This window comes from Ovis canadensis, chromosome 20 (assembly GCF_042477335.2).
Source record: "Ovis canadensis isolate MfBH-ARS-UI-01 breed Bighorn chromosome 20, ARS-UI_OviCan_v2, whole genome shotgun sequence".
NCBI lineage: Eukaryota > Metazoa > Chordata > Mammalia > Artiodactyla > Bovidae > Ovis > Ovis canadensis.
In genome coordinates, this window is record NC_091264.1 from 37,983,033 (window position 1) to 38,127,211 (window position 144,179).

General features: G+C 39.9%; 1 protein-coding gene across 1 annotated transcript; it reads left to right on the forward strand.

The window, feature by feature from the left end:
• Positions 1-54,606: 54,606 nt before the first annotated feature.
• TFAP2D (transcription factor AP-2 delta) lies at positions 54,607-115,051 on the forward strand. Its single transcript, XM_069563501.1, has 8 exons — positions 54,607-54,645; positions 55,678-56,175; positions 59,730-59,790; positions 70,185-70,350; positions 70,682-70,800; positions 88,630-88,771; positions 93,349-93,462; positions 114,832-115,051. The coding sequence occupies exons 1-8, from the start codon at positions 54,607-54,609 to the stop codon at positions 115,049-115,051; spliced, it is 1,359 nt and encodes a 452-aa protein (XP_069419602.1).
• Positions 115,052-144,179: the final 29,128 nt, after the last annotated feature.

Below are 144,179 nucleotides of genomic sequence, written 5' to 3' on the forward strand. Positions count from 1 at the left end.
AGTTGGGTATCTTTGGAGCCAGGTTTATCTTCTAAGGATTCAAACTCAAACCAGCAGGGGAAAAAATTATGAAAGTGAAAGTCACTGAGCCATGTCCAGCTCTTTGCCACCCCATGGACTATAGAGTCCATGGAATTCTTCAGGCCAGAATACTGGAGTGGGTAGGCTTTCCCTTTTCCAGGGGATCTTCCCAACCCAGGGATCAAACCCAGGTCTCCCACATTGCGGCAGATTCTTCATCAGCTGAGCTACCAGGGGAGCCCAGAAGAAATTATAATAGACTTCTTTTATTAAATTCAGAGAGCAAAATTAGTAAGAGGACTTTTGCCCAGGACTACAGACTATAGGACTAACTTTTTTTCAGCACATGGAGCTGCTGTTGTCATGGAGACCACAAGCAAGGACCCAACACATCTGTCAATAGTCTAATAAGAATTACTCTGTAGCTCTGTAGTCCTAAGTTTTGTGTCCTGGCCAAAATTCTCTGGTTCTCTTTCTTGGGTTGATAGTCACAACTTTCTTGAAAAAATAAAATTGTTCACTAGTGGAGAGTATATTAACTCTAAAATCTTGTTTTAATTAAATATATTCATTAAGTAAATCAAAACTTTGTTAATCATTTTGTGTGAAACTTTATCTGCAGATTTGGTATTTAAACTATTTGTAAAGTTAGATAAATATCTTTAAGATTCAGCATTATTATTGAATATATAATTGTAATTATATAATAAAATATGCAAAATATGTAATTAAATAATTGATTTCAGCTTTCTGATTTCAAGTTGAAAGGCATAAGATCATCTAATTATGTTTGTAAACCTTGAAATGATTAAGAGAATGTGATTCAATATGTTTGAAAGTTTTAATTGTTAGATAGATCAGATTTCCATACTTGGAAAGTTTTACTTGTTAGATTAAATATTTGAAGTATTTACAAGTGAAAGTTGAATATATTGAATTTATAAATACAATTTTCTTCTCTATTTTTAAAATTGAAGTATAGTTGATTTACAATGTGGTGCAAAGTGACTCAGTTATACACATGTATACATTTTTTGATATTCTTTTCCATTATGGTTTATCCTGGGAGATTGAATACTCCTTGTACTATACAGTAGGACCTTGTTGTTTAACCATTGTAAATGTAATAGTTTGCATGTACTAACCCCAAACTTCCAGTCGATCTCTCTCCCATCCCCCCTCCCCCTTGGCAACCGCAAGTCTGTTCTCCATGTCTATACATCTGTTTCTGTTTTGTAGATAGGTTCATTTGTGCCATATTTTAGATTTCACATGTAAATGATATCATATATATGTCTTTCTCTTTCTGTCTTACTTCATTTACTATGATAATCCCTGGTTGCATAAATATAGCTTTAAAGGTTTAGAGAAATCAAACTAATGATTGATTAGTTGAACAAATTTAGTTGAACTAACTAGTTCCATTTTCAACAAGTTCATAATGAACTTTGAAAATGGACTGATATTAAAGGTATTTATTCTTTTCTAAGTTGATTTAAAACTGATCAAAAGCTCCCTAAAATGATGGCTAAAATTGATATGAAAATGCAAATAAAATATATATGAATGTCAAAAACTTAAGAAAAATAAGATTTTGAGTTTAATATTTTAATAAATGTAGTAGCAATTTAAAAGACTAAGGAAACATAGAATCTTTCCTGTGCACAAAAAATTGCTTTAAAATCACTAGAAAAACACATATTAATACTCCTAGATCATCTTAGACAGATATTCTGCCCATTTGACAAGATCAAGGAAGTAGATGCCAAAACCTTGTTTGATGAAGTTATACAGCCTTCATCCGCTTCATCATTTCCCTTGTGACTGAGTAGCCAAGACAAATGAAAAGACTTGAGACAAAAGTGGGATCCCAACAGGGCTGAGAAATTAGTTGTCCATACCAAGTTGGGTAAGCAAGTGTGTACCATGAATGGGCTGAAAGCCAAAGATCAATTGTGTAAATGCTGCTTGTGCTCATGTTCAGTCACTCAGTCATGTCCAGCTCCTTGTGACCCTTTGGACTATATCCCACCAGGCTTTTGTGTCCATGGGATTTTTCAGGCAAGAATACTGCAGTTGGTTGACATTTCCTCCCCCAGGGGACCTTCCACACCTAGGGACTGAACCCACTGTGTCCTCTTCATTTCAGGTGGATTCTTTACCCTCTGAGCCATTAAAGTTAGTTACACAGTCATGTCCAACTCTTTGAGATCCCACGGACTATGTAGCCCACCAGGCTCCTCTGTCCATGGAATTCTCCAGGTAAGAGTACTGGAGTGGGTCACCATGCCCTTCTCCAGGGAATCTTCCCAACACAGGGATCGAACCCAGATCTCCTGCATTGCAGGCAGATTCTATACCAACTGAGCCATTGGGAATCCAAAAATGATAGAGGAATTAATAAATATCAGGCAAACAAACATACAAAAACAAATATGAATATCAGTGTTAGAACTTATAGTGGATAAAAGCCAGACAGATGAACCAAAATGCTAAAAGCAGACAAAAAGCTCCTTGAGAACAATAGGGTTTCAAGCATAAAGCAGGTATTCAAATATCTTTAAAGAAGTAAAAGACAAGATAACAAGATTTTAAAAGAATTTGGTAGGCAAAAACTAATGGGAAAAGTAAAGAGTGACTTGTATGAAGACTTTAATAAACAAAGGAATTAACATTGTACCCATTGCTATGGCTTTCAAGGTGGTCAGCATCGATTTTCGGAATGGATAGGGACCATTAACAGAGACCAGTATTTCTTGGAGTGCTCTACATCTTAAATCCTGTGGGATGGCAATTGACATAACTTGAAAAAAAAGAAATCCATACAGGATTGCCTGATAAGTAATTCCCTAGCTTAAATTATCTCCCTTTTGTTAATTAACTTTTCAAAACTCCTTGGATGAGCTTACATCTAAGGAAAAAAAAAAAACAGGCAAACAAACAAACAAAAGCAGATATGAATAGCTATTACCCTTTGCTGAAAAAAAAAAAAAAAGAAAGGTGGAAAGTTCTCTCATCAAATAAATTTAAGAAATGTTAAACAAACTAACACAATGGTTTTTCTTTTTGCAGGACTTAGAATCAATAATAACTATGCTCATTGTGAATTTTGAAGAGAAGTATAGGCCATTTGGGAGCTCCGCAGGTGGCATTAGTGGTAAAGAACCCGCCTGCCATAGCAGGAGACAGAAGAGACACGGGTTCTATCACTGGGTTGGGAAGATCCCCTAGAGGAAGGCATGGCAACCCACTCCTGTACTCTTGCCTGGAGAATCCCATGGGCAGAGGAGACCAGCGGGCTACATCCACAGGGTCACAGAGTCAGACACAACTGAAGCGGCTGAGCATGAACATATGCCATTTTGACGATTTAACCCAGAGTAAGTTGGGGAAATAATGTTTCTTGGAACCTGTTTAGACTCTTAAAACCAAGCCCACTTCAAGACTGAAAATCAGCGAACAATTCCTCATGGCATCTCACTGAAATTTGACTTTGCAGATTTCAATTGTTTTTTTTTTTAATGTTTTAGTTCATTTGATTCCATCATTGGTGATATTCTCCCTTCAAACACAGCCATGATAGGTTATTATGCATCTTCATGCCAATTTTTAAGAGCTTTACAAATATAGGCAGAATTTGCGTGCTACTTTCTCAGCCTTCAAAGAGCTCTCTTTCATTTATTTAAGCCCCTCCAGTATCCCTGTGAAACAGGGCACATGTGTCCATTAGCAGCAGAAGGACTAGCTGTGTGACATCTTATATACAAGTCACATCTCAAGTTCTATTTCTTGATTTAGAGCCTAAGTTGTATGATTTATTTTTGAGCTGGGGCTGTCTGTTACCAACTATGCAATTATTTATTCACTTTCCTCATAAAATATAGTATAAAAGTAACCACAATGATAGAACTGAAATGCAAATTTGAATAATTAAATGTATACCTAAAAATTTTTCCCATAGAGAAAACCAGTTAGGATAGTAATCAACCCAGCAGTCTTCATTGGACTTTCTTCAAATGAGGCAATATCTCATTCAGAATATGCAAAATAATATTTTTTACATGTACTTTGTTTTCTAAACCAATTTTCTCAACTATCATCAATAACATTTATTCAATTTAAATAATATCCCTCTCTTGAGCATTGTACTAGCCAGCTAGTTCAGCAAAAATGCATCTTTAAATGCATGATTCAAATGTTTTGGATGTAATATTTTTTCCTAAAGTTTGGGTGAAATATCAGAAAGTCTGATCCTTGCTGACACAGGTTGTGAGAGTCAAAGCCAAAAAGTATCCTCAATTCTTAATCTCCAGGTGACCAAATCTAAACCACTCATCAAACATCTCTTTGCATGATGGATATTATGATAATTCTTTCATCCCTAAAGATCCCCCAAACTAAGTTGACAGTTCCATGTATAAAGCACCTAAAAGATTTGAAAGTAGTAAGAGATGCTGATATAGATTACCCTGATCTCAGTTTCCTTTCTATAGACTATGAAACTGTCAGCCCTTAGAGAGTAAGAACCTTATTTTATTCAGCTCATGCTTTCTAAGTGCTTGGTACAGTGTCTGCACAAACTATGGGTTCTGAAAGGGTTTATTATTCTTATTGACTTTTCTGCCCAACAGAAATAAAAAAGTTTCTATTCATGTTTGGCCCAATCCCAGCATTAAGCTGAAGCACTGGGAAGATCTGGTTCCATGATACATAGAATTCCTTTCCCCAAAATATTCAGAGCATCAGATTAGCTGACGACATAAGGGCCAGAGATAAGAGAGCATCCATCAGGGTTTTGGTATTTTGGTTTTATAAAAACCTTGAGAAATTCTGTTTTGAAGCTGATATTTTCAAAAAAGTTCTTTGAATTTTTTTAGAACATTTCAATCACTGCTTTTCAAGGGAAAATTTAGTAATTTTTCTAACTGAATGGAAAGCTGTGCTATGCAAACAACAAAGATTTTTTTCTTTTGAAAGTTATTCATGCCCTGCTTCTAGGATTGCCAGGGGAATTGAATTAAAAAAAAAAAATTTAACCAAGCAAGCGATCAGAGTTATATTGTGCTAGAGACAACCTAAACTCCGAAGTTCAGTTTTATGTTGCCTTCTAAACTTGGAGCTTATGGTTTTCAAATGGCTTCTTAAGTTACCCAAAGAAGTTTGCATGACCTAGTGGAAAGTTAAAGTCCCTCAGTTGTGTTACTCTTTGAGACCCCATGGACTGTGATGAAATTCTCCAGGCCAGAATACTGGAGTGGGTAGCCTTTCCCTTCTCCAGGGGATATTCCCAACCCAGGGATCTAACCCAGGTCTCCTGCATTGCAGGCATCCTAGCTTATTTTCTTTTGCAAAGTTTCTTTATTGATTTTTTTACTAACTTTTCTTTTTGTTTTTAGTCATATGTCGGTAACAAGAAAAGGTTTGAATTTCTGTCCATCAGCAATAGGACAAACTCATGTTTGGCATAAAGCTATACTCATCATTTTTTCAGAAGTCATTTTTCCACTGCAATTCCTCTTGTACATTAAGCAAAGTTTTCTGTAGTTTTATGTTTTATCACTCCTATTTGAAATACAAGAAAACTGAAACTCCGTGTCAAAAAATTCAGTAGAAGAGCTGTGATCCATATCTAGAATTACTAAATTCCAAGGCTGACTTGCATTCTGCTTTCCAGTGGTTCTCAAACTTAGGCATGCATAAAATCAGCCCTCATGGTTGCTACAGACACAGGTGCTCAGATAATACTTCTGAGGATTGTGCCTCAGAAGATTTTTGAGCTAAGAAATATAAATTTTTAACAAACATTCCAAATGACTCTGAAGCAAGTCTTCCATGCAAAGAGTTGGACATGACTGACTGACTGAACTGAACTGAACTGATACCTGCTTTCTCTTGTCTGCCTCTAAAAACGAAGCAAGAACATCCATCCCCACAGTCTCAGCTCTACCACCAATTCTGTGACATAAACCATAGTAAATCACTTTTCCTGTTTGGGTCCTCATTTCTTTACTTGTTAAATTGAAGCAATTATATTTCCTTTACCTCAAAGGATGGATGCAAAGATCAAATGACACAGTAGATGTCACAGTGTTTATAACAGTAGAAAGTGTTATTTAAAAACAATATTTAAGCATATATGGACTTCCCTGGTGGCTCAGATGGTAAAGAATCTGCCTGCAATACTGGAGACCCAGGTTTGATCCCTGTGTCTGGAAGATCCCCTGGAGAAGGGCATGGCAACCTACTCCAGTATTCTTTCCTGGGAAATCCCATGGACAGAGGAGCCTGGGGGCTACAGTCCATGGTGTCACAAAGAATCGGACATGACTGAGTGGCTAACAAAGCATACATTCTAATGACAAAAAAAAAAAGACCCAAAGTTTATCTAGATCCTTTGACGTAGGGTTATCTGATCACAATACTGAAAACAATGGTTATGCATTCAACCCACAGCCTCCTTAGCCTTTATCCAAAATGACTATGGAGTGTAGAATATCCTTTATTAAAGTGCACACACATTCCTGTGGACATGCACACATACACATACATGCTTACACACACATTGTTGCTGCTGCTAAGTTAGTGGGCAGATTTTCCACTGTCTCTACTCTAGGCATCACCAAATGATAAAAGATAACAAATCTAAATCTTTTTTATTAGGGTGTAGTTGTCTTACAGTGTTGTGTTACTTGATGCTATACAAGGAAGCGAATCAGCTGTATGTATACATGTATCACCTCCCTCTTGGACCTCCCTCCTACCTCCACCCCATCCCACCCATCTAAGTCACCACAGAGCACCGAGCTGAGCTGCCTGTGCTATATATTATCTGTTTCACAGGTGGTAGTATACAGATAGGTAAACACTCAAGTACCAATAACTCTTACTGACACCCCTACCAACCCACCTGGGCATCCCCAGACCCCACAATGGCTCCTTTCTCAAAGATAGGGACTTCTACCATCTTCTTCCACAGCAGAAAGTTTCCAAAACAATTGGTATGACAAAAGAGACTGACACCAAACAGGCACAACTTGACTTCATGGCACACCACATGGAGTTTTTCTAACAATGAAGAAACTTTAGTATTTCCTTGTTATTTGAGGGTATAAAGCCATAAGCCTCCCATCTATCCTGTGTCGGCTTTGAAATGAGCAGACTGGCTGGAAAACAAGAGGCAATTAGCATGTGAAGAATAAATAAACAGAACTCTGTGGCAAACCATGTTAAAAAAAAATAATGTCTTTGTTTAGAAAAGAGGAGCTGCAAAGTTTAAGATGGGGAGACAGTAGGTTAGTAACAGCACCTTTCTGTTTCTGACTCCTAATACACAGTTTCAATAACCTGACTTGACCTCAATACATCATCAATAACCTTTTTTCCCCACAGCTCCCTGATTCAAAGTTTTTCCCCACTCCAATGCATCAGACACACAACTTCAATTTTCTTCAATAATGTTCTCACCATCAATTAAATCAATTAATTTTTAATCAATTTATTTTTAATAGCATTGAGTTTATATTCCTCTACGTGGTATACATTGCCTTCCATATAAACCCTTCCTCTGTCAAATTTCCAATTATTTTTCCATTGGTATTTCATCTCCCCCTTACCCCATCCCTCAACCTACACCCATTCATATACATCCACCCATTTCAATAAGGCCAATATCTTCACTGTCTTCCAATTCAGGAATTCTCATCTCTGCTTCCTTGTTTCCTATGATTTTTCAGACCAGTCTAAAAATATTTACTGAGATTCAGCTTAAATGACTTACCAAGCCCAGCAAGGAAACTGTCAAAAATGTTAAGACTTAAGGAGCTGGTCTCTAACATGGGTAACAAGACATGTATTCACACACACATATGCACACAAACACATACAGAACAGACAGCCTATGTGATGGTTAAAATACATTTTCTAGGGATTTCCATGGTGGTTCAGTGGTTAGGACTCAGTGCTGTCACTGCTGTGGCCCAGGTTCGATCCTGGACAGGGAAATAAGAGCCCAGCAAAAAAAAAAAAATTCCATTTTCTATTTCTCTTGAGCAATAGTGTCTCTTGAGCTGGGACACTTACCTTCATGTCCCAGCCCTCCTTCAAAAAAGTAAGACCACATGTCTCAGTTCTGGCCATGGGATTGGGATGAAAGTGACATATGTCTCTTGCAGGCCTGGCTCATAACAGCTTATTATACTCATCAGTACTTTTTTTCTTCCTCTGTCTTTCACCAACTACAGAAGAACCAAGAGAACTCTGAAACAGTGCAATCTAATAGAAATTCAATATGGTCACATGTGAAATTTTAACACACACAAAAGTCAAATTAATTTGAATACTGTACTTTATTTAATCTATTACATACCAAATATTGCCATTTGCACATGTAATCAATTAAAAAAATACTATCAATTTTTTATCACACTAAGTTTTCAAAATCCATGTGTATTTCACACTTGCAATACATCTCAGTTTATTAGGACATCACGTTACAAATGCTTGATAGCCACATGCAGGCCCCTGATGACAATGTTGGACAGCATGGCTCTAGGGGACAGTAGAGACCTAAGATGGAAGGAGTGGAGTTTCTGAGTCACGCATCAAAGGCCACCTCCAAAGTACTCTCTGTGAATTACTACATGAGCAAGACTAAACTACTTTGTAAAACTACTAGGATTTTGAGGTTGCTTATTACAACAATTAGTCTGTCATATTTCATACATTCTTATTTTATGAAGGCACATGCATTATTATACTTTCAGATACTTTTACCATTGTATCAATGGTACAGACAGAGGGTACTCTACAAGTCTAGAGGAGACAAGATCTCTGTAGACTGGGATAACCCTGAGCGACTTCACAAAGGAAAATGGTATTGGAAAGAAGAAAAACTAAAATAAATGAGAAAAAACAAGGAAGGCATTCTAGAGATGAGTCAAGGTAGGGGAAAGTCTGTGCATATAGAACTTAATTTCACAACAAACTAATCTATCATAATAAAGCATTCTTTTAGGAGATAATGAAATTATGGTAGAAGACATACTTTGAGACCTTATTGGTGCCATCTTCACAGAAAGACTGAGTAGATGTGAACTTTAATTTCATAAAGTAAATCTTATAATATTACTCTGTAACTCAAAAAAGTTTTTAAATCCTCTGCAGAGTAGTCTGGTAGAACAGTTTAAATGAATTAAACGAGAATGACTTTAAGCAGAGAAGTCCATTTGGAGAAAATTTCAGTAGTTTTGGCAGAAGAAAATAAAGTCTGAAGTAGGGAGTTTGAGAAACAAAAGTAAACAGGAAAACATTTAGGGAGTACCTATTATTCACCAAGTTCATTCACATATAATCCCCCTTTAAATGTTTTGGGAGTAATATCACCATTTTTGCTAAAGTAAAAGTGGGCTTAATGAAGTGAATTAACATATCCAAGTTTTCACACTAGTAGAGGCTAGACCTGGGATTTAAACGTAATTTCACTTCTCTTTTCATTTTGGAGTCATTGTGGACTAATAAATTGTCTGTAAAGTGTACTCAGCACTCAGAAGAGTAGTATAAAGTATGACAGGAGAGGAAACAGTCAGAACTTTAAAAAAATAGAAGAGCAAAGTGTTACTAGAGTGAGGAGGAGAATGGAAGCAAAAAAATAACTTTAGGAACTTCCTTAGTGCTCTAGTGGCTAAGACTCAGTAATCCCAATGCAGGGGGCCTGGGTTTGATCCCTGGTCCTGGAACTAGATCCCACATGCTGCAACTAAAATCAAAAATCCTGCATGCTGCAACTAAGATCCAGCACAGGCAGATAAATAGAATAAGTAAATAATTTTAAAAAAAAATAATAAGACTTTAGTTAGTGGAGGTAAGAGGATAGAGCACAGTTTTGTTTGAATAGAGAACAAATAGTGCTTATTTGTAGACAAGGAAATTAAGCAGAGGTCTGGACTGGTGATCTGTTAGGGAGAAGAAGAATAATCAAGGAAAACCTCTCTTGCCTTGTTTAGTTTTTCTAGCTCTTGTTCTCCTCTAAACCCACAAAGAACTCCACAGTTTATTCCAGGTTCAGTACAGTATTCATTTATCTTATAGCGGAAAGAGCAGAGAGGGAAGATATAACAAACATTTATATAAGACCAAGATGGCTGAGTGATCTTGGTCAAGTTTCTTAACAGTGATAGCTTTTAGGACTTATTACAGATATTCCAACTCTTTGTAGGCATAGGGTAGGATTTAACTTTCTTGTTCCCTTTGATGTGAGGCATGCCCATGTGGCATAGGTTAGCCATTGCGATATGAGCAAAGATAACAAAGATGCTTTAAGATCCTGCATGTGATTTACCACATTTTCTTCCTCTGTCAAATAAATCCTAAAAGCATGTGTTAAGATAAAGCTTCAATCAACTTTCGTTCTTGAATAGAAATTTTTTAAAGCTCCTTCTTGCTAATCTAGAAGAGCAGCAAGGAAAACAAAAAAATTAATCTTCACTATGTTAGGCCACTGAGATTGGGTTTTGTTTATTGTTACAGCATAATCAAACCTACTCTGATTTATATAATAAACATTCTCACATTCAGTCTACGTCTCGTATAAGTGAGATGATTGGATAAGTTTAGTTTTTGTTTTCCATTTCTAAAGCCAAGTGAGACTGTTAAGATGAAATATTATTCACTATGTGTAATATATAATAGTAGAGCACATTGATTAAATCAGACAAGGGTGCCCAATCTGGTTTTTTTTTTTTTTTTTTTGCTAACTTTTCTCTCTTTCTGCCTTCTTGTTTGTGTGATTTAAAAAATAATAATAATTCTATTATATCCTCTTTCTTAGTTTATTGGCTATAACTTTTTAATCACTTTATAGGTTGCTTTAAATACTTATATTTTTAACTTATTACATCTTTATAGATCTTTAACTTATCATAATCTACTTTCAGATGAAAGTATACCATATGCAATGTAAGAACTTTAGATTATTGGATTTCTGTTTGTTCACTCCCAACCCTTATGCTATTGCTGTCATACATTTCACCTTAATCCTGTTATAATCCCTCACAACACTGTGATTATTTGTGTTGAAATAGCCAGTTATCTTGTAAAACGATTTGAGTAACCAGAAAAAAATTGTGCTTATCTATGTTGCTACCATTTTTTCATCCTTTTATGTTGATTCGTATTTCCATCTGATATCATTTTCCTTCTGCCTAGAGAACTTGCTGCAATATTGTGAAGGTCTATTGGCGATGAATTGTTCAACTTCTGCGTGTCTGACATAGTCAGATACTCTAATACATTCTCAAATGGAACTTTGTAAAATTCCTTCTTGCTTTTGTTTTGTCTATAATTTTAAGATTGATTGATGGTTTTTCTATTACAAATATTGCTCTTACATATCAAACCATGATCCCCACCATCATCACAACCATTTACTGAGTACTTACTGTTCTCCATCAGTCACATGAGTACTGTAACATACAGTGTCATTGAATATTTGTACCTAGAATGAGGTATTGTTACCCTCACATAATCTGCAGGGAAACTAAATTCAGGCAGATTGTTATTGCCCAAGGTTACTAAATCACTAAAACTCTTGATGACACAAAGGACGAAATTATTTAGAAAAATATTGACATCGACAACCCTAAGTTTAAGTCATCCCAAGTAGACTAGACTTGGAGTGTAAAAAAACTTTAGAAACATCTTGAACAATTCATCTTGAATTTATTTTTATATGTTATATCCAAGTATGATAAAATATAAAATTTGTGTCTAAATAGATATCAAAATCTATTTTTGATAAATAGAAAAGAAACATTTTAGTAATAAGAAACCATTGTATCATAAATGCTTAGCATTATATTTTTCTTTCTTTATGGTATATAAAATAAAGGAGCATCTTATATGGCAACCCACTCCAGTACTCTTGCCTGGAAAATTCCATGGATGGAGGATCCTGGTGGGCCACAGTCCCACCAGGGACTCTTTGGAGTCCCAAAGAGTCGGACACGACTGAGAGACTTTGCTTATAATCAAAAGACATTTTGGATACACTAAAATGTGGTATGTCACTGTCTTTTGATGTTTTTTCTTTAACAAGATATTTGCAGAATCAATGGTATCTGAGCACATTACAGCCCCTGAGCACTTATAAAAAGGGCATAATTTCTCAGGATAAAGAATCAAGATTAGAATTAGACTTTTCTCTGTAGCTATAAAACATAGCAATGAAAATCAGTTATTTAAGATGTCTAACCTTGTCCTCATTAGTTTTACATTCAGTTCAGTTCAGTCACTTGGTCGTGTCCAACTCTTTGTGACCCCGAGGACTGCAGCACACCAGGCTTCCCTGTCCATCACCAACTCCCGAAGCCAGTGCTTACATTAATCACTGGTAAAAGTCATTTTTTCCCCACAAAAAAAAAATTGCTCTACCAATTTTTTTTGTTTTTATTTTATTCTTCCTTGTTGAACTTTGAAGCAGAAATAAAAGTTTAGATCAGACTACTTAAATTATTAGTAAATGGACTCTTCTTTACCAACATAACTCCTAAGCATGAAACTTTGGAAAGAAACAAACAAAAAAACCAGAATGAGCAAAGAGGGGGGAAAAAAAAACAGCTAAATGCAATTTCTTAAGTAACATACCTAACTTGGAGTACTATTAAAAGAGGACTTTTCTACTTGTCAAAACAGTCATCTTCTCATTACTGAACTGAACTTCCAATGATATATTTCAATATCTCATGAGAAATTAACTGTGTCAAGCTATCAGTAGTGTTCAAGGAAGAGTAGGGAGTATGAATGATCTGCCCTGGGTGCCAGCAAGAAAAGACTGTGTTGTCTACAGAAAATCTTACAACAGTGATAAAAATCCAGCTAAAAGTTGATCTGCTTTTTTTTATTACCATGTACTAGATTCTGAATGATGTCAGTAATACTCTTCCTCCCTGCCAAAGTGGGCTGCTCCCACCTATGTTTTCCCTTTGGTTCCCAACTGGGTCATCACATGCAAAAAAAAAAAAAAAGAAGAAGAAGAAGTTAATATGGAGAAGTATGGGACAATAAAGGCTACATGGAGAAGCTTGTCAATCTTTCCAGGTACCCTACAGGGGAGCTGACGATTCCCAGTACATAGAAATTCAAATATCCACAGAGTTAAGGGCTTCATAGAGAAGCTTTTTTTAAAGGTTTTCCTACTCACACCCGATACACGAATAAGGAAATGATAACATTCAGCATTTGTACAATTAATGAATCAAATTAAAACTGGCAATAACACACTTCCTCCTTGTTCTTTTCTGTCATGCACCACACCCTAAGGCAGGAGCAGATCGCACAGAGCAGCTTTCTCTGCTGCCTGGAGGACAGCTTGGCACCTGGATAATGAGGCAAAAGCAATAAATGCAAGGTTTCTGAAGCTATACAAATTGGAGAGTAGCAGAATCATTGGTCAGGAACCAAAAAAGTGGAAAAAAAATTGTGATTCTTGTACAGAACATGTGTGTTCCTCTCGCCCCTGGGGTTACATATACAGCAGACAATCCATGCTGACAAACTATCTTTTATAGACTTTGTGGGCTAGTTGCATAGGGCTTTATTGTTGTGGGTGTTTTTTTTTTTTAATTTACCCCCCTGAAACCATGTGGGTAGACAGGTGTTAGGGTTAAAAATTCATATGGTATGTGATAGGATTTTGGTGAGGAAATGGAGCAGAAGGGATGGACATTTGAACAGCTTGTGAGGTTTGAGAAGTGAAAAGGGAAGGGGGGGAAGGATTTTTGCCTATTGAAAAAAAAATAACTGAAATATACAATTGTGCATATTGAGGAATCCAAAGGTCTAGCTCTAAAATTAGAGAAGATATTTTATAATATATATCAGGACTAAGAGTCTATGTACTGATAAAATGGGAATATTTTTTCCTCCAGAGACTTTCCTAATTAGCCCAAGGACACATTAATTCCATTATTAATCAATAAATCAATGTGAGACACAGAGAGAAAAAAGAAAGCAGGCTCCTGTTACAATTTTAGTTCTTAAGAGCCTGTCTGCATCTATTCATTTATTCAGCAAACATTTGTTGTACTCGTAATAAGTGCAAAAATTCTACTAGCAACTTTGGAGGATGTACAGAGATTTTTTTTTTAATCAGTGATATTGCTTTTAATTTATAAATAGGAAATAATATTTAATAAAAATAGTTATAGTATTTTTAATCCTCCATATGCATCTTTGGGAAGGTGTTTTATATGAATTATTTATAAATGGACAATAATGACACAGTGAGGCAGAGATTTTTTTATTTCTATTTTATAGGAAATTCAGGATCAAAGATGACAGAAATGGTACATATGGAGTCAATATTTGAACTCGAATCTTTTTGTACTTTGCTATATGAAGGACAAGAGGAGCACATGTAGGAAGCAGCAGCAACACAGTACAAAATAATTCAAAGACAGAAGTGCAATTTCAGCCCTCTTCTCTCTGCATCCTTCATGTGTTTCAACATCTTAACATCAATCTCTATTTTGCTATTTATTCAATAACTCATTAATGAATATTGATTGAGTTCCTAATGATATCTGGTGCTATTCTAATGTTGGGTGGCAGAAGTAAATAAAACAAAGTCCTTGCCCTTATGGAGCTTACCTTCTAATGTGGGAGTTAGGCAGACAATAAACAAGTAAGCAAGTATATATAAGCAGACAGTGAGAATTCCCTGGACCCAGCACATTCCCTGCCAAGGGCCTGGGATCCATCCCTGGTTGGGCAACAAAGATACTGCAAGCTGAGAGACACAACTGAAATATAAAAAATTAAATAAAAACAAATTAAAAACAGTATTAATGTCAGGTAGCAAAATGTGCCATGAAGAAAACTTAAGCAGCATAATAGAGAAATGGTTCTATTTCAGACCATTTACGAAATGACATTAGAGGAACTGCAGTAGAGTAAGCCATGCAAATACCTGGAGATGGACGCTCTGAGTAGAGAGAAACGCTACTGAACTAGAACGTATTTGAAGAATTCAAGGGACAGCAAGGGTCCAATGTGTGTGTGGCTACAGTAGAATGATGCAAAGATTCTGGTGGAGCATTAGGTCAAAGGTGATAAAGTACAAACCAGATACTATAGATGCTTGGGGGTCATGAGATTCTCTAATTTTATTTAAAGTGTGATAAGAAGCTATTGGAGAATTTTGAGCATGGAAATCATATCATATGAAGCACAATTTTTAAAAATCACCTTGATTGCTACCTGGAGAACTGACTCTATGGGGGGAAAATTGAGGTGGGGGTGGAGAGAGAGAGAGATTCTTTCATTTCTGTAAGAACAGAATGATCTTTTCAATACATGGCACTGGGACATGGATATCCATGTTACTGGTAAAAAAAAAAAAAAAAAAACAAAGTGAATCTTAACCTCTTCTTTTTTTTGGTAAGTTTTTGGCCGTGCTGCACAGCCATACCCCGTGCAGTGAAAGCATGGAGTCTTAACCACTTGATCACCATGGAAGTTCAAATATTGATCTCTGATTCACATCTTACACAAAACTTAGTCTAAGAAGTCTTATAAATCTAAATGTAACAGATTGTGTACCTTTAATGCTAATAACTGTTGAATTTTGTCAAGCATCTTTTTTCTTGTCAAATGATAATATATTTATTCTCCTTAGCTCTCTCAATATTTTGAATTATATTACTGGTTTTCCTCTTGTTGAACTACCCTTGCACTCCTGAAGTAAACTCCACTAGGTCATGATGAATTTTTAAGGGTCCTCAGAATCTGTTTGCTAACATCTGATTTACAAGTTTGGCATTGATAAGCTATAGTTTTCTTTTTGGTTCAATTTTTTTCAGGTTGTTATATCAGTTTATATTTGTTTCATTACGAGAATTATGGAGTTTTCCTTGTTTTACTATGACCAGAAGAAAAGTATAATTAGCTTTGTGATAACCTTATCTTTATATATTTTGTAGAATTGTTTATTAATATCTTGCAATCCATACTTATACCTAGACTAGAAACTTGAGAGATGCTGTAGAAAAATATCATGATATTAGAATTTGCTGGCTACTTCAGTGAGGAATTACAAAAAGGGAGGCTCTTCAGGCTGATTCATCCCTTGAAAAGAAAGAACAAAACAGTAAGAATCTTTTGTTGCAAGAGAACTTTTTTGCCAGGAGCAAGAAACCTAAAACTGCTAAGGGTTATATTAACCATGTATTTTTCAGCCCATTAGGTGGCTTTGAGTCAAATAAAGCATAAGCAAAAATTAGATGTGGGAGGGTAGAAACTGGGGAAAATTAAGTTGTGATATGGAAAGAGCTAGAGAAATGGGGGTCATGATCTGACAGGCCCCTCCAAACTCCAGCCATGTGCCCCAGCCTAACAAAAGTAATAATTGTCTACATTATAAACACTGTCTATGCAGACCAAAAAAAAATGATTGCATGATATCACTTATATGTGGAATTCTAAAAAGCCAAATTCATAAAATCAGAGAGCAAAACAGTAGTTCCCAGGGGTGAGGGTTGGGGCCAGAGATTAGGAGTAGGAGAGATGTTTAACGGCACAAACATGGAGCTAGTGAAACCGAGCAGGACCCTGTGGGGCTCCTGGACAAAGAGGCCTTCCTGTGTCCCCCAGTGCTTGTTTGATAATGGGCTTCAGCCTCCAGGAGCTTCCCTGGGATCCAAAAGGTAGGTCAAATAGTCATTAATCAGGGGAGCGAGGGGATGCAGTGAGAAGGGAGGTGCAGTCAAGAAACAGGTTGCTGTTGTTCAGTTGCTCAGTCATGTCCGACTCTTTTCAACTGCATGGACTGCAGAACATCAGGTTTCCCTGTCCTTCACCATTTGCAGAAGCTTGCTCAAACTCATGTCCATGGAGTCGGTGATGCCATCCAACCATCTTGTCCTCTGTTGTCCCCTTCTCCTGCTGCCTTCTATCTTTCCCAGCATCAGGGTCTTCTCCAATAAGTAGGCTCTTTGCATCAGGTGACCAAAGTATTGGAGCTTCAGCATCAGTGCTTCCAATGAATATACAGGGTTGATTTCCATTAGGATTGGCTGGTTCGATCTCCTTGCAAGTCCAAGGAACTCTCAACAGTCTTCTCCAACACCACAGTTTAAAAGCATCAGTTCTTCAGGCCTCAGCCTTCTATATGGTCCAACTCTCACATCCAAACATGACTCCTGGAAAAACCATAGCTTTGACTACATGGACCTTTGTCAGCAAAGACCATTGTCTCTGTTTTCATTTTTCCAACCAGTTGTTATTTCCACAAAAAAGAAATGATCATCCTGTGACATGATAGAGATGCTACTGCTATAATGGTAATCATATTACAATATATAGTTGTATCAAAGTAACACGCTATATACCTTAAACTTATTTAAGCCTTTGACTCTATGGATCACAACAAACTGTGAAAAATTCTTAAAGAGATGGGAATATGAGACAACTTTACTTGCCTCTTGAGAAACTTGAATGCAGGTCAAGAAGCAACAGTTTGAACCAGACATGGAACAACGGACTGGTTCAAAATCGGGAAGGGGGTACGTCGAGACTGTATATGGTCACCCTGCTTATTTAACTTATGTGCAGACCGTGTGTGTGTGTGTGTGTGTGTGTGTTATTACTCTATCACTCAGTCATGTCCGATTCTTTGTGACCCCATGGACTGTAGCTTGCCAGGCTTCTCTGTCCATGGAATTCTCCAGGCAAGAATAATAGAGGATTGCCATTCCCTTTTGCAAGGGATCTTCCTTACTTGGGGACTGAACCCAGACCTCCTGCACTGCAGGCAGATTCTTTACCATCTGAGCCAACAGGGAAGCCCCTATATGCAGAGTACATCATGCAAAATGCCAGGCTGGATGAAGCACAAGCTGGAATCAAGACTTCCAGGAAAAATATGAATAACCTAAGATATGCAGATGATACTATCCTTATGGCAGAACATGAAGAGGAACTAAAGAGCCTCTTGATGAAAGTGGAAGAGAAGAGTGAAAAAGCTGGCTTAAAACTCAACATTCAAGCAATGAAGATCATGGCATCCAGTCCCATCACTTCACGGCAAATAGATGGGGAAACAATGGAAATAGTGACAGCTTTATTTTCTTGGGCTCCAAAGTCACTGTGGACAGTGACTGCAGCCATGAAATTAAAAGATGCTTGCTCCTTGGAAGAAAAGCTATGACCAACCTAGACATCATATTAAAAAGCAGAGACATCACTTTTCTGACAAACGTCTATATAGTCAAAGCTATGGTTTCTCCAGTAGTCATGTATGGATGTGAGAGTTGGCCCATAAAGAAGGCTGAGAGCTGAAGAATTGATGCTTTCAAACTGTAGTGTTGGAGAAGACTCTTGAGAGTCCCCTGCACTGCAAGGAGATCCAACCAGTCAATCCTAAAGGAAATCAACCCTGTATATTCATTGGAAGGACTGATGCTTAAGCTGAAGCTCCAATACTTTGTCCACCTGATGCGAAGAACTGACTCATTGGAGAAGACCCTGATGCTGGGAAAGAAAAGAAGGAAGGAGGAGAAGGGGATGACAGAGGATGAGATGGCTGGATGGCATCATCAACTCAATGAATATGAGTTTGAGCAAGCTCAAGAAGATGGTGAAGGACAGGGAAGCCTGGCATGCTGCAGTTCACGGGGTCACAAAGAGTTGGACGTGACTGAGCAACTGAACAACAACAATACCTTAAATTTATACAATGTTATATGTTAAATATTTTGATAGGTAGATAATTTGAGTGATTAAACAACAATTTCTATATTCCTTCCATATAGAAAAAACCTGGGGAAGCCTGTCCTTTCCTGTTGATCGAAGGAACAAGTCAAGACTAAAGCCAGTGTTAGAAAGATGAGAGAAATGGGCAGAATTCTGAAGCTGATTGCTAAGGAGGCAGGAACTACAAAAGGAGACAGAGGTGAAGATTTTGATGGCAGTCTATAATTATGGACCACAACTAGATAAAAACACCCTGAACAACTGACAGAAAAGAATTTCAATAAAGTAGCAGTTGATCAGACTGGTAATACAGTATTTGCATTGCCAAAAAAAAAAAAAAAAGTCTAAGTGGGACAAACAGAAGCTTGTCACCCATTTCCCATTCCTGGGCTTAAGGTAATTCATTCTCTACCTGTTGCTGCACCACCAACAAACCACACGTTATAGAGATGAAAGTCTAAAGAGGTTCAGCTCCTACAAGAGAAATTCCTGTCTATCTAGTTCTGCTGCGGTCCTGGAAAACAAGGAGCCAGGTAGAATTTTCTGCTGGACTCACCAAGAAGTCATCTCGCTTGCCAAGGCAGAGATGCCTTGTTCTTCCCAGGAGAATGTTAGAAAGAAAGAAAGAAAGCGCTAAGTTGTGTCAGACTCTTGCGATCCCATGAGCTGTAGCCTACCAGGTTCCTCTGTCCATGGGATTCTCCAGACAAGAATATTGGAGTGGGCTGCCATTTCCTTCTCCAGGGGATCTTCCCAACCCAGAAATTGAACCCAGGTCTCCCGCATTGCAGACAGATGCTTTATCACCTGAGCTATGCAGGAAGCCCAGGAGAGTGCTAGGGACAGTTAAATTTATATTTTATTCTTTGTCAAATCTTGAGGAGCCATATCTGGATCCACACCAAGGAAAACATATCCACTGGAATGAGGACTAGACATAGTAGCCAGAAGTGACAACACGTCTCCCACTGAGGATTGAGTGCTTTTCTGTTTGCAACTGATATGATTCTTAAAATCATAGCTGGGAAAAGCACACACACACGTGCTACTGTATGTATGTCCAAATATGATGGGTTAGGAAACCACAAGTGCAATGCTGTGTGTGCATGTCTGACTCTTCGCAACCCCAAGGACTGTAGCCCACCTGTCTCCCCTGTTCATGCATTCTCAAGGCAAGCATATTGGAGTGGGTTGCCATGCCCTCCTCCTGAGGATCTTCCCTACCCAGAGACCAAACCCGTGTCTCTTACGTCTCCTGCATTGTCAAGTAGGTTCTTTACCACTAGCGCCACCTGGGAAGTCCCTCAAATTCAGTAGACTGCTATTTTATCTGTCTGGCAACTCAACTCCTGGAAAAATTCCTCTTGTCCAATGGAAAATCTATTATGTATTGTTCAGATAGGACCAACCTCATTCCTCCCTAGCCTCTGTTCTGTGTACTATTCAGATATAGTGGTCAGCAAAATATTATTAGACCATATCCCCTCTGCCTCTCAGAGCTCTCATTCTAGTCATTAGAGAAAGTCAGTCAACAGAAAATGTAATATATATAAAATATGTCCAAAAATCATAAATGCTAAAAAGAATTAAGAAGTATAAGGGGGATGGAAGCATATTATCCAATGAGTCCATACGTGATTTCAAAATAACATCTATTGGATTTTTATACATAATATGTTCCATAATTTTGAAATAAGAAGAAACTCAAGTAGAAAACAATAATCACTTACGAGTAACATTTGAAATTTTGTTTCCTTCTTCTTTTTCAAAAAAGTTCTTAAAGTTTTCTCCCACATCTGAAGCTTATCTAGTCAATACTGAAGATATTTTCAAGCTGATATAATATAAGCACCAAAATATGCCTTTTATTTCATTTATGAGGTGGCGATGCAAATATTTGGGAATCTGCAAATATTCCCAAATTCACTTTTCTTTGTGTGGAACTGTCAAAGCAGAATCAGTGACTTTAAAGTATTTTAAATACATCTCTGAGACTATTTCTACTTTTTGGAAAATTTATCATTCATATGTAATCATTTGACTTTTTAAACCATGTGCAAAGGAAACAATAGAAGGAAAGGTTTGTCTTGTAATCATTTTTAAAGAATATATTTTAAACCATATTCCCCGAAATTCATGAAGCTTTAAGAAGAAAAGAAAGATTGTATGTCATCAGCTTAGCCATACCAAATAAGAAAACTCATGCATTAAACATTGCAAAAGGAAGTAATACAGCTTTAGTTCAATCTGTAATTTGTGAGCTATCACAGAGATTCTGTCTTGGCACCACTCAGAATTGTTCACTGAATGTCATTGTAAAGGTTTGAGAGGACTCTCCAAGGACCAATTAAAGGATGGAGAACTAGGAAGATTGTTCACCAGGAGGAAAAGCAAGGATAATGGTGCAAGATGGATGCGGTTTTCCAATTTTCTTGTCTGTTTACAGCTAGCGAAACACAAACCAAAAATTAATAATAATAATAATAAACATCTCACTCAGCTATTTGTTTATGATCATTAAGATGGGATTTTGGGAGACTTCCCTAGCAGGCCAGGGAGGACTCTGTGTTTCCACTGCAGGGGGAACGGGTTCTATCCACAGTCAGGGAACTGTGATCTCACATGCTGTGTCGTGTAGCAAAAAAAAAAAAAAAAAAAACTCTTCAAGAAGGGGTTTTCATGCACTTCATGCTGAAGTTGTCTCTTTAATTCCCAGCAGCCTCCACTGTGTGTGTGTATACATACATATATGTGTGCGTATAAATACACATAGGCTTCCCCAGTGGCTCAGTAGTAAAAGAATCCACCTGCAATGCAGGACACTGGGGTTCAATCCCTGGGTCAGGGAGATTCCTTGGAGAAGGAAATAGCAACCCATTCCAGTATTCTTGCCTAAGACATCCATGGACAGAGGAGCCTGGTGGGACACGACTTAGCGACTAAACAACGGCATATATACACAAACATACATATACATTTCCAACTTTTGTTCATTTTGTTATGACTCAAAAATAGAAATCAAAGATTCTTACCTAAGTATAGAAACCAAACATTTTAAAATATATTTTTATCAACTTAGACTCATTATCAATCTTCAGTGTTCATGTTTTATGTATTCTATATTATGCATGGATAATTGATACATAGACTCTAGCTTTTAAAACAGTTGAGCACCTATAATGGACACTCAAATGTTGATTTACTTATTAAATAAATGTTGATTGAATTCTTTAATAATTAACTAATTGAGTAATTGGGCTGATTGGATTGTCATCTGTACTTATTATGACCTTTAGGCTGAAAAAAAGTCCTCTTTTCTCTGGTGCATTTTTTACCTAAACCTAACTGATGTTTTCAGAGAGTTAAGAGACAGTTACTGAGTTCATAACAGATAATGCTTCCTTTCACTTAGGAGTGTCTGTAAGGGTGGAATATGGATGGAGAAATCTACAGAAGGAAGGAGGATGGAATGGAGGGATATGTAGGGTTGCTTGCTAAGCCCATGGATTTTAACTTTCTCAAAGGTGTCAATCTTCTGTATTTTTCTATATGCTCACAATACCTGATGAGATATCCTGAAATAATATGTGTTCTGTTGAGGAAAAGCAGAAATTTAGAAAAGATTTAAATCCCCTGGAATGACTCTGTCCTGAAGAGCTTCATACATTTCTCTTTTGTCTCTTTTTCACTTCTTGGTTGCTTTCGTACTTTTCGAGTTTAATCTCTGAAGTAAACCGCAGCAACTTCTGTTCTGAAACTATGAAAGAGTGGAAAGTCTTGCAAAGGAGAAAAGTTCAGTACCAAGTCCAGTTAGAATAAAACTGGATAGAATGAAAAGTATTATAGTGCCTTGGGTTGAGTGAAGCCCTGGTCTGGAGCTAGCAGGTGGTGAAACAGAAAGAGTCCTGGTTGAGAGTCACCAGGCTTGTCCTTTAAGGCAATTTGCTTTCCCTCTCTGAGGTCCCTGGTGGCTCAGAGGTTAAAGCGTCTGCCTCCAATGCGGGAGACCAGGGTTTGAACCCTGGGTCGGGAAGATCCTCTGGAGAAGGAAATGGCAATCCACTCCAGTATTATTGCCTGGAGAATGCCATGGACAGAGAAGCCTAGTAGGTTATAGTCCACGGGGTTGCAAAGAGTCGGACACGACTGAGTGACTTCACCTCACCTCTGAGATCCAGCTTCTTCATTTGTAAAAGTAAGAGATTGAATCATATGTCTCAGTCCAGCTCTGATTTTCTGTAACCCTAACAATTTCCCTAAATTTCCTTAAAGCACATATTTTGCAACCATTTACAAATACCACAGATATATTTTGCACAGACATGCCAAATATCAAAATGAATAAGCATTCTCTGAAGATCTTTTCTTTCTTTTCATTTTGCTATGACCATTTGGTATGTAAACAACTGAGTTCCATTCAGTGTAAAGTAAGTCATGAGCACACTTTATATTAATATAATTACTATAGAAATTGTCCCAATATTTTTACTTTTGGTTGCTTTAGTCCCTGAGCCATGTCTGACTCTTTGTGACGCTTTGGACTGTAGTCTGCCAGGCTCCTCTGTCCATGGAATTTTCCAGGGAAGAATACTGGAGTGGGTTGCCATTCCGTTCTCTAGAGGAACTTCCCAGCCCAGGGATCAAACCAACATCTCCTGCATTGCAGGCAGATTCTTTATTGTCTGAGCCACCAGGGAAATATTAGTTTAAAGGCCCTTCAAATTCAGTAGACTATGAGCTCCTTAGGGGTAGATATGCTTGCCTGGTCATTTTTATATCGCCAGCATATGACATTTAGCATGAAAAAAATAACATTTTAAATAATTGACCTGAACAGTGTATTCAGGCTGAAAAAAAAGAGTCTGCTGACTTGATCTCACTTCCAATGTATGACCACAAATCTCAAGCAGATCCTCAGTACTGCTTGGAGATTATACTGTCTTTTCCTGGTTCATTCAAGCAACACTTGCAGATGTCTATTTTAGACTTCATGTTCTATCCTCAATCCTCCAACACCCCCTGCTTCATACTTGCTTCAAAAGAAAACATCCACAAGTTCCCATACGCTTCCTATCAGCATCTGTCCCCTTATGATATGTCTTCCTGCTACTGTTAAGGATGAGCCATCTATGCTCCTGGGCAAGTCAACCCATCCACGTGCACAATATATCCCATCCTCTCACACCAACGCAAAAATAATTGCTCCTTTGATAACTTCCTTTGCTATCTATTGAATCATCATGTCCTCTCTTTCTACTGGGTCTTTCCCATCAGTATGTAAACACGTTATTACATCTCTTAGCCTAAAAAGAAAGCTCGTACTTAACCCTACTTCTGCCTCTTCCTGCTGCTCTATTTCATTTTGAAATCCAATCAGATCTCTCTCTCTCTCTTTAAAGAAAATCTGCAGTTATCAAAGTCACCAATTACCTCCACCTGCTGTTACAGTTGGCACTTCTTAATACTCCTCCTGGATCTGTCAGCAGCAACGGGCTTCCTTAAACAACTTTTCATATTTATCTTCTGAGACATACGCTCCACTGGTTCTCCTCCAGGCTCATTGCATTCCTTCTCAACCCTTTTTGCTGATCTCCCCTCCTTTTCCAAACTCTAGACAGTGGCAGACACCAAGACTCAGGCTTTGACTTTCTTTTTTCCTATCTTTGTATTTACCTGAGCCATGTCTGTGGGTTTTTAAATGATCAAAATGTTGATCATTCCAAAATTTATACCAAATATACACCTTGAGCACCAACCTGCCTCCTTATATTGAATTGCCTCTTTTACACCTCCACTTTGAAGTCTGACAGGCTTCTCAAACCCAGTTATTCCTGGAATCAAAGTCATAAACTTCTCCCTCAATCTGTTCCTCTCTTAAGCTTTCTATCATAATTCTCATTCAGTAATTCCAGTTATCATACCAAAATCTTTGGTGTCTTGCTTGATTTCTCTCTTTCTCTCCACCCCAGTCTGTCATCAAGTCCTGTCAGCTTTAAAATATATCCTGAACTGGACTTTTTTTTTTTTTTACCACTTTTGTCATTTTGGCCCAAGACACCATCATCATTCACCTGAATCATTGCAATAACTTTTTTCGCCTGAGCTTTCCTGGAGAAAATACTCAGCACAGCAGCCGGAGTGAATCTATTAATACTATGTCACATGAGGTCAAAATTCTTCAATCTTTTCATATCTCATTCAAAGTAAAACACTAGGGGTGGGGTCAGGGGCAGCCTCATCAAAATGATCAAGCCCCTATAACTCCTCTCATCTCCTCCATTCCTCCTTGCTATCTTCCCAGCTGACACAATGGCCTCCTTGTTATCCCTCGGAGACTCCAGGTACTCTCCTACTCAAATTTTTTTCTTGCTGTTTCCTCTGCCCACAATGTTCCTCTCCCAGGTGACTTGCTTCCTCACTTCCTTCAGGTCTCAATCAAATGTCAGCTCAATAAACTCTCAGTCCTCCCTACCTAATATTTCAGCCCCACCCCATCAACCTCCAACAGCCTCTAACTCCCTTTTCTGCACTATTCTAGAACACAGTAAGATCCTGTTAAATATATATTTAATGAGTGAACCAAAAGAAAGGGAGCAACATTAACACAGAGTATGTACTGGACACTTTTCCATTTTATCAAACATCTCAGAGTCTTCCCTAATGGTCCAATGGTTAAGACACAACACTTCCACTGCAGGGGGCCCAGGTTTGATCCCTGGGGGATGGAACCAAGATCCCATATGTCTCATGGTGTGGCAAACACACACACACACACACACACACACACACACACACACCCCTACATATCTCAAATTCATGAAGCACTGTCTCAGTTCTCTAAAGTCTTTCTATAATTAATAGATGAGAGCTATTTGTAATTAGCACATAAGCCTTTTGAAAACCACTGGATGCTATTGGGCTTCCCTGGTGGCTCTTAACACCTTACTTAAAACAGTTTGAAAAATCATTTGGAAAAAAATGCTTCTTGAGAACAGATGCTGCTCATAGAGCTGAGACAGAATGCCCAAGGAAGGGTTCCCTTTCTCCTCCACCTGTGGGGCTGAGTCACACTTGTTGGACAGGTATGTTTGAGGGCCCTCAAAATCACACTGAGGTTCAGTGATTTGTGAGGACTCAAAGAACTCAGAAGAGCTGTTGTACTCAGGGTTGCGGTTTATGAGAGTGAAAGAATATAGATTAAAAACAGCAAGGAAAAAGGCACTAGGGCAGAGTCCAGGGAAGATAATTTAAAAAAAAAAAAAAAACAATGCTTCTTGAGAATGAGAAATATTAACCAGTGAAAATTACGCAGAAAAAATAATTGTTCGTCTTTGCTACACACTTAAGCTGGAATTTTCTTTTTCTCTAAGAAGACCTAGTAATAGAAAGAAGAGGACAAAATTTAATTGTAATTTGAATTGGATCTTTATCCACTAAAGAAAAAAAATTAGATAACACACCAAAACATACAGTACCTACCTAGTACACTCATAGTAGGGGAAAAGCACATCAAAATTCCCTTCCTCTAGTACATTATATGCATTATTATTTTGTAAAGTATTTTTTATAGTTTACCATTCAAACCATTTTTCATATCATAACCACAGTATTTTCCAAAACAATTTAAAATATCTATCCTAATTATATAATTTTCTGCAAGAAACAGATTTGATCACTAAATAGAATAAAATGTAAGGCCTTCTTTTTTGCTTGTCTTACTGTTTTTTTAAGGAACGATGTTATTACTTTGGCACTGCCTTCATGAATTACCTTATTTAACTACTACTGCAGATATTTTAAATATTGAAGGTTCTGAAAACTAAAAGTCATGAATACAAGCTGAATTTAAATTTTAAACCACATTCGGGATATTAAGGGGCAAAAGGGTGGCAACTTGGTCAATAACTTCTCATCATATAAGGTAAGTGGACGTTAAACGAAAAGAAATGCAATCATTATTTTTTTGAGGGAAGATGATGTTTGGCCATCTTCAGATGATTTCTTAGCCTGGAGGGAAGCTTCTGAATGTAAGCTGCTAGAATGACAGTGGAGAACTGAAGTTCAGCAAAATCTGGAGAGATTTAGGAAAACAAAGAAAAAGGGTTTAAAATAGAAAAAGAAGTATGAAATTAGTTCTTAATCCAGAGGGCCAGACTCTCCTGGTTTCAAATGAGCTCTTGAACTGCCATCAAGCTGCTCAAAATGGGGGTTGCTGATTGAAATTTGGGGGGGAAGCGACTTGCTTCTTCTGTTTGTTAGTGATTTACGCTTCCTCCGGACATTCTGTTATTTTCTTTCAAAGCTGCTGGTGAATCTATTGTTTAGTAGATGGTTTTTCATTTACCCATCAAAGCACCCTCCGTCCTTCTTTTCAGAGTATTGTCCAGGGGTGCGTACAGGAAGATGAAAGGAAGGATATAAGGTCGATGGTCACAGGCAGAAATTAGCTACAGTTACAAAACTAAGTAGTGGATATCTAGTGGTTTAGACTTTCTTCTCTTTGAATGTCTCCCAGGAGAGATGGGGCAGGGAGAAGAACATCCCTTCAGTTCCTACAGTTTTCCTCTCTAGTTAGTAATAAACCTGAGTGACAGACAAAAGATACTGCAAGGCCCCTGCTGTTCCCAGGAAAAGAAATTCATACAAGAATGCTTTTACATAACCTTACACAGAAACCATCATTATGTGTGGCACCTCTAGCTCCACCCAAAACCATTCCCAATTAAAGTGACAACAGTACTAAAAATCATGCTGAGAATCATTTCTCCAACCACTGCAGCCCTCCTTTTTTTGGACTGAAAGAATATAAGGTCGCCTTTCTTTCTTTTGGTTCTATCCCTGTACATTTCCACTGGTGGATGAGGTGAAAACCTTGAACTTCTGTACTTTTAGAGCCTCCACTCCAGGGCAAATTACCGTATAATGACAGTCACATCCCCAATATTTTCATATAAGGCCATATGTCTTTCTTAAGATTATAAGAAATATAAAATGTAAACATTATATTAACCATTAAGATGGGTGAAGACACTTCCCTGGTGGTCCAGTGGCTAAGACTCTGCACCTCCAGTGCAGGGGACTCTGGTTTGATGCCTAGTCAGGGAACTAGATCCTGCATGCCAATAACTAAGAGCTTGCATGCTGCAACTGAAAGATCCCATATGCTGCAACTAAGACCCAGTGTGGCCAAATAAATAAATATATATTTTTAAAGATGGGTGAAAATTGATTTTTCAAACTTATTAGTCTGTTCTACTTATGCTGTGATATGCCAAGAAAGGAGATGAAAAAAAAAAAAACAACCCTCTAGAGTGGTAATATTGTAACACAACTAGTTTTGCACTCTCAGACCCCAAATCCAAGCTTGTGACAAGCTGAGCAAAGGGGATAATCATCCATGCGTGCTCAGTCGCTTTAGTCGAATCCTACTCTTTGTGACCCCATGGACTGTAGCCCACCAGGCTCCTCTGTCCATAGGATTTTTCCAGCAAGAATATTGGAGTGGGTTGCCATGCCCACCTCCAGGGGATCTTCCTGACCCAGGGAGTAAACTCACGTCTCCTCTGTCTCCTTCTTTGTAAGGAGATTCTAACACCGAGTCACCGGAGAAGCCCATAGTCATCTATATTAGTAGTCCAATTGACAGGGAACACAGGCCAGGTATGGATGTGTGCATGTGTGTGTCTGTGTGTATCTTGCTACTTTCTGCTGATATACTTTGGAAGGTCTCGGTTCTGTTCAGTCACTCAGTCACATCCAACTCTTTGAGACCCCATGGACTGCAGCATGCCAGGCTTCCCTGTCCTTCACCAACTCCCAGAGCTTGCTCAAACTCATGTCCATTGAGTCAGTGATGCCATCCAACCATCTCATCCTCTGTCATCCCCTTCTCCTCCTGCCTTCAATCTTTTCTAGTATCAGGGTCTTTTCCAATGAGTCAGTTCTTCACATTAGGTGATCAAAATATTGCAGCTTCAGTTTCAGCATCAGCCCTTCCAATGAATATGTGGAAGGACTGATTTCCTTTAGGATTGACTGGTTTGATCTTGCTGTCCAAGGGACTCTCAAGAGTCTTCTCCAGCACCACATTTCGAAAGCATCAATTCTTCAGAACTTACTTCATCCCTGTGTAGATTACAAACATATTCCCACATGAAGCAATGGGAAACTAAATAAGTCATAATTAACACATTCCATCTTGAACCAGATCCCATCCCCAACCCAATCTATATACTGGATTTTGCTCTGCTGTCAAATGTACATAAGTGCTTTCATGGGCCAGAGTAAACAGGAATCCCACCTGACTACTGACATGGTATTTGTGTGTCCTCCGTTGTTTCTGTTGTGGCTGTTAAGATTGTAACCAAGCAGAAACACAACACACTTCTCATTTTCACACTGCAACGTGCCATCCCCACCAAACATGGTGGTGGCAGGTTTAGTTGCTAAGTCGTGTCCGTCCAACTCTTGTGAGCTGTAGATTGTAGCCTGCCAGACTCCTCTTTTTATGGAATTTCCCAGGTAAGAATACGGGGGTGAGTTGTCATTTCCTTCTTCAGGGGATCTTCCCGACACAGTGATTGAACCAGAATCTCCTGCACTGCAGTTGTAGTCTCTACAACTGAGCCACCAGAGAAGCCCACTAACAAACATACACTTTGACAAAGACATGCTTACAGCCCTCTTATTACAAGGCATTTGTCAAGAGTGTTTCAAAAGTACCTATAACATATATGAGTACTCCCTCAACATTTGCATTATCAAGGCAACAAAACCATGCAATCCGGGCATCCTTACTGCTAGAGAGAGAAAGTGACTCAAAACTGACTCACTATAACTATAGAAGACTCTTGAGAGGCCCTTGGACTGCAAGGAGACCCAACCAGTCCATCCCAAAGGAGATCAGCCCTGGGTGTTCATTGGAAGGACTGATGCTAAAGCTGAAACTCCATACTTTTGCCACCTCATGAGAAGAGTTGACTCATTGGAAAAGACTCTGATGCTGGGAGGGATTGGGGGCAGGAGGAGAAGGGGACGACAGTGGATGAGATGGCTGGATGGCATCACTGACTCGATGGACATGAGTTTGAGTAAACTCTGGGAATTGGTGATGGATGGGGAGGCCTCGCATGCTGCTGATTCATGGGGTCACAAAGAGTCAGACACAACTGAGCGACTGAACTGAACTGAACTATAGAGAACTTATTTTAGGAAAAGTATAGTAACATTGGTGAAATGTGGCCTAAGTACTGCTGAGTATTTTGAAAATCTAAAATGTACACATTCCTAAAGATGAGAAGGCCAAAAGCTGAAGGTTCAGAATAATTCTGGAGATCTTCCAGAAGACAGTAGGAAAAAAAAAAAGCGAAAGTACTAATTAACTCTAGTGCAAAATAAGCACTACTCCCTGGAGAAAGGGTTTAGAGGAAATATAACCCAAGTAATTGAAGTAAGTAGGACATGGGAGAATCTCAGGAAAACAAAATTTGAGAAGGTGTGAAGGTTTGCAATTTATAGAAAGTTATAAGATTAATCAGACTTTGTCACCAAATTCAAAAATTTCGAAATCAGGACCTAAGTCATGAAATTTGAAGGAATTGTTTTTAGGATAAACCACTCACCACTGTGAGCAGTAAATCTATGATACAGATTTCATCAAGTACTGGCATAAACTAGAAGATTTGTACGTTGGAAAGAGATAAAAATGATAAACCTACAGCTAGAGAAAAGAAATCAGGTTATATATCATTGAGGTTTCTTTATAATGCTTTCACACAAAACACTATTTTATGTTCCTATCAGTGTGGTATCACTGGAGATGCATAAAGAGATGTTTTACTAACCTGAAGAGATGTTCCCTTATTAGATCAATGTCAAGAGTATGGTCTTAATCCCACTTGCCTGTTTGAATCCTAGATCCACCATTTAGGGCTCATTCCATTGAGGCTCAGTTGGTAAAGAATCCACCTGCAATGTGGGAGACCTGGGTTCGATCCCTGGGTTGGAAAGATCCCCTGGAGAAGGGAAAGGCTACCCACTCCAGTATTCTGGCCTGGATAATTCCATGGACTGCACAGTTCATGGGGTCACAAACAGTTGGACTTGACTGAGCAACTTTCGCTTCACTTCACTTCCAACATTTAACCAGCTAATGATTGTGGTAAAGTTATTAAACCTCTCTGTGCCTTCATTTTCTTAGCTCTAAAACAGTAATGACTTGGACTACCTCTCAGAGTTATTGTGAAAATTAAATAAGATACTCCAGGAGACTTCCCTGACAATCTAGTGGCTAAAACTCCACATTCCTAACGCATGGGGCCCAGGTCTGATATCTGGTCAGAGAGCTAGATCCCACATATTGCAACTAAGAGTTCTAATGTTGCAATTAAAAGATAGAAGGGTTTCCCAGATGGCCCTAGTGGTAAAGAACCTGTCTACCAAGGAAGGAGACTTAAGAGATATGGGTTCCATCCCTGGATCGGGAGGATCCCCTACAGGAGGGCATGGCGACCCACTCCAGTACTGAAGATCCCATGTACCCAACTAAGACCTGGCATGGCCAAATAAATAAACTCAATGCTTTAAAAAACAATTTTTTGATAAATAAGATACCCCATATAAAGGATCTAGTAAGTGCAGGATATATATTATAGCAAGTACTCGATTAGTTTTGAGCATCATCCATAATAAATAAAATAAGCAATTTACTCAAAGTAATAAAGTGATAGTCCCAGTGTCACAGCTCATGTATGCTCTGAGAATCCTTTTTCCTTGCCTTGATGTATCTGTCACAAAATGTTAGATCAATGATTTTACCCATCAGTATAATCAGCTATTGCCACAACAATGTTGAATAACAACTAATCGCATACTCTCAGTGTCTTATATCAACACATACTTACCTTTCTCGTTCCCGGGAGTCGAAATTTCGCTGATCTCAGTCAGACGCAGCCGGGCTTGGCTCTAGGGCAAGGGCTAGGACAGACCTGTTCCATGGGTCAGATTTTCGGGTCAGGCTGAGGGTCAGCAGCCACCAGGACATCATGGTCATGGCAGAAGTACAAGAACAAAGCAAAACTGTGAACGCATATATTACACTTCCAGAACACTCCGCCGGCCAAAGCAAGTCACATGGCCAAAGTCAAATTAAACAGGGCAGTAAAGTATCCTCTACCCTCAGCGAGAGGAGGGAATGAATGTACGTTGAACAATAATCCTGACTATTATGACAACTGATAGCGAAGGTGAGAATTTTAAAATAAAGAACAGAGTAGAGAGGAAAGCCTGCCATTTGTGACAACATGGATGGACCTTGAGGGCATTATGCAAAGGAAGGCAGAATGCTATGTCAGACAAAGACAAATACTTAAATATGGAACCTTAAAAAGCCAAAGCTGTAAAACAGACGGGGGTGGTGGTGGAGGCTGGGGATTGGAGAATTCGGGTACAAACTAACAACTAGCTGATACATAAGTTCTGAAGGTTGAATGCACAGGCTCTCACTATAATCGACAATACCGCATTATAAACTTCAGAGTTGCTGAGAGGCTAGACTTTGTGTCCTCACTGCAAAAAGAGGATAATTATGTGATGTGATAGCAGTGTTAGCTAATGCTAGGATGGCAATTGTATTACAGTGAATCAAAGTATCACACCAACAGATTGTGAAGCCAAATCCAACCTCTATACCCTGACATCTATTTAAATCTCAGAGAAAGAGTTTCGGGGGAAGTCTAAAAGAATTGTTTTATTGCTTTGCAGGCAAAGGGGGCTACAGTGAGCTAATGGCCTCAAACCTATGTGTACTAACCTGGAGGGGGTAATGAGTGAGTTTTATTATAATGATTCAAAGAGGGCATGATCAGCACATGGACATTCTTCTGATTAGTTGGTGGGGAGGTGAATGGGAGTCAATATTATCAACCTTCTGTTTCTAGCAAGGTCTGGGATCTACTTGCTTGTGGGCTGCTGCTGCTGCTAAGTCACTTTAGTCGTGTCCGACTCTGTGCGACCCCATGGACGGCAGCCCACCAAGCTCCCCCGTCCCTGGGATTCTCCAGGTGAGAACGGCACTTATCATTAATTTCTCCCACCTAGTGGAGGTTTAGGTATCTGCCCAACAGCTTAAAGATAATGCTATGTATATTCCTTGAGGGGGAATCAGGACCTTAACCCCAAGGCTGCTCTATTGTTTCTTTTGACTGTTCCTTGTCTCAGCTTCCCTTCCCTTCTCTAATGAGCAACTATTTGAACCCTGCCCCATTTGAAATTAGGGAAGATCATGGAAGCTGAATGAAGCCCATCCTGTAATCAAGAAATGGGAGACACAGAAAGGCTTTTGGGCCCAGGAGCCCCACAGGGTTCTGTTTGGTATCAATCATATGGCTTAAACTCAAACAATGTTATATTTCAATTATATCTCAATCAAAAATAGGGGGAAAAAATTAAAGGAATCTGGAGAAAGATTCTCATTGTAAAACAAATAGCCAGAAATCACACTCAAGATGCATTTTTCACTTTAAAGTGAACAGAGTCAAGTTTGACAAATATAGACAAAAAATATAATGGGAGCATTAAGCTATTCCCAAGGAAATCCAATAGACCCCAGCATCCAGAGCTTTCCAGAGGCAAAGTGGCATGATCTCAAAAGTACCCATTCCATTGACAAGATGGAAATAGCAACATCATTATTCACTCAAGGAATATGCTCCATTCAATAGTGTGCTTATGTCTGTCAGCTAGCACTTATTCATGGAAGGATCTATGCTGTTCAAGAAATAACATGGAGCCTGTGGAACCATAGCATGGCTTCATTAATCTTGACTATAAAATACCTAGCTAGAGTTTGCACATCAGTAACAGCAGCAACACAAAACAACATCTTTAGCCCCACTGTGAAAAAATGCACTTCCCAGGTGGCTCAGTGGTAAAGAATCTGCCTGCCAAGCAGAAGACGCAGGAGACGCAAGTTCGATCCCTGTGTGGGAAAGATTCCCTGGAGAAGGAAATAGCAACCCACTCCAGTATCTTTGCCTGGGAAATCCCACGGACAGAGGAGCCTGGTGGGCTACAGTCCAAGAGGTCGAAAGAGTCAGACATGACTTAGCAAACTAAACCACCATCATCAAAATATATTGGAAAGAAGCAAAGTCCTGAAGGAGATAAAAAGATGCAGGGATCATTTGTCCAGAAGCAAATGTACTGTGAGGGTTCTGGTCAAGGACATCAGTTCCTTTGTAAGTGAATTGGAAGTCCTAATTCTGCTGTGGTTTAGAAATCTGATTATCCCAGAGCTTGTAAGAAATCAGCTCTAATCCTCTTTTAAATGTCATTCAACAGGTTCTCTGCTGTACATGGGATGCAAATGAATTTTCCATATCAGATCCTTTCTAATTCATTTTCCTTCCACAGGACATTCTCAGAAATAATTTAAGACTGGACTCTGAAAATTGTTCCAATCTTGAATAACATATGTTTGAAGCATATTGTCTCTCTAACCAGCAAATCACTCCTGAATCGTTATTCAAAAGCAGAGATTCTTGTTACTCCACATAAAAATTAAACATGAAATTTTTCTGACACATCGTGTCCACATCTAAGCTGCTCTCTCTACATTTCAGTGTTGGCTCAAAATTAAATTTAAAAATCTCATCATTATCTATGCTATTCATAAGAAACCAGATATATTTTCTTATTATCGTACGATGATAGCCAAGTTTGCAAGGAGGTGGGGGACATAAACCAAATTTCACTTTGTTTAGACATACACACACACAAAATAGTGCTAGTAATTTCCATTCAAGCAAACCAAAATGAAAATGAGCATTGAAATGGAGTCCAGATCCTGGTTTTGATCTCCACTGGCCTCAGCCTGCAGTAGCTTAAAGTAGGGCTTTGGTTCCCTGCCACAGATTGAGGTCGACTCATGGTGGTAATAGCACCAGTACTAGCCACTAAACCAATGGTCAGTGACAAGGCCCTGGCTCTTCAACTTTGTGGACAAAGAATTCCCACAAAGACAGAGTAGAGAAACAAGGAAAGTGTTTATTGGGAGGGAAGAGTACAGTATATGTGGGCAAACTCAGAGAGACAGTCACGAAGTAGCACCCTTGTGGCAGGTTAAATCACTTATATGGGGCTTTTCTTCTGGGTTTCTTTTGCTCGGTCTTTTGACTTGCCTGGTTCAGAGTCCCTACTTTGTATATCTCAGGATCCTCCCATGTGTGCACAAGCATCTCTTAGAAAAGATGGATTCCACTGAAGAGGCCTATGAATAATTAGCATCACTTAGCGTTACTCCTCTTTTGACCTCTAAGGAGCCTTTCTGCACATGTGTAATTGGAGAGGTTTCCTACTTCAAGAATGAGAGATATGTGTTCTCGTATCTTCTATTTGGGCAGGCCTCAGCCTTCTCTCTCAACTGTCCTGATATTTTCATCTTGGAATATCTACCCTAGAAGGGGCCTATCTACCTCCTGCCTCAAGACTATAGCTCAAACATTATTTAAATGAAACTATTATTTAGCAAGCAGTGTGTGTGTGTATATATATGTACATATAAAGGCATCTTTTTCCCTTAATTCTCTATTTCAGAGTTTGTAAATATGTACCAAATGTAACAGACAGAATATATTAGCAAAAAAGCATTTGTCATAGTAAGAACTTTCTCAAAATAATTGTTAAAAATACAAATTAGATGTAAATGCTATGTATTTTTGTAGACAACAGATGATATTAAATAGTCTTGTAGATTACAAGTTTCCCCAAACTTCTCTCCCTAGAATTGCCAGTGCATTGGAAATGATGGACTTGTTAAAAAGCAATATGTTTAGTTTAAAATCTCACCTAACCAATTCTATGGTTCCCATATTTTAGTTGCCATTATTTTAATTAGGAATTATTCATTTCAATTTGTTTCAGATCAAGTCTAATAGCTGAGTCTGTGGTACTCTGTGTGCTACTTTATCACTTTAAAAGAAACTCAATTAAATGTTCAATGACAGGAATATTATCCTTATTTAGGAAGACTTAAATTGCAGAGCTGACCTGAAAATGATCAGATACAAACAAAATTCACTAAACTTGACTCTCGCCTCATGCTTTTGGTTTGATATGATATGACCTGCACTTCTGCCCTAATGTAATTCTCTTATCCAGTTATCATCCAAGCTATCCCATGGGAAGTTAAGGTTTATGCTTTGAATGTGAGTATCATTTCCTTCCTTAGAGCAAAGAGAACATGAGAGTTCCTCAGGAGAAAAAAAAAAAAGGCTTTATATAAAAGACAAAATAATAGCCATGTTCTCATATAGAGATGGAGAAAATTTTATCTGTCAAAGAAGAATTAGAGGTTGAAAATGTGAATAAATTATTATGATTTTGTAACTTGATTTTAATGCCATTAATCAATGCCTAGGCTATGACCATGTTGTTTTAGAATGTCCCTCTTCATCAAATCCCAGAAAACTAACCTATGCCATTCTCTGACTCACTTCATGAGTCACACTTTATTATCACATTTTACCTTTCATTATAATTGGTTTTGTATTCTTAATTTACTTTTTTATGTGAATACTGTTTCCCCAACTAGATTGTAAATTCCCCACTGAAAATTATTTTTATATACTTCCTAGTGCCTTCCTCACTATTTAATAACATATTAGATATAAATACAATAGGTTCCTACTAATTATGTAATTGTTTTTATTGGAATTTAATTAAATTATTGAGAAGCAACATGTTAAACTTACATTTAAATAGGGTCAAAAATAGCGTTGAGCATCAGAATCAGTTTAATTTTGTGTAACAAAGTTTTTCAAAGTAAAACAAAACTTTGATGATAAAAACATCAAGTTATAACCTTGATTGACTATTAAGAAATCAATAATAATCATTTCATGTTTTGACAAACAATTAATTATTCAGCAACAATACCACCTAAAGGAGATAGGAGTAAAAAAATAAGAGAGTAAATGTCAGAGACAATAAGTAAAAACTGAAATAATTCTGGTGATTTCAGCTCTGTTAACTAAAATCTCCATTTAACTACCTCTTTATTAAAGATAAACTAAAAAGTGACTCAAGAAAACTTTTAACTTAGATAAGAATATCATGATGGGCTATGGAATGAAAATTTCAGGAGCTGAATTCAAAGAAGATCAGAGCATGAAAAAATCTGAAAAATGCCTAATATACTGGCCTGACATCAGAAGTAAGTCATCAGAGACCGAGATATTTGTTATAGATGGAAAAATTAAAGACTAAACCAAGAATGTAAAAAACTCTCTATACGTTTGTAGGCTATTTTAGCACAATATACAGATATTCACTCATCTATGGTGAATAGTAATGCACTTGGGCTCAATTGTAATGCTGCTGTTTTAAATCAACTAAAAACATCTACTTTTCCAAGGAATGTCTGATTGTCCATTTATCATCTTTATTCTCCACCTGCACAATATGTCAATAAAGTAATACTGCTAACTTTCCAAGTTGTTAGAGGAAACATTTGTTTATGTCATCCAGCACATCATGGACAAAGGAAAACATGGGATTGAAATGGACTCTTTAAGAGTCTAAGGCTATATGCATGCATACTAAGTTGCTTTCGGTCATGTCCAATTCTTTGCGACGCCGTGAATTGTGGAAAATTCTGAAAGAGATGGGAATGCTAGACCACCTGACCTGCCTCTTGAGAAACCTATATGCAGGTCAGGAAGCAACAGTTAGAACTGGACATGGAACAACAGATTGGTTCCAAATAGGAAAAGGAGTATGCCAAGGCTGTATATTGTCACCCTGCTTATTTAACTTATATGCAGAGTACATCATGAGAAATGCTGGGCTGGAAGAAGCACTAGCTGGAATCAAGATTGCTGGGAGAAATATCAATAACCTCAGATATGCAGATGATACCACCCTTACAGCAGAAAGTGAAGAAGAGCTAAAAAGCCTCTTGATGAAAGTGAAAGTGGAGAGTGAAAAAGTTGGCTTAAAGCTCAACATTCAGAAAACGAAGGTCATGGCATCTGGTCCCATCACTGCATGGGAAATAGATGGGGAAACAGTGTCAGACTTTATTTTGGGGGGCTCCAAAATCACTGCAGTTGGTGATTACAGCCATGAAATTAAAAGATGCTTACTCCTTGAAAGGAAAGTTATGACCAACCTAGATAGCATATTCAAAAGCAGAGACATTACTTTGCCAACAAAGGTCCATCTAGTCAAGGCTATGGTTTTTCCAGTAGTCATGTGTAGATGTGAAAGTTGGACTGTGAAGGAAGCTGAGCGCGGAAGAATTGATGCTTTTGAACTGTGGTGTTGGAGAAGACTCTTGACAGTCCCTTGGACTTCGAGGAGATCCAACCAGTCCATCCTAAAGGAGATCAGTCCTGGGTGTTCATTGGAAGAACTGATGCTAAAGCTGAAACTCCAATACTTTGGCCACCTCATGAGAAGAGTTGACTCATTGGAAAAGACCCTCATGCTGGGAGGGATTGGGAGCAGGAGGAGAAGGGGATGATACAAGATGAGATGGCTGGATGGCATTACCGACATGATGTACATGAGTTTGAGTGAACTCCGGGAGATGGTGATGGACAGGGAGGCCTGGTGTGCTGTGATTCATGAGGTCGCAAAGAGTCGGACACGACTGAGTGACTGAACTGAGAACTGAACTGAACTGTAGTCTACTATGCTTTCTCTGTCCATGGGATTCTCCAGGCAAGAATACTGGAGTGGGTTGCCATGAGCTCCTCTACAGGATCTTCCTGACTCAGGGATCGACCCTGGGTCTCTTAAGTCTCCTGCATTGGCAGGGGGGTTCTTTACCACTAGTGCCACCTGGAAAGCCCCAGTCTGATGCTACTTATTACGAATAGATAAAGTTTGAGCAATGAAGTGCTGACTTCACATTCAAATCTCTCATACCCTTAAAAACTAGTTTTACTAAAATTAATACAAACTTTAAATTTTAAATGCATATTTTAAAAATACATTAGCTTATATTCTGTGTGCATTCTGGCAAGATAAAGCAAGAATTAACCCAACTTATGAGTTTCTTTCACTAATTTAGGATTGTCCAAAATATGTAATCAATAAATAAGTTTGGAAAATATATCATGTGTAAAAATCAGCAAAGTGAATGCTCACACAGAGCATGTGACCAATAAATATGCATTTAATAAGTTAGATTTTTTTAAGATAGTGTTAGAGCTTTGATCTCTCTTTGCCTGGGGATTTACTGTCTGGTAAAGGGTCTTCCCTCATAGCTCAGTTAGTAAAGCATCTGCCTGCAATGCAGTAGACCTGGGTTCAATTCCTGGCTCAGGAAGAGCCGCTGGAGAAGGAAATGGCAACCCACTCCAGTATTCTTACCTGGAGAATCCCATGGACAGAGGAGCCTGGCAGGCCACAGTCCATGGGGTCCCAAGAGTCGGAATCAACTTAGCAACTAAACGATGATGACGAAAAGGGCTTCCCAGGTGGCACCCGTGGTGAAGAACCTACCTGCCTAATGAGGAGATGTAAGAGACACAGCTTCAATCCCTGGGCCAGGAAGATCTCCTTGAGTAGGAAATGGCAACCCACTCCAGTATTCTTGCCTAGAAATGGAAAATTTCATGAACAGAGGAGCGTGGCACAAAGAGTCGGACATGACTGAGCACACACACACAAAATTATAAAAATCTTGCACAAAATTAAGTAGGAGCACCAAAAAGTATATTATCAGGGCCAGATGTAGATGCATAATACAAACAGTATGGGCTCCATCCAGTAGTTCAATAGAAGGATAATGCTTGGCAGGGGGCGGGAGGATGAAATGACCCACATAACTGAACTGGATGTTGTTGCTACAGGAACTCTTCAGAAGAAAAATAAGAACAACTCTACAATTAAAGACTTTGAAGAGTGGTTTCACTGTTTCCATATAGAAAACTTTTGAATGCTCTGTGTTGGACAGCATACCCAACTGAAGCGCAAAACCCCTTTTCAAAAAAAACCACCTTTTTCTTATTACCTTAGGATCAAATAATAAATAATAATAATAAATGCAGCTTGAGGAGGAAAAGCCACACTCCCATTTATTCTTTTTTGTGTTTTACCTTAAAAGACGCTTTGATATGTTTATACATCAGTCAGCATCCAGCTCATTTCCGTGCTGGTGTTTTAACCTTCTCCCTCTGGACACGTGCGATATTAATATTATCCCCTGCAACAGTGAGCAGAAGAAATAAAGCACTTATGCAAATACTGCAAATTAGATTAAACTGCAGTTCTGATGTAACCCTGTGACATACAGTTTCTTGCGAATTAAGCCAAATGTACAAGCATTTAATGACTAATCCTTTTAGGTGTTTTAATGCCCAGATGAAGATTTATTGAAGAGAAAGGGAAAGCATATGCGGTTTTCCGTTAGAGCCTGCCTGCGGGCGGAGGATTGAGCAGATTGGCTTTTTTTAATTAATATTTCAGTTCTTTGTGTTTTGGCGGGCAGGTTGCACGTGGCCCTGGTACTGAACGGACAGCTCCTTTCTCTTAGGCTGTGTGCTGGGGGCTAGCAGTGTAGGAGGGCAGCGGCAGACCCAGGAGAAAGAAGAGAAAGAGGGGGCAGGAGAATGAGAACAAGTGCTGACTCTCCCCTCACCCACTTCTTATGCCCCACACAACCATAGGCTTGCCCCCTCCAGAAATTAACCTACTGATCTATATTGTTAAAATTAGTCATACTAGAAGCCTGCTCAGTTCAGCCACAAAAGGGGAGGAGAAAGCTTGTCAGACCCTCCTCTCTCCCCTGGGCTTACTACAAACAACTTTTCTGATGCTAGGAGGAGACCTTTGAAGATAAGAAAAGGCAAGTTCCCTGCATTTTAGGAATCCCTCCTGCAGATGGGAGGATTCTTACTAATGAAATCTCCAGGATCACATTTGTTTTTAATGTTACAAATCCTTGTTGAATAAAGTAATACATGCAGGTGAAATGTGTCTGTGTGTGTGTGTGTGTGAATACATATACACACACATACCTGTATGTATATGTATAATGAGACATGGAAATAGAGTTGATACAAATATAGATACAGACATAGAGCCTGATCCCCAACTGGAGAATATTAATGATCTTGGAAAGCTTCTTCTTTTTCTATTTAATTCAATTATATACTGCTTTCAAGCAAAGTTTCAACTTTCTTTTAAGGTTCACCTAGATATAAGAGAAAAGATGTAAGGAATGTGAGCTATTGGTAACCACGCATTTTGTTCATTTAAAGTTTCCCTGGTGGCTCAGATGGTAAAGCATCTGCCTGCAATGCGGGAGACCCGGGTTCGATTCCTGGGTTGGGAAGATCCCCTGGAGAAGGAAATGGCAATCCACTCCAGCACTCTTGCCTGGAAAATCCCATGGATGGAGGTGCCTGATAGGTTACAGTCCATGCGGTCGCAAAGAATCGGACATGACTGAGCAACTTCACTTGGAACTTTAAAATGTTATCAAAGAAATGTGAGTTGGAAAACTTAAGCATTTTTTGGACCATGTGCTCAACATTGCAGAAGTTCTCTGAGTCTAGGTCTCCTAAATAAAATACCTGAGGCATGTATCAAATATGCCACAAGTTTGTGTTAAATTGAGACCTAGAACTTGTATTTCTATTTATATTTCTCCCCTTACGGAGGGTATTAATTACTATTGTTCCTCATTTTCAATTATCCCCTCTTTCTGAGCATATGGGAAGATTACACTCTCTCTCGGCCTTATTCTTAACCAGTGCCACATGACTAGATCTGGCCACTGTATTTCTGGAAAAAAAAAGATCGCTTTCATTTCAGTTCAGTAGCTCAGTGGTGTCGAACTCTTTGCAACCCCATGGACTGCCGCATGCCAGGCTTCCCTGTCCATCACCGACTCCCAGAGCTTGCTCAAACTCATGTCCGTCAAGTCAGTGATGCCATCCAACCATCTCAGCCTGTCTTCCCTTCTCCTCCTGCCTTCAATCTTTTCCTAGCATCAGGGTCTTTTCCAACAAAAGAACAAAGGATAATTTACTTAATTTACTAGTGCTAGACCCTGCAGAGCACTCCCAAACCTCCACCTTGAGATACTGTAGAGATAAGGATCTCAGTAGGTCCCTGAGGCTATGGAGATAGAGGCTAGCAGCAGAAGGACTCCAAACCCAGGATCAATTGTGCGTTTGAGAGAAATAAACTTTTGTTGTGTTCAACCACAGAGATTTTGGAGTTGTTACTACATTGAAGCATTTTATAATTTAACTAATAAACTCCTTTAGAAGAAAAAAAAAAAAAAACCTGCAGTAAGCTGCCCATGGTTGGAATTCTTAATAATTGACATTTTGGGGAACATTATAAATCAACACTGTTCAAAAGAAATAAAATGTAAGTCACATAAGTAATTTTAAATATTTAGTAGCCACATTTTAAAGCAATGAAACAAATAAGCATTTAATAATGTATTTATAACTGTATCCAAAATATTATCATTATAATTAGTACAAAAATTGAGATATTTCACATTATCTTTTTTATACTAAGCATTTGAACATCAGGTATATGTTTTGCACTTTACAACACATCTTAGTTTGGACTAGCTTCATTTCAAATTGTCAATGCCTTCTACTCAAAAACCACAAAACACACTTCTGCAGCTGAAGAAACTGAGTTTATAACTTGTAGCAAGAGAGGACACACATCACAAGGATCATGGAACATCCAGCAAAAGGTATTAGGAAGAACTTATTATAGGACATGTGTCTTGGTTGGGTGATTTCAGGGATGGGCAGGGAAGCAGAGGTTCACACTAGATAAACTGCTCTCAGAAAGAGAGAGAATTTTATGATTGGGTATATCAGTAAACCTTTTATTTTGCCATGCCACAGTTTGTGGGATCTTAGTTTCCCAACCAGTTTGGGCCATGGTAGTGAAAGCTCCAAGTCCCAACCACTAGACCACCAGGGAAGTCCCCCAATGAACTTTTTATAGAGAGGAAAAACTAAAGCTAAAGTTGTATTGGGAAGGAAGCAACAGTAATCCACATTAACCAAGAGATGTATATGCCGGGTGCTTCTCTGTTCTGTGTTCAGAGAGGCTTCCCGAGTAGTTTTATTTCCATCTTAATCCATCATGGTCAGTGTGGCACTGTCTGATGCTGACATTCTGTGAAGGCTTGTGTTCAACGGATCACCCAGATCTGACTGTGAGTGTCAGTCAGGCCAGCCCATAGCAACACCAGGGCCTAACTGATACTAGTCCAACACTTGAACAATGGAGGATCACTTTGCTTTTTGTATTTCTTGTCTTCCTCAAAGTGCCTGTATTAGGCTGGTAAGTTCACCACAATAAAACATCAGTGACTGAGTAGATTAAAGGACAGAAATGTATTTTTTTTTTACAGTTCTGGAGGCTGGAAGTCCAAGATTAAGGTGTTGGCAGGTTTAGTTTCTCCAGGAGGCTCTCCTTAGCAGGCAGATAGTTGAGTTCTTATTCTGTCCTCACATGGCCTTTTCTTTGAAGGTGCACATTTCTGGTGCCTCTCTCTCTTCTTATAAGGACATGAGTCATTCTTATGGCCCATTTAACCTTAATTATCTTTTTAAAGGCCCCATCTTCAATTATAGTCACATGGGGGTTAGGGCATCAGTATATGAATTTGGGGGGTGGGGACACAATTCAGTCCATAACAGTGTTCAATAGCCACATGTGGCTAGTTATTACTGCATAAGACAGCAGTTATTTCAGACAATCTGAAATTGAATGTGTCTATTTGTTAGAGAGTCACATTGACTGGAGATATTTTCCAGTAAAATCAAAATGATTTTGCAAATTTCACTGCTAGTGAAGAAGCTCTGGATTTTCTTTGGTCTCTCTTTCTCATCAGCTTTTTTTCACTATCATGTAATGTACTGACTACATTACATGTGGTGAAGAGTTCTGTAATTAGGTTTGTGAACATGGCCCAGTTTTCTGTGTTGGTGTGGAGTTGCAAAAGCAGTTCAATAAATGGGCGAAACATCTTTCTACTTTTTAGCATTTCTGAGTGTCTAGTCAATGAATCATTTCTTAAAAATAGATTCTATGATGTTATAAAACCCTAACTCTGTCATTTCAAGTCACCCTACTGACATTCTTCTCAACCAAGTAAGAGTCCTAACATAACCTCTGTCTCATGTTAGACATACCATCTTGGGAAGAGGTAGGATGACCTTCCTACAGTTATTTTCTACAATGATGGTAAAGACATTGTCAAGGTATACAATTTCTACATCTCAAGGACTTTGAATTTTGCTGCCAACTCTATCTGAAATGCACTTGATCTCATCAATGAAAAGAAACATTAAAATGATGTTGCTCTAACATTCTGCAATAGTACAGCTCTTCCACCACCAGAGTCCAGATAATTAATGGAAGAGCTTCTCTTCTAAGTCAAAACTGAATGTGCCAAAGCAGAGCAGCTACATGTGCTTAGTTTTGTCACCATCTAAATCTTAGTATTCAGATTGGAACACACTCCTTTCAACGTATTTAACTAGGGAAAGAAACCTGTTCTCTTTAACTGCTGCCAGATAAATATATGAGAAGTAGATAGTGTTCAGTCACACAAAGAACCTTACACTGTATTATTTATCAGAATGTCTGCATTCATTACAGACATTTCTAATATATGGCACATATTTAATACATCACAGTCTATACATGTTTCCAGTGCCTTGTACCAGAGAGAGATCTCAGTGCTAGGTTTAATCTCTAATTCCTCCAAAAGGGAAGGCTTGAGAGGTATCATTTTCACATCTAACGATCACAAAACATTAACCCATACTGTCCCACTTTACTAAACTTCTTAAAATGGACCTTCCATAACATGATCTACTCCTAGAAGACTAGTGGGGCACCCCTCAGGGGACAAAGCCTCAAGTGGGTTGCTTCTTTCCTGAGGTAATTTCTTCCTTCAGTTAAGACTCTCTATCTGAAGACAGGGAGAGAGAAAGGGAGTGAGTAGTTGAGAGCGGAAAAGGAAATTGATAGGAAGGGGATTACCAGAGGGCAGGAGTGTTGATGAGTTGTTTCTGAGACTGCAAGCTCCATCTTTCAAAAAGAACACTAAGATCCAGGGAACTGGGACTTCCCTGGTGATGCAGTGGTTACGAATCTGCCTTGCAACGCAGGAGACGCAGGTTCCATCCCTGGTTTGGGAACTAAGATCCCACATGCTGTGGAGCATGTGTCGCAACTAAGCCCATGAGTCTCAACTACTGAGCCCTCAAATTATGGAGCCCATATGCCACAACTAGAGAGTCATGTGCTACAATGAAAGATCCCACATGACTCAGCAAAGATCCTGCAAACTGCAACTAAGATTCATCGCAGCCAAATAAATAATAATAATAAGAGATCGGCAATATAGAGGGTGCATGTAGGTTCCCTCGAGGCTTTCTGTGATTCCAGAATGGAGAATAGACTTGAGCAAAAAGTGTCTCCTTCTGATTCTAGACTTCTGGAACACAGTCTTCTGATGTGGAAATTAGTAGAAATGTAAACATTTCTACGAAGACAGACAGAGCAGAATTTACTGTTGGAAAGGATGAGTCATGGAAGAGAAACAACACTCTTCATCACAATTAGTGAACTGAAAGTCACTCAGTCATGTCCAACTCTTTTCAACCCCATGGACTATATAGTCCATGGAATTCTCCAGAACAGAATACTGGAGTTGGTAGCCTTTCCCTCCTCCAGGGGATCTTTCCAACCCAGGGATCGAACCTAGGTCTCCTGCATTGCAGGCAGATTCTTTACCAGCTGAGCCACAAAGGAAGCCCTCATCACAATTATGGTTGATACAAACCTAATGAGGCAACTTGGCTTATTAGCAAGAAGGTGATTTGCAGAAATAAATCATACCCAATCATTTTAAAGCACATTATCAGTTACAATGCTGGTTCATACATATTTACCACCCATTTAACATAACCTGGTTGTGAGAACAGAATGGTGAAGTAACTTGTCTAAAGTCACAGAGCTAATCTGTGGCAGGATCTATGCATTCTTTATCATCCTCCACTTGCTCAAAGGGAAATCAAAAGAGAGAAACTTAGCAATTGTTTAAGGACCACATGAACCCTATAACCAGAAATGACTTGGAAAGAAGGGGCATTATCACAGGCTGCCAAAAATGGCAGGACCAAAGTAGGAAAAAAAAAAATTTTTTTTTTTTTTTAAACAGAGCATCCTGTTAGGTAAAATGTGCAATAAAGCAGAATCGGTGCGAATTTCTGGACAATATCTGTGGGCATTCCAGGCAGCAGACGGATAGTAGGAAACAAAGGAATAAGGTAAATATGGATGGACTAGGAGTTTCAAAACAAAACTATTCAAGGGTAAGTAAAAGACAGACGTGAGGTCTAAACAGCATGCACAGAGCGTGGAGATTCGGCAAGATTACATAATGAAGTCAAGAAAGTGTAAAGGCAAACACTAGCACAGCCAAGTTGAAGAATAAAAGGGCGATTGCACCAGAGATTAAGATAAATAAAATAATAAGGCATTGTTCCAGTACATAAGGAAGAAAAGGTCAATGGAAAAATAAACGGGACCTCTGAGAGGCTGCTGGGGTAATTGACAGAAGAAGCAGACAAAGCTCTTTTAGTAAAAAAAAAAAAAAAAAAAAAAGGAGGCCTTGGTTGCCTGGATGCCTCAAAGCTCCCCAAGGCTACTAGGACGGAGAAGAAGCAGAGGCAGGGGCTTGGGGTCAGCAACTAGGCAGACCCACAGGGGGTGGTTAGAAAGTAGGAGGTGAGATAGGTACCAGGGTGACCAGAACTTGAAATACTGAAGATGGTGAAGCACACAACCCTCCTCTCCCAGGCCGTATCACTGAGAAGATGCCCAGGATATTGAGCCCAAGGTGAGACAAAAGCCTTTGGATATTAAAGTTGTTTGTTGTTGTTCTTTAGTTGCTCAGTCGTGTCTGACTCTTTTGCAACCCCTATGGCCTGCTGGGTTCCTCTGTCCATGAGGTTTTCCCGGGCAAGAATATATTCAAGAATACTGGATCCTTCTCCAGGGCATCTTCCCTGCCCAGGGATTGAACTCTTGTCTCCTGCATTGGCAGGCAGATTCTTTACCACTGAGCCACTGGGAAGCCAGAGATTAGAAAAGAGGGAGATAAATGAGCAGGATCCCAGGAAGCATATGGGGACCCTGGGGCAAAAGTAGGGAGAGAGGAGGAGGAAGGGAAGGAAATAAAGAGGGGAGAGAGAGTGAATGAGAAGAAATGAAATTCAAAATTTTTTACAGACCAACATGTTAATTAAATCAAGGGAAAATACTTATTAGCCATAAAAGAAAGTGGGGTGGAGGGAGTGAGCTGTCCATTCCCTAGATCCTGAATGAGAGGCCTTGGACTATGTGGATGCGAGCACAGGAGCCCGAGTTGCAGTTCTCGCCCTGGCCCTGTGGCTTATTTAGTTGTGTGACTTTACACTTTAGCAAAGGATAGGATCTTGTGGCCTCTGGAGTCCCTCTCAGCTGGATTTTCTTTGGTGCCATCTGTCCAAGGGCTGCAAAAATGGACCCTAAAGAAGCTGGGATGTCCTACTAACAAAACCTCTCTTTGGGGGCCTTCTTAACAATTGTCCTCCTTTCAAATAATAATACCCAACATTTACTAAAAGCTCCCCTCGGTCCAGACTGATCAAAGGGACAGATAGATAATAAGATTATTTTTCCACTTCAGCCTCACAACAGGCAGAGGAAATAAGTGTTAGTAATTCACCTTCCGTTGTACAAGTGAGAAAATGAAGTAACCTGCTCAAGTAGAATCGGGGATTGAAGCTCAGATTTTGTGGTTCCAAATCCGGCGGTTCTACAGCAGCACTATTAGCCATCTCAATTACAAGGGGGCCCGGGAGGCCCGCGGTGGAGCCACAAAACCACAGCCGCCGCAGAACTGGGAAGGACGTAGAAGAGGAGCTTGGCGAGTACCTCTGGCCGCCCGTGCGGCCTGGCTCCGGGTTCGCGCCGCAACCTCAGAGAGTACATGCTGGGGCCGGCCGGCCAGAACCACTGTCTCCCGGGGATAGAGCCAGGGACAGACCGTCCTGGGGGTGGGGAGATGGGGGGCAGACTCAGGAAGCCCCCCACACCAGTAAAGGGAGGGGCCAGATCTGGGAACCTGGATTTGCAGCCAAGAGTGTCAAGTCGACCCTCTCTTACTACTGCAGAAAAAAAACTGGACCGGGCCTCGATGTGGGTACCTCTTGTGGGTGCGTTCTGTTAGACATCTAGAAAGGTATGGAGCCTTGGCATAAAAGGAGGAGATTAAAACCTGGTAAAAGTTTAGATGCAGTAGAAGCCAGAAGATGTAGTGGGGAGGGGGACGGGGGAGAGAGATCTGCATCTGAATCCGAAAGTTGACCCAGGCGATCACTCAAATCTCTTTGAACCTCACTTTCACCGCTTGCCCTCCTGCTGGGCGAGGAAGAGTCTTGAGCCGCCGAGCGCTTCAGGGTCCTCGTTGGCGCTCACACCTGTCTCACACAGATGGTAACACTGTACCTACCTCGTGATATTTGACTCGTATGGATGCTGGAAGGATGTGTACGGTGACAACGCTCCTGAAGAGCTCGGAACCGAGCTCACACGTAGAAGTGCTCGGTGTTAGTGTTGCTGTTACTTAATTGCTATTCTTTGCTTTATCAAAAGAAAGTAACGGGGAGAGAGTGTGCTCTCGGGATCAGAGCAGTCAACACTTGTAAAAGTGCTTTAGTGAACGAGGGCTCAGGATACGGGAACTCCAGCCGGCGGACTTTCCAAAACCCCTAACACGCTCCAAGGTTAGACCAACGGAGGGAGGAGCGAGCGACGCAGCGCGGTCGTTTGCGAACTAACGAGTTTCTTAGCTAAGAGGCAAGTCTCCCTTGGGAGAGCAAGGCCTCAGCTTCCTGCCCAGGGAGAGCGCAGCCAGCCGGGAGACCTCCGGGCGCCGCGCCCTTCAGGGCTCGCCCGGCTGCCTAGGGTGAGAGCCCCCAGACCCGCGGGGCTGCGGCTGCGCCGCGGGGAGAGGGTGGGCGCCCCGCCCCGGCCCAACTCAGCAGCTGCTGCAGCAGGGCGAGGAGTCCGCCCTCTCGGATGAGGGCCTCCGCTCCAAGTTGCACTGTTATCAAAGAGAAGACTTCAGACGAGAGAGTGCTGCCGCTTAATTTTCGACTAATACGTTCGCGGGGCTTTTTAATTGCTTGCAAATGCATTTTCTCTGTACGATTACGGAATCCGCGTTGCCTGTGGGCTGCAAGGCTACGGCGGAATACAGATCCGCGTCAGGCTTTTGACAAACAGCCGAGAGGGCGGAGCGGTAGGGTCCTGCCTGATGGTTTCATCCGGAGAACAAAAAAGAAAAAAAAAAGTTTACAAAACGGAAAGAAAGAGAAAGAAAACAGAATTTGTTTGTTTTATTTTTAAGTCAATGACAACCCTTAAACTGAAATGACTGGCGAGTCTATCAGAATTGTTAATTTCTCCTAAATACCCCACAGTTCTTTTTAAAAATAGTCTGCCATTTCTCATTTGCAATTAAGGTAACGTTTTTTTCTGAAAGTGGCCCTTTTCTTGTGGATGGGTGGATGAATGGGGTTGGGGATAGGGAATACCCCCAAGAGGAAGAAGAGTTGGCGAATCCTCACCGGAGAGGCAAGGGGAGGGACCCTTAGAAAGACGTCCAGACTCGGCACCGTCTTAGGCAAACAGAAGTAAGAAAGGCAAGTTACTCATTTTTATCTAGGGGTAGAGGGAGGGGAATCTGACCCCGAGCGCCTTGCCTATTCACGTTACCATGACTCTTCTCCTCTAATATCCTGGTCCATGTAACTGGGTCAAGTTTTAGATTCCTGGCTCCCGCCCGCCCGAATTTTCCTGATATTTGTAGCACTCCTCTCTCCCTAGCTTGTCTAATTAGGAAAACTGAATGAACCAGGGATTATGATACTGTCTGGTGGACCTAGCTTGTCTCCATTTCCACCACCTGAAGGATTGTTCCCCCACCCACCCACCTACCCACTTCTCGGAGATGCCAGGAGAATCACACCAGAGTAGGTCCTTGGATAAGAAGATGCTTCCAGGTTATTACAATCCTGAGGGACTGTGAAACCGGGTCCCCTGTGTGGTTGGCTCTTGGAGACTCTAGGCTGATGTCTTAGAAGACTATCCAGCTCAGAGTGCTCAGAAGGTGAGAGATTCACAGGGTGAGGGCAGATAGAACCAAAACACCACCCAGATAAGACACCACTAAGATAGGACACTGTTTTTTGTTGGTTTTTAAAATCTCTAACGGCACCTCTTCTCCTTATGTGCATCTGAAATAAAAAGTGAAAGAAGAGGGGCTTGAAAGCTCGAAAGGGCCAGAAGAGGTACTGATAAACAGATTTACACCTCCTGGCCGCTCTGTGGAGAGAAAATATTGGATCGTCAGTGTTTTGCTGTCTTCTTATACAAGTATTGTTCTGAAGCCAGGGTCTTTGTGATCGTAAAAATTGTCTCCTCTTCTGCCAACTCATGTCTGGGTTATGGAACCACATCCCCCCACTGGGAACAGACCACACTAAATTTCATTATTAGACAATGTACACAATGCTGTCTTAAAGCTTGATGAATTTAATCTCTACCTTCCTCTAAGGAGGAAGGAAGAAAGAAAAGAAATGAGGAAAAATGGAGAGAGGAAGGAAGAAATCTTGGTTGGTATATGTGAATATACAAGGAAGGGTTTTTTTTGGTTGAAAAATGCCCATGTAATTACAGTCCTTAACTACTCTACTTCACTTAGCATTATGCAAGCAATTTTGTAGGGAAAGTCAATTCAAGCAACAGGGAAAAAAAAGTCCATTTGGAGGAGCAAAAGGAATCCCAAGTAGGAAGAAGCAGGAGGAGGAAGAGAAATATATTTTAATAAAGCTAGGGATAGGCCCTTGCTTGTTGCTAATTGTCTACAAAACTCAAACGCACAGTAGGTGGCAGACCTTTTCTATGGAGATGCTTGGGACTGGATGAAAACTGAGGTGACCAATATGCTTGCTACCAGCCTAGAAGATCCCCTGGAGAAGAACACGGCAACCATGCCAGTACTCTTGCCTGGAGAATTCCATGGACAGAGGAGCCTGGTGGGCTGTAGTCCATGGGGTCACACAGTCAAACTCAGCTGAAGCGACTTAGTATGCATGCTCTCAGAAGCCCAGGACAGGTCCCGAGCTTCCCGTATCAGAGTCTGAAACTATAAGAAACTGTTCAGAAACTCTCTTCTCCAGCTCTGGATCCCAACCAAAACAGTTAGGATAGATATAAAGATTTCCCTGCAGATCTGTAAAGCGACTGCAGTGGAACAATCCCTCCTGGAGTGTGGAGCATGGAATCAGAAGGCAGAACAGAAGCGCTGGGTGCTAAGAGAAACCCTCTCCAGCTTCTAGGGTTCCAGGCTAGTGCTCTGTGCTTTTATGAGCCATCTCGAGTGGGCGGGAGCCAGCCAAGCCTCGGGGCTCAGGCTGGGATGCTCACTATCGGTTTCCTGAGGGAGGGAGCCCCAGGCGATTGTCACTGTGTCTCCAACTTGCCTTGGCCAGTTAATTCAATTACGCCACCCGCTGGAGAATGTGTGGCCAGTCGCTCTCCCGGAAAGGGCCCAAGCAGAGAAAGAGGAATGAGCTTTGCTGAAAAGCCCAGCCTTTTGGATCAAGCAGGATGGCATTTATTAATTGCTTAAGACTATTAATTGGATGGGAAGGGAAGATGGGGGAGGGGGCTGTCTGACAGAAACAAATCCTGTGTTCTCATATCACACACAGACACATATACACACACAGCGCACACACACACACACACACACAGATACCAAGCACAGCACACACCTGCCTCAATGAGTTTCTTTAGAAAAGGGGCACGTTGAACAACCCCCGAGCAGATGGAAGGGAGTTGCTGACCAGTTTGTGCATATGGCATACATGATTCCCCCAACTTCTCTTTCAGGGACAAATAGCTTTTTTTTTTTTTTTTTTTTAAGTTGGGATGAGGCAAGAGGAAGCAGTTGGCCAAATGGGGTTTCCCTACAGTTTTGAGACGTTGGTGTGGGAAGCTGGGGCAGTCGGGTGAGAGGAGCACTTTCCAAAGAACACTGGGTCCTGGCAAAGTAGACTCCTAAGCAAAAAGAGAAGCACTTTATCTTCCACACTTCATCTCCTTTAAATACAAGTTATTATTATTATTATCTTCACCCTTCATGATCTTTATTTTCCTCTAATATCACAGTGAAGGCGGCGGTGGGGGGTTGTCTTGTCGTGGGGAGGTCAAGAAACCCAGTATATGAAGCCCTGGGCGTCTTTTGACTTGGTACCTAGAAGTCACTCAGGAGAACAGAGAGGGGTTAGGGAGCGGAAGGGAGAGGTACATTTGCCAGGACTTCGGTGATGTCCAGAAGGATTCAGATGGCCGAGACAATCAGAGGTCATTCTGTGGATGTGCTCATCTCGAGGCAAAAGCTCATCACCAGGAGGATTAGAAGTGCAAGGGCTGCCTGTGGATCTTTGCCTCGACCTGGACAAACGCAGGGCCAAACAGACTGGGACAGCAGGCAGAGCAGGCGGCCAAGATATCTTGACCAGGAGTGGTCATTCCTGAGGGACAGGGTTTTGCATCTGCTGCCTGGACCTAGCCGGGGAAAGAAGGTCCCTTCACCTTCAGTGAAGATGTATCTGACAGTGGGGGAGCTGGGGGAGGGATTTGCAGCTTGTCTGAGAAGGGGCCATCCTTCTCAGGTGGGACTTACTGGGAAACCAACAACAGTCATCCAGGGTAAGAAAGGGTGTCTGGCCATTCCCCAGATAAGCTGCAGGCCCTACACATTCTTCTTTTGCAAGGGAAGTATTGTAGGGGTGGAGGTTCCTGAGGGAAGGTCGTGGGAGCAGGCTCCCACGGACACTTGTTTTGTCTGTGGGCTGAATATAGAGGCCTTTCTTGGTCCTGCCAAACAAAAGATTTCACTGCAAGCATTTTTGGAAGTCATCTTCTCAGTGGCAGTGGCCCTTATCTTACCCCTCCTACTTAAAGATCAAGTTGGTCATTCTTGCTTTTCATCTTCATTGGGCTGGTTTCATTAAACCAAAATATGGAATTTCAAGAAGTTGGGAGGGGCCACGTGCACACCTTGAAAAGGGGAGCAAGTGTTGGCAGCTGACCCTTGCTCAGGACTGAAGCATCACGGATCTCCATTTCAGACAGTGCATTTCAATTCTTGTCGTGTGCCTTTGTCCATTTATATAAAGCGAAGAGCGCTGAGTGACAGCCCCAGTTAGCCTGCATGAGCAGATCCTAATAAACCCTCCCAAACCCCGACCTAAAAAAAAAAAAAAAAAAAACAGCCACATGCCTGTTTGCCTGCGGCTTATTATTAAGACACCTTCTTAGCTTAAACACTTAAAAGCTAACCAAATGAAATGGCAATTAAGACCAAATTACCCCTTCTATCTCTGAGATGAGTCTGTGGGGCCAGCCAGTTCTTAGGAGACAGGCAGAGTTGGCTAGCGGATCAGCAGAGCCTCAGTATTGAGGGCCTGTAGCCACAGCTACCCGTTCCAGGCACTAGGGCACTTAGTGTGGGAAGCTGAATTTTGAACGAAGTAAAGCTCAAATACTGTTTGGAAGTTGACAAAGCCACCAAAGAGACCAAGCTAGGTGTGCACTGCCGCCTTCCTGCCCTCTCTTTGTAAAATATTACATTCAAACATATAAGGGTTATTTAGGGGGTAATGGTGTTCAAATACCTTGTGCCAGTGCTAAATGGTCCACACCCCACCCCCTATTCAGCAGTCATTCTGAAAAGGAAGAAGGAAAATACAAAAAGAGGGGGAAACGGGTTGGATTGAGAAGTGGAAGACAACGTTTCACCTAAATGTAGAATCTTGTCACAAGTCTTTATTCTCATATTTTTCTTAAGTATATTGCCAGTTACACTATTTCTTTATGATGGAAACTGGGGACTGCCCATCATGGTTATTTGTTTTAAAGCTGCTGAAAGTGAAAGCTACTGCCAGGTGTTGCCTTTCAAAAAAGGGAAAATAACCCAAATTCATGTAAATGTGGAGAGAGGAGTATTGTTCCCACTTGGGCAAAGGCAGATACCCCAATCTGGGTGAAATTGATTTGGGTGCTCATTGGAAAAAAAAAAAAGCAGCTTTCAGCAACCAGGGAGTGGAACCAATAGGAATGAACACTTACTTGGAAAAGGAAGCTTTAATTAATATATATTTCTATCTCTAATATACACACAGCGGGGCTAGATCTTTATCTTCACAATAAAATGTGTGCAAATGCTCTCTGCAGAGATGAGTCCCCACCTCAGTCGGTATAGAAAAGCATGATAAAGGTTGGAAAAATGGATAAAAATGTTGAAAGAACCTCCAGTTCCTTATTAGGCGAAGATACAATATTTATTCCTTGTCTCCTGGGATAAATCTCTTCTGCCTATTGTCCTCCCAGTTCTCAGTGCTGATGCTTAATTTTCAAAACTTCTATATTACCAAGGGACCTACGACATCAGCCAAAGAAATACTCAGCAAGTACAAAATCTGTTCCAGGGAGCTGCTTTTGTGCAGAGGGAAAATTTTGTTCCTACAGGTTTTTAAGTGGGTACGAGGCAAGGAGCTATCTGATCCGGGCAAAGCCATTACAATTTAGATCTCTATCTATAGAACATTTTTTTTTTCCTTAAAAAAAATTGGAAAATACAAGAAGTTTGGATTTTTTTCCCGATTCTTTTTTTGGAGGGGGAAATTGCATCGTAAGCTTTCGGAGAAACCCAACATGTCAACTACCTTTCCGGGACTAGTCCACGATGCCGAGGTATTATTACTTTTTTTTTTTTTTCTTTGAGCGCGCGTGTGTGTGGCGGCGGTGGTGGCGGCGGTGGTGGCAGCTTTCCCTGTCTCTAATCTATATTGGACCGTTACGTTTAATTATAATCTGGCTTTCGGGGGGAAGTTAAGGAAGGAAAGGGAGGAAAGTTCGTTATGACATCTGTCGCCAGGAAGGGCAACTCTCTGCCACGTTAAGAAACATTTGCCATAATGAGGGGGAAAAACATAATCCTAATAATAAAGAAAGGGAGGAGGGGTGAGGAGAAAGAGATAGAGATGGAGAAAAGATACTCAGAAAGGCAAAGTAAAGAGATTGATGGGGGGGGTGGTGGGTAGGTGGACAAGGGGGGGTGGGGAACACGCACCCGGTTAGGAATGGGCTTATTCTAGGAAAGTAAAGCAGAACAGGGGTTGGGAGGGGGGGGTCGGATTCCTTGCCCCAAATGGTTAAGAAATGAGCAAGTTGGACGATTTACACAGACTGGATTTAAAAAAAAAAAAAAAAACATAGATAATGATTTTGAGAAGCTCTGGCAGACCATCCCAGCGGGGACCGCCGAGCCATCTCGCTGTCGGGCGCGGGCTGGAGTGGCTCCGAGGCGCCTGTGGACTCTCTCGTTCTGCTCCGGGCAGTCCCGGAGTCAATGGCAAACCTGGCTCCCGGAGCCCAGTGCCCTGCGCAAGTTGGGCAGGGGCTGAGTGTGTGTGTGTGTGTGCGCGTGTGTGCGCGCGCGTGTGTATGTGTGTGTGTGTCACCGCACCTATATAGGGTGGGGGATTTTTTTTTTTCTTCCGCGCTCTCGACTGTGAGGACGAGGCCGCCCACCCCAAGTCCGCCTGCTCGCAGCCGCTCCCTGGCAAAGGCGCGGAGCCCGGCTGCGGCTCGGCCCGAGCCCTGCGCGCTCGCGCCGCTTGGAGAGCCAGAGAAAGCTCCCGGGCTCCGGAAGAGCTGCGCCTCGGTTGCAAAATGACAAACCTCAAGTTTTTCTGCTCTCCCCTTTCCCCCTCTTCCTTCCAGATACGTCACGACGGATCAAACAGCTACCGTTTGATGCAGCTTGGCTGTCTGGAGTCCGTAGCCAATTCCACTGTCGCCTATTCCTCCTCCTCCCCTCTAACTTACTCCACCACCGGCACCGAGTTTGCGTCCCCCTACTTCTCCACTAACCACCAGTACACCCCGCTGCACCACCAGTCCTTCCATTACGAGTTTCAGCATAGCCACCCGGCCGTCACCCCCGACGCCTACTCTCTGAACACGCTCCACCACTCGCAGCAGTACTACCAGCAGATCCACCACGGGGAGCCCGCCGACTTTATTAACCTGCACAATGCGCGGGCGCTCAAGTCGTCCTGCCTGGACGAGCAGAGGCGGGAGCTGGGCTGCCTCGATGCCTACCGCCGTCACGACCTGTCCCTCATGAGCCATGGCTCTCAGTATGGAATGCACCCAGATCAAAGACTCCTGCCAGGGCCCAGCCTGGGGCTGGCCGCCGCGGGAGCCGACGACTTGCAGGTAAATAAGCATGCGGCGAATTTGTCTGCGCCCTCCCCTCCTCTCCCTCCCCCTCCCGCACCGTTAATACTCCGGCTATAAGCCGTTTCCTCTCTCTCTCTCTCTCTCTCTCTCTCTCTCTCTCTCTCTCTCTCTCTCTCTCTCTCTCTCTCTCTCTCTCTCACACACACACACACACACACACACACCACTTATGGAAAGTTATCAAAACAATTAGAGGAGGCGTGTGCCATTCTGTCCCTCTCATTGGAGCAGGCATTTCACCTGGACGCTCGGGAGTCCGGCTAGCTTCGGGGCCCCTATTTCCCGGCGGTCTGCACCGAGGTCTTTTTTGAATCCGCATTTCTGTCCCTGAGGGGATGGGGTGGGGGAGATCAAGGAGGCTGAGGTTGAGCCAACTGGACTCAGAGTAAGACCCGATAAGTTGATGACCAATCGCACCCTCAGTCTCGGCGCTTTGCTGGGTCTACCCGCGTGTTTCAGGCATTTGTCCCAGACTGAGGTTGTGGGGCGCTTACTATGAACTAGGGGGGCTGGTTTGCTCCAAAACTTTGCGGGGCGGGATGAGGGGGAAGCCCTGAGCTCCAGCGAAAGTTTCACCAATATTCTAGATTGCTGTGAAAAGTGAAGGATCCCAAATGAAATCCTCAAAAATGAACCACAGTCAAAGCCTCTGCATGGTGCGTTTGACCCGGGTGCAGGCTTGAACCTAATTCTCGCTGCCTGAGGAGTGCCCACTCTCGTCACCCGCTGGACGATTCACAACTTTATTATTTTTTTTCTGCTGTCTCTCCAAGCCATTAACTTTTACAGAAGATGCAACTCCTTAAAGAGAAGGAAATGAAATAAGGAAAGGGGTGGCGGGGGGGGGGGGGGGGGGGGGATGGGGAGCTGGGGGGAGGGAAGAGAAAATGAATAAGAAGGGAGGAAGAAAAAAGAAAAGGTAGAGAGAAAAAGAGGGAAAAAAGAAAGAGGAAGGAAGGAATTCAGATACAGTGAAGGCCATGACTCAATCAGATGATGTACTTTCTCTCTTTCTGTATTTTTGCACATTGTTTGCCAACAATAGAATTTATAATTATGTAGGTACACTGTCACAGCCATATTTCCAAGTCTACACATGTCCCAAACAGACCCAGAAGACACAAAATTGTAACTTCTTTTGGCTGAAATTACAGCTTTGCTTGTGAGTCTGCACAAAGCTGGCTACTTTCTCTAAGGTCCCCAAAGCGAAAAGGGAGATTCTGGAGGAGCACGATTTGGAGACAGAAGAGATCCCTCGTTGCGCACAGAAAATCTTTCCCCCTCACTTACCTCTGAGCAAGGGATTATTTTAAAATTAAAGTGAAAGCCCTTACAGTCCCAACAAAGAGCCCAAGCCACAAGATCGGTGCACAAGAAAAAAGATTTGGCTCCATAAACCTTGACTTTCTACAATTACATTCACGAAATAATTTTATACGCTCAGGGCATTTTTACATTTTTCACAAGGATCTCCTTATGTCTCAAGAGGAAAAAAATCTGCCATTCAATGCTTAGCTCAACTAAAACCTATTTACTTCTTTTAATAGCCGCGTCTGCTGCTGATTTTTTTGTATCTGAACAAATTTTTTTTCTGTGCTAGGCACAAAGCCGGGCATTTTTCAAAAGAGGGGATTAGAACATTTGCAAGCACCAGACAAAGAGCGAATCCCGTGCAAAAGAACACCGTAGTTTATCCAATTTTCGACTTAGTGCCATTCAACTGGTCATTTATGCAATGTCATCCGACCAAACAACATGTTTTACTTATGAGAGGGGAAAGTTTGTTAAGTGAAGAGACCAAGATTCGTTTCTTCTAAGAAAATAAACACCTTAACAGTGCGCCAGAGCCTAGGAGGAAAAGCGGTTTCCTCCCTTGGAGAGCTTCCGGGCCTCTACCGTGTCCATTTCAGATATTTTGAAACCTTTATTTTCATCCTGTTTGTTGTGTGTGTGTGTGTGTGGTTTTTTTTTTTTTTAACATTCTTAACCTCCTTTTTCCCATTTATTGCTCACACTGAGGGAATATTCATACTGAGAGACACACTCCAAGATAATAGCAGAAATGAAGAACAGAGGTATATGATATATTTATGTATCTATGTCTATAGAAGTGTTTATATACATTTTTGACATAGATAGGGATATATGGAGAAAGTTGTAATTCTGGCAAGTTATTTTCTTCCATTCCTCCTGGACTTAGTTGTCAAAATGAAAAAGAAAAACAGTCATAGCTACTTTTAAAAGAGAAATGGGGAGGGGATGTGTGGGAGAAACCCGTCTCTCTCCTTTTATTTCTTCCTTTTTAAAACATTCATCAGCATATGCCTCATTTCAAATGCAACAAATGTAAATATACTTTTCCCTGCACAGAATTTTAAGTGAAAGTCCAATGGTTTGGAGGGCGGTCTAAGTCTGCCTAACAGATGCAAACAGTCTTGTGGCTTCAGTTCCATCTTTGAGTCCCCTAAAAAGATTTGCTATGGCCAACAAAGGAAACTGTCACACCTTTTCCCATCACCGCTTTAATTTATGCTCAGTCTCTAAGTTTTTTTTTTTTCATATTGATTTGATAATCACTTTAAGGCAGAACAGTTAAAATAAGAAAGAGCTCGTGAGTAAGTTGAAAAGGGGGGTCTTACAGGCCTGCCTCAATATGGTGAAAATGGGGAAGCAAAAGGGAGCCAGGGCTGTAAAGGTTGTTTTGTAAAGTGGGTTTTTATTATGCACCGACTCTCTCCGCATTTACTTAACTCTTCACGGGCTGTTGGGTAGGTTAACACCCTTCAAGGCCTCTTTCAAGTCCAATACCTCGTTTGTTTGTAAAGGAAAATGAGCCTTTAACACATTTCGACTCAGGGAAAAAAAAAAGAGAGAGAGAGAGAGACAGAAATTTTTATTTTTCTTAATCAAAAATCAGCAGGCCTTTTCCTTCTTCCCAGCTCAAATGATCCCTCAATCCACTAGGAGCCTGGAGATATGCAGTGAGTGACGCTGAAGTTGTTCCCTCTATAAGACACATTTTGGGTAGCATGATAGGATGTTCCTACATCTGGGGTAAAACAGTACCTTCATAAGATACCTTGAATCCTGCACTTGAAATAGCTCCTCTGAGCTCCCAAGAAACCTGCAGTGCCAGACTTGACACTCACAGTGTAATTTGCTCCATGCAGAAAGTGCTGTGGAAACTGTCTATATATATGCTATGTGCCTTGATGGAGACTTAAAGGGCTTCTCATTCTCTTATGCCAAGATAAAAGGCACTCAGGTGCTTTGAAGTGTAATATTGTATGGTGCTGTAAAATGCATACCTTAAGATTTATACAACTTTTACATTGTGGTTTTTCTGGCAATTTTTTTCCCCCTTACAATAGTGTGTGCTGCCAAAGTTGCTTCAGCTCAATGGTTGCTCTTAAATGTCTACTGTGGGGTAATGAGGATATGGGGTTCAGCGTTTGGGCAGATTGAAAGACTTAACTCATGTATCTGTTAGTATCCACATGAGTAATTGTATTTCTTTTTCTTTCATTAAGGGCTCTGTGGAAGCCCAGTGTGGGCTTGTTCTCAATGGCCAAGGTGGTGTGATAAGAAGGGGTAAGTAACAACCTAATGAAACTAAACATTCTTCTCTCACTGGTTACTTTGTTTTGAAAATCCAAAGGTGCTTTTAAACATCAGATCCTCTCCTGATGATAAAGAAAACAATGACTTGGTCAATTAGGCCTGTCCCACACAGGCATATCCACATTAAAAAGCTTCCCTTACTCCACTGAGGCTTGAACTAGCCTGTGCCCAAAAGAGAGTGATAGAAGAGATTTGCTCTTCCTCAATGAAACAGTGACAGAATCAAAGTTAGAGGCAAAAGAGAAAAGAAAAAAGAAGGAAAAAAAAATATTTCTCACAAACCCTTCCCCCATCGTCACATCCTCGAGCAGAATTTCTGGTCTCTTTTAGCCTTAAATGTGCCAGCCACAGCCTGGGTGTTTGAGGTGTTGGTGTTAGCTTGAGGCTTTGAAGGATTCTATGAAAGGCTAAATTCATTGAGCTTCAGGGAAAACTAATGAAACACCAATATTGTAGCTGCCCTTATTTTTCTAAATGTCCAGAACATTTCTTTCTTTAAGGGAGGGTGAGAAGAGGAGGTGGTGTTAACTGTACCAGATAAAGCTTTCTTGTTCCCATCTGTTGAGGAAAACATCTGAACCCAGAGTTACCCATGGAATGGGAAGGTGGGGGGAAGACAAGAATGGAGAGCTGTTGATTTCGGCCCAGACACTGAAGACGGCTGCATCTCAAATGTTCCATTTTGACAAAAGGTTTTGAACTATGACATTTTATGAGCCTCAAGGCAATGCCAATTTCACTGGCTTCCTCACTTCACTGTACTCAGAGCTTCTGAAGCTTATTTTCCTAGCAAGCTGAGTAACCCGAGGAGCACACAAGGCAAGGGGGACCAGCTGTTATCCCAACTTCATACGAATTAATAAGACATGGCCTATTCACCAGGACTAATTCCAGCTCCAGGGCCGCAGTTGTCTCTTGTAACTGAACCACTAAAAACTGAGTCAATCCTGATGGCACCAAATAAATGTTCTTCAGTCCCTCTCCATCCCTTTCAAAGCTTGTTGAAAGACTACAGTGCTTTTCCAAAGAAAGGATTGCATGGATAGGAAGCATTGGTTTCTTTCATGTTTAAACTGCAGGTTTTACAACCCAGTGTCCAGTGTGAAACTCCATTTAAATTGAGGTGGGAAGAAAACAGAATGTTTTCCTTTGAGAGACTATTGTCAGAGTGGATATTTGGGATTGCCATTACATGGAAAATGGCTATTTAAATCTGTTGTTTCACCCTATGGAGATTTGAAAGTTGTCCCCCCACCGCCCCCCGCCACTGCTAGTGTTGTTCCACAAAGACTTTTAAAAAATGAGCCAGATTTAAGCTTAGGCCATATTGAAAAGACATGAAATAGGCCCAGACTAGTGAAAATTGAAATAAAATATACATACTGTTGGAGCCAGGGGGTTAAAACACACAGTGAAAGAGGGACCAGGTGACAAGCGTGTTGAGGCGGCCACACTAAAGGTGACGCCAAGCAGTCAGGGCGCACGAAGATGTCGGTGGTGCTGAAGGACAGCGCCACTAATTAGCGCCCGGAGCCGGCTCCTCGCAGAGCCCGACTCGCGCTACTGCGTTATTGCGTTCAGTTCCGCGCTTGCTCCAAGATCACCTTTTCAAATGCATCAGATCATACGATAGCTGACAGGGGGTTAGAATTATTTGAGACCCAGGCCGGGAGCTGGAAAGGCTGCACAGGCTGCTGTGCAATGAGTTGAATTTTTGAAGAGATTTACGGAATAGACTTCACCAGCTATCCACGAAAGGCCAACGCTCTCCAGTCACCACAAGATGGGAACTGCGTTCCTATCCTCTCAGAGCCACGGAAATGGTTTTCCTTAGGTGATGTTTGATTGCTCTTGTAGAATTCGGTGTCATTCACCTAAAAATCACAGCTGAATGTATTTTAAACCAAATATTGATCTTTTAGAAGAACAGCAGGACTCCAAGCAAAAATGGGAGGTAACTTGGGGTTTACATATCTATTGTTTGGCTAAGCTTGATCCATCCCCCTCCTTGCGAAGGAATTCAGAATTTAGCTGCTGAGTTTATTCCATTTCCACGTGTCTTTAAAAAAGACCAGTTAACTTAGTTGTGCCTCAGAGACCAGGGAGTGTGTCTCGGTGTGTCTGTTTACTCTGAAACGATCAATGTTCATGACAATTTACAAATGGATAGCAAGGGAGTCTTGTATTAAAAGGCGGTGTTTATCCTGCCGCCGGCCCACGTCCTTCATCTTAGGACTCGTTTTTTCAAGAACAGCTAAGGAAGTTTCCTGCCTCTATTGTCATGGCAGCACACAGCATCCTAATATCCATAGTTCAAGTCACCTTTGTTCATCAAGAATTGGGAGGACTATAACTCAAGCGCTCTGCTATATGACCACACTGTGCAATATAGCTCAGATGGAGCTTTGCAGGTTACCCACCATATGAAACATGATTTGAAAAGCACAACTTTTTGCCATTGTTTCTCTACTGCTGAGCTCTTGGATAAACTTAAATTACTAATGATTTCTAGAATTTGCAATGGGAGGGGGAAAAAAATAGAGATTCTCTTTTACTTCTCAAGACCCCTGGATGCTCTTCTAGAAAAAAAGATCTCTTAATGCCCTACACAAATTCACCAGGGAGAGGCTGTCCTGTTTACAGTGTTGTGTGTGCGGGTTTGTTGGGGGTAGGAGAGCAGCGGTGTCTCCGTTCTTAAATTTAGCCACTTCTGTTTGCAGAGAACAAAATACCATTTCCCTGACTCACTTTGGTAAGTAGTAGTTACATTGTTTTTGCCTATAATGAAGCCCTATAGCCAAAGAAAGCGGAAGAGGGGCAGCGGCAAGGTAATTACCACCTAGATAAAATATTTGCCACCGCCTCGGAGGTGCAGCTCCCCGCGCGCTCACTCTCGGTTAATGGTGTGCACGATTTTGCCCGCAGCTCCGCCACTCCAACCATCAGAACCAATAATCTTTACTTTACCCTGTGCTCGCGTATCGATAGCTTCTCTCGCCTCCGGCATCGGCTTTGATATGTTAATATTTCTGAGTAGCAAATTCTGCAGAGATCATATTAATGTTGTACGTACAGAGTGGAGCTTTGCCTTCGTTGAATATTCAGATAGTGGGTTTCAAAAGGCATCTCTTGAAGAAATGAGGCTTCTATTTACAGGAGTCGTCTGTGTTTTTAATCATTAAAAAAAAGAAAGAAAGAAAGGAAAAACCACTCTTCTTTTCCCCATGAATCTTCTGAGGCTCCCTCATGGCCCCCTCCCCTTTGTCAGATGCTGGTCCCTTTCATTTCTTGCTGTGAGAATTTAATAGAGGGAGAACAATGTTGATGACGACGATGATGATGATGAAGCTAATAATGAGTGTATCCAGATTGAAATCGCGGGGGTAGGGGTTCAGTTGGGTAGGGGCTCCTGGCTTTCAGAAGAGAATGGAGATTAGAAGAGAAGACATAGCGTTTCCATATTTGGGTGAAAAAGTGACATTTTGGCCCTGGTCTTTTTTGTGTGTGAAATCGGAATGGCAAACTCAAAAAAAAAAAAAAAAAAAAAGGAAGAAAGAAAAAAATGAAAAAAGTGAAGAGGGGAAGCGCCCTTGTTTCGCTTTGTGATCACTCTGCCTTGCAGCCCCAGGCTAATTTCAGAAGCTTAAATACCGCCGTAGCCTCTGGGCCACGCGGAGAGGGAGCGGACCCGGCCACGGGCAGGCAGGAGCGCTTACCGGATTGCCCGTGGCTACACAAAATACAAACTACTTTGAATCAAAACATTTTTGGGGAATTAATATGATCTGAACTCTGCACGTTTTAAGAGAGTTGGAGTTTGTCAGATCGCTTAGAGGTGACTGGCACGCCAGCGGAGGCATTTACGCTACGGTACAAACATTGTCAGATCTGATTTAATTTCAAAAAAAAAAAAAAAAAAAACGCTTCCGTGAAATGGAGCTTAGCATCAGTCGCCCAGTCTGCCAATAACAGGGGATGGGCCTGATCGCTCTTCCTGTCTGCAGCCTTCATGGCTGCCCACAGGCGGCTTGGGCAGGAAGATGAATTTCTTCTGCTTTTTCGGTTTTCGCGAGGGTCCTGAGTTTTGGAACTGGAGTTAGAGAGAGCCTTTTGGCTCTTGCAGCAGTTCTTAAAAGGAGTAAGATTGAAGCGGGTTGAGAAGCCTTGTTCCTCTTCTTTCGTCAGAGCCCAGGGAATCGCTCTTAAATCTCCAAAACTCATTTCTGTGGCTCATCCATTGTGAAAATATTGTCAGAAATACACCAGGAGCCTCACCTGTCTTGCATTACCCAAATACAGATGCTGCAGATCCAGAATTCAGTCTCCTTTATGTTTAAAATTCATGTAGGGAAGGGATCTAGAGGCCTGGTTTGTGGGAAATATATTTTACGGGGAGGGGGTGCTACTTTTCCATAGCCTACTGCTGCCTCTCTTAATTTCGTTATTGCTTTGAACATCACCAAAAGCCAAAGCACTCTCTGCGCTGGGGAATGGGGATTAATTTCACCCCCTGCTCCCCACCTCCACCCTCCCCACCCCACCCCCGCCAACACACACCATTACACATCCATCGCCACCTTAAATCAGTAGTTTCTCTATGCAGACTTCCCTTTCTTTTGTTCTGCGTGGAATCCGCACCCGGAGAAGGGCACTCAGACCTGGTAATCCAGTAATACCTGTTACTACATAACCTTCTCCTAAACACTGCAACTCGCTGCAGATACAGTATCCCGAGGCCTATTTAATTGCAGTTAAGCCCCTATCCCTTTGGTGTTTGATTACAATTAACATCCGCTTTGCGTGGAGGAAGGGGATTCATGGGGGGTTTGGGATGGAGAAGGTCGAGAGGCTAGAGAGGAAGCAGTCGAGAATGACCCCACCCCACCCCATTTACACCCGCACCTCGCAGAAATGCAGCCGAAGAACAAACAGGGACAGGAAACTCCTGTAATCGCTTACACATTTTTTAATGTGTCAGAAAAAACGAGCGATCACTGGAGATGAAGAACGAGAGAGAGAGAGAGAAAAAAAAATCCCTGCCGTTTGTATTTCTTTCATTTGAATTGTAAACATCTGTTTGGCTGTAAGGCGAACAGAACATTTATTTTGCTCTCAAGATTTGGTCTAATTATGTCAACACCGAGGCGGCGGCGATTGGGGCGGCGCTGCGGCTTTGGAGAGGCTGCGCGCACGGGCCCGCGCCCGGAAGCCCGCCGGGAAGTATTGATCGCACCTGCAGAGCGCGTGGGGCCTCTAGCCATCACCCGCTCTGTTCCGAGACGGGAAGGCACCCAGTGGGGGTGAGTAGCCTAGAGGCAGCTTTAGGGGCTCCAGGGGAGCCGCAGTTCCTGAGAGGGCCCGGGCTCTTTCCTCGGCCCTAATTGCCTGGGAGGAGAAGAAAAAGCGCGCCCAGGCAGCGGCGCCTGGCTTTCCGATTCCGTAGCCGCGCACAAAGTGGGCGGGGCCTTGTCGCGCTCCACCGCTTGCACCCAGCTCCGCGGCGGCTTCTCAGCACAATGGTGGGGTTCAGTGGCTTAAACTCAGGATGCTGAGGGCGTGTGCCTCCGTTTTGCCTATTTACCTCCTCAAGCTAAATAGGGCAGGTGTGAGCATCCCACTTTTCAGACGGGCAGACTGAGGCCCAGAACTACTCCCCTAAGGTGGCATGGTTCACTAGTTGGCCAACGTTTTACTTCTTTCCCGCCCCGACACCGTCCCCGCCTACACCAGGAAAGGCGCAGCTCCCTCCCCGCGCTGTTTTTAGCTTCATAGGATCTGACAAAGTCTGGCAGCTGGAGGATCTGCCTCTCTGTGTTTTGTGCTGGTTTTGCCCCACACACCGTCTTTGGCTGACTTTTCAATATAGCTGTGGCAAAGTTATCCCTTTTATGATAGCCATGTCCTAGACAAGTGACCTTGCGTAGGTGATTTCTTATGCTGTTACTATAGCTACCCATCTGAGTTTGAAGCCTCACTGGAAATAGGAATCTCTATCTCCAAATTTCGATTTTTAAAATAATAAGTCCCGTGGAAGTATTATTGCCTCTGCACACTATGAATGGAAAAGAGATGTACTCTTTGGAGAAGAGAGCTGGGCATGAGGACTTTGGCCATGGCAAGAGAGATGCCCCTAACTGGAGTGCTGGATCTAGAATGAATATTACATGATTAATCAGAGCGGACATGCAATGCAGGGACCATGAGGAACTTCAGCGACACTGGGGAGGAACACTGTCAATGGCTTGGCATCCTTGACCCTGTCATGCCTTTCCTTCTTTGAAATCTCATCATTGCCATCTGTAGTCTGGATCCCCTTAGCAATGTCCCACCTTCATTCCAAACGCAAAACTCTGGTTAAGTTGACCTGTGACTCTTTTCTTCCTCCTTAAAAAATAAAGCACTGGGAAGAAAGACATCAGGTTCCTCACGCTGCTGTAAACTCTACAAGTTGCCAAATCTTCAGCCAGGACAAGAGAGTTCCCCAAGGCTGCAGCAATGCCAAGTATCAAAGTAACAGAAATTCCCTTTAAAGATGCTGTGACATAAAAAATAAAAGACTCTGGAGTTGATGGCTAATCCTGAATACAAAATAAATCCTCCAGGCAATTTGTGTGTGCATAAAACATATTCTTAATATGCAGCCTGTGTGACTTACCTAATAAATGCTTATTTGAGCATATGCCAGAAGACTAACCTGGATGCAGGAGAAAAGGCCTAGGGTTCAGGGATTTCACCTTTGGTTAGGTAGCAGACTCAGTGACTTCCTTGAAAGTAGCTGGCTTTTAGCACGCGGGTTCATTTTGTCCAAAGGGAGCAATTTTCCAGTTGGAGAAAGCCCAATTTAACTTTTTTTTTTAATTTTTAGAAAAATTACAATCTTCTGCAGCTCCCTAAATTTCATATCTCACCTACCATAGATTAGCCAAGATAGGAAAGTTCTAAAACTATGCCCTTTCCTTTCTTGGAAAACAACACATACACCTATAATAAACTTGAGACCAGTTGAGTGAGATTCCTGTGTCTTCCGCTGTGTACTGGCTAGTGTGCAAGAGAAGATTTATGCAAGAATATAAATTTGCTAATGATTCATAGTGACCACAAGGAAAGGCTCATTTTCAGGTGAAAATGTGTGAATTTTTAGTAAAAACAGTATCATTTCATTTCTTTTTTGTTTCTGGCTGTGTCATGGGGCCCCCAGTAGTGCAAATACAGAGTCCTAACCCACTGAACCTCCAGGGTAGTATCTTCTTAATATTCCTGCTTCAGATGAACTCAGTGTGACCTAAGTTCTGAAGCTCACCGTGTCATGATTCTTACATGACAATGAAATCCAGATTCACTGATACCTAACTTACTTTCTTATTCAACTTTTGAGTGGTTGCTTGAGTTTATTTATTTAATTTTGGTTGCATTGGGTCTTTGTTGGGCTTCCCTGGTGGCTCAGATGGTAAAGACTCTCTGCCTGCAATGTGGGAAACCTGGGTTCAATCCCTGGGTTGGGAAGATCCCCTGGAGGAGGGCATGGGTCTTCGTTGCTGCACGTGGGCTTTTTCTACTTGTGTTGAGTGAGGAACTACTCTTCGTTGTGGCCACATGGCTTCTCATGGTGACGGCTGCTCTTGTTGCAGAGCGCAGGCTCTAGGCACGCAGATTTCAGTAGCTGTGGCACGTGGGCTTAGTTGCTTCACAGCATCTGCCTGGACCAGGGACCAGGGACTGAACCTGTCTCCCCTGCACTTAGCAGGTGGATTCTTACCCAATGTGCCATTGGGGAAGTCCTTAAAATACATTTTGCATCTACAAGTACAAAGTGAGAGCATCAGTGAAAGTATAGTGGTAGTTTCTAGACCATTGTGTGCAAAGTCACTCTGTCCTGTCTGAGTCTCTGTGACCCCATAGACTGGAACCCTCCAGGCTTCTCTATCTGTGAAATTCTTCAGGCAAGAATATTAGAGTGGTAGCTATTTCCTTCTCCAGGGAGTCTTCCTGACCCAGGGGTCGAACTAGGGTCTCCTGCACTGCAGACAGATTCTTTATCATCTGAGCCACCAGGGATCTACTTCTAGACATCTGGGGAAATTATTATTATTACTATTATTATTATTGGTTTTAAAATCTTCTCTGAGAATATGAGGTGAAGAAGCACAGTTGAAGCTGTGTTCCCTGCTCCTGAGGCAGGCATTTGTATGTTTTTTCATTATATTGGCTACAAGTTTAATTACCAAGAAAAAGATTTCAAATCTGATCATTGAAACTCTTACCTTTCAGATTTCAAACTGAGGGCAGGTTTCCAAACTGTAGCATTGGGAATTTAGCCAAGTGTACATGGCCCATCTTCCAACTTGTAGTGAGCTGGCTGCTTGGATATTCTTATTATCTTCTCTTGTGTTTTGGGGTAGGAGGCATTCAGGGTGATTTCCAGCCTTGGAATGCTTCAGGAGAAAGACCTTGGTGGGTGCCAGCACTTTCAGGAGAATCTTGGATAACCCTAGGAAAGCAGGAAGAATTCCAGACAGCACAGGGGTAGAAATCCCCTAAGAGTGGGGCAAAGTTAGTCTGTCCTCTGCACCCAGGTCCGTGGCCTCTTTTAGCTTTTTAAAGATCCTCCCAGGTTCCTTAACCTCTGTGCCTAGAAAACACGCCTGACTCTGAATGCCACAGACCTGATGGACATAACATTCTATCTGAGCTGCTTTGTCAAAGAAAGGAAGGCAGGTGGTGAGCCCTAGGCCAGCGCTTCTCAAAACTTAAAGAACCACCTGAGGGGCTCGTTCAAATGCAGGCTCTACTCAAGATCTGGGGCTGGGCTTGAGATTCAGCATTTCTGATAAGCTCTCAGGAGATGCTAGTGCTGCCAGTTGAGAACCATCCTTTGAGTAAAAATATTAGCCAACACTCTCCTGCCTATTTTTCTTTAATCGTCATCTCTCTCTCTCTCTCTCTTTTTTTTTTTCTCATTAACCACATTGAACTTGACCCTTTTCTGGAGATGGGTCTTAAAATTGCCCATAACTCAAGAAATCCAGTGTATGCTCAGAAAAGTAACCTTTGAATTTGAACTTGCTACTGAACCTCCAAAGCTCTGCCCTTGGTGCCCGGGGATGCAGCCTTGCATCCTGGGGCTATGCAGTGGTGTGGACACTGGCTCAGGATTTTTGCAATAAGGGAAGGTCTGACAATAGGAAACTTTCCCCACTGATGATTGATGGATTGCTCTGGGTCCTCAGTCTACTTCAGCTGCCTGAAGTTAGGGGATGTTCTCCGTTATTCCTGGGGAACAGAAAAGCTCCAGGGGCTTTCTGGATCCTGGAGACAGAAGGCTTCTTCTCCAGGAGCACCAGCAGGGGGATATTGCTTTGGTGATTTTTGCCAACAGCAGTTATCTTTGCTTTGTTCCCTAGTAGTAGTAATAATAATAAGCACAGCAGTACTAGTTGTGGCTAGTGGCTAGTGGCCACTAGCGTTTTATATGTTAGTATTACTATCTTCTAATGTTAACTCAAGTTCATGTGCCCCATGCACAGTGCAGGGCTTCCTTGCACTGTGGCTCAGCGGTAAAGAATCTGCCTGTAATACAGGAGCCACAGGAGATGCAGGTTTGATCCCTGGGTCTGGAGGATCTCCTGGAGGAGAAAATGGCAACCCACTCCAGTATTCTTGCCTGGAAAATCCCATGGACATAGGAGCCTGGTGAGCTACAGTCCATAGTGTTGCAAAGAGTCAGACAGGACTGAAGCGACTTAGCGTGCAGGCATGCACATGTGGGTTGGAAGTATCTGGCAATGGGCACATGATTTTTAATGGTACCTGGGGACTAAATGACTTTGGTGCCTGTGCTTGGAAGATAGACGAGGGAAGAGAGATGGCGGTTCTCAATCATTTTAGAACAGAGCTTTCAAAACTTTTATGTATATAGTAAGTCATGGATACAATTATATCTATTCATTGTGTATATGTGTGTACACACACATACACAAAGCCATGGCTATATCATACCTACCCTTTGTGGGCTAGTTGGTATAGTTTGAGGTTTTTAACTAATTGAAGTGTTTCTTGGTGTGGATGATGGCAAAATGAACATTGGTGGGCCAGCCAGCACTTCATAGGATGCTAACTTTGGCTAAAATGAAAATCATACCCTCACAAACATTTTCTGTATGATATTTAAAAACCAAAGCTTGAGTGTTATTGGAAGAGACATCTTCAGAGCAGCTTTCTGAGATGACCCAGGTGGTGAATGTGTAAGAAAAATCATACTGTGTATTTCCAAGTCCTAAGTAGTACCACGATAGTGACTATGTTTTATATAGGTATTAGTATCTGTGCTCATGGTCATTAATATATAATACATTTTCCCTCCAAAGGTGGCACCTGTGTGGTCAACCCCACAGACTTGTTTTGCTCTGTCCCTGGTCGTCTGTCCCTTCTCAGTTCTACTTCCAAATACAAGGTGACCATCGCCGAGGTGAAGAGACGCCTCTCTCCCCCTGAATGCCTCAATGCTTCGCTCTTGGGAGGCATTTTGAGAAGGTAAGACAAAGGAGTTTTCTGATACTGTAGTTTTGAGGTGGGGGGGGGGCGGTGTTTTATCCTTTGGCCGCACTGTGTGGCATGTGAGATCTTAGTTCCCTGACCAGGGATTGACCTGCGCTTTCTGCATTGGCAGCTCGAAGGCTTAACCACTGGGTGGCCAGGGAAGCCACTGGCACTGTGATCTTCTAACTATGCTGGTACCACACTTCTCAACCCTCAGCCCTTATATCTTCTGTCCCATGTTGAACACCTCAGATGGTCAAGTCTTCTCATTGTTTTCCTCTAAATGTCAACCTGCAAAACCTAGCTTTTGTTTGTTTTTGGGCAGAGCAAAATCCAAGAATGGGGGTCGCTGCCTGAGGGAGAAGCTGGATAGGCTGGGTCTGAACTTGCCCGCGGGAAGACGGAAAGCAGCCAACGTTACCCTGCTCACTTCCTTAGTTGAAGGTAGGACTTTTCAGCACAGCAAAGTAATGATGGAAGGTTAGCAGTTCTTTGAAATTCAGGTTTGTTGATGATGCCATTTCATTTTTGTTTATATGTTAAAGACAGTTGATTTACAGGTGAATTTCCCAACTAATTGTGATAGTAGTGATTCAGTTAGACTTAATAGGAGGCTTAGATGTAGATTCATAAGCTATCATTTCATTTACTAATCTTAGCAGTCATAGGAAAGATGATAGCAATGGAAGATTTTGATATTTAGACAAGTATTCCCCACATAACAGCAACAAAAAACTGAGCTTTTTTTTTTATTGTTTATTTTAAAGTTCAGATCAGTCTGGCTTAACTAATTGTTATTCAGTGCAGCATGACCTACAGGATAACCAGCAATCCTTTATAAGGAGTTCACAGGACTCAGTGCATGGTCACGAGTCTGAGAGCACGTTGTCTTAATCCTGTAGACATCTCTTAAGGTACAGTGAAGTTCCATGGCTTTATGAGCGAGTGAGCTGACCCAAAAGGCTAACCAATGGGGTAGACACAGAGGTAGAAACATATTCCCAGAAGTTTGTTTTTTTTTTTTCTCAATTTATTTTTTCTTTTGTGTTTCTTCTGTAAGAACTAAGCTTTACATATTCTCGTTCAATCTTCTAAGAAAAGATATCATTGGACATCTTTCACACCTTGTAGAGGAGCCGTTGAATGTCAGGGAGAGTTGTATAACCTAGAATGCTATTGTTTTAAAAATGAATGAAAGAACCTTTTTGCCAAGACTCACCTGCACACACCTCTGACACTTTTCTTGCATTGATTTCTCACTTGTCTATAAGGCAGTGTAGGAGGTGAAAAGTAAGTGAAACAGAAAAACAAATATCTTGTCCTTTTCCAGATCATCAACACACACTATTTATTGAACAACTCTTTGAAGTAGTGTGTTCTTGACATTGATCTTGACAAAATCACTTTGGTGATTTTGCTTTTAACAGGTATCTTTGCTTTACTTCCCAGCTGTAGTAATGATAACAACCACAATATTATTATTGGCCATGAACATTTAATAAACATCACTGACTCAATGAGCATGAGTTTGAACAAACTCCGGGAGATAGTGAAGAACAGGGAAGCCTGGTGTGCCCAGTCCGTGGGGTCACAGAGAGTCAGATGTGACTTAGCAACTGAACAAAAACAACTGTTATTATGTTGTACGTCTTATACTACTTGCCTGTGTGTACTGATACTGAGAGCTGGCAAATGGTAAGGAAGTTGACTCATAATCCACTCATAGGGGTTGGAAGTACTAAAGGGAGAACAAAGTAGAAAAAATGACTCATGGGTTGATTCAAAAGAGAAGCAGATTCCTGCTTAATTTAAGTAAAAACATCATTAAAATTATAGCTACCTAACAAAAGAACAAAAGTATGTTCAAAATATAATGGTGAATTCAAGAATCACATGAATAGAAGAACTTGATTGGTTCTCAAATGCAAATCCACAGTAAAATCAGCCGAGGGTGGTTATTAAAAATCCTTGGACCCCATTCCCAAACCACTTGAAATGTAGTCTCTGGGGGTATGGTGCATGTATCTTTATTTTTAAAAACACCCCCTGATATATAATGAGGTTTAAGGATCCTTGATTTAAATGTTCCTTGAGATACTTTTCATGTAGCGAGTATGAAAAGCAAAGACCTAAGAAAGACCTTTATTCACGGTGTCTGTGAATGTGGATATTCACATGCTGGAATGGCAGCACACACAGGCAAATAGTACAAGACGTACAATATAATCACAGTTGTTTTCGTTTGGCCGCTAAGTCACATCTGACTCTCTGTGACCCCACGGACTGTGCATGCCAGGCTTCCCAGTAAAACCTTGAGAACCCTAAAAGCACATATTCACATTTCTTCTTCTTGCTTTTTATGGGATTTCTTTGGAAGGAATGATGCTAAGGCTGAAACTCCAGTACTTTGGCCACCTCATGCGAAGAGTTGACTCATTGGAAAAGACTCTGATGCTGGGAGGGATTGGGGGCAGGAGGAGAAGGGGATGACAGAGGATGAGATGGCTGGATGGCATCACGGACTTGATGGATGAGAGTCTGAGTGAACTCCGGGAGTTGGTGATGGACAGGGAGGCCTGGTGCGCTGTGATTCATGGGGTCACAAAGAGTCGGACATGACTGAGCGACTGAACTGAACTGAACTGAAACACGAAGTACCCTGTGAGGGAATCCTTGAGCAACGCCACCAGAAAGGGTGCAGGTTAAATGTGTGAAATCCTAGGACCAATCTCCTGGTTTTGGCATCTACTCTTCCAGCAAACCTCTCTTATCACAAAAATGCCTAACTTGTGTTCTATTCATTTGACCTCTGCTCACAGAGGAGTTACGTCAGCCTTGGCTGATGAAACTTAAAATTGTATTCTTCCCAGATACATCTTACTTTATGTTTTTCTCTTTTAAACTTTTTTATTTTATATTGGGGTATAGTCAATTAACAATGTTCTGACAGTTTCAGGTGAACAGGAAGGAACTCAGCCATTCATATACATGTGTCCATTTTTCCCCAAACTCCGCTCCCATCCAGGCTGCCACATAACATTGAGCAGAGTTCCACAGATACGTCTTACTTTTCATGGGATGCTTTTGAAATCCCCGAGATATTCACGATGTAGAGAAAGAAATATTTTATTGTTGAATTCCAGGCCAGGCATTTTGATGGAACTGAAAAAATGAGGTTTAATGGCAAAAGGACTGTTTGCATCTCTCAACTCCCCACATATTATGTTATGACCTTCAAGTGTGTGTTCTCTCTCACACATATGCACACACACATGCACATCTTAAGTTTCATTTATATACTATATTATATACATTAATATGTATTACAGTATTTTTGTTCTATTTCATATTTTTGTATTATTTTAGAATGCTAATTGTAGACCCATTACTTTTAAATGTTAAACATAAGCCCACTAAATTTATTTCAAGACTCACTGTTGAGTCACACGTCATGACTGACAGTTTTAAAAACTACAAGTTGTCTTAAAATAAAAGGAGAACTTAATATTTTGTGATCTTGGTCCTGTTGGTGCTAATGTGAATTTGATTTAGTTATTTCAAGCATGTTTTGCTTACATAATTTTAGCTAGTAAATATTAAAACTTTACCATATTTACTAGTTGGTATTCGTGGACCTTTCTTTGACCATGTCTTTGGGTAATAGTTTTGCCCCTCAAGCAAACATTTTTACAGGAGCCAGCAACATTTTACATGCATTTCTCCAGAAATTCTAAAATAATATCTCTAATTGTCAAAAATAGTTCATCAGCTTTCTTGTAAACCTCTGGTTTTGTAGGAAAGAATACTTGTTTTTTTCAATCATTTGGAAAATTTTTTTAACTTTCAATCAAGTTTATTTGCATTTTACAAATACACTGATTATGAATGCTTTTTTAAAAAATATAAATTTATTTATTTTAATTGGAGGCTAATTACTTTACAGTATTGTAGTGGTTTTGCCATACACTGACATGGATTCGCCACGGGTGTACATGTGTTCCCCATCCTGAACCCCCCTCCCACCTCCCTCCCCCATCCCATCGCTCTGGGTCATCCCAGTGCACCAGCCCCTTGCACCCTGGCTCATGCATCAAACCTGGACTGGTGATCCTTTTCACATATGATAATGGAAAAAATTTAACTTCCTGATGACCCAATGCATTCGGCAATTGTTCAGCCCTTTCCCACTTTGGTATAGCACTTGAGAACAAGACAAGTAATATCTGATTGGCCTCATTGACCACACTTAGAAATACATCTCCTGAAGGTCCATCTTCTGTGACGTTTCAGTACTTGTCTCTGCTGCTTTCTGGGAATGATTTGAATTCATCCTTTCCATTGTTGCTATTTTGATAAAAATCACAAGGAAAGAGAGGTATATGGGGATCCAACTAGACCCTCCATGCAGACATGACTTAACCATTGTCAAGATACAAACAATGAACAGTAAGGTTCCTTATGATGGGGACTGAAATTAGCAAATGAAAGTTTATTTATCAAAAAAAAAGGAAACAACAACTAACTTGTCCCTAGTCTAGTAGTGGTTTCATCATGATATTCCTAGATTTCCATGTTTGCTTTGGGTTTTCAATCATTTAGTTTTTAATTACTTTTATAATCATTCCTTTCTATATTTCTTTTAAATGGAATCACTCTACTAACAGTGCCATCCTAGCATCATTGTCAAATCAACGTATTAGAGTCATTATTTTAGGAACAGTTTTAAGAACTTATGAGAGGACTGTTTCATGCAAATTTATAATATTTAAATTATTCACAACTTGGTTACAAATATCATTGCACCTAGTAACCAATGGGATAAACTCAAAAGTGGCTGACTTTTTTCACCTTTTAAAGCTGTTTGAAAGGGGACATTTTAGTAAGGTACATCTTTAGAATGGGGATTTATTTTTTGGTCCACATGTACAGATATATTTGATCTACAATAAAATATAAGTATTTGAGTTCAGAATCCCCCGAATGTAATACTAATCCCCTGAATAAATTGTTTCCTTGTTACCCATATGCCTTCATTTAATAGGGTTTAAATACATAACTAATGGTTGGTACAGCTTCTTTTATCCACTTTATTGCAAGGCTGAAGTTCTTTTTATTTCCCCTTGTTAATCACATTGCTATGACTTCTCCTTGGTCCACTCTGGTATCTATAATACCAAAGAGTTGTCCTTCTCTGGAAAATTCAGATTAGAGTTGCTTAACCCAATTTACTGGAGAAGGCAGTTGCACCCCACTCCAGTACTCTTGCCTGGAAAATCCCATGGACGGAGGAGCCTGGAGGGCTGCAGTCCATGGGGTCACTAAGAGTCGAACACGACTGAGCAACTTCACGTTCACTTTTCACGTTCATGCATTGGAGAAGGAAATGGCAACCCACTCCAGTATTCTTGACTGGAGAATCCCAGGGACGGGGGAGCCTGGTGGGCTGCCGTCTATGGGGTCACACAGAGTCGGACATGACTGAAGCGACTTAGCAGCAGCAGCAGCAACCCAATTTATTGATCTTCCTGAGATCTTGGGATAATCCCAGACTCTCTTAGAGTGGGAAAAATACTGTCTCTGGAAGGCATTCAAAGAAATGGCCAATATTATTGTCCTAGTTCTAATATCCTTGCTATATATTTATTATTTATGAATCACCAATTAACTGCCTCCCCTACATTTTACAATCTTTGCAGTGTTGGTGGTGTTAAAACAAATATGAGGAGTCAGGTATGTAGTCATTCTTGCCCATCACTCCCACCTCACTTGATGGTCAAAGCTGCAGAGTGTTGCTGAAGGGAAGTTTTGTTTACTTGAGTGGGGTGCTTTCCTGGGACAGTTTTGCTGAACTTGCAAAAGCTCACATAGCATTCTCAGGTAACACCAGGAGTTTGAAGCACAGTTTAAGTCCTTAAACATAAATGCCTTGGTTTTCAGTTTGTTATGTATGTGTGCATGCTAAGTTGCTTCAGTCCAACTCTGTGTGACGCTATGGACTGTAGCCTGCCAGGCTACATGGGATTCTCCAGGTGAGAATACTGGAGTGGGTTGCCATGCCCTCCTCTGAGGGTCTTCCTGACCCAAGGATCGAACCTTGTGTCTTTCTTATATCTCCTGCATCAGCAGGCGGGTTCTTTACCACTAGCACCACTTGGGAAGCCTTTTCAGTTTGTCATGGCTAGAGGTCAAATTCTACTCATTAGAAAAGACTCTGATGCTGGGAAAGATTAAAGGCAGGAGGAGAAGCGGACAACTGAGGATGAGATGGTTGGATGGCATCACCGATTCAATGGACGTGAGTTTGAGCAAACTCCAGGAGATAGTGAAGGACAGGGAAGCCTGGCATGCTACAGTCCATGGGGTCACAAAGAATTGAACACAACTGAGCTTCTGAACAACATATATATTTTAAAAACCAATATAGGGGGAGGGAAGGGTATAAATATCCATCAGCAAAAGAAAGGGGACCATTTACAAATATGTGTATGATTTCTATTCACTCTTTCAAATCTAAAACCTTTGTTGCTATTGCTTCCTTCTTCAGTTAAAAAGAAATCAGTAGGCTTCCAGACCCTATCCTGTACACCCCCCATAATATCACTTTTGACATTTTGTCTGACTTTGGGTCAGTTGCTTAGCCTGACTAAGCTTCATTTTCCGTATATACAGACAAAGGTGATGCTATCTGTAATGGTTAGGGTAGTGCTATCTGTTATAACAGTTAATTTCCAAATTTTCAGGGGCTTAACACAATAGACTCTTGAGAGTCCCTTGGACTGCAAGGAGATCCAACCAGTCCATTCTGAAGGTGATCAGTCCTGGGATTTCTTTGGAAGGAATGATGCTAAAGCTGAAACTCCAGTACTTTGGCCACCTCAGGCAAAGAGTTGACTCATTGGAAAAGACTCTGATGCTGGGAGGGATTGGGGGCAGGAGAAGAAGGGGACGACCGAGGATGAGATGGCTGGATGGCATCACGGACTCGATGGATGAGAGTCTGAGTGAACTCCGGGAGTTGGTGATGGACAGGGAGGCCTGGTGTGCTGCGATTCATGGGGTTGCAAAGAGTCGGACACGACTGAGCGACTGAACTAAACTGAACTGAACTAACACAATAGAAGCTTATTTCTCAGTCTTCACAGATGACATGAGTGTTCCTGCTCGGGACCCTTCCTTCCTCTCATAGTCTCATTCAGGGGCCAGAATCCTTCTGCCTCTAGCTATGCCCTCCTCTAGGTTCTCGAAGCCCTGTGCATTCAGCTCACAATAAGGAAAGATCGGATGGTAAAAGGACACAGCTTGCTACCTACTTGGCCAGGAAGTAGCCTACATTGCTACTGTCTATGTTCCATGACAACTAGTCCCATGACCATACCTAATTCCAGAGGTGGGTGTGAGATATGCTAGAAAAGGTCATGTCCCGAACCTTCTTTGCAACAACTCTGTAGTGTAAAAGAAAGGACAGACCTTGGACGGTCCAGCACCCCTTTCTTCCATAACATCTGCCTTGTATGTCTTTTGTAGCATTAAATCCATTTGCTAGATTAAACACTTGATGCCATGGGTGACAGAGGCAGTTGTTAAAAATTAGTACCTGTCCTCTCGTTTTTCTCTCCCTAAACAACAGTATTACTTCATAGCAGAATTTACTCAGAATCATAAAACTTTAGCCCTGGAGGGAAATGGAAGACTGAGTAGTCCAAGGCACGAAGTACCTCTGCTTAACAGTGTGCTTCTGGAGTCAAATAACTTTGTATGAACCCACTTCTACCACTTACCACTTGCTAGCTGTGTCCTATAAGCAAAGACACACAGCTTCTCTAAGCATCAGTGTTAAGAAGTATTAATAACAGTTCAGTTCAGTCCAGTCACTCAGTCGTGTCCAACTCTTTGCAACCCCATGGACTGCAGCATGCCAGACTTCCCTGTCCATCACCAATAACAGTATCCTCCTCATAAGATTGTCATGGGAGTGAAATCAGGATGTTTGTAGAGTGGTTCACAGGGTTCCCAGCACAAAGTCAGTGTCAATTAAATTTAGTGATCATTATTCTCAAATGAGAAAACTAAGGAAGATACAGTGATATTCACCATTTTGCACAGGATTATGAGAACAGCAAGGAGGAGAATCCAGGTCTGGTTTGCACCATGATCATGTGTTTTCCACTCAGATTTATGTTCAGTTCAGTTCAGTTCAGGTACTCAGTCGTGTCTGACTCTTTGTGACCCCATGAATTGCAGCACGCCAGTCCTCCTCGTCCATCACCAACTCCCAGAGTTCACTCAGACTCACGTCTATCGAGTCCATGATGCCATCCAGCCATCTCATCCTCTGTCATCCCCTTCTCCTCCTGCCCCCGATCCCTCCCAGCATCAGAGTCTTTTCCAATGAGTCAACTCTTCGCATGAGGTGGCCAAAGTATTGAAGTTTCAGCTTTAGCATCATTCCTTCCAAAGAAATCCCAGGGCTGATCTCCTTCAGAATGGACTGGTTGGATCTCCTTGCAGTCCAAGGGACTCTCAAGAGTCTTCTCCAACACCACACTTCAAACGCATCGATTCTTCGGCGCTCAGCCTTCCTCAGAGTCCAACTCTCACATACACACACGACCACTGGAAAAACCATAGCCTTGACTAGACGGACCTTTGTTGGCAAAGTAATGTCTCTGCTTTTAATTTATGTTAGTGATATAGATTCTGAACAGTTGCATTGCTGAACTACTTCTTAATTCAGCTATATATTTATAGTTATAACAGTGTAACAGTGTAACCAAGGAATAGAAAGAAGCTGGCCTGTTTTTCACTATGGATTGGACATCTCATGTTGGTAGGAATCCTGAGCACATTTGTTGAGCTTTCTTGTCCTTTTTTTTTTCTTTTTTTAAATGTCCTGATATACCATCTGCTGCCACTTAATCCCTCAAAGTTAGGATGACATTAAATCTTGGTTCTTTCCATTTTTCTGGAATAATTATAAAAAGTATCTCTTGTCCTTTCAAGAGGATGCCAATCTAGTTAGTTAGACTATCTTACAAAATATTTTCTTTCCACTTTAGCCAAACCAACCAAAGATAGGAGAAAGGAGTGCTATCAGTTGGTGCTATTTCCCTTTTGTCTCTAATCTTGAGTCTGTATGACTGCATTTCGAGAAAACAGGGAAAAGAACCATCAACTTGACAATGAATTCTTTTCCTTTAAAAGAGATGATAGGGAGCAGATTTTTTTTTCTATAATTAGTCCATGGCTGTTTGGAAGAGATATTGTTCACTATTTGAGGCCTCAAAACACCAAATCCTTTAGTATCAGTAATAATACATTCACAGGGTACGCTCAGGATTGTTTGCTCTTTAGGACAAAGCTGATATTACCATGATATTCACACAAGTACCACAGTGGATTTCTCTGGGTATGTGGAGTTTAAGGGTGACCTCCAGGGACTCACAGCATGTTAGTAGGTCTAAAAGGACCATCATCCTGATATAACGTCTCCACCACCCATTCCAGATGTATTTCCACTTTAGTCCCTCCTCTGGGATAACAAGGTCTAGCTTTCTTCTAAAACTGTGTATGATTAAAGAAAGACCATAAATTGACTCCTTGTTATATTATAACTGTTCTCATTGGTGCTCGTTTTGGTCATATGATCAGCTGGAAAACCCCAGTCACTAGGGGACCCTGCTATCCTCTTTTGCACACACTCTGGCATTGACCGTGTCTTCTCGGGCACAGTTTTGCATTTCAGAGATGCCAGTGGAATTGGACTAGTAAATGCTAGTGCAGTCTATGTTTTCAGTCATTTTAAGGTCTTTCTTGGAAAATGGCTCTTTTTCAGACTAATAGGTATTGTCTTATCTGTATATTTCTTATTCTAAGTCACAGAATAGTTTCTATCTGAGAGACTCTGCTTTGACTAGTGATAGATGACAGTCCGATATCCTTGTCTAATATTTGAGAACTAATATTTATCAGAATTGTCAACGACTGGTCTCAGCGTCTTATATTATCCATAAATAGACACAATCTCAGAGGAATCTTCTTAAATTGTTTGCTTGCTTCCTAATAGTACTCCTCTGACCTGAATCTTATGGTTCTTTCATTTTCAGAGAGAAAGGTGTTTACATGTAGGGGTAGAGGAAATAGGCTATTACACGCATGCCTTTGTGTCTGACTGTGTGCTTGTGGGGTCCTTAGAGTCCTACTCCTATTCAGGCACAAAAAGTCAAGTTTATCCAAGCCTTTTTGGCTCAGTCCTTCCCTACCCCTTAGGTCCAGCTTAGTATTCACTCTCATGAATCGTGATGCTCCCTTGAAAGCATGTCTCTTCATTACTTTTCTAGGTTTTTCATTTCTGTTTTCTATTATACTCTCTTTCAAAGTTTATACCAACTAATGTGCTTTTCAAACACTCCTGTTTCTGCTTATTTCCATTGTTAAGATTTATCAAAATTTGTAGGTATTCTAATAAAACTGTAAACTGTATAATTCCTAGTGATATCTAATGCCCATTGAATAGTAGTGGAAGTTTTTAGGTTTTAATTTGCAACAAATATTTGAGTTTTGAATGAAAACTTTCTAAGATCTAGGTCAGAGAGTAGTTTTGTTTTTAATTAATATAATTTTAAATAGATAATTTATATAGAGGGTAAAAACCCAAAAGTTACAAAAGAGTGAAATAGCTTCTTTTCACTGTATCCTTCATTTAGTTCCCCTCCTGGAAGAAAGAAATGTTATTGGTTTCTCTGTTTTCTTCCAAAGAGATGTGTGTGTGTGTGTGTGTGTGTGTGTGTGTTTATTGTATGTATGCATAGTTTTGGTTTTCATTTTAAAAATTATAGCAGTCTAAGCCAATGGGAATTTGCTGTATGTCTCAGGGAACTCAAACAGGGGCTCTGTGTCAACCTAGAGGAGTGGAATGGGGAGGGATGTAGGAGGGAGGTTCGACTGGGAGGGGACATATGTATACCTATGGCTGATTCATGTTGATGTTTGACAGAAAACAACCAAATTCTGTAAAGCAATTATCCTTCATTAAAAATAAATTATTTTTTAATAAATAAAAAATGTATAGCAATCTATACATACTGTCCTACACATTTTTTCACACCTTATCTTAGTGTTCTTTTTATTTCAGTTTTTGAAAGTTGTTCATTCTTTTAAACACTCACAGTATTCCATTGTTTAAAGGCATCGTATTTAACCAGTACTCCACTAGATATCATATAGGAGTTTTTAATCTTTGGCTCTTACAAATAGTGCCACAATGGGCAAGCTCACATTTATACAAATAATTCTACAGATATGCAAGTACATCTATTCAGTGAATTCCTAAGAATGTGTTATAGGATCAAAAGATATTTGCATTTGTAATTTTGGGAGATTACTGGAAGATTGCTGTTTACAGTAGTTTTAAATTTACAGTTTTATCAATGATGGAGGTAAGAAGTATCAATACGCGAGTACTTCCCTCTATACACTAGTCCAAACCGGGTACTATCAATTTTTTGATCTTTGCTAATTTGATTGGAAAAAAAATAAACTCCATCTTTTATGAAAGAGATTGAGTATATTCTTAGGAGAATTTTATGAGCTTTTTTGTCTCTTCACTTTGTCCTGGGGGGGTAATTTTTGACATTTCTCTCATTCATTTGTAAGTGTTCATTATATACAAGGAAAACAGGTTGTATGTCTCTGATATGAGTTGCAAAGCCTCTCCACCCCGTCTCTGGTTTGTCTGTTTGCTGTTATGACTTTTTTTGTTTGGTTGCTTATTTGTTCAGGTCAATATCATACAGAACTTTTTTATATTGATATAATCATATTTCTCACATACTTCATTCCATAGCTTTTAGCTTTTATTATAACACTTTGAAAGTCCTTTTTTTATTCCAAGATTATAAAATATTTCTCCTACATTATCTTCTAATTACTTTGTGGATCTATACTTTAAATCTTTGATCCATCTGGAGGTTTTTTGTTGTTGGATGTATGATATAATTTTATTCGCTTTTTTGGCCCAGATGGCCAGCCAGTTGTCCCAACACCTTTTATTGATAATTCATTTTCCCCTACTGTTATGATAAGCAAGTTTTGTCTTACATTAAATCTCCTTATACAAAAGTACTTTTTAATAGACTGATGACTTTTCTCCCCCAAGAATGCTATGTCTCCATTACCATCACATCGCCATTTTTGTTTCCAGAGCGGGTTCTGTGTTAAAGCCAATAAGGCAGAACGCAGAGAACCCAGATAGACAGAGGCCTTTACAGTTTAATATTAACTCTGTAGTGACTGCTTTCTTTTGCATAAGCCACAGAATCCTGGTTTGGGGGAAGGTGTAGAGTTCCTTCCCACATAATGCTTTCCTTTCAACTTAGGACAGTAATTCTCAAACCTGGCTTGAGAGGAGGTCAAGAGCTTTCAAAAAATGCAGATGCCCTGGCTCCAGAGATTAAATGATGTAGGATGAAACCCTGATGTGTGTATGTGTGAGTGTGTGTGTGTGTGTGTGTGTGCACTTGTATATATACGTATTTAATAGACTCCCCGGTTGTGGGAATAGCAAGGGTTGAAAAACACTCTCTTTAAATTTACCTATTTTATTAAATGGCTTCACTGATACAATGATATACTCAGTGTTTTTTTTAATTTCATTCTTTCTAGCAATTCTCTTTGTTCTAATTTTTCATTTATATTCTTTGTAAAGGGTACCTCTCAAGACTGTTGTTATAATTTGCCAATGAAATATTTGAAAGCTTTTCCATTTAACAAATGTTTACTAAGTACCTATTATGAATCAGATACTGTACTGAGTACAGGGCATGGAATGGGAAATAAAACTATCACTTTGAAAACAAAGTATTTGTATTGAAACAAAATCATCATTAAATAGAGAAACTACCACCTTCTAAGACCCTTATCTATAACCCAGGTTGTATGATATATAGTGTTACAGAATGCACTCCTGTTAGAATCACTCTGGATGCCTATAACAGATACATTAAACCTGTTCTTCAGCTTTAGGATTTACTGCAGCTTGATGTTATAAGATAACTTATTTAATATAATATCTTATCCAAATTTGAAAATATTCTCAAATTTGCTTTCCAATAGGTACTTCTTGGAATAATCCCAGAGATAGATTTGAATGTATTATTTTCCATACATGTAATTAAAATTGAAATCACAGATATGTGAGTAGAATTTAACACATATGAATTATTGCTTTCATTGAATACTATTGAGTATTACAGTAAGAAGTTAAACCTAAATAGGTTCTAAGGCAATGTAGTTAGTGATGTTTGGTGAGAATTATCCAGTGAATAATGATGTAGAATTATCTTCAGTACAAACTAGTTTTAGATATTTATTGATAGTTGTCTAAAATATATTTACCTCTAAAATACAGTAATTTTAAGGGAAAAAAAAGTCCTTAATGACTGGATAAAATGTTGAAATCAGATGTGTTCATTTCTATTTTAAAACTGCATTTAGATACGAAGGAAAAGAATATATGTATACATATGGCTGATGTCATGCTTGTTGTACAGGAGAAACTGACACAAGACTGTAAAGCAATCATACTCCAGTTTTTAAAAATCTTTGAAAAAGATGCATTTAGATCTACTTCAGGTAAAATAATGGGGAAACCCAGAATGTCAGGAAAATGAGCAATTCACTTTCTTCAAAAAACATTTTTCCATTAACTGTCCATTTCTGGGCTACATCAATAATTGCCATTTACATTTTTCCTAATATTTACCCTTCAGTTTGTTTGTTTGTTTGCCTCACAGTGTGAAAAACGAATGCCCTGAAACCAGGGAGCAAATTCTCTCTTTATGTTCTTCCCGTATTCTGTAACTTTGCTTGTACCAGCTTTTGGAAAGAGATCCTCAACATGGGTCGTCAACTGCTGCTGTTCCTGCTGAAAAATTGAAAACCCTGAGTGGTTTCCCCTTTTTTGGAAGGGGAGGATGGCACTCCTTGGCCTAGAGAGCCTAAAGCCTTGCACTGAGAACACTCTAAGCTCTCTTACTATCCCCCTGTAACCTACTTCTAAAATAGTAATTCTTGCAATGGCATGAAATAACAATGGACGTATTTGCCAAAGTTACTGTGTTGCTTCGGTGGTGTAAAACAGTGGGGGTGGGTTAGTACTGGTTTATCAGGTGCCACAATGCATTGAAATAAAGGAAGAGATTAAATCCACTTTGGGAAACAGCCACCATGGGGCAGCCTATCTCGTCATGCGCAGAAATGAGGCAACAGCAGCCATGTTTGCTGTATGGGGTATAACCCTTCAGGGATCACTGTGCCACCCCAGGTTACTGCACCTACTTGTTCACATGGGTACTTCGTCCCCGCACAGAGACAGAGAAGCTTGTAGATCTTTATTGTTACCAATCAGTTGAATCCCCTAATGTCTTATTCACATGCTTTTCTGCTCCCCACATTTCATTTTTCTTAAACCTGTTGACTCGATGATGCCTGTGGTACAGGACTGAACTATAGATTTGTCATTGTTCCTGAATATCACGTGCCTTTCAATTCATGGACCCATTTAATCGTTCATTCTTGGGTTTTCACACCCAAAGCTTTGTGGCACAGTCTACACGTTTTAACTACTACACATCAGTGTCTTCACTTGCCACTTCTTTTGATGTAGCGTCGTTCTACATCCAGTAACAATGCTACCTCGCAAGCAGGAAAAAGCAGTAGACAGAGCTAAGGGAAGAAAGGATCTGGCTGTCAGTGCAAATGTAAATAGCACCTGTTCCGTCCAAACTGTTTTTAAAACTTCCGCACGGTGAGAGCTTTGCATAGAATGACCCAGATCCTCAAGAAAAAGGTTTTAGCACAAAATTTAAGAGGCATGCTGCCATTCCCCTGTAGGCACTGTTTCACGCCTCCTCCTGTTGCACAAAGAGTAGAGGAAAACAGTGTATTGTACATATATCCATGTGTATATATATGTTTGTGTGTATCTGTAATAGGCTCTTAAGTTTTTATTTAAATATCAGTTTCTGTGTGAATACTGCAATATGAAGACAGATCAATTTATATAACTCGACTTGCTCTACAAGGATGAAGTTGTGAAAGGTGTTTGTGTTAGTTGCAAAATACTTCTGAGTCCTAAGGTCACACATGAGTTTGTTCTCTGATCAGATGCTATAGCCATTCTTTGCTGGGTCAAGCTTTAAGATTTTTTACCTCACATTTGAAATTTTTTGAATTATCTCTCATCTGTCATTTTCTTAGGAAAAGTCATCATCCTACGTGGCATTACAATGTCCTTTTTTTAAAAGTTTTTTTTTTTTTTAATGTGGGCCATTTTTAAAGTCTTTATTGAATTTGTTACAATATTGCTCCTTTTATGTTTGTTTTTTTGGTCACGAGGCATGTGGGATCCTAGCTCCCCCAGTGGGGATCGAACTTGCACCCCTTGCATTGGAAAACAAGGTCTTAACCACTGGACCTCCAGGGACATCCCTACAATGTGCCTTAAAAAAAAAAAAAAAACTTTGTGCCTTTTCTTCTGTCAAATAAGCACACATTTTCTTTCCTAATTGGTTAGGGTGATCAACTCCTGTGATAAGCACTTTTAAAATATTACTCATACCTTGCAGCTTTATCCAAAAGTGTGACCCTCCAATAATTAGCACTACCCAGACTAGTCAATATAGAGACCTTCTTTTATCCATTTTGTCATTTTTCTATTTTGAATAGAGGAAAAATGATGTTTTCTACCACATGAATATAAAAGTCTTAACTTAAGACCTGTTGCTGCTTTGAAACAGACTAAGGGGAAAATTATGACTGGATCATTCACAAAGCATTATCTGATCTAGCATTTCACTACATTATCACATTTTTATATTAAATTAGACCCTTCCAAGGCCTAGAACAGGGCTTTTCAGGTTTGGGGAATGAAAAAAATTGTTAAAGACTCAGGGAATGAATGAAAAGGATGAATCGCAACATTCTTGTCTCATAGTAGCATAAATAAAATTTAAACACACTTCTATAAACGGAAGTCTGATTTTGATGTATGGTTAATATTTGTACACATTGAAACTTCAAATCAGGATATTAACTAATATCTGCCTAGTGACAGTGGAGCTGTCCATAGGCTAAGTGTGCCTTTCTCTGAAATAAACAAGAGCAGGAACCCTACCAATTTCCATTAGCTCTATGGGCGTAAATCATATAACTAAACCATCATTAAAGAACCCTTCGTCTTGTTCCTTCTTCTCCTTAAGACAGATAAGGAGAAACCTTTGAGACAGAAGCTTTTAGGGAAAAAATCCCACAAACAAATATTGAACATTATTATTTACATTTTTTACAACTAAAGATCCTAAGGGGAAAAAATGTATCTAAGAAAAATTTAAAGGAAAAGTACTCTCAGGATTATATTTTTTCAGCTCTATACTATCCTAAAATGTTTTCTTGTTTTCTGTTGTTGATAATTTTGGGGTCATTTTTATAAATATGAGCTTCCCAATCTGAAAGATTACTATTTCTCTTTTTTTCTAGAGGAAAAAAAATAGTATCTTTACTAAGGGATGTTTCATTGAAATTAGTTAGCCTATTATGTGTATGTATCTATAAACCTTTCCTCCTTCTCTGTAGTATATTAATCATTTTTATTTCTTCCTGGTATTGAGTTATTAACTACTATTTATTCTATGAATATAAAACAGAATCAAATACATTGCTTTGGCCAATCACCAAACAAGTGTCATGAGGTTTGACACATCAAACCTGACTATTTTTTAATTTCTTCATGGCAAAATTTGATTGACTGTTTGGTCACCTTTCCATGAGTACCACCTTCTCCTCCTCTGAAAATCTTTTATCTCTAATAGTTACTTGATACTTGTAATACAATATGATAACATTCATTATATATAATATTAATATAATGTTAATGAACATGTACAGATTATAGATAATGCTTATATAGATGCAATATAATTTATGAGTGCTACTAAGGTGTTTTCTGGGTTTATTGTTGCTGTGACTACTATTATTGATATGATTGTCATCTTCCTAGAAACAGGGACAATCTTTGGTGTCCTTTTATACCCCCTTTACTCATACCTAGCACTGCACCTTGAGTAAAAGAGGTGCTTAGTACATATGTAGCAAGACCTTGCTTTTTTAAAGTTTTAGTGGTCAGCTAAGAATTGGCTTGATTGAGTTTTTAAAATACTCTAACATGTATACTATCATGTAAGAATTGAATCGCCAGTCTAAAATATTGTTGTTTTCCAAACTGACATCCGTGGCCAAATCTTACTTTGCCGATAAGTCATTTTATGGTTTGTCTTAAAAGTTTGCTCAGGGTTCAGATTATATGAAAGAACAAACATTATTAATCATTATACTATACTTTAAAATATTATTATTTTTAAAAATGTACTGAAGAAGCACTGTACATGGTGCTAAAAGGTACTGAGGCTCACCATAAAGCCTGACAATGCTAGTACTCTAAGTATGCAGTATGCTTTCTTTAGCAACATAATGTTATGAAATTGACATAATTCGATTATTTGCCTTTCCAAAGTGTTCCAAAGTCTTTGAAAAATTATGTGGACCGTTTGTCGATGTTTTGATAGGTCTCATGGAAAAGGCAGTGAAGTGAAAGTGAAAGTTGCTGAATCGTGTCTAACTCTTTTGTGATCCCATGGACCCCATGGAATTCCATGGATTTCTCCAGGCCAGAATACTGGAGTGGGCAGCCTTTCCCTTCTCTAGGGGATCTTCCCAACCCAGGGATCAAACCCAGGTCCCCCGCATTGCAGGCGGATTCTTTACCAGCTGAGCCACAAGGAAGCTGTTATGGAAGCCACAAGGGAAGATATCATGGAAAAGATATCTGAATATTTCAGTTACATTGAAATAAGTTATAGGTTGAGCAGCAACAAAATGACATGCCCATAGAGCTTTTTGCCCAGGGCATTAAGATGTAGGATCTCTGATGTGTGTCTGGTCTAATGGTCAGAGCCTTCCGGGGAGTCAGAACTGCTTGACTGTGGTTCCGGTTTTCCTCCTACAGTTTTCCACATACCCCTGCCTGGTAAGTAGCTTCTGTTTCTGTTTCTTCACCGACCCCCCAGAAGCTCCTTTCCTCTTGGATTGTTTACAGTGAATGGGAAAAATGATCCATCCATTTGACCCCCCAGCCAGGAATGAGGCTTGAGGAAAAAGCAGGTGTTCCTCTCGTTGAGTGTGGACATCAGTGAGAAACTGACTTTTACTGTCTGCCAACAGGGGAGGCGTTACACTTGGCTCGAGATTTTGGCTACACTTGTGAAACAGAGTTTCCAGCCAAAGCAGTAGGAGAACATCTTGCCAGACAACATATGGAACAGAAAGAACAGACAGCAAGAAAAAAGATGATCCTAGCCACCAAGTAAGCAGAATGGGGAAGCCTCTGTGTGCCTTCATCCTGTTTTTTCATTTTCTTTGAATGAGGGAAAACAGTCTAGAAAACACCCATTCTCTAAAACAAGAGGGTCTCCCACATCAGCAGTTAGATGTATTAAATAAGGACCTCCTCAACATGGTACCCGTAGCAAGATTTGCCAATTGTATTAGTGATAGAGCTACCATTGACCCTGATGAAAGTTCATAGAAAATCTCTTCAGAATAACAGGAACTTTTAGGAGAAAAGTGTGTTTATAAGATGTTAAGTTCCAGGCAGATATGCCAGTTAGTTGGTATTAAATATGTAATTTGGTCTAAGCCACTCACTGTGCCATAGTAAATGGGGATAAAGATCTGAAACACTAGAAGTGTTCAGGGAGTGTGACAAAAATTGAGGACCCAGATATGTGAGAGGTAACAGGGAGACCTCTGGGATCTAGGATCGACGTCAGTGCCCTCATTTTTTTCCTGTATATGATTAAGCAAATGATCCCTGTACTGTCCCAGCTTTCATGTGATATTGTAAAAAAAAAAAAAAAAAGATAGAATGTATGAGAACTTCTGCAAATTGTAAAAGGCTCAGTTAAAATATGAATTAAGATAATGAGAGAAATGATGCAGAAAGGAGGAAGCTTGCATAAGATGATTCCATATGCCCTCAAACTTGAAAGCTTTTTGATAATTAAAGCAAGAACTACCATCTACTGTGTGAAAACCCAGTAGAAGTACTGCTTAAGTACTTAAGTACTGCTCAAGTCACAGTCAGATTTTTAGACCAAAATCTTTCAAGTGGTAGCTAATTCTTGCTCTCTTCTCTTTACTAAAATAAGTTATTGCTACATAAAGAGTCTTAATTGTCTTGTTTAATTTCCTAACTCTGTGTTCACATTTTAGAACTAATAGTTCCAGCTGATTAACATCATTTATAAATTAGTTTCTTATTTAGGGGAAACTTCTAAAGAGAGAGTATATGGTAGATAGTGTTGGAAACATTGCTTCAAAAAATGATCTTATGATATGTTGGCTAAAATGTAAATGGTCTCAAAATGCATAAAACAAAAACTAAATATTCCTCCTTCTACCCCATTCAATGAAAGATAGGTCTTTTTTAAAATTTAAGGCTTTTTATGGGATGCCCAACAGGCTTGCTCAAGAATGCAAACCCCTCATTTGGTGTTTGTGCTGCTCATGGCTGTCACTGCTTGGTTTCAGATATATTTACTCATTGCTCTTCTGAGAGTACTAGATAGTTCTCTCATCTTGCCCCCAGAGAGAAGAGAAACATAAGGTAGGGCAAAAGAAAAGACAAAACAAGGAGATAAAGAGGAAAGGAATAGCAGAAAGAGAATGAAGACCAAGAGTTAGAGAAAGAATGTTGTGAGGGATATAGCATTTGGGCTTAAAATTTTGAGATGAGCTTTGTGGTGGGGAAGTTCCTGAATACTTACTAGTGAAAAGACCTAAACCTAGATTTTTCTGTGCTGTTATCTCCCTGGGCATCTTCACTTCTGCTTTGTTTCTACTTTCCCTCTTCCAACAGTTTTGGACTCAGAGGGGCCTTTATCTACCATATTTCAGGTTTTCCAGAAGGAACTGAACATTGCTACCAAAAAACCTGAATGAACTTTGTGGCCGACCCAACACATGTCATTTGTTCATTTCTATCCTTAATATAATCTCAGGAGACTATAAATATTTGTTACAGATTAAAAGAAACATATAGTGCTAGAAGTTAGGTCCTATCTTCTAGGTGTTCCCAAAGCATTGTAACTGGCAGGATTTTACAGATTTCCTAATATATATAACCCTGTGATACCTCTGAATGATACTATTATCCCCCAATACTAATTACCCAAAATAAAACACCTTCATATTTTATACCTCAAAATCACTTGATGATGGTTGTATCATGCATATTCCAAGAATTTCACCTCCCCTGATCCAGAGAAATCCTTGTCCTCTTTCCTCCAGAAATGTCTTTATAACTTTCCACCCCTACCATCCACAGCAATGCTACCATTGCCATTCCAAACACAAATTCCCATTTTCTTAAGAATTCCCATCACTCTATTTTAGTGTTTGGAAGCCAGTGCATTCAAATGGATGCTGAGATTTTGTTTTCATAGAAGTAAACATTCGAAGAAGTGAAGAGAAGTAAGGGAAGCATCAGTGCTTTCATATTTGTCAAAGTTATACAGAGACATCTGTTTTATAGTAGTGGACTCAATAAGGAGCAGTATTTCCCTGTTGCTGCTGCTGCTAAGTCGCTTCAGTCATGTCCGACTCTGTGCGACCCCATAGACGGCAGCCCACCAGGCTCCCCTGTCCCTGGGGTTCTCTAGGCAAGAGTGGAGTGGGTTGCCATTTCCTTCTCCAATGCATGAAAGTGAAAAGTCAAAGTGAAGTCGCTCAGTCGTGCCCGACTCTTAGCGACCCCATGGATTGCAGCCTACCAGGCTCCTCTGTCCATGGGATTTCCCTGTTACCTGGGATCTAAGTAGGATATATTATTTTAGGTGAAATTTTGAACTTTGATTTCAAAAAATATTTCAAGAACATGTAATTCTCTTTGATCCCTCTCCCATAGCTGAACATTAGCAGACCATTAAATGTTAAGCAAGAACTGAATTCACTAATTCAAATTATCTTATTTTATACAAGAGTAGATAGGCTATAAACATCTAGAAATCAAGAGACAGACAAAATAATTTGTCTTTGTGGTTATATGTATCCATTCCATCTTTTTTTAGACCATATGAAGAACTGAAGAACCAGAGACTATGCAGTCATAGCAAATGTACTAAATACAAGTAGTCATTAATATAAGTAGATGAAGTAAGGAGAGTTTTGGAATTAATGCCTTTCTGCAACATATTAGTGCATCCAACATGTGTTATGAGTAGTTTCTAATTTTTCCAGTAGTAAAGCACTGGCTGTTTTCAAATAAAATATTCAAAGTTGAAATGAAGTAGTCTATATGGATATTCATTATATTCTTACTAGTTCACCTTTGTTCACAAGACTGTGACAACTGTATCCAAAATATATACAAAATTCAGAATTCTTTAGATGAGACACCCAATTACTGATCTGCCTTGGCACATTGGGTTGCATATTTTTTTTTACCTCTATGAATAACAGATTCTGTTCTATTTAATTATATTGCCAAATATACAATTGTACAAAGGGCTTGTTAAAAGCCATTAGCCTTCTAACTCCTCATAGTTCCCAGGGCTTTGTTGATTAACCAAATATTTTGATTAATTAGACAATTATTTAAAGCGAGGAATAGAAATGAGTTAGACGGTTTGGGGAATCAAAAAACGTACCCGACAAAACATTTATTTGATTTATGAAAAACATGAATAAACCTCTTCATTGAATTTAGAATTCAGTATGATTAACACTAATCTGTGTTAGGGTAAAGCAGAATAGTTAGGGAGTTTTAATCGATAGCGTAACATTGATAGTCAAAAGGAAAAACAGAACTTTAAATTCAGACATCAGCTAAAAAATTATGTCCTTAAGGACAATGATGTAAGTGATAAAGTTAGAATTTATGATTCATCAAAGATCATCTTGTACATTACATAATTCATAATGTGACATTTTGCTTAAAAAAATAAGAATATTTCTTACTGTAGCTTCGTAAATAACAATTTAAATAAGAATGAAATCAAGCATAAAAATAATAACTCAGTAACTGTCATAATAAGATATAATAATTGCCTAAAGGAAATCTACAAAGTTGTCATCTGTTTTTAAGTCTGGAGGCTCTCCTAAGTCAGTGAGTTAAGAAGAAGAATCAAGCATCAAGGTTGAAATTCTGAAACTTCTCTGGATACAGCTTCATGATGTACCTGAATTGCTTAGCATAAGCTAAATTTTTCCATACTTGCTTTTTCCTCTTTCTTCCTCAGCTTTAACTTTATTGTAACTTGTTCTATTGTTTAAACAGTAAGGCAGTTGATTTGCCAACTTATAAATTAGTTTATTCAATTATCAAAAATATTCAAATATCCTAATATAACAACTAAAGCAATGTTTTAACCTCCATTTAAATTTTTTAATATATTTAAATGATCATCTTATAATACTTGAGACATACTTGCCATTGTGAGCCTCATCTGTATATTTTTTTTATAAATTTCTATTTAATAAGAGAATAATTGCTTTATAATATTATGTTATTTTCTGCCAAACATTAAGATGAATCAGCCATATGCATGCATGTGTCGCCTCCCTCTTGAACCTCCTTCTCACCTCCCACCCCATCCCACGCCTCTAGGCTGTTACAGAGTGCTGGGTTTGAAATCCCTGCATCATTATAGCAAATTCCAACTGGCTGTCTATTTAACATATGTTAATGTATATGTTTCAGTGTTATTCTGTCAGTTCATCCCTCCTCACCTGTATGTTGTAGATGGAACGTCAGAGGTTGTTTTGTGAAATTTTATCAAGCCTTCTTTTAAAAGAAAAAACAAACTTTTGGAAAGATATCATGCAATGAAATTAAAACCCTGTTTAAAGAGTTCAACCTTAATTTTGAGTCTTTCATTTTAGACAAATTTGTAAAGAATTTCAAGACCTCTTGAGCCAAGATAGATCACCGCTGGGATCCTCCAGACCCACTCCAATTCTAGACCTTGACATTCAGAGACACTTAACACATTTCAGGTAAGACTGGTTTTCCAATTTGGTTGGATTCTCCTTTTTAAAAAAAATGTTTTGCTTTATATTGGGGGATAGCTGATTAATAATGTTGGGATAGTTTCAGGTGCGCAGTGAAAGGACTCAGCCATGTGTATACTGTATCTATTCTCCCCTAAACTCCCCTCTCATCCAAGCTGCTGCATAACATTGAGCAGAGTTCTATGTGCTATACAGCAGGTCCTGTTGGTTATCCATTTTAAATATAGCAGTGTGTACATGTCCATCCCAAATTTCCTAACTATCCCTTGCCCCCATTCTCCCCTCTGTTGACTCTCTTTTCAATTGTGGCATGTTTGTACTCCTGCCACAGTTCCATTTAGAGATAACATATATATTTATATGATGTTGCCTGATTTTTTTGAAATTCCAAGCATCTGAGATCAAATTGTAAAGGTAAATAAAGCACGAAGCACTTTGGATCAGAAAATTTATATTTTTTTGTGATTTCCAAGAGTTTGTGACTTTGAGAGTGAGCACTGTTATTTCAAACAATAACACTTTCAGATTAGGATACTGAAATCCTTTAAGCAGTTCTTTTTCTTGATTAGATAAATTGTTGAATGGACAGATGAAATTAGTAGGCTATCATAGACTGATTTTTCCAGGACTATGTTAATGATTTCTCTGCAGTTAGAAATTGTACACCTCAGTTAATGGTTCTTAAGTTAGACCACAAAAACATATTTTAAAGAACCCAGGATACTTTTAAAGAACCCAGGATTATTGAAAGCATATCCTTAATTGTCTGAGATACTTTGGAAGAGAATAGACTATTTTTCCTGATTAATTTATACCCTGAATGCAATGTGAAAAAGATTGTGATAATTTTTAAGGTGACTTCCGATTGTAAAACTCTAGAATTCTAATGCCAACATGGTATTTCTCACCAATTAAAATATTTATCCTCTTTTTTTATTACTATCGTTTAGTTTTTTAAAAAAACAATGCTAAGGAAAGACTAACATACATTAAACTTTAAAAAGTTTTTTATACCTCTCGATGACTATAATGCCTTTGAAGAGGATATTTCATTATATAAAGTAGTGGGTATTTAAGTAAATTGGAATTTTATATGCAACTTCAGTTCAGTTCAGTTGAGTTCAGTTGCTCAGTCGCGTCCGACTCTTTGCGACCCCATGAATTGCAGCACTCGAGGCCTCCCTGTCCATCACCAACTCCCGGAGTTCACCCAAACTCATGTCCATTGAGTCGGTGATGCCATCCAGCCATCTCATCCTCTTTCGTCCCGTTCTCCTCCTGCCCCCAATCCCTCCCAGCATCAGGGTCTTTTCCAATGAGTCAACTCTTCGCATAAGGTGGCCAAAGTACTGAGGTTTCAGCTTTAGCATCAGTTCTTCCAAAGAACACCCAGGACTGATCTCCTTTAGAATGGACTGGTTGGATCTCTTTGCAGTCCAAGGGACTCTCAAGAGTCTTCTCCAACACTACAGTTCAAAAGCATTAATTCTTTGGCACTCAGCTTTTTTCACATTCCAACTTTCACATCCATACATGACCACTGGGAAAACCATAGCAATTTAGAGATTGTCAAAAAAGAATATTTAAGTTTTCATGCATCACAATGCTCCTCAAGATGTAACAGAATTTATCTTCTAAATTCTGTAACTTAGAATTTATCTTCTAAAAATGCATCAAATGTAGTATATGTTCCCAGGACTTTTCTCCTACCATTCAGTTGGATTAATGAAGGTGAATGTGCCAAAACTGGATAAAGTAGAGTGCCCAGAGGTAAGAGCAAAAGGTTTTGGAGTCAAGAGAACTTGTCTTCAAATCCAGACCCCTAGTACATTTGATCTGGGTTATCCGGGGTAATGTATGTATTCTTCTCAAGTTTATCTTTCTCTAGCTTTAGATGGAATAAGAACCTCTCCATTGTTTACTGGCAGTGGGCTAAAATGAGAAAATGAACATAGCATAAGCATTTGATAAATAATACACTGTTTACTACACCACTGATCCAAGTTTAAAGGTTTCTACTCTCATATCTGTACAAATAGTTTCCATATGTTTATTTGTGTACATACTAAAAAGATAATTTCAACAGAAGTTCAATCAAAAACTTAATAATTTTTATACAAGTTTAATTCTGGATTTAAGGAGATTTGTTGAGTTACGAATTTAAGAAGGAATTCACTGTTCAAATACAGAGAACTGGAGCGCTATGTCATTTCCAATCACAGATGTTGCAGCTTTTATTGGACAGTGGTCTGTTCTTTATCAGGCTCAAAACAGACTATACATCAATGTGTAAATTGAATATCAGCAACCATTTGTTTGCTTAACATAGGCACAATCTGCTGATTTGTTAATAATTTTTAGTCACTGCCAGCTTAATGTCTCAGGACTCTTTAGAGACAATGTTCATTGCTACACTTGGGCTGAATGTTTTCTAGTGTGTTTTATATGCTTTTTGGTTCCTACCCGTGCAGAATATGGTAACAATCTAGTCTAGAATTACACAGAGAAACTAATCTGAGGTTTCCTGCAGAAGAGCTAAATGTATGGTAAATTACCCCCTCCTTATTCTCAGTTTAAAGAAAAAAGGGAGAGGTTACATTTTGGGTATAAAACTCTCGAGAGGATGTATGGCTGCAGATTCTCGATCACAGCAATTTGAAATGTATAACCATATCTTAAAACATTCAACATTACCTGGTATATCTACTTATAAAATTATCACCTGTAAAATTTTGGTGGTGTTATTTATATGCTGCCATCAGAAAGTTTTAACTCTCATTTACTATACTTTTTTAATATTTGTCAGATTTTTCCATTTATTTTGCTTTAACTACATCCCAGATTATTTACTTAGATGAAATCTTCTGGATTTCATAATGGCAGATATGACATTATGGCAGTATGACACTAGGAATCACTTAACCAAAATTTACCCTACAGCAAATTTCCTAAATTATATCATTTTTTAAAATGTGGTTAAAAAAAAAAAACACAAAATTTACCATCTTAATGATTTCTAATTCAGTAGTATTCAGTATAGTCACATTTTTAGGCAAACAATCTCCAAGACTTTTTCATTTTGCAAATCTGAAACTCCATAATCATTAAACAACAAATTTCCCCTTCCCCCCAACCCCTGACAACCACCATTCTACTTTCTGTCTCTATGAATTTGACTAAATACTTTGTATAAGTAAATTGATCAGTATTTGTCCTTTTGTGACTGGCTTATTTCACTTTGCATAGTGTCCTCAAGGCTCATGTATGTTGTAGCACATGTTAAATTTCCTTCCCTTTAAGACTAAATGGTATTCTTCTGTATGCATAAACCACATTTTGTTTATCCATTCATCCCAGTGGATACTTGGCTTCTCCATTTATTGGCTATTGTGAATAGTGCTACTCTGAACATGCATGCGCAAATATGTCTTGGAGCTCCTGCTTTCAATTTATATATATATATATATATATATATATATATATATATATATATATGTCCAGTAGTAAAATCACCATGTCATTTGGTAGTTCTATTTTTAATTTTTGAGAAAATGTCATATTGTTTTCTAGTGTGGGTGTACCATTTTACATTCCCACCAACAGTGCACAGGGCCCCCACTTGTTATTTACCACTGTGGTTTGATTTGGGGGGTGGGTAGTAGTTACCCTAATGAGTGTGAAGTGATATTTCATTGAAGTTTTGATTTGTATTTCCTTAGTGATTATGATGTTAAGCATCTTTTAATATGCTTGTTGGCTATTTCTGTGATATCTTTGGAAAGATATTTATATCACATCCTTTGCCATTTGTAAATATGATTGCTTTTTGTTGTTTAGTTGTCATTCTTTATAAATCTGTATATAAACCCCAAATTAGACATATGATTTGTATTTTCTCCTACTCTGTAGGTTGCCTCTTTATTCTCTGGTATTCTTTGATGTACAGAAGTTTTTGATGTAGTTCAATTTGCCTATTTTTACTTTCATTGCCTGATTTTTGTGTCATATCCAGGGAATCCTTGCCATTTCCAGTGTCATGAAGCTTTCCCCCTAGTAGGTTTTCTTCTAAGAGTTTTATAGTTTTAGGCCTTATGTTTAGGTTTTTGATCCATTTTGAGTTAATTTTTGTATATAGTATAAGATGTGTCCAACTTCACTTTTTTGCATGTCTTAAAGAATTTTCTTTTAAACAAAGTGTTTCAACATGGTTGAGATTTCCAATTAAAATCCAAATTTAAGTTTCCTGCTGTAAACTGAATTTAAATGTGTGTTTTGTTTTTTACTATGCATTTATTAAAAGTAGCCTCAGTAAAATATCTTAATAGGACTATAAAGTCCAGCTTGTTGCCTGACCTTGGAAAAAGACTCTACACTTTAAAAATGTAGCTCTTAAATGTGGCTTCATAGTGGAATTTCTCTTGAAGCTTTTTAAAAATCTTGAAACCTGATGTACATTCTTAAAGATCTGATTTAATAGGTCAGTCTCAGATTGGAGTCAGGCATCTGTATAATTTGCAAAATCTGAAGTTGATTTTCATAGTTAGACAGCTTGAAAGAACCACAGTCCTAGGATATTCCTAGGCTATTAGCTTTTTTCCATTAGAAGAAAAAATAATTCTAATTCATTTTTAAAGTGACTGAGAATTATGTAAAGTTCTGTCTTGTACTCTAGTGAATTAAAGGAATTCTACATCTATTATCTTACTAATAATCTGGGTAGCAATGTGTTAGTGTAGAGGGTATCTATTTGATAATTTCCTGATAGTGGTAACTTTAATTTTGACAGAAGCATCAGCTCAAGAGAAAAATGACTTAGAAAGGAAGTATATTACATCTGACATTGAAAGCAGTCCATTGGGAGAGACTGATTTCCACTGTTTTTGCTGAGTGCTGGCTGGGAAAGAAGTAAAGAGGCAGTGTAATTAGACAGGCATAGAGACAACTCTAACTAGTAGCATCAAGTTGTGCTACACTGTTTTATTTAATCAAAATCTCCTTCCCAATGCGAACTCCTTGAATTACACCTTCCAGGGTGGCTGCTTTGATATCTGGAGAACTCTGGCTTACTTTCAACAGACTGACTATGTCCAGGTAGAGCTGGGAAATGAACTGGCCTTGTGAAGCCCAAATAACTACTTCTAGTTTTCTCTGGTAGCTGACATATCAGAGTGCTCTGGGAAACTGTGGGCAGAGCAGTGACCCTTCTGCTGATTGACTCACAGCCTGGAATGCTGCTTGTTTCTATCAAAATGACAGGAGGCAGGTTTATTCATTATTTGTAATTTACTGAGTGCCATCCAAAGTGTATATTGCTTTAGAGAACATAGACACCATAACACCTATGGGAAAGGGGAAGATGATTGATAAAAATCTGCAGACGCCCCTACAGACACCATTCAGATAGAAACCAAAACCCTGATTTTCTGAAATGGTAAGGATTCCCTTTTTGGAGAGGTCAAGAAATTAATAACTTTGCCCTGCTTTGTTCTTATGTTCTCATAATATCCTTGAATGTGAAGTCAAGTGAAAGCACAGCAAACAACTTAAAGGGAGGAAGTTAGGCTGTTTCTAATGGGATTCTCCAGGGAAGAGTACTGGAGTGGGTTGCCATTTCCTTCTCCAGGGGATCTTCCCGACCCAGGGATCGAACCCAGGTCCCCCACATTGCTGGCAGACGCTTTACTGACTGAGCCACCAGGGAAGCCCTTTCTAATACTTAGTTTAGAGGAAACAGCCTATCAGAAAAACAAGGACGCTTTCTTTCTCAACGCCCACCTTGGGAGCCTATTTTATTTTTTCTTGTATTTTCCCATGCTAATGGCAGGTGGCACAAAGATGGCTAAAGAATTGTCCCATCTTTAAGAACTTCTAATGTGGAAGACGATGACATACTAAGATATAAAATACAAGAGAGAGGGAGCTTATAATAGAGGATTAAGCAGAGTGCAGGTAGTTCCCTGGGGTAATTCGGAAAGGATTTCTTCTCCTTTTTTTTTTTACTGTAAATACTTTTATAGTTGAAGTGCAGTTGAGTTAAAATCATGTTAGTTTCAGGTGTTCAGCACAGTGATTCAGTGATATATACATGTATGTCCTTTTTCAGATTCTTTTCCCTTATAAGTTATTACAAAATATTGACTATAGTTCCCTGTGCTATACAGCAGGTACTTGAAGGATTTCCTCTTTCAGTTCAGTTCAGTCGCTCAGTCATGTCCAACTCTTTGCGACCCCGCAGTACTTAGCACTAGTAAATGAATGAATGTGTGTGTATGCTCTGTTGTGTCCAAATCTTTCACAACCCTGTGGACTGTAGCCTGCCAGGCTCCTCTGTCCATGGGATTCTCCAGGCAAGAATACTGGAGTGGGTTGCCATTTCCTTCTCTAGGGGATCTTCCCGACCCAGGGATTGAACCCGTGTCTCCTGCATTGCAGGCAAATTCTTTACTGCTTGAGACACTGGGGAAGCTCCTAGCACTAGTATGTGCCCAATAAATATTTTGCTAAATGTAGATTATGATACTAACTCTGTTAGGTCTTGTATGTATTCTCCCTTGGTTCCTTCCCAGGGCCATAGTATTTTAACTGAACCATGGGCTGGGGAAGTGAAATGATCAATGTGCTTAAATTCTTCTGTTTGAGTCACAAAGTGTACTGACATCACATCTTCTTAGAAATAGAAATCCCATCACACTTGGAAATAAGAAATGCCTAGGCTTCCTAGATATCTGTGTTTGCTGATGATTAAATTTTCATCACTGATTCTCAGTGTTGGAAGGCCCCTCAAGTTGCCCACTCTCCTTCAACATTTGGATCGTCCCTCCAAAATCCCTGTCAAGTTGTCACCCATTCCAGGCTAAAAACCTTCCCTTGATAGGTGGTTCTTTTCTTGCCTCAGCATCCCTTCTAGCTCTGACAGCTCTATTAGAAATGCCTTCCTTCCACTGAGGCAACATCTGTCTTCCTAACATCCCACTCCTTGGGGGCCCTACAGAGTCAGTTTAATCCTGTTTCCCTTCCAATTTCTAAAGGCAGCTCTCATGTCTCTCTGAGTTTTCTCTTTCTGGGCTATTCATCTTCCTTTTCTTTGTGTTCCACACATAACATGCACTCCAGTCAACTTGACTAGTGTTTTCTGAGTGCTCTGGCTTAGCGACACGTGGAAGATAGGATATGTGTCTCTACTAAATGTGAGCACGTTTGGTCTTCCTCTCCAAGGAGCCTAAGATGTATACTGTTTTGGTTGTTTGCTTTTATTTTTTAAATTTTCTCAAGATGGAAAAATGGTGGGGAAGGTAATCAGGAGGGGCTATTTTATTAATCTTGTGAAAGCATTTTTAATGGCAGAGGAGAAGTAATTTCAATTAAATCTCCAACCTCCAATCCCCAAAGAAAAACATCATAAAATAAATTACACGACTAAGCTTGGATTTAAGAAATAGAATCATTAGGCCTCCTTGAGGATGTTTTGCCAGTTCAAGGCAACTTCGAAGACCATTTTATTTAAGAATATTGGAAATAATAGGCCTGAATTGTGAAGGAAAAAAAATCTTATGCTTTGCAAACTTAAACTCTTTTTTGTAAGGTTGAAATTAAACTTTAAAACTTAAAGTCAAAAAATGTACTTACACTCACAACTGCAAAGAAAAACATACCTGTAAGTGGTCAAGTCTTATTCACTACTTAAGTTAAAAAGGATAGTCTGTGTTTACATAAGAGAAAAAAACCCATTTCCCTTGAAGTAAAACTTTCAATAGAAAGAAATATAGACTAAAAAATAAAAACAGAGAACTGTTTTCCTTAGCAGACAAGTGAAACCACGATGCCTTTCTTGTGTGAATCTACATTAAATTACTTACCTTCATTTAATGTTAAGCAGGAAATTAAAGTGTAAATCAGTTGCCAACATTTATTATACTTCATAATGTGGTGGTGGTTTAGTCACTCAGTCATGTCCAACTCTTGCAACCCCATGGACTGTAGCCTGCCAGGCTCCTCTGTCCATGGGAATTCACAAGCAATCATACTAGAGTGGGTTGCCATTTCCTCCTCCAAGGGACCTTCCTGACCCAAGGATCGAACCAGGTCTCCTTCATTGCAGGCAGATTCTTTACTGACTCAGCCACCAGGGAAGCCCACTTCCCAAGGTGCATGGCCCCAAACCAAATGCTGCAAGAGATCCGAACATACAAGCATCTATTGCAGGTCATTTGATAACACTTTAGTGGAGTTTCAGGTTCAGCATATAGGAGACTAGTGTTGTGATGGTTTCAGGTGAACAGCAATGAACATACACATACATGTATCCATTTTCCCCCTAAACTCCCCTCCCATCCAGACCACTGGCATTTTTAAAATAAGGTCCCTGGGTGATTTTTGCATGTATCCAGGGTTGAGAACCAGCAGCCAAAGGAAGCACAGAACATTTGTGAGTGCTGACAGGCCTCGCTAATGAGTGAACTATAAGGATTCCTCACTACCAGAGAACCATACACCTTAATTATGCACCTCAATCAACCTCCATTTTAAAAGCCCTTGGGCCTATGGGATAATATAATTTATGTAGACATTAAGCACAATCAGCCAATTCCCTTTTTCTCTGCTTCCTCTGCCAGTTAGGCTACAAAGGATAGATGTCATCAAGCAGCTCTGGGTGCAAAGGCCCCAGCTGCTTTTCTCAGGCTGAGGTCTCTCTCCATGACCTATATTCAGGAGACATGAAGCATCTTCCCCTCATGGTTCTGAAAAGAACTAAGGTTTTGCAGAGAAGCCCCACAATCCTTTGCTGGTGTTCTCCAGTGGCTATTTCCCAGCCTCCTGCCCTCATGGCTTTTCTCACGAGGGGAAGGAGGCATTTTTCCAGCTGCCACCTAAAACTGTAGCGAGGAGTACAGACTGAGCCTCAGGCTACAGTTGGACCCAAACCTGCAGTCACTGAATAATCCAGGAGAGAAGGAAAAGAAGACTTATCTTCCCTTTAAATCTTGCTACCTGCATGCCTCCCGGAGGCCAGAAAGCAGCACTGAGGTTGGTGACAGTAGCATCCGTAAGCTATGCAGGAAATCAAAGATACATGACAGCAAGCACACGTTGGATTGATGCAACATAACAAAATAATAGGAGTAGCCCAAACTATTTCAACTTTTACAGACACCAAAACTTTTCCAGATAGAAAGTTAAAGTTTGATAAACTAAAATCAGGTTTTGCTCTAATTATCTAAATGATAATTTTCTTTTTGTCTTTTTGTTGTTGGCTTTTGTTTGGCCGTGTGGTTTATGGGATCTTAGTTCCCCGACCAGGGATCAAACCTGTGCCCCTTGCAGTAAAAGCACAGAGTCCTAACCACTGGACCACCAGGAAAGTCCCAGGATATTTCCTCTCGAATTTCATTCTTCTAGTTTGTAGCATAATAGTATCTACTACGCCCAGCTTTTTGTTTCCCAAAAGAAAGCCCAAAAAATCTGTCCTTAGTTTTTTTAATGTTGAGACACAACTAAGTGAGGCAGTCTTCAGTGGCACATAGTAATGAGACTTTCATTTTCCTTTTAATCCTGTTAAATTAGTGTTTGCTTGTTGTTGTTGTTGTTGTTATTGTTCAGTTGTTGAGTCTTGTCTGACTCTTTGTGACCCAGTGGACTGCAGCACCCCAGGCTCCTCTATCCTTCACTATCTTGCAGAGTTTGTTTAAATTCATGTCCATTGAGTCAATGATGCTATTTAACCATCTCATTCTCTGCCACTCCCTTCTCCTTTTGCCTTCAATCTTTCCCAGTATCAGGGTCCTTCCCAGTGAGTCGGCTCTCCAAATCAGATGGCCACAGTATTATAGCTTCAGCTACAGCATCAGTCCTTTCAATGAATATTCATGGTTGAGTTCCTTTAGGATTGACAGCTTTGATCTCCTTGCCTTCCAAGGGACTCTCAAGAGTTTTCTCCAGCACCACAGTTTGAAAGCATCAATTCTTCGGCACTCAGCCTTCCTTATGGTCCAACTATCACACTGTACAGGGAAGATTGTATATCTTCCCTAGTGGCTCAGAGGTTAAAGTGTCTGCCTCCAATGTGGGAGACCTAGGTTCGATCCCTGGATCAAGAAGATCCCCTGGAGAAGGAAATGGTAACTCACTCCAGTATTCTTGCCTGGAGAATCCCATGGACGGAGAAGCCTGGTAGGCTACGGTCCACAGGGTCGCAAAGAGTCAAACACGACTGAGGTTATCACATTGTACACGATTACTGGAAGAACTATAGCTTTGACTATATGGACCTTTGTCAGCAAAATGATGTCTCTGCTTTTTAATATGCTGTCTAGGTTTGTCATAGCTTTCCTTCCAAGGAGCAAGCGTCTTTTAATTTCATAGCTGCAGTCACTGTCCACAGTGATCTTGGAGCCCAAGAAAATAAAATCTCTCACTGCTTCCATTTTTTCCCCTTATATTTGCTATGAAATGATGGGACCAAATGCCATGATCTTAGTTTTTTAATGTTGAGTTTTAAGCCAGCTTTTTCACTCTCCTCTTTTTACTTTCATCAAGAAGCTCTTTAATTCCTCTTCACTTTCTGCCATTAGAGAATGTTTACTTAGTAGGTAGAAAGGATATGTTGGACCTCAGGCCCAACTTTTTTTAAAATTCAAGTAAAATTGACTTACAGTACTATGTTAGTTTCAGGTATATAGCACAGTGATTCAGTATTTTTAGACTTTTTTTAAATGTTATTATAAGATAATGAGTATAATTCCCTGTGCTATACAGTGTATCCTTATTGCTTATCTATTATACATAATAATTGGATATCTTAATCTTATAACCCTAACCTGCCCCTCTCCCTTTCCCTCGGCCCTCTGGTAACCACTAGTTTGTTTTCTATATCTGTGAGTCTGTTTTTATAGTGTTATAGTCATTTATTTGGAGAAGGCAATGGCAGCCCACTCCAGTACTCTTGCCTGGAAAATCCCATGGACGGAGGAGCCTGGTAGGCTCCAGTCCATGGGGTCGCTAAGAGTCGGGCACGACTGAGTGACTTCACTTTCACTTTTCACTTTCATGCATTGGAGAAGGAAATGGCAACCCACTCCAGTGTTCTTGCCTGGAGAATCCTAGGGACAGAGGAGCCTAGTGGGCTGCCGTCTATGGGGTCACACAGAGTCAGATACGACTGAAGCGACTTAGCAGCAGCAGCAGCAGCAGCAGCAGTCATTTATTTGTATTACTTTTTAGACTCCATATGTAAGTGATTTCATACAGTATTTGTCTTTTTCCGACTTATTTCACTAATGATATCCTCCAGGTTCAGTCACATTGCTTAAAAGGGCAGACCTTATTTTTTCCTGCAGTGGCTATACCACATCTTTGTAAATTCATCTATTGATGGACAGTTGGGTTGCTTTCATATGTTGGCAATTGTAAATAATGATGCTGTGAACATTGGCATACATGTATCTTTTTGTATTAGTGCTTTCATTTTTTTCTGGATATATACTCAATAGTGGAATTACTGGATCATATCATAACTCTATTTTTAGTTTTTTGAGAAACCTCCATACTATTTTCTACCAAGCTAAGTTCCTATCAACAGTGTATAAGGTTTTCCTTTTCTCCACATCGTCACCAGCATTTGTTACTTTGCAGACTTTTTGTTGATAGCAGTTCTGAAAAGTGTGAGGTAATGTCTCATTGTTGTTTTGACTTGCATTTCTCTAATATTAGTGGTGCTGATCCGTCTTTTCATGTGCCACGCCCAACTCTTGCCAAGATAGGAAGAATTCAGGGGAAGATTCCATAGAAATTTGCTTTAGGCCATGCTTTAGAAAATTACCTTAGTAGCTTAATTTAAATGAGTTTAGACAAATCAGTTAAAGTAATGAATAAAGCATTTCTGAAGAACAATTAGGGCAATATGGAAAAAGCTTTGTAACACGTCTCTAGCGGACAGCAAGGCTGTTGAAATGTAAACTATATTTACTTGTTCCTCTGGTAGATATTTATTCAGAATCCTATATTAACCTATATCCAAGTAAGCACTGAAGCTTTGGAGATTTTAAAGATAAATACGTCAGGATTTAGCCACAAGCAAAAAATATTCATTTAGCCAGAGATCACAGGGAGTTTGTGAAATTTCTATTATATAGAAGTCTCCTGATAATTCCTCATGATTAATGTCAAGTAGTTTATAAACATAAATACTGCTGGAGTTAAAGATGGGTTGTTAATAACGTCTTATTAGAAAATTGCCCAGGGAGAAAGAATAAAGAATAATAATTTATTCTTTTTCAAGCAACAATCTCTTCTCTACTATCCTCTATGACCGCTTTCATTTTTCCTCAATTTCTTCTTTTTTAAAAAAATACTTATTTCTTTATTTGGCTGTGCCGGGTCTTAGTTGCAGCATGCAAACTCTTAGTTGAGACATGTGGGATCTAGTTCCTTGACCAGGGATCGAATCCAGGCCCCCTGCATTGGGAACTCGGAGTCTTAGCCACTGGACCACCAGGAAGTCCCTCAATTATTTCATTTTTAATCTCATTAACAGAGAGTACAATTTGAACTGTTGCAATATATTTTCCTTTGAAAAATTAAAATCTGTCTCTGTAGTATGTGTTCAGGTCAATAAAAACAGTATAAGTCAGTTGTGTGTACATGTGTGTATACACTAACACAGAGACTCCCTAGAAAAGGTGGTTCAACGACTTGGTATCTCTCCCATTGCTGAGATGTGAGCATACTTTAACACTAGGGGCAGTGTCAAAAGTAGAGTTTCACCTCTGGATCCAGCAAAGTGTTACCTACCTTCCTAAACTGAGCCAATTTGAAGATGGTTTATGTGGCAGAAGATGCTCTAGAGAATGTCAATTAAGAGGTCTAGCAAAATAGAGGTTTTTAAAACCATGAGTAAAATTAAGAAGATGACTGTTAAATATAAGTTACATTTTCTAGAACATCGGGTGCTATAAACTACAACAGTCTGGGTTTTCTCAGCAGGTGGTTGTCAAAACCTGTCTGCGCCTCGGTGTGAAATTAGTCACGGGAAAATTAAATCAATGAGCTGGAATCTACTTAGAAAATAGTTCAAGGTGAATGTAGTTAGAAGCCTGACTAGCTAGCATCCAAACTTCACATTTTGACCCTCGTTTTTTGGTTTGACTTACTGTTTGGTGAGCCTTTTCCCTGAAAATTGCTCGAGTCAGCTGTCTCCTTTTCTCAACATACTGCAAGTGGATGTGTTTTCTTTAATCTCTCCTAAATTTCACATCATTGATTTAGCCCACCAACTAAGCTTTTTACCACATAAAGGTATTTCAGAACTTTGGTTCTGTTATCCAATGCAGCAATTTTCCTCTCTATTCTAATGCCAGCCATTAAGTTACAAATCCATGACACTGGCAATCATGTTGTCAATTAAGATGTGGAGCAGAGTAGGATTAATGAGAAAGTCTTGCGGCATTCCACTGGAAACTAAGAAACGTTTAGCTTTTGTTAACTCAATTATTATTACTGAACCCATGCAGTACTTTAGTGATCACTTATATTTTTAAAAAAATATTAGCCCTTTAGATGTATTCATTACATGAACAAATTGCAATAATTCCATTTAATGGAAAAACCTACCAGCAGTAAAAAGAAATCGTCTATTGATAAACACCACAATCTGGGTAAATCCCAAAATTATTAGGCAAAGTGAAAAGAGCCAGTGATAAAAGCCTGTAGACTTCATGATCCAATTTATATGACATTCAGGGAAAAAGTGAAAACTAGATATATAGAAATTAGAACACTGATTCCCAGGATCTTGGGGTGAGGAAAGTGTCGTTGACCAAAACAAATCACAAGAATATGTTTTGGGTAATGGTAGTCATGACACAATTTTGTAAGTTTGTCGAAATTCAACTAATTACATCCCTAAAAAGGATTAGTATTACTGTATGTAAATTCAAACTGGGTATACATGATTTTAAAAAATATCTCATTATTAGAAATTTACTATGGGACTAATTAAATGTAATTTAATAACCTAGAATTTCTAAAATCTGTCTCTTTCCCCCCCTGCTTTGATTATTAAGGTATTTGTTGTTCAGTCGCTCAGTGGCGTCTGACTCTTTGCAGCCCCATGGACTGCAGCACGCCAGGCCTGCCTGTCCTTCACTATCTTCTGAAGTTTGCTCACACTCATGTGCTTTGAATCAGTGATGCCATCCAACCATCTCATCCTCTGTCATCCCCTTCTCCTCCTGCCTTCAATTCTTCCCAGCATCAGGGTCTTTTCTAATGAGTTGGCTTTTGGTATCAGGTGGCCAGTGTATTGGAGTATTCTGTTTCACTACTTCTGTTCCATCTTCTATGATTTTTGAAAGATTACTCAGCCACTCGAGTGTCTCAGAAACAAACACCTATGTTTTCTTTATCTTTAAATAGGAGTTTCCTATACTTAAAAAAAAAAAAGTTGCAGTTCCACTAATACCCTTGCCAGTTTTAAAGATTAACCTCTTTGAAAAGAAAGTAAAGTATCTTAATTACCATTTAATCTTTCACTTGCTAACACAGTACTCCCTCACCTAAGCCTGTCTGTGCATAGTTCCTCTTCCTCATTCTTGGAACAAAAATTCAAACTATAGGTCTTGGACTTCCTTGGTGGTCCAGTGGTTATGAATTCACCTTCCAATGAAGGGGACACAGATCCTCTGGTCAGGGAACTTAAATACCACATACCTCAGGGCGACTAAGCTTGTGTGCCTGCAATGAGGACCCAGCACAACCGAAAAAAAAGTAAATTCTACAGGCTGGGGTAACAGAGACTCCTGGATGAAACCAAGGAAACTTTCAGTTCAGTTCAGTCACTCAGTCGTGTCCAACTCTTTGCGACCCCGTGAATTGCAGCACGCCAGGCCTCCCTGTCCATCACCATCTCCCGGAGTTCACTCAGACTCATGTCCATCGAGTCAGTGATGCCATCCAGCCATCTCATCCTCGGTCATCCCCTTCTCCTCCTGCCCCCAATCCCTCCCAGCATCAGAGTCTTTTCCAATGAGTCAACTCTTCACATGAGGTGGCCAAAGTACTGGAGTCTCAGCTTCAGCATCATTCCTTCCAAAGAACACCCAGGGCTGATCTCCTTCAAAATGGACTGGTTGGATCTCCTTGCAGTCCAAGGGACTCTAAAGAGTCTTCTCCAACACCACAGGGCAAAAGCATCAATTCTTCGGCTCTCAGCTTTCTTCACAGTCCAACTCTCACATCTATACATGACCACAGGAAAAACCATAGCCTTGACTAGACGGACTTTTGTTGGCAAAGTAATGTCTCTGCTTTTGAATATGCTATCTAGGTTGGTCATAACTTTCCTTCCAAGGAGTAAGCGTCTTTTAATTTCATGGCTGCAGTCACCATCTGCAGTGATTTTGGAGCCCCAGAAAATAAAGTCTGACACTGTTTCTACTGTTTCCCCATCTATCTCCCATGAAGTGATGGAACCGGATGCCATGATCTTTGTTTTCTGAATGTTGAGCTTTAAGCCAACTTTTTCACTCTCCTCTTTCACTTTCATCAAGGAAACTTTAGTCTTCGTTAACTCAATTATTCCATACATGGGAGTCCTGCCTCCTCTCCCTCAAGACTCTGCCTCCTGGAAGTGACAGATACCCAAATGGTGGCAATCAGACAATGTCAAGTAGAGTGTAAGTTGACAATACTAGTGCTCCCACTCAGTCCAGTTTGTTTTAGTTGTTGTTGCTGTTGGCTGGTGGTTTGGTTCTATTTTGGTTTTCTTTGAAGGCTAGACTCTAACATTTGATTAAAAGTTTATGGGAAGAATTCAAGCCACAGATTGTTGGAGATACATTTAACATCTTATTTGCCACTTACATTAAAATCTATGTTAATATAGATTTTATATTAATATACTAAATCTTATATTAAATTTTTTTCTCACTACAAGCTCTTTATTAACAAGTTGAATAAAAAAAGAAGAGAGAGAGAGGTGTGAAAATACTTTTCTTGGATGCCCCAGGAAGGGGAGGCACTGTCAGAACTCACTTGGCCAGGACAGGCAACCCAGCCAGAGGCAGAAGGGAGATCAGGGCCCAGCCTAGGAGCAGCCCGCAGCCCAGGGTGCTGAGAGCAAGAAGGCTCAGGCCTCAAACAGAGGATATGCAAACACTGAGGCCCTGCAGGGAGTGATGGGTTGAGGGCTGCCTGGAGGAAGCCACGAGCACCATCTTCCCCTGCACTGGGCAGACACACGTGTATGTATGAGAGCTGGTATCTGCTCACAGCTTACGTACACAGAGCAGAAGGAAGGGTCCCAGAGTTGAGGAATAGCTTTGCGAAGTCTCTAGAAGCCTAAGGGCAAGGGCAGAACCTGGAGGCTGCTGTTCCCCTCGGAGCCTCAGGAGCCCAGGCCCTCCTGCTGGCACTGGAGGACCTCCATGACTGCCCTTTCGGGCATGGTCGAAGTTGAAACTTGGACAATCATTTATGCTGTAACTGATATGGCTCCATATAGCTTCCTCTTTGATGATGAGATCTTGCCCTCACTTATTTTATTTTCATTGTGTTCTCTGGGCTCTAGTTTTATATTCTGGGGTGGGGGTGGGGTGGGGAATGTTACTCCTTTCTCTTCAGAATTCAAGTTAAGTTTTCTCATCACTTTGGCAAGTTTCTGTCCTTTGGTAGAAGCACATCCTTTTCAATGTCTTAATCAGGGGACCAGGAAACTGACTCCTTTTTTCAATATTATCCAAGGAGCTTTGAAGAGTGAATGGTTTTTAGATTGGCTGGAAAAAAAGAAAGGGAGGATAAACAAACACAAGTGGGAATGACCAGGGTAGGTTTAAGGATAGAGAAGAGATACATTAAGAAAGCTGATACAACCTTTGTATTGTCTGCCAAGGTCGAGCAAAATGTGTTAAATGTAGATGATATGTCTAGCACAATGTTGGTTGTCTTTCTCACTTGTGTACTTGAGGACAAACTTTTAGATGAATATGAATTTTTAAAGACTCTTATATTTTGATAACCTACTTCAAGCCATCATGGCTGCTACTTAGCCCAGGTAATATTTACTTGTAAAATGCTCTCTGATATTAATTTGATAAAATAGATGCAAATGCCAAATATAATTTAAGTGTTAAATCTATGGCTAAAAAATATTTTCTAAGGGCAAAAAAATGGCCTTATCAAAGATTTTGAAGATTTGACTATGGTGTGTTACCTTATACATGACTTTATTTTCTGTCTAGGACTGAAAGTCAGCCTCATCTTTTTCTGTTTTTCTCTTGTTTTTCTGTAGACTCTACATTATTCCTTTTCTTCTTTTTGTGTGTCACTGTGAATGAGAGATATACCTATTTTTTTTAAATTGTTGGGGCCAAAAGAAAAACATGACATCCCCAGAAATTCTTTTAATCATCCTGTGGTTTTACACTTTGTTCTGTGATTCTCATACAGTATCAGATTACTTTAAATTATTTGGATTCATAAACCTCACTGAACACTGCTAGAACAGAGCTATACTTTGCATTTAGCATTATCCCATGTAGTGTTCCATGCATATTTTTTGATGTGCAGGTAATGTGAAATCAAGGAAATTAACATTTACATTATATTTTTTGTTTTGAAGATAACACTTCAGATCCTTCCTTTTCTTACATTGAATATTTCAGAGGTTTAGACTTCTCTGTTGAGCTAAGTGGTTTTTCAGTGTCCATAACCTTCTGTCATGTCCTTGGTTTTAAGAAGTGCACCATAAGCATTATACCAGTGAACTGCAGCTTAGAGCTGGAAAGAAACTTGCAGATATTTTCATCAGACCATCTTACAAGGCTATGTAACTTCCCACAAGTTACACAGTGCCTAAGGTCAAAGGCAGTGTGAAGACTCTATGCAAAGAGTTCTCAACCCAGGGCACATGGGCCAATGCAGCTTACAAAAGACCAGGTACATATTTTAGAAGCAAGAAAGACCATCAGCCAGGGAGGGATGCCAACCTGAGAATCTTTCATTATGGCAACCACTCTTCTCAACATGGAGAAGTAGAGCATTTATATAGACCCGTCTACTTTGTACTTGGCCTTTAAAAAGATTTTTTTTTTAATATTTATTTTTATTTATGTATTTGGCTGTACCAGGTCTTAGTTGTGGTGTGCAGGATCTTAGAGCTTCATTGCTGTACGTGGGATCTTTAGTTGAGGCATGTGAACACTTAGTTGTAGCATATGTGATCTAGTTCCCTAACCAGGGATCAAACCCAGGCCCCCGGCATTGGGAGCAGAGTTTTAGCCACTGGATTACCAGGGAAGTTCCTGCAGTTGGCCTTTTAGAATCCTGATCTTAAACAGGAAAATGAGTAAGAACGATCTTTCAGGCTACAAGCCGGCCCATAGAACAAAGCTCAGTTAAAGAAGTTGAGCAGAAATAGCCAACAGACTGATTTCTCAAAATGAAGTCATAAACACACCCACAGCCTGGGAGGGATGTAAATAAGCACAGAGTCAATACAGAATTTCTCAGGCAAATTATTTAATATGTCTGAGTATCTGTTTCTTCATCTGTAAAATCGACATAATAATACTTCTTAGAGTTGTTGCCTGGATTATATCAGAGGTGCAGAAGAAAGCACTTAGAACACAGCCTGGCATATGGTCAGGACTCAAATATTAGCTACTAACCTTAATATTTACCCAAGTGGAACTAAATTCTGTAATTTCTGAAAGAGGAGTCAAAACTGAGAGGGCATGGCAATAGAGAGGAAAATAAATTCGTCTAATGGGCTTCCCTGGTAGCTCAAATGGTAAAGAATCTGCCTGCAGTGCACGAGACCCTGGTTTGATCCCTGGGTCAGGAAGATCCCCTGCAGTAGGAAATGGCAACCCACTCCAGTATTCTTGCCTGGAGAATTCCATGGACAGAGCAGCCTGGTGGGCTACAGTTCACGGGGTCACAATGGGTCAGACACCGGACATGACTAAGTGACTTTCACTTTCACTTTCAAAGGTACAAAGAGCCCTGAACAGGAATAAAGCATGAGAAAAGAGGTATCCTGTTAACATGTATAACATCCTATGGAAAAAACTGAACGAACTTTTTGGTCAACCCAATAGTTTGAGCTCAGGGCCAAGCATCTAGACATTAATAGGTCGCCTCATTTGTGCTTTATGTGGTTGCTTCCATGATTAATTCTGCTACAACTTTAATCAACTCCATTTATGTTCTGTCTTCCTGATAAGTTCTAAAACATTTGGATTCCCCTCTAACTGTTATCATTGTAAAAATGGAGCCGAAGTCAGTTTTCCTGTTCAGCAGTGTGAGATATGTATATGTATATGGTTCAACAACAGTGATGCCTTACTCATAAAAGGCAAACTTTGGTGTATATAGTTGCCCAAGCATTAACCAGTCTGGTTTTCTAAATAATTGGTGACTGAGGTCTGGTTTTTTTTCTTTTTAATGTATGTTAGTTATGACTAAGGCATAAAGTAGGCTTTGTAAAATGCCAGCATGAAAGATGGTGGCAGCTTGTAAAATATAATAGACATGCAGAAAAATTCACCCTCACCACAAACATCCCACAGCCAACAATTTCTACCATTTGCTGAAACACTTCCTAATAGTCTGGCATCCTCCAGACTCCTTTGTGTGTATTAACATAAGTAATAACTCCATGTGCTCGATCTTACTATTATCACCATTGAGGCCTATCAGTAGCTGCCTTGATCCTAAATTCATCATTTGCAATATTTTAAGAGCTTGTCATTTTTGTCCCTTAAGATTACATACCCTAAGAAGGATAACTAGCAAATTAACATATTGTGAAGGATAGTACTATCTGATTTTAAAACTGCTAATGTCACAATGGGCTTCCCTGGTAGCTCAGCTGGTAAAGAATCTGCCTGCAATGCAGGAGACCTGGGTTCAACCCCTGGGTTGGGAAGATCCCCTGGAGGAGGACATGGCAACCCACTCCAGTGTTTTTGCCAGAGAATCCCCACTGACAGAAGAGCCTGGAGGGCTACAGTCCCTGGGGTCACAAAGAGTTGGACACAACTGAGCAACTAAGCACAATGTCACAATAACTATAACAACTAGGGCTTGTAAACAGTTAATGACTTCATTTATTGAATGTACCATTTATCTATGTTATTTATAGATAAATGGATATAATAACATGTGCAAGATGTACATCAAACACGTTTTTCTATATTTTACAAGATATGAGTAATGGGGAGCACCCTGACAATGTCACTTCAGGAACAACAGACACAAGTGAATAATCTGGGTGGGTTCTGTTTGCAGAAAGAGTGAATATACGCTTAGGTATTTGTTCAACTAGAGAGGATGTTTGTTACGGTTGGATGGGCTACCAATGCTGAGGTTGCCACAGCCCTCCCTACATGTCTCATTAGTTATGGTTATTAGTGAATTAGTTACCTGCTGAAACCCCCCAAAAATAGATAGGAGACAGGAGTTGAGTAGATTCCTGCCATCTTGTTCCATTCATATCTGCACAGCTGCATGGCTATTTTGAGAGAAAATAGAGGGCAGTACCTTTCATTTTAAGCAGATGGGAATTGCAAACATCACTTCTTTTGGTCTGTTGTGGAAAGGTTAGTCCTGGGTCCAACTTTCCTGCAAGGGAAGCTTGGGAATGTGGCCTCCAGCAGGATGCCTTATGCTCAGATAAAACTTTGTAATTTTGGAGAAAAGAAGAATGAAGTTAGAGGAACAGCTAACCGTCAGGCACACTCAGCCACTTTTGGTCTCTTATTGTGTGATCTCTGCTTATGTAAGGGTATGTGCCATTCTTAAAAGCAATGATTCTCACAATAGAAAGTTGTATTTACTGGCTTTCTTAATAATATAGAGACTCAAGAGTCAAGGCATGTGTCAAACACTTGGAAATGCTAATTAGTGCCTTCCAAGTCTATCAGGGTTTCCCTGGTGGCTCAATGGTAAAGAACCCACCAGTGCAGGAGATATAGGTTCAATTCTTGGGTCAGGAAGACCCCCTGGAGAAGGAAATGGCAACCCACTCCAGTGTTCTTGCCTGGGAAATCCCATGGATAAAGGAAGCTGGCAGACTGCAGTCCATGGGGGTCGAAAAAGCGTGGGACACAACTCAGCGACTAAACAACAACAAATCAAGTCTATTAACGACATATTATAACAAATAGACCTAAATTTCTTATTATTCAGAGCAATACATTGACTTGCGTCTGCCTTCCACAATGCTTGGCACCATTTAGGAACACAATAAATGCTTTTTAATGTAATGTTCCAGATTGAATGGGGAGGGAGGGATGATTTGTTATCCCACATCATACTGCAAATTGCTCATCTCTTTTTCCTACTGTTTCTCATTTCCAGTTTGATCACTCATGGCTTTGGGACCCCAGCAATATGTGCAGCCCTAAGCACTTTCCAAACAGTCCTCAGTGAAATGCTGAACTACTTGGAAAAACACACTGCTCACAAAAATGGTGGAGCGTCAGATTCTGGCCAAGGACATGGCACCTCGGAGAAAGCCCCCCTGCGGAAAACTTCAGAGGCAGCCGTGAAAGAGGGCAAAACAGAAAAGACAGACTAACTACATCAAACAGAATCTATTTCCAGAGAGTCTTGCTGCTGATATTTTTTCTAATTTATATATCATTGAGGGTGATTAATCTTCAGTGGACAAAATCTCAGCCCTCCCCCAGCCCTCCATAAAAAAAAAAAAAAAACGGAAATGAAAAATGAAACAAAAAAGGACAAAATCAAAAAAAAAAAGACAAAAAAAAAGGAAAACAGCAGTGTAACTGTGTGATGAAGTTGTCACTTTTTAATTTTATGTTATGATAAACTCCTTTTGTGCACGTAATTTATTGTTCCGAATTATATACATCACAATTTTTAAGCACTTCTGGAATTTGGAGAGGCAGCACATGCTTTTTCACATCTAACTGATGCACTTTCTTATCCAACTCTGTAGTTAGGGATCAGAAAGCATGACCAAACTGGAACCCACCACCAGCGCCCGTCTTTCTCGACTTAATCCCCTATAACGAAAGAGTGCCTCTTTCCACTAAATAGACCAATTTGGCGATCAGTCCATCAATAAATGCTTTGGGAACTGAAAAGGGCATTCATGAATCTTTGTCCTGTGAATTGACAGCAATTTTAAAATCTTGGTCACCGCTAGCCCACTTAACTACCAGTGCCTTGGTGGTATTTAAAAACTCCAGAAAACTCTATTCCCTCTTTGTATGATTATTCCCACCCCATCCTAAGACCAATTTTTTAAAAGAAAAGGCTCAGAAGAATGTTTAAGAAATAAGAGATGACCTCTTCTATCCAATCTCCTCACATCCCCAACCTAACAGTTTAGGGAAACAGACTGCACGTAGCAGGTCAGGGCAAGATGGATGTAGGAAAGGGTAGCTCGGCTACTTAGGCTTCTAAAGAAAAGCTGTGGTATTGTCTCACCTGGAAAAGCATGAGAATCGGAACAGCACTTTCCAGGAAGCCCTGCCCCTCAGAGACAGGAGAGGAGCCCTGGAAACTAGTAGAGGCCCCTCGAAGTGTTGGCGGCCAATGATTGTATGGTTATAATGAAAGCCACTATTCTTGTCTCCCTTTGTGGTTCTTCCACCTGCCCAGTAGCTGTGTTCTCAACCTTTAGAGGCTCAAAGCATTCAGGTCTGTGTTCAATAAAGAAAACGAAAACACAATGATCAGAGAAGACTTTTGCTTTTAAGATGCTTCCTTTTTTTTTCATAGCTTGTTCTTAAGCCTTATTGTCCTTTAGTTAAAACACTGAAAACAAGAGGTTCCTGGCTGCAAAGTCCAGGGGCTAGTAGAATCAAAGTTCAGTCCATTAAAACCTGAATGTGTAGAGAAACCTAACTGGCACCACATAGTACTAACCTTTCTACTGTTAACAGTTTTCAAAGTTGTAAGCAAATAAAAATGTAGGTCATCCTCAATGAAAAATATCATTTAAAAAATACGTGAACCCCTGACATTGTTTAGCATGAAAATGTTCTCCTCTCGTTAACATACATCAATTACTTTCAGAAAGTCTCAGCCACAGTATAACCCCATAAGGAATATTATTATTATTTTTAATGGAAAGGAAATTGCTTGAGAGTTTTCATCAAGAGATCACAAGAAAATGCTTTTTACCTGATAATTCTTAAAATCATTTACCTTTTATCTTCAATCTTGTACCGAAAAGAGGAACATAACCAATGAATATTTAAATTTTCTAGATTAAATTCAGTTAACAGAAGACCCTAATAAGGAATTCTATAATAAAGCGGTTTTATAGTTACACAGTAGAAGAGTTTAAAGAAAATGTAAAAGTAATGCATTGTGACTTCGTGTATATCTCTAGTTCCGTTTTTTAAAATCTTACCATTATTCATGGCTTTAACTTTTTTAAATAAAATAGAATAAAAGCTGAGATTCTGCTGCAGTTCCAAATTTCATCACAAAATAAATTGATTCCATTTTACATGAAAATTCCCATATTGTAAAATATATACATGAAACAAAAAATGACTATTTCAGTTTAATAAGTTGTAGGAAAGCTATATACAGATAATGCGGGCTACTAATTTCCTTAATGAAAGTTCCACATTGACTTTTATTCCTTTTATTATTAACGTACATATGTACTTAATATGGCGTTTTGATATGTATATCTGCTAGGTGCTTAATGTAGTTATATACCATGTCAAATGTTCACCCATAATCAGACAAAAAAATTAGATCCGGCTTATAGTACCAGCTTACTTCACCCATAGATGTAACTAGTTGGGCTTCTTAACACCTCAGTGGGGTGTTATATTTATTAACTTTGGAAACAGAAGTATAACTGTAACTACAGTGCATATTATTTCCAGGATTCTGGGTGTCTTCAGAGCCTTAAATGGACAGCACCCATCATTTAACTTAACCAGCCATTAGGACATAAATGAATTAATGGGCTGGTCATGTTCAGAGTAATTATTTATCATATTTAATAGACATTGTTAACATGCCAACTTTTACCTTGTATATAATAGGTACTCAACACTTTTTAAATAAATGAGTAAATGAATGTGTGTGTGTTCTTTGTCCAAAATGGGCCAAAGGACCTTTTACTTTTACTTTTGATTTTTTTTTTTTTTGGAAACCCATTGCTTCAATCTGGCTGGATTCTTCCATGATAGTTTATGGATAACACTTATTATTTGAGTAAGAAAGTATTTCCACTCTATCACATTAGTTGCAATTAGGTGCGTTTAATATAAAACAATAAAAGCAACAAGGTAAGTATCAAAATGTCCGAAGAAGTAAAATTATGATCATTATCAGTATCATAATTTATAGCAAAGGAAAAGAGTTCACCAAAGTCTGATTTTCAGTGTTTTAGTAAGAAAGCAATGAAAAGGCTTTCTAGATTAACTATTCCTGGCCCAGGCATTTTGTCCAAACCTGTCATTAATTACTTAAAATTAATAAACTTGTGAAAGATGAAGTCAAACTCCCACAAAAAGAAATGTTTGTTTTAAAGCCGTTTCAATAACCAATTTAAATGCCATTTCCATAGTTATTTCACTGGAGCTATTTTTTAACTTAAGTTTGGTGGTTCTCGCAAAGTAAAGAAAACTCTGAATTATTCTATATTTTCTTCTCTGGGAAGATCAGAGCACAGGAAAAGTATCTAGTCTATTCTCCTGCATCCCTCTTTCCAGATGCTTTTTAAAAGGGTAATTCTTTCTAGCTTTGCAGTTCCTTTTTTCTTTCCCATCTGTGAGGGTGTGTTCTCTTCAGTGTCTAAGACCAAACGTGACCTTTAGCATAGATGAGCATCCAGAGCCTAGAGTGACAGTGATAGGAATTTGACCTTTTGTCATCTGGCACTTTTAAAGTAAACGTGTCAATGAATTATCCTTGTTAAGATGAGTAAAGCAATGTAATTCCATTGCCCTATATTTTCTTTCTTTTGGGTTTCTTTGCAGGTGTTTTTGACCAGCAATTTTTTTAATGTATCAGCATCTTTTACACAATGAATATGCCATCTCCCTATGAAAGCCAAGTCAGTATATGAGAGGTGGCCTGAGACAGTGACTAAGAGCATAGACTCTAAAGCCAAATTACCTGGGTTCAAATCATGGACCTTTCATTTGCTTCTGTGTGATCTTGGGCAAGTTGCTGAATCTTTCTGTGTCTCCACTTCCCCATCTGTAAAATAAGGATAATGATAGATACCTGTTCACAGAATTACTGTCTGAATCAAAGAGTTGACATATCCAAATTGCCAAGAGCAGGGGCGTAGCTACTGCTACTTGAGTATTAGTTGTTGTCATTAATACTTAGAGTTGGGACAAACCATTTATCTCTTCAGTTTATTGAATCCCTTCTATTATATATGTCAGGCTCTGTCTGAGAGACTGAAGATAGTGGAATTGAGTGTTTTTCTTGAGAGTTTCTTGCATTCTCCTATGACGATCCCAGCCATTAGAATATGGTTAGCGTCCTGATGTAAATGTGCTCAAGTTACCCCGACACAAACCAGACCCAGGTCCAGGGGGTTGTGGGGAGGGAGGGAAATCAAGGAAGGGGTTGTAAAGGTGGAAGGGAAGGGAAAGGTGGAAGCCAGAAATAGGAGATTTTACGGTTCTGGGTAAGTTAAAAACATTTAGGGCAGGGTGTGATTTTTGAAAACTAACTGATGTTGCTTGTATTTCTGGTTATTTTTCCCTCCATTTGCAGGGGCACCTAACAAGTTGCCCATATTGCCTCAGGGAAGGACCAAGTGGATGCAGGCAGCAAAGGTGTTGCACCTCTATACAAGTTTTCAGCTGCAAAATCCTGGGCCTAAGGAGGACTTGCGGGTTTCTGTTTTGTTTTGTTTTGTTTTTCAGGTGTGGTGCGCAGGATCTTCAGTTGCAGCATGTGAGGTCTAGTTCTCGGACCAGGTGTGGCACCTGGGCTCCCCGCACTGGGAGCGTGGAGTCCTAACCTAGGGAAGTCCTAGGACTTGAGGTTTAAAAGCCAGTCAGGACCTTTATCTTTCTCCTCATACACTCATACACACACACACACACAGATGGCAGCCCCAGAAAATAGTCCTCAGGTTGAAGAACGAGAGGATAAAAGAAGCATTGAAGAAAGGTTAGTGATCATTGCATCCCTCTAAGATGAGACCACATTCTGGGGTTGCAGGAGGGAGAAAGAAGACCCAGCCCTGAGCAGAAGCTGGGGTTCTATGAAGTGTGTCTAGGCAGACAGTTTTCGGACAACCTCACTGGGTTTTTCGCAAGAGTCTCTCAGCATGGCCGGGAGAGACCAGGACAATGTGCATGTGAGCAGAAAACAAAAGCAGCAGCTATTCTGGCAACTCATAGAGATGAAGCAAAAAATGGATATTTCAGGCACACCCAGAAGCAACCCAGGTAGCTGGCAAGCAGGGCAGGTTGGACTCTAAGAAAATGGACAATTATAAATTATTGGGTGCCCTAGAAGTGTTTTCAGATTCCCAGTGCCAGAACAAAAAGTGATAGTAGCAAAATATCTCCTGCATTAACACAGAAAAAGTCACTGTCACATTCACCCTCCAGTGTATAAATCCTGTAAGCATGTTGCTAAAACCAAGATTTTAAATGAAAGAGCAATGCAAAATAAAACTGACAACTTGTTGTCTCATGCACAGCAGAGCATTCTTGATACATAGTATCCATATCCTCAAAAAGCACTGAAATGGGTATAAATGCTTATTGTTCCTAATTATCCTAATTATAAAGCCTATTTACTAGCAGTTGAGATGCTTTCTTTTTTTCTGGAGTAGTGGAGAGGGTATGGCAAAGCTGCATTTTCTTTCTGACTTCCTAAATGTTTTATCTAATTAGTTAACTTCCATTTTATAGTGGATAAATTTTGTTTTCTTAATGAATGACAATTTCACTGAAAATTATAGCTTTTTATCCTAGAAGTTATAAAGCTATTATAATGGATTTGAAACAGAAGACTTATAATGGTTTTATTGAAAGGGTTTTGGCAAAGATCGCCTGTGACTTTCTTAGAACGTGTAAGAAAAAGCAGTGTTATGCTCAGAGCACACTGTGTATAAGTTTTTCCTCTATCGCCTGGGTACCCTGAATGAAAGCATGTATTTAATTGTTGTATGGACATGTAACTCCTAGAACAAATAATAGTAACTTTGGGAATTCCAGATTTCTTTACAAATAGGTCAAGCTAAAATTCTAATTTTCAGCAATAGATCATATTGAATAATGGACTTTCTTGAACCCAGAAATTCTTCTTATAAAATCATTTCACTGTCATGATGACAATGGAGGCTAATCAAATTCATTCATCTATTTATTTAGTCAACAAATACTCATTGAGAACTTGCTAGTACATGTTAAATATTTACAGATTCACATTAATTTCAAATCCTAGACCTGAGATACTCATACTCATTTCCAGTGGCTATGTAGAATTTCTTATTATGTACTTAATTTTTAGTAAGTCCTTGATCACAGAGTGGAAATACCTTATTTTGTTTTATGCATTTATTCATTTATACCCCTAGATGCTTTAAAAATAAGATTTAATACAGTTTTCAGGAACTTATACAGATAATAACATACTACAATTTAGAAACAGCTGGGAAACACAAATTGATCATCAAAAGTAGAGCCAGAAATGAAGCTAAAATAAAAAATAGAGTATTTGCTATAAGTGTGCTCTGTCACATTCAACTCTTTGTGACCCCATGGACTGTAGCCTGGCAGGCTCCTCTGTCCATGGGATTTCTCAGGCAAGAATACTTGAATGGGTTGCCATTGCCTTCTCCAGGGCATCTTCCTGACCCAGGGATCGAACCCACATCTCCTGCATCTCCTACATTGGCAGGAGATCTTTACCACTGAGCCACTTGAGAAGTCCCATTTACTACAGGTAGGTAACAAATTTAATTCTAATAGCAAAATGGAAATTGATCATTTATTCAATTCACTGTGTTTGCACCTAAGACTAAGCCAAAACAATTGCTAGGCAGAAATACAACTATTTCTGACACTTAGATTAAGAGGGGGAAAGTCTTTCAAAAAAATCTTTGGGAAAGGAACAATGAACAATACTCTTTCAGCAAATTAGAGTTTCTCAACCTCAGCACTTCACTTATTCAAAATGAATTAATGAATTGACAAGTAATGTAAAGTACTATTATGGAAACAAGATGACAAAGATTTAATTTAGGCAAGGAGAGAAAAGGTGAACCTTACCAATGAAATGGAGAATAACTTGAAGGATTGTGGTGTTTAATCCAAGGAGACAGTGAAGATCATTTCTAGTGCGGTAACAGCAAGGCAATGACACCCCACTCCAGTGCTCTTGCCTGGAAAATCCCATGGATGGAGGAACCTGGAAGGCTGCAGTCCATGGGGTTGCTGAGGGTCAGACACGACTGAGCGACTTCACTTTCACTTTTCACTTTCATGCATTGGAGAAGGAAATGGCAACCCATTCCAGTGTTCTTGCCTGGAGAATCCCAGGGGCAGGGGAGCCTTGTGGGCTGCCGTCTATGGGGTCGCACAGGGTCAGACACGACTGATGCGACTTAGCAGCAGCAGCAGCAGCAGCAACAGCATGTGCTGAGCCCTCGAGGAGGAAGAGAGCTTGGCATCTGCAGGAACTGTCAGAAGCCAATGTGGCTTCCATGGGGTGAGTTAGGACCAGATGAGCCACGAGTAGGGGTGGAGATGAGATGGCAGGAATGTTCCAGACCTGTGGTCCAACTCTAGATCTTGGGTTTCATAGTAGGTGCAGTAGAGAGCCAATGAGAGTTTTTAATCCAGAAAATGATGAAACCAATTGGGGTTTTCAGTTCTTAAAGCCTCTTCCTATCTGTCCTTTAGAACTCTTATGTTTTCCTTTCTTTTTAGGGCTCCCTTCTAGTTGGAAACAGGAAAATAATTTTGGGAGCTTAGAAATAAATGTTCTAAAATCTCTTTGGAAAAGCAGGTGCATGTCTGTAGGATGAGGTAGACAAAGAGCATTGATGAGATTCCAGAGGGAGGCTGCCCAACCCCCTACCCTTTAGACCTCGGGGTGAGCGTGATAATCTGCATCTTAACAATCCTGGATTGCTGAAGTCCTCAGTGAAGATCATGGCAGAGCCACTTTCTTTGATGTCTGAAGTTTCAAATTCCCCAGGATCACTTGCTGAGAGTGGATCTGGCAACCAGTTGATGTTCAAGCATTTACCACATCATGTTTTATCTTTAGTATATGGCTTCCTTAGAAACTGAACTTGACTTTTCATTAGCAAGTATTCAGCAGCAAAAGTTCATCTCAAATTTTTATTTATTTATTTTATTTTTTGGCCGTCCTGTGTGGCCTGCAGGGTCTTAATTCCCTGAACAGGGATTGAACCAGGGCCCTCCACAGCAAAAGCATGGAGTTCTAACCACTGGACCCCCAAGAAATTCATATGAACTTGACATTTTAGATGTATTCCAAGCATTTTTGGAAACCATAGTCAAGTGCGTTTTTGTTTGTTTTGCTTTTAATTGAGATATAATTTACAATATTTTATTAGTTTCATGTGTACATTATACTGACCGTATTTTGTATGTATTGTGAAATGAGCATCATGGTAGTCCTAGTGAACACCTGACCATCCACAGTCAAGTGTTTTGAATGTTTTGAACATGTCTGTGAACTGAACTTAATTTTCTATGTAAACAAGGTCGACAATTTCCTCAAAGAGGGTTGAAAAGAACAGTTTTGGAGACTAAACCTGTGTTAAATAAAAACTGACTTGAACTTAGTTAAGGAGAAACTTCATTCAAAGAAATCATTGCAGGATGGGAAGGGGGCCTCTTGCAGGAGGGAGACACCCCAGCTGGAAGATCTGCAGGATTTCAATGGTCGTGCAGAAAAGGACTTTAATAAGAAATGGGGAGTAAATAAGGCTAGAAGGAGTCTGGGGTGGGGGAGGACGTGGAGTGATCGACAGTTCAGCCAGGAATGCCTCTTCTTTGGGTCAGCTGATTCTCGGAAGGGTGGTTAAGGAGGGCTTGTACACTGGCTCAGGTTGAGAGTAACCCAAAGTTCAAGAGTTTGGGGGAAGAAACCAACTTCACTTCACTTTGGTCAAGTCAGGTATTTTGTTCAGATTAGTCAGTGGGTACAAACTGTTCAACTCATCATTTATGAGACAAGGAATGAGAATGTGGAGGGTGTGTGTCTGGCATGGCCAAAGGTCAGTGAGCGGATACCTGGGTCTTATCAAAGTCACATGGGGAAGAGTGTTTCTTGGTAGTAATGCATTTCCCGAAAGCAGAAGAGAGGGAGGATTTCTTAAACATTGTTGTTTCCCAAGAATAAGGGTTACGCATAAAGTTTAACACTGTTGGATGAATGTTAGTTGCTCATTGTGACCCCATGGACTGAAGACCGTCAGCCTCCTCTGTCCATGGGATTCTCCAGGCAAGAATACTCTAGTGGGTTGCCAGTTCCTTATCCAGGGGATCTTCCAATCTAGAGATCAAACCCAGGTCTCCTGTATTGCAGGCAGATTTTTTACCACAAGGGAAGCCCAGTGAGATGAATGAGATTGCTCTCTAAATACAGAGCCTGGCCTAAGAAACTCCAGCTCACATCTTAGTTTTTAAAACTATGAATATTCCTGTTGTAACCAGGCAGGACCCTATGGGGCCGGGACAGGCCTTCCCCCATATCTTCTGCTTTAGCTCATCTCTGAAGTACCTCAGTTCAGTTCATTCACTGAGTCATGTCTGACTCTTTGAGACCCCATGGACTGCAGCACACTAGGCTTCCCTGTCCACCATGAACTCCCAGAGCTTGCTCAAACTCAAGTCCATTGAGTTGGTGATGCCATCCAACCATCTCATCCTCTGTTGTCCCCTTTTCCTTCCGCCATCAATCTTTCCCAGCATCAGGGTCTTTTCCAGTGAGTCAGCTCTTCCTATCAAGTGGCCAAAGTATTGGAGTTTCAGCTTCCACATCAATCCTTCCAATGAATATTCAGGACTGATTTCCTTTAGGATGGACTGGTTGGATCTCCTTGAAGTCCAAGGGACTCTCAAGAGTCTTCTCCAGTACCACAGTTCAAAAGCATCTATTCTTCAGCACTCAGCTTTCTTTATAGTTCAATTCTTACATCCATACATGACTACTGGAAAAACCATAGCTTTGACTAGACCAACTTTTGTTGGCAAAGTAATGTCTCTGCTTTTTAATATGCTGTCTAGGTTGGTCATAGCTTTTCTTCCAAGGAGCAAGCATCTTTTAATTTCATGGCTGCATCTATTTGCCATGAAGTGATGGGACCAGATGCCATGATCTTAGTTTTCTGAATGTTGAGTTTCAAGCCAACATTTTCACTCTCCTTTTTCACTTTCATTAAGAGGCTGTTTAGTTCTTCTTCACTTTCTGCCATAAGGGTGGTGTCATCTGCATAGCTGAGGTTATTGATATTTCTCCTGGCAGTCTTGATTCCAGCTTGTGCTTCATCCAGCCTGGCATTTTACATGATGTACTCTGCATATAAGTTAAATAAGCAGGGTGACAATATACAGCCTTGACATACTCCTTGACTAATCCTTGAAGTACCTAGATTATAGTATTTGATGCAGATTTCCTGAGTTGTTTTGAAGATGTGAAAACACCCACCAACTGGAAGATGTTAACTACTTGATCACCAGAGCACATAGCCCCAGGTCTGCTGGAGCCAGGGACTGACAATGGTAACCTCTGTGATGTACCATTAGCTGATCAAAGAGTTTTGCACGATCTGATAAAGTACCCTGCCACACCTGCTCCCTCACCCAGCTTTCAAAGTGCTTTGCCAAAACCCTTGGGGAGTTCCAGGCTTTCTAAGGCATAAGTCACATGTCTCCCTGCATGGCTCTGCAATGAACCTTTCTCTGCTTTCAGTTTCTTTGTCCTCACCGTGTGTTGGGCACATGAATTTACATTAACTCTGTGATATCAAGAAATAGAACTATTGATGACATTCATCTAAAAATGCCCACCCTACCTTCCTCAGAGGAAAAATAGGAAAAAGCTACTCCTATTTAAATAGGTAAGTGTCATCTGGATTTAGCATACAATAGTTTATCCAAAAAGAGAGGACAGGGACTTGGGGCGAAATCAACATTCAATTTTGTGAAGTTGAATGTTCTATTGGATTGATCAATGGTTTTAAACAAAGTGAATCTTTCAAGTGTGAGGTTTTTGCCAAAAAAAAATTCTGTGCTTAACTAAGTAAGACACTGGTCCTGTCTCCTTTAGTATTTTAAAATACTTTTATCCATGCAGCTCCCCAAAATGGTTGTTTTGTATGTTTGACAAGAATAGCATTTCTCATTTTTAAAATTTACGATAATTATTGCATAAGAAACTAAATGTATGTTGTATGAAAATACTATAACATGAAACTTTAAAGTATCTAGAGTTCGAGAGTTAAAGGTAACAATTAAAATTAAAATATTATTTATATGATTTAAAATCACTTAGAAGCACTGACAGAGTAAAGTAGCCATCAAAAAGGATACCCAATCTTAAATATCTACAAAAAATTTGGCCAGAGAATTCTCCATGATAATTTTTTAAGAGCTACCACATTGACAATTTAAAAATTTTTATTTATTTTTTTGAAATTTTTATGAGTATAGTTGATTACAATGTGTTGATTTTTTACAACTGAAGTACAGTTGATTTAAAATGTTGTGTTAAGTACTGCTGTACAGCAAAATGACTCAATTATATATATACATATATCTTTTCATGTTATTTTCCATTATGTTTTGTTATAGGATACTGAATATAGTTCCTTATGCTGTGTAGCAGGACCTTGTGGTTTACCCATTATACACACACACACACACACAAGTTTGTGTGTGTGTGTGTGTGATCAGTCACATCCAACTCTTTCGTGACCCCATGGACTATGGCCTGCCAGGCTCCTCTGTCATGGAATTTTCCAAGCAAGAATGCAAGAATACTGGAGTGGGTTGCCATTTCCTACCCCAGAAGATCTTCCGCATCCCGGGATGGAACCCAGGTCTCTTGAATCTCCTGCTTTGGCAGGCAGATTCTTTACCACCAGTGCCCCCTGGGAAGCCAAGACACACCAGTTTGCATCTTCTAATCCCAAACTCCCAATCCCTCCCTCTCCCACTCCTCTTCCCCTGGCAACCACCAATGTATTCATCTATGATAATTTTACTAATTAAGCCATTTTCCGGTATATTTTATTTTACCTTGTTCTTATCTTTATACATAAGCATGTAAATGCCACGTAAACAGGAAAAGCAGCTTTGAAGTTTGCTAAAAGGTGGAACAAACTTCCAACAATCACAAAATGGAGGATCTAAAACCGCAAACCTCCCGGCCTCTCAGAACATGTCTGCAGGCAGGACTAAAGTCTGCAGATCTAATGTAAGGAGGTCAGCAAGTCACAAAAACTCACCTGTGCAGACCCACTAAGGATAGATCCAGATATACTGTTAGTAAAAAAAAGAAGCAGATGCACTTCGGTCTCATTTTGCCATATAATAATATCATGGCCCAAGCTTTAAGTTGACTGGAACAGAGACAAAGCTGTTGGAGGACTGTCCTCCATGGGTCTCCTGTGTTCCTGTCCTTTGCTCTGAGTATTCCAGTCTGAACTAGCTCTTCAAGGTTGTTTGGATTGTGCTCCGTCACGGGAGATAGTATAGTATCTCCCTCTGGAGCAAGGGATAGTCCTGTTTCTGTTTACTGTCTTTTATAAAAGATTTGAGTTCAGGAAGCTCAGGTTTCCTCTCTTATAACACAACTCACTGCATGTACAGGTATTACCCAACCCTTTCCACATAGTCCTGTGGCAACAAGTGCTTATGTTCTGGCTCCTAATAAAATCCTTTGTCTCTGACCCAGGATTCTCATATTTTCTGCCAGCTTATATGAAATCAAGCCAGACTAAGACGTTAGCTTGTGAGTAGAGTAAAATCTCAGACTCTACATAGTTCTTGACAACAGTTCCCTGAGTAATTTTCTCCTATTTATTCCTTCAAATGAGTTTCCATGTGTGGGAAAATTTAATGTTTTGTCCCTGATAGCTCAGTTGGTAAAGAATCTGCCTGCAATGAAGGAGACCCTGGTTCGATTCCTGGGTCAGGAAGCTCCACTGGAGAAGGCATAAGCAACCCACTCCAGTATTCTTGGGCTTCCCTTGTGGCTCAGCTGGTAAAGAATCTGCCTGCAATGCAGGAGACCTGGGTTCGATCCCTGGGTTGGGAAGATCCCCTGGAGAAGGGAAAGGCTACCCACTCCAGTATTCTGGCCTGGAGAATTCCACGGACTGTATAGCCCATGGGGTCACAAAGAGTGGGACACAACTGAGTGACTTTCACTTTCCCTAAGTGTTCACTTAAACATTAATGAATAAATGAATGAAATTAAAAGTATTCTTTGGAAAATACATGTTTAATACAGGACCCTTACAAAAGGGCCATATGCAAAGCAAGTATTCACAAACTTGAAAACGGCACCCAATATCAAAGCATATCTAGAAAATATTTCTTAAAACGTTAAGCAATTCTATTGAAATGAATTGCTTCCCAGTACTCTTGTGACAAAGCCCAAACACGTTAACAAAGCAGAGGGACCTTCGACTCTTTTGCTCTGTTAGCCTTTCCAATTTTGCCAGCCGCCAAATTTACTCAGAGATCCTGGGAAGATTCCGAACGGTTTCAACAATCTTAAAGGGCAAGTCATCCCATCTAGATCCGGCACATGCTGGAATGCTCTTCACTCAGCACCTTCCCCTTTACCTCTTACACCTGTGAATCCTTTGGTTCTTTGTTTACATACCACATCCTTTGGGAAGCATTCTGTGATGTCACTTAGCACCACCAAAACTACTACCCACTAGTACATAATACTAGATATGATCAGAGCAGAAGCTTCTCGCGCTCACTCCACATTTGTAGCGTAGTAAACTCTGATGGAGCTTCCCTGGTGGCTCAGATGGTAAGGAATTTGCCTGCAGTGCAAGAAACACCGGTTTGATCTCTGGGTCAGGAAAATCCCCTGGAGAAGGGAATAGCTACTCACTCAGTACTCTTGCCAGAAGAATTCCATGGACAGACAAGCCTGGTGGGCTACAGTCCACAGAGTCACAGAATCTGAGAGTCCATAGGGTCTCAAAGAGTAGTGGCTGAGTGACTAGCTCAAACACAGAATCTCTGATTACTTTTTTCATAGCACTTGCCATTCTCTGTATCTTATTTATTTGTCGAGTGATTTATTTCATGTCTCCATGGAAGTGGGATACCTGACACAGAGTAGGTCATCAATACATGTCAGTCAATTACATAAAGAAAGGCTAAATAAAGGGGCAACCCTATAATTCTTGATTGGGTTTATCTATTCACTATGAGTCCTACGGAGCTATTAAGTCCATGAGTGGGCAGGGATTTTATCTATCTTATTCCTACAGCCCCTGGGGCAGCAGGAAAAGTTATTGAAGATGTTGCATCAAACCAACCAGACAAACAGGTAAGAGGAGCTCTTTAGAGAATTTGGAGTTGGAATAAACCATACATGTAAAACAACTCAGTCTCTTAGTCCTAAAAATAAGAATGAATAGAGTATTTGAGGTAATACAGACTTGAAATCTTCGAAAGAACAACTACAAAAAACTTTGTGACTTTGCTCAGCAAACTTTCCCACCTCTCCTATGATGGCCCATCCTTCTTTCCTTCACTTTGTTTCCCCAGATTCTAGTTTCACCTTCATCATGGCTAGCAAACAACTAAGAGTCTCCAGCACCAGGAGATCTCAAGGAGATGCGACCTGAGGAACGTTTCCATTTTCTTATTTCCTGTACGTTGTCCTCTTAATTGAAAATTGGCACTGACATTGATCACTGCAGTGGAAGGAGGGATATTTGCAAATGGTGGAGATGTGTATATGTGGGTAACAGGGAATAAAAATATGATCAAACAGGCAGTGAGATCAAAGGACTGAGGGAACTTCCTGTATATCCTCACAGGCTTACAGGAATGGCAAAAATGAACAAGGATTGGGATAAAATCATCTATAGAGGTGGGGCTCTGAAAGAGGATCTCAGGCTCTAAAACATTTTAAAAGTTATTTTACATGTTTCTTGAATAAAATGGGCTTCCCTGGTGGCTCAGATGGAAAAGAATCTGCCTGCAGTGCAGAAGACCTGAGTTCCATCCTTGGGCTGGGAAGAGTCCCTGGAGAAGGGAAAGGTTATCCACTCCAGTATTTTTGCCTGGAGAATTCCATGGACAGAGGAGCCTGGCGGGCTACAGTCCATGGGGTCGAAAAGAACTGGACATGGCTGAGTGACTTTTACTACTACTTACTACTAACAATTAAGGCACAGTTTTCTCTGACTACTAATTATTTTAGTAACTATAAAGCACAGATTTACCTTACTGATTAAACTAGTAACCATAGGTGTTATGGGGGCTTCCCAGTTGGTGCTAGTGGTGCCTGCAAATGCAGGAGACGCTTTTTGCCTGGAAAAATCCATGCACAGAGGAGACTGGCCGGCCACAGTCCACGGGCGGCAAAGAGTCGGACACGACTGAGCGACCAAACACACACACACACACACATAGGCGTTATATTTATATGCCCTACAACCCATTTCACAAGGAAATACAAAATGGATGAAATATTATTCAAATATAGAAGATAACTCACAAAGATACAGGAAAAGTACAGGGTTATGTGATAATGAAGCCTTTTGAGTCATGCAGCAGTTACCAATTCCCTGAAGAAGAAAGAAGTTATAATAAACATAATTTTTCATTCTTGTGACAAGAATTAATGTAACCCCTGCTTTTCCTCTAAATTTTTTCACCTAAATCTTTCACATTACCCTCTCTCCAAATGAATACTACCTTTTCCAAATATTAGCCGTAGCTCTGAAGGCGGTGATAAGCAAGAGACCGTATTCTACTGCCCTCTGCTGGAAGATAGAGTTATCACCCATCAACTAGAAAGGAAATGGCTGCTCTCTCGGACACGACTGAGCGACTTCACTTTCACTTTCACTTTTCGGTTAACTAATCCAGGTTAGTTATCATCTGTCAGCCAACGTGTCATCTAAAACACGTGATGGATATAGACATAGACAGATGATAGATGAATACATAGATAAATAGATGGATAGATGATAGAGATGATAGATAATTCGTAGATGTATAGATAATTATTCAGAGATAAGATTGATTATATTCTGCAACTGCATTAGATCTATTTTCAGTTCGAAGTCAAACTTCTACGAACTTGAAAAATAAAACTAGGATAACACTTTTTAGATGGCAGGCATTTGACAAGGAGGGAATGTGAAAGGAGATGTCCTAACCCACATACAGGTAATCGATACATTGAAGATGTTCCGCAGAGGGAAAAGATTTAGGCTAGAAACTGGGAAATTGTTGTCAAGTAAGAAAAGCATAACTAGATAGATAAAGAAGGTTTTGTCACAGCATTATACTTTATTTCATTTCTCTATTCTATATGTATTCCGTGAGAGACCTTAACATATTTGATAAATAGTTGCATTGCTTTGTGCCTTAGCTTATGCATCTAAGTTTTTTCTCCAACACTCCAAGTACCCTGAGGGTGACAAACTGTGTGTGCTTGAATTTTCTTAAAAACATGTCATGTTTAATGTCATAGTTTTATTAGAACCGTAGATTTAACTCAAAGTTTCCAGAAACTTGGAAATATAATGGCTTTAAAATTTAAGCAGTTCTTGCTTAAGAACATGCTGGTATCTTCTCTTGCCAGGTACTGCTGACACTCACTTCTGAATGATGGCTCCGTGACTCACTGGAATCGTGTTTGGACAGAAATATTGACTCAAGGATGGTATTCTCATCATCATGCTGGGAACAGGCATAGGTTTCAGACTCAGACAAACTTGGAATTTTATCTCAGTTCTAACAAAGCACTGAATATCTGTTAGAGCAAATACTTGCATAGTATATACCATGTTTAAGAGACCCGGGAGAGAGGTGCCAATTTTACCCATGAAGCAACTAAGGCACAGAAAGTATTAAGTAACTTTCACTGACTTCAGTCATGGAGTTAGGGAGTCATGAAATCTCTTCCCTGCATTGCATTTTTCTTATGTATAAAATGAAAGTAAAGAAATTCAACTTGCCGAATTTAGGGGAGAGCATGGGGCAGCGCATCCAGAGTGTGAAGCACAAGTCCTGGCACCCAGCAGGTGCTGAGATAAACTGTTGCTGGTATTTCGTCCTTTAATGACTTGGTCCTTATGGACTACCTGACAGTATTCCAGTTTCTAAAAGCAATGGGTCACTCATTGAGCTCACTGCAGAGTCTTCCTACAGAACGCAGCATTAGAAGGAAACCAATGTAAAGTTATCAGCCTCCAATTAAAATAAAGAAATTAAAAACAAAAAAAATCCAAAACCACTGGTAGAACTGTAGTTCCAGCTCAGAGAAAATAGAACTGCTGCAAATTTGTGTTAGGACAGAGATCTTGCTTCTTGTTTTAACTTTTTTTAAACTTGTTTTAACTGAAGTGTATAAAGCAGCTTGATACTAAAAAAAAGGAAGAAAGAAAGAAAGAAAACCGAAAAATCACCTTTCTTAGACCCTCCATTTTGAGGGTGGAGACCCATAAACAGGTGACCAGCTGAAAGAAACTGGAGTCCCTGTAAAGCACTGAGGGGAGAGAGAAATACCCTTCTCTTCACATGTACCCTTGCTTCTCCAGCTCCTTTCCCCTCTTTTATCCATAACCAGGTTGGTTAGAGCAGATAGATTCCCCTTCTCTGACCTAACTGAACTGACGTTTACAACCAGAGCAGCTATGAAGGTGAGGGTTTTTTTGTTGTTTTTTTTTTTTTTTTTAACCTCCAGCGCTAACCTCTAAACTATTTACCTTTAAACTATTAGAGCAGTCCCATGACTTACACAGATCTGGACCAGCCTCCTTGTTATTTATTATAAGAATCCATGTGTCCAAAATGCAAAGAACAAGTGAAAATCAATTCATTCTGTTAAGTCATTATTTAGAAAGAACATAAGATCCAGGACCACAGTAGAGATGTATTGGGCTGTCATTCTTGATTCTCAGAGCCTCTTGGGCAGTGAGGTAACCTCCCTGCTGGTCCAATGGTTTCAGGATAGATACCTTTCGTTTCCTTTCAGCAGGCATGTCTTCAGCCCAGATTATTCCATTAAAGATTTTATAATGTCCTTCCCTGTAAGAATGTTTGCCCTTCTTGGTTGCTTTAACCAGGTGAAGCATTTCCTCCCAGGGATCAAAGTGTTATCCTTCAAGTCTTTCCTCGTGTGTCTGCAACTCCAACCTGCATAAGTGAGTAACAGATGGGAAGGTATCATGAATACACCTTACTTGTGAACCATGAAATTATATGCTTCATTCATAAACCCCCTGGTGAAACAGGCTTTTATGACTCTAAGCTGGAAAATTTGAGGGAATTTCCACTTAACTTCAGGTTAGTTTCCATGGTACTAATCAGTACATTCCAGCTGCATGTGGTTATCTCTATTTTTAAAACAATACTCTAAATCACTACCCTTATAAATATAATACAATTTAAATGGCAATAAAGTCACATTTAAGAATTCTTCACTTCTCAAAATAAATCATGTCTCCTTTTTTATTTTAAACAAATGATCTTCTTTAATGTCTTAAAAATATTCTTTGTTTTACAACTCCAAAAAAGCAGCAATTTTACTAACCTGGATTTTGAAGACTCATTTTATCAGCTAATTAAGAACATAAGAAAAATAGGTGTTTCATATATTTATATTTATTTGATGGAAATATACCTTGTATTTTTATTTCCTTCCTGCCATAAAATACACGAAACTTCTGACACTTTGTTGAAGATATGGGAAAATAGCTTATATGTCTATGGTCTTTTTTTAAAATTCAAGTACAAATGTTACATTAGTTTCAGGTGTACAACATAGTGACTTGATATTTATATATGTTACGAGAGAGATGTGTACCACCATAAGTCTAGTTACCATCTGTCACTGTTTAAAGCTCTTACAATATTATTGACTGTATTCCCTATCATGTACATTATATCCCCATGACTTATGTACCTGAAAGTTTGTGCCTCTTAATCCCCTTCACCTTTGTTTCTCTCCCCCGCATCCCCTGCTCTCTGGCAGTTACCCATTTTCCTTCTCTGTGTCTATAAGTCTGTTTCTGTTTAGTTTATTTATTTGTTTAGATTCCACATTAAAGTGAAATCATACAGTATTTGTCTCTGTCCATCTGACTTGTTTCATAACACCCTCAGCTCCATCCGTGTTGTCACAAATGGCAAGATTTCATTATTTTTTAGGCTGAATAACATTCTATTGTGTGTATATATATATATATATGTATATGTATATTACATCTTCTTTATCCATTCATCTATTGATAAGCACCTATTGATTGCTTTCATATCTTGTCAATTATAAACAATGCTGTAATAAACACAAGAGTGCATATATATTTTCAAACTAGTGTTTTTATTTTCTTCAGGTAATACCCAGAAGTGGCATTGCCAGATCATGTGGTAGTTCTATTTTTAATTTTTGAAGGAAACTCCATACTGTTTTCCATAGTGGCTGCCCCAATTTTTATTCCTACCATTAGTGCAGGAGAGTTCCCTTTCCTCCACATTCTGACCAACACTTATTTGTCTGTGATCTTTAAATAAAGAGCAAATGATTATCTAGGCTCAAAAGCTCCCATCAGTTAATCAGTAAATGTTTACTGAGGACCTACTGTGTTCCAGACACTTTTCTAGGCACTGGGGATATATCAGCAAATAAAACAAACTTATGTCCCTGACTTCCTGGAGCATATATTCTAACTTGTTTTACCTAATGGATGAGGAAGATCTAGGAAACAAGATTTTGGTTCTAATGTTTATTGTCCAATTTATTTTCCATTAACCATTTCACTTTTCTTAGCCTTACGGCTTTTCTTCCTATTAAATAATTGTTTTTAAAATATCTTTTATCCACCTCCTTTGAGTGTTTTGAAATTGAAAACAGCAGGGAGGGAATTCCTTTTTGGTCCAGTGGCTAGAACTCTGCACTTCCATCTCAGGGCACATGAGTTAAGTCCTTGATTGGGGAGCTAAGATCTCATAAACTGTGTGGTGCAGCCAAATTTAAAAAAATAAAAAAAGACACTTAAAAAATTAAAAAAAAAAAACCAGCAAGGATACAGAAAGCCATGTACACAAAAGAAGAGAAGAGGCAATTATGGGACTCACTGAGGGATAACCTGTATTGTTTACCCTCAGGCAGGTGTTAGTCTTATGCAAGGAGAAAGCTATGCCATGAGACATATAATAATCAATTACTAACCTGTGTGCTGCTGACTTTAACTGCGCTTGGAGATAGCAAGGAGACTAACTATTGAGGGACGATTCAAGGAGAAGGTAAAACTTGGATTGATTCTTAAATAATGTTGAAATTCGGCAGAGAGTAACAAAAGTCAGATGTGGGAACTGGAATGATGTAATTGATGTACAGTTATGGAAACTGGTTGATAAGGACTGAGAGAAACAACCCGATAAAGAACATGGAGAAATATTTTGGGAGTCTTAAAGTCCAGACAGAGGGTTTGATATAATACAGTGGAAGTCTCAAGCATGGAGGGGAGATGTCAATAGTGCTGTCTTAGAAAGGTCTGAGCTACATCCTGAGCCTACTGTAAGTTTCCCTCAAGAATAGGCATGTCCTGACATTGTCAGCCTCTCCCAGGGATCAGAAGCCTTCGCTTTTCAGACCTAGTGAACTTCTGAAGTCTTGGGAGGAGAGGAGAAATATATGCATCCCTTGTGCACAAGAAGGAGACTAAAATCACTGTACTTCTGGGTCCTCCACCTGCAGCTCTTTGGGAAGAACCAAAGGTATAGCATAAGTCTTGACTCAACCTCCCTCAACAAATAAACCTAAAGAATAGCTTGGTCTTTGGCCATGTACTCATTCCATAAGGCCTGCCAAACTTGAAAGAATTAAGATTAACTCAAGTTTGATATCTTTAAAAAGTAAGTGCCTGGAGAAACTGTCTTATTGAGAATCTCACAGTAACATGGTCAATCAGGAAAAGGTTTAACAGAAAATCTGAAATATCAATGCCTTAAGTAAGATAAAAAGTACTTCTCTCTTAGATAAAAGGAATCCAGGGGTAAGCAGCCCAGGGTTGGTGTGGTGACGCCAGACATCAATGGCCCAAGCTCCTTCTATCCTTCAAATCCACCATTCAAGCCCTGGTTTCCATTTTTAAGATTCAATTCATGGTCCAAGATGACTGCCACCATACCCACATAGCAGGCAAGAGAAATGAGGAAGACAGAAAAGACTAAATGTACTCTTCCAGCCTAATCTTTCTTTGAGCATCCATCCTGAAGTTTCACTACATGTTTAGTTCACTGGTCATATACATATATGACCTTCAGAGGCTGGAAAAGACAGCCTCTCAGCAAAGTTTACTCCTAGCAAACCTGAACTCATTAAAGTTGTAAAGTAAGAAAGTGAATAGAAAGTCTAGAAATGCATTAGAAAGCAAATATAAAGTCTTAACAAATGAGAACAGACCAAGGTGAAAAATAGTGAGAATGATGGTTACAGTAGTTAAAAAGTTAGATGCCCAAGTATTTTTCCCAGGGTTAGACAAGAAATCAAAACAAGGGCCAGCTGCCAAAACTGGGCTTTTTCCTCTGCCTTACTGATTGCTGATGGGTATGTTAATATACACTTCGCCATATTCTAACCATCTAGTTAGAATAACCATCTAGTTAAATGAAATACTAACCATCTAGTTCATTTGCTTTTCGTATATCCATTTGAGAACAAACAACAGACACAATGCTGCTTTATCCTGGAAAACTTCCATGTGTTTCCTAAGTGTGATGGTATTCTCTTTTTTCATTAAGTTTTCCTTTTTTTTCCTCTTTAAAACATTTTTAAATTTTCTTAATTGTTAAGATCATTTAAATTTTTAATGGAGTACAGTAGATTGTGTTTGTTTCTGCTGTATAGCAAAATGAATCAGTTATACACAGACATATATCCATTCTTTCTTAAAATTCTTTTCCCTTATAGGTCATTACAGAGTATTGAGTAGTGTTACCTGTGCTATACAGTAAGATTTTATTAGTTATCCATTTTATATATTAGTAGGTAACGGTATTTGCTTACAAAGCCATAACACAACTTTCAAAGTCAGGAACTTAATATTGCTAAGATACTATTGATAATCTATAATCTTATTTAGATTTCACCAATTATACCAATAACATCTTTTAAGGTGAAAGAAAATATCAGATTAGGCACCACATTCAGCTGTCTTATCTCTTCAATCTCCTTTACTATGGAACAGTTTCTCCCTCTTTTATTACATGAGCAAGTTATTTTGTCATATATCTCTCAAATTGCATGTGTCCAGTGTTCCTTCCTGATAAAGTAAAAATAACTTTACAGTGGAGACTTGTGGCAGACACCATTTGACCCAATCGATCAATGTTTATAGCACCAATCATGGCACAGGCTGACCTCAATCACCTTCCAATAGGATGCAGTGAGAACATGTAATTTCTGTGCTTAGTCACTCAGTCGTATCTGACTCTTTTCGACCCCATGGACTGTAGCCCTCCAGGCTGCTCTGTCCATGGGATTTTCCAGACAAAAATACTGGAGCAGGTTACGATTCCCTACTCCTGGATCTTCCTGACCCAGGGATCAAACCTGGGTCTCCTGCATTGCAGACAGATTCTTCACTGTCTGAGGCAAAACATTCAAGCAAAATGTCTTCACTTGCATTCTACCCTTGCCTATCTGTCACAATTGCAGGATGAATCAGGGGACATTAAATCACAAGGACTGAGTTTCACCATCTTATTAACTTCAAAATCTGGAGAGTTTGCAAGAAAAGGATGAGTGCTTCAAAGACAACTTTTTTTTTTCCCCACTTGTAATCACATATAGGTTTCAAGGCTCCCACCATCTCTTCATCCTTTGTATCTAACCAATTATGTTCTCACTATTTCTTTGTATGTACATGTGCAGACCCATAACCTTGAAAGGTGAAGGGAATATTTAGTTCCCATCCTATGTTTCAGAATTTGAAAAAAAAGAATATTGCTTATTGTGTTATTTTTTTGTCCAGTTCCTCGAAGTTGGTATAGACATTTTCACTTGTATCTTGTGCTTAGTCACTCAGTCATGTCTGACTTTTTGCAACCCTTTGGACTGTAGCCTGCCACGCTCCTCTGTCCATGGGATCTTCCAGGCAAGAATACTAAGAGTGGGTTGCCACTTCCTCCTCCAGGGGATCTTCCTGATCCAGGGAACCAGACTGCAGCTCCTGTGTCTCCCGCATTGCAGGTGCATTCTTTACCCTCTGAGCCATTGGGGAAGGCCTGCACTTGTATTAAAAGATTAAAAGAATTTTTTCTAATATTTGTTTGAATGAATTTATCTTTTCCCATGAATGCTTAAAGTATAACATTGCTATTATTTACATAGAAAAGGCAAGCTATATTTTTCCCATTGTCTAACAACAAATTATGCCAAAATTCAAATTTGCAGAGCCATATGAAGTTTCATTCCTCATGAACCCTAAGGCACATGTTAACAAAAAGAAACATTTCCTTTATCAGTTTTTGCTACTTATCTTCCTTCGCCATATTTCACTCATTTTACTTTTTTCCATTTTGTATCGGGGATTAATCTGAAATGTTTGATTTTAATTACAAATCCTCTTTATACAAAAACTTTTAAAATATGACTTTAGTATAATTTATTCCTAACTTCAAATCTTGTAGATAGGAAATGTCAAGGACATAACAACTTGCTTTTGAAGATTACAAAAGCAATGATCCAGGGAAGAGGCAAATGAGAACCACTGGAAAAAAAAATCAAAGAGGTGAAAACAAACATAAACCAGTAAGTAAAAATAAAGCCAGATTTGCTTTGCAAAAATCTACTCCCTAATGACAATAGTCCCTGCATAGACCCAGGAGCATCCTTGAGTCTGGCCAATCCTCCTGATTTCCTTAAGTAACAAAGATGAAAACTGGGCCTTTCTTGTGATAGTTCAACTAGAGGTAGCCCTCCACCAGAATATTACGGTAAATTCGTAGACTATATTTTTTAACCAAAATGTTTTTTAAAACATATTTTTAATAAACCGCATAATGAAATTTCATACCTAGGCTTTAGGATTTTGTTATAGTGTCTCTAAAATCGTCAATATTATTTTAATGTAATGAAGTAGCATTATTAAAACAAGGGTGACATTATTACTCCTTTTTAAAAATCAGTATTTGACTGAGATACACCTTTGAACAAAAATATCTGACTACGTCAGTGAGCCTATTAGCCAGCATCCTATGCACAATTCTGGTCACCTGGGAAAATAGATAATTTTTTCCCCTTTTTTTCATCTCACTGAATGAGATTGCTAGCTAGATGAAAAAATAAACTGTTAATGCACTGTAGAGGTATGGACATCCATTTCTATCTGAGAAGGGCACAGTCCCTCTGCTGGAGCCCCTCGCAGCTCAGACTGCCTTCTGTCTGGCTTACACAGAAAGACTTCAGGTCCCAAGGTCACGAGGATCAAGTTGAATTAGATTCATCTTGAGTCAGTTTTTTAGCTTTAGAACTCCACCTTCAGTATAACCATGGGAAACAATCCGTCAACCAAGGGCATATTCCAGGATCTTTCACAGGATTTCTCAGTTGCTGTTGGGAGGGGCTATCTTTATATTTTCAAAATTCCTGGGCACCCATTCCTCCTCTTTGTGTTTTTCCTTCTCCTCTGCTTCCCCTAAGTTTTCGCTGCATATTCACCTTCCCCTAGAAATCCTTTCTGATTAAAATCATGTTCTGACTAGTACTAGCTTTCGCTTCTATCCTTTTTCTCTTTTAGACTGAGTCAGGCACTTCTATATTTAAGTGGTTTTCAGCCTCATATGCACTGCTTCTCAATTAAATACATATTCCCAAAGGATGAAGGAATCCTGCTTTGATTTCTGCTCATCTCCAGATCGTCCAGTGGCTGCTATACAGTACATGGGATAACACCTATAACACATACACTTAGAACTTTGCCTGGCACAGAAAGGCACCTAGTAAACGTTCAGTTCAGTTCAGTTCAGTTCAGTCGCTCAGTCGTGTCCGACTCTTTGCGACCCCATGAATCGCAGCACGCCAGGCCTCCCTGTTCATCACCAACTCCCGGAGTTCACTCAGACTCAACGTCCATCGAGTCTGTGATGCCATCCAGCCATCTCATCCTCTTTCGTCCCCTTCTCCTCCTGCCCTCAATCCCTCCCAGCATCAGGGTCTTTTCCAATAAGTCAACTCTTCACATGAGGTGGCCAAAGTACTGGAGTTTCAGCTTTAGCATCATTCCTTCCAAAGAAATCCCAGGGCTGATCTCCTTCAGAATGGACTGGTTCGATCTGCTTGCAGTCCAAGGGACTCTCAAGAGTCTTCTCCAACACCACAGTTCAAAAGCATCAATTCTTCGGCGCTCAGCTTTCTTCACAGTCCAACTCTCACATCCATACATAACTGCTGGAAAAACCATAGCCTTGACTAGACGGACCTTAGTCAGCAAAGTAATGTCTCTGCTTTTGAATATGCTATCTAGGTTGGTCATAACTTTTCTTCCAAGGAGTAAGTGTCTTTTAATTTCATGGCTGCAGTCACCATCTACAGTGATTCTGGAGCCCAAAAAAATAAAGTCTGACACTGTTTCCACTGTTTCCCCCATCTATTTGCCATGAAGTGATGGGACCAGATGCCATGATCTTTGTTTTCTGAATGTTGAGCTTTAGGCCAACTTTTTCACTCTCCTCTTTCACTTTCATCAAGAGGCTTTTTAGTTCCTCTTCACTTTCTCCCATAAGGGTGGTGTCATCTGCATATCTGAGGTTACTGATATTTCTCCCGGCCATCTTGATTCCAGCTTGTATTTCTTCCAGTCCAGCATTTCTCATGATGTACTCTGCATATAAGTTAAATAAGCATGGTGACAATATACAGCCTTGACGTACTCCTTTTCCTATTTGGAACTTTAGTAAACGTTAGCCATCCTTATCATCACCTAAGTGCTGATGAGTCTGGACATGACTGAGTGACAGAACTAAACTGAACTAAAGCGCTGATGACCAGTAGTAGGTGTCTCACGGACATTTAGGGTTTTCTTGGTTTTTTGTTTTTAATGGCCACACCATGTGGCACATGGGATCTCAGTTCCCTGAACAAGAATCAAATTCTGCATTGGAGTTGCAGAATCTTAAATTTAAGTGAGCTCAACTAATGACCGTACTTAGCTTAGGGCATGGGACATGAGAAGGTCTCAACAGGTGGCAACTATTACTTACTAATAGGAGGTTACTAGGCAAAAGGAAGCCATACCTCAGTCACCGTGGAGAGATTTTAAGAGTAGAAGAGCTCACAATAGCAGTTAAAGCATTATTATTGTTAGTTGTCAAAACTAACAATCTAATTAGCCCAAAGAAAATAAATGCAGAGTAAAGGGCAAATTTATTGACGGTCAATCAGTCTTTGAGTCTTTCTGCCAAGTTACACCAAAAAATTGCTAATTCCTTCCAAGTGTCTGTCATGGGACCGTTTCACAAGAACAGCTGAGTTTATTCTTAAACGTAAGTGTGTGCTACTAGAAATATGGGATTCCCTGGTGGCTCAGATGGTAAAGCATCTGCCTGCAATGCAGGAGACCGGAGTTCTATCCCTGGGTCGGGAAGATCCCCTGGAGAAGGAAATGGCAACGCACTCCAGTATTATTGCCTAGAAAATTCCATGGATGGAGGAGCTAGAAATATATTGGTATAATAGTCATTCCAAAAGTAATGACTCCCTTCTTCTACTGAAGAAAAAAATGATGCCTGGAAACAATAATAACAATAATAACACGAAGTAATGTCTGAAGAATATTTCTGAAACACCCTAATTTCAAAAGGCTAGAGCTGATATGTCGGTTCCCTTCATATCAAATATGACTTGGGAGGCCTCTCTTTGTAGTCAGATTCATTTTTGTTGTTCTTGGACTCCTTTGGGTAATAGGTGGCTTTGCAGCTAACATCATCACATCTAAAATTGCATTCCTCATTTTCTACTACTGTCCTCGTGACTGGAGCTGAGATGAAAAGTATTTTCAAAAATAACATCAAGGGCAATGATTAAAAAAGAGTTGTTTTACCAAATAGTACATGGAAGCAACTTAGACTGTCCATTGGCGGATGAATGGATAAGGAAGTTGTGGTCTATACACACAATGGAATATTACTCGACTATAAAAAGAATGCATTTGAGTCAGTTCTAGTGAGGTGGATGAAACTGGAGCCTATTATACAGAGTGAAGTAAGTCAGAAAGAGAAACACCAATACAGTATATTAACACAGATACATGGAATTTAGAAAGACGGAAACAATGACTCTATATGCCACGGAGCAAAAGAGACACAGATGTAAAGAACAGACTTTTGTACTATGCAGGAGAAGGAGAGGGTGGGATGATTTGAGAGAATAGTATTGAAACATGTATATTACCACATATAAAATAGATGACCAGTGCAAGCTTGATGCATGTAGCAGGGCACTCAAAGCTGGTGCTCTGGGATAACCCAGAGGGATGCAGTGGGGAGGCAGGTTCAAGATCGGGGGACACATGTACACCCCTGACTGATTCATGTTGATGTATGGCAAAAACCACCACAATATTGTAATTAGCCTCTAATTAAAATAAATAATTTTTTTAAAAAAAGGAGCTGTTGTCCCATGAAACAAGGTTAAGACTAAACCAAAGTCAGACTTGAACTCCAGATTTGTGAAAATCAGAAAAGCTGGTAAAGATGTTAAGTCCTGGAACATATCCTCTTTAGCATCACCAAGTAACTGCCTAGTTGCTGCCTGACCTAGCTCTCTCCATGAGCTGTCATTCAACACTGAGTCACAGAATACTTAGCCTGGATTGTGAGGCCCAGGGAGGTGAAAAGACCAGGCAGTGAGTACACCGGTGTCCAGGCCAGGACTAGCCTCCTCTTCAGTTCACAGTCCACAGCTCTTTGCTTTCCTTGGGCCAAGTGTCAAAAGTTACCATGATGATAAGAGATGTGACCTTGAAGACAGACTTCCGCTAGAGTTAGTAGTTCAGTTGTGCCTCTTTATAACCCCATGGACAGTAGCCCACCACGCTCCTCTGTCCATGGGATTCTCCAGGCAAGAATACTGGAGTGGGTAGTCATTTCCTTCTCCAGAGGATCTTCCTGACCTAGGGATCAAACCTGGGTTTCCTGCATTGCAAGCAGCTTCCTTACTGTCTGAGTCACCAGGGAAGCCCAGGCTTCTGCTACTGAGCGTGTAAACAAGACCTGGGGTGCTCAGGCTGAGACTTCATGGGACACAGTCGCCACTGGCAAAATATGGAACAGTTCTTCCTATTAATAAATGAAAGTTCAGGGATCATAGAGCCTGATAGGAAACAAATAGATCCCACCCACACACACACTTCATGGCAAATAGATAGGGAAACAATGAAAACAGTGACAGACTTTATTTTCTTGGGCTCCACAATAACTGCAGATGGTGACTGCAGCCATGAAATTAAGAGACGCTTGCTCCTTGGAAGAAAAATTATGACCAACATAGACAGAATATTAAAAAGTAGAGACATTACCTTGCCAACAAAGGTCTGTCTAGTCAAAGCTATGGTTTTTCCAGTAATTGTGTATGGATGCGAGAGTTGGACTATAAAGCTGAGCACCAAAGAATTGATGCTTTTGAACTGTGGTGTTGAAGAAGACTCTTGAGAGTCCCTTGGACTGCAAGATCAAACCAATCAATCCCAAAGGAAATCAGTCCTGAATATTCACTGGAAGGATAGATGCTGAAGTTGAAACTCCAATACTTTTTGTCCACCTGCTGTGAAGAACTGACTCATTGGAAAAGACCCTAATGCTGGGAAAGATAGAAGGCAGGAGGAGAAGGGGACGACAGAGGATGAGATGGTTGGATGGCATCACTGACTCAATGGACGTGAGTTTGAGCAAGCTCTGGGAGTTGGTGACGGACAGGAAAGCCTGGTGTGCTGCAGTTCATGAGGTTGCAAAGAGTTGGACACGACTGAGCAACTGAACTGAACTGAACTGAACCCCCATACATACACACACAAATGCATTTCATTTACTAACACTAATCACAGTTTTTGTATATTAAAATAAATCAAAACTCTTAGAAAGAAAAGCAAAATTTGTCAGAACTAGGGCTTCTAAACTCTAGATAGGATGTGATAAGTTATTTAAGGCTTTACATTAGAAAATAAAATAACAATGTAGTTTCATCGCAAAAATCACAAACTCTTCTCATCCTATTTCACTTCTTTTGCCAGACAGTAAAATCTTTCCAATTAACTTCCTTCTCTGATTTACCTTTATAACTGTATAAAGCACTGCAAACAATAGACCCTTGAAAAGCATTTACTGAAAGGATAGGCCCCATAAAAGCATCGTGAAGTCGCTCAGTCGTGTCCGACTCTTCGTGACCACATGGGCTCTAGCCCACCAGGCTCCTCCATCCATGGACTTTTCTAGGCAAGAGTACTGGAGTGGGTTGCCATTTCCTTCTCCAGGGGA

Excerpts from the sequence above, each read along its gene's own strand:
- TFAP2D (XM_069563501.1), top strand. The coding sequence starts at position 54,607 with ATGTCAACTACCTTTCCGGGACTAGTCCACGATGCCGAG. Across the intron at positions 54,646-55,677 it reads GACTAGTCCACGATGCCGAG|ATACGTCACGACGGATCAAA; the intron begins GTATTATTACTT and ends TCTTCCTTCCAG. Across the intron at positions 70,801-88,629 it reads GCTCACTTCCTTAGTTGAAG|GGGAGGCGTTACACTTGGCT; the intron begins GTAGGACTTTTC and ends GTCTGCCAACAG.